The 144179-nt window shown below is 42.7% G+C and overlaps 1 protein-coding gene across 2 annotated transcripts; it reads left to right on the forward strand.

The window, feature by feature from the left end:
- The first annotated feature begins 6388 nt into the window (after positions 1-6388).
- AFG1L (AFG1 like ATPase) lies at positions 6389-119038 on the forward strand. 2 transcript variants are annotated; one of them, XM_040428850.1, is made up of 13 exons: positions 6389-6549; positions 10525-10748; positions 30645-30696; positions 31657-31758; positions 34458-34588; positions 58934-59033; positions 69087-69145; positions 85426-85508; positions 93378-93448; positions 93706-93806; positions 104572-104712; positions 116197-116310; positions 116635-119038. In XM_040428850.1, exons 1-13 carry the CDS (start codon positions 6411-6413, stop codon positions 116761-116763), a joined length of 1446 nt encoding a protein of 481 aa, XP_040284784.1. In that variant the 5' UTR covers positions 6389-6410; the 3' UTR covers positions 116764-119038. The 2 variants fall into 2 exon arrangements, with proteins under 2 accessions (XP_040284784.1, XP_040284785.1); XM_040428851.1 differs by lacking the exon at positions 104572-104712.
- The last annotated feature ends 25141 nt before the right edge of the window (positions 119039-144179 follow it).

Below are 144179 nucleotides of genomic sequence, written 5' to 3' on the forward strand. Positions count from 1 at the left end.
GATGTCTGGGGAATTACGCACTACTGCCACTAGGGGTTCGATAGCTGTGGCGAAGAGGAGGGGGGACAGTGGGCAACCCTGCCTAGTACCCCTGGCCAGTTGAATATAAAGAACATGCAAGACTTTATCTTCTTCGTGCTGGAAATCAGTTTATTTGAAAGCAAGGTAGATATGTATGTTCCAATCAGTAAAATTAGATGGTGCACTTCTTCAGAGTGCATGGTTAATCCTATAACCATGCCGGAGCAAGTAGTCCCCCCCTCCCCCAACTCAGTATAGAAGATCTTCTCCATAATGAATAACTCCTAAGCAACTCTTTCCTAGGGCTCATCCTAACATAACAGCCCACTTTTATGCATAACATACTAAACCCGGCAATGCTAGTTCACAGATTAGTGGGGTAAAGTTTGTTCCCTCAGCTAAAGGGTGTCTATTGGGGATATTGGGAGAAATTAAAGGGAATAGACATATTATCTCCTTGTTGGGCCAATTGCTGGCGGCTGCGAGGGTTCTTATAGCCTTTAATTGGAAGAATCGCAAGGCCCCTCCTATCTCCCAATGGATTTCAAAGTGTGATGCACTCTACAGAATGGAGCAGATTGCTGGGTGGGAATCCAAAAGGTCACAGGTGTTCGAAGCCATATGGTCCCCATGGAAAAAATATAGAGGTTTCTCATCCTAATAATAAACAGAGCTATACAGCAGTTGTGTCAGGGATGTAGGAGTAACTCCTTTTCCCCCTTTCCCCTCCCTGTCAATCCTTGGTCTTCTTCCCCCTTTTTTTTTTTTCTTTTCTCCTCCCCTTTTCCCTGTATTGTTGGTACTTAAATATGCTTACATTTTCAGCTGTATGATTTGTATAACAAGTGCCCCAATGTGGGGTGGATGTATCTTTTGTATTCTCTGCTCATGATTCTGAATAAAATATTTTCAAAACTCAAAAAAAAACCAATAAAAAAAAAAAACCCGGCAATGCTTAATCGCTCTAAGTAACATAGTGTAAACCTGAAACTTGAATTGCACTGTCCGTGCTCAACTCACGCTCCTGCCTCAGAGAAACCGGAAGAATACTTATATTCATATAGTCTCATTTGTGGAAAAGTCCTAGGATGAAATGTCCCTCTGCACATTCTAATCAAAAAAAAAACACACAAAAAAAAACACAAAGGAGACTGAAAAGGAGATAACACGATGCATCTCACTAGTATAGATTTCCAGGAAACCATTCTTCAAGCAACTTTATCCTGCATTCTCAGTTGGTTTTCATGGGAGTCCAGCCAATGCGCCGCCTTTTCTGGATCATCAAAGAATTTAGTGGAGCCCATAGCCAATATTCTTAGTTTGGCCGGAAATTCCAGAATACATAACTTGTAGATTCCTCAATCTTGTCTTGACATCTATGAACCTTGTCCGTTTCTTCTGAACCTCAGTGGAGTAATCCGGGAAGGTGGAGATTTTTGCACTATTTATGACCAGATCCGCATTGTCCCTTGATTGCTGCAATATGGTATCTCTGTCTTTAACGTGTAGTATTTTGACCAGGATAGGTCTCGGTGGTCTGCCCGGCGGTAAAGGTCTTGAGGGGACCCTGTGGGCCCTTTCTACAGCATATAGTGGGGACAGGCCTTTGTCATGAAAGATCTGGTGTATCCATTTTTCTATATATTCAGTAGCGTTAGTCCCTTCTGCTTTTTCGGGGACCCCCACTATTCTGATATTATTTCGGCGTGATCTGTTTTTCAAATAATACGCTTTAGCGAATAGGGCTGCCACATCTCTTGCCGCCATTTTAGTCGCCTTCTTAAGGGGGTTTGGCCTCATCCTCCAGTTCTGACACTCAAGTTCTGAAGTTCTTTCAGTGATTTTGTGCATATAATGTCTAATCAGGGATATTTCTTCCCTTAGACTGCCCACTTGGAGATTAAGTGCTTTGAGGGTGGTATTACAGCTGGCTACTGCTTTCATAATATCTTTTAAGGTAGGTTCCTTTTCCCTGGGATTGTGAGAGTTATCGTTTCCCCCCTGTGCTCTTGCATATGACTTTGGAACCTGGCCGCCATTGCCCTTCCCCTCTTCTTCTGAGGAGTTCTCCTCTTGTTCTGAGGAGGAAATATTTCCTGCCATAGGTCCCTGTGGCCCTTCTTTCCCTCCATCTGAGACTCTGGCGAATTTGGTGAGGCGTGCTACCACACTCCGACTCACCAACTTGTTCTGCCCGTCCTCCTCCTCCATTCCAGCGCCATTTTGACTGCCGTCTCCTCTGTCCAGGCGCGCGCCACTCTTTCCCCGCTTCGGCATTGTTTCTGCCGACACTACTTGTAGCAGAGAGATCCGTTGCCTTTCTAATCACCTTCTAGGTATTGTTCGTCCACAGGCTGGTTGTTATCAGGGAGATTAAGCAGGATGCTTGCAGGAGCCATCAGACGCGCGTTCTACTCCATGCTGCGGTAGGCCATGCCCTATTCGTAATGTACACTGCTCAAAAAAATAAAGGGAACACTTAAACAGCACAATGTGACTCCAAGTCAATCACACTTCTGTGAAATCAAACTGTCCACTTAGGAAGCAACACTGAGTGACAATCAATTTCACATGCTGTTGTGCAAATGGGATAGACAACAGGTGGAAATTATAGGCAATTAGCAAGACACCCCCAATAAAGGAATGGTTCTGCAGGTGGTGATCACAGACCACTTCTCAGTTCCTATGCTTCCTGGCTGATGTTTTGGTCACTTTTGAATGCTGGCGGTGCTTTCACTCTAGTGGTAGCATGAGACGGAGTCTACAACCCACACAAGTGGCTCAGGTAGTGCAGCTTATCCAGGATGGCACATCAATGCGAGCTGTGGCAAGAAGGTTTGCTGTGTCTGTCAGCGTAGTGTCCAGAGCATGGAGGCGCTACCAGGAGACAGGCCAGTACATCAGGAAACGTGGAGGAGGCCGTAGGAGGGCAACAACCCAGCAGCAGGACCGCTACCTCCGCCTTTGTGCAAGGAGGAGCACTGCCAGAGCCCTGCAAAATGACCTCCAGCAGGCCACAAATGTGCATGTGTCTGCTCAAACGGTTAGAAACAGACTCCATGAGGGCGATATGAGGGCCCGACGTCCACAGGTGGGGGTTGTGCTTACAGCCCAACACCGTGCAGGACGTTTGGCATTTGCCAGAGAACACCAAGATTGGCAAATTCGCCACTGGCGCCCTGTGCTCTTCACAGATGAAAGCAGGTTCACACTGAGCACATGTGACAGACGTGACAGAGTCTGGAGACACCGTGGAGAACGTTCTGCTGCCTGCAACATCCTCCAGCATGACCGGTTTGGCATTGGGTCATTAATGGTGTGGGGTGGCATTTCTTTAGAGGGTCGTACAGCCCTCCATGTGCTCGCCAGAGGTAGCCTGACTGCCATTAGGTACCGATATGAGATCCTCAGACCCCTTGTGAGACCATATGCTGGTGCGGTTGGCCCTGGGTTCCTCCTAATGCAAGACAATGCTAGACCTCATGTGGCTGGAGTGTGTCAGCAGTTCCTGCAAGACGAAGGCATTGATGCTATGGACTGGCCCGCCCGTTCCCCAGACCTGAATCCAATTGAGCACATCTGGGACATCATGTCTCGCTCTATCCACCAACGTCACGTTACACCACAGACTGTCCAGGAGTTGGCAGATGCTTTAGTCCAGGTCTGGGAGGAGATCCCTCAGGAGACCGTCCGCCACCTCATCAGGAGCATGCACAGGCGTTGTAGGGAGGCCATACAGGCACGTGGAGGCCACACACACTACTGAGCCTCATTTTGACTTGTTTTAAGAACATTACATCAAAGTTGGATCAGCCTGTAGTGTGTTTTTCCACTTTAATTTTGAGTGGGACTCCAAATCCAGACCTGGGTTGAAAAATTTGATTTCCATTTTTTTTTTTTTGTGTGATTTTGTTGTCAGCACATTCAACTATGTAAAGAACAAAGTATTTCAGAAGAATATTTAATTAATTCAGATCTAGGATGTGTTATTTTTGTGTTCCCTTTATTTTTTTGAGCAGTGTATTTACTTACATGCGGATGTGGCCATTTCTGCATAGGGAAGACGATCAGGTGTCTGTTTGAGAGAGTGAGGGAACACATTAACTCCATACAATCAGGTAAGGGCTGCCCCAGATTTATAAAACACATGAGAGAAGTGCATGGTGGCAGTCATAAAACTATCAATTTTGCTGGTATTGAATTGACCCCCAATCCAGCATTAGGTGGAGATAGACACCGATCGTTACTGCAAAGAGAGGCTAGATGGAGTATGCGCACAGAAATATTAGGACAACTAGGGCTTAATGACAGAAAGGATCTGAGTGTATTTCTGTAATTGGTGTGTCTATTACTATGTTTTTATTTTCACAACTTGTGTATTGTGTTTTTATGTACGTCAGGTGGGTTGTGTTTGCCATGGGTTTCTATAGCGACCACACTCCGGATGTTTAAAAGGCAGTGCGGTAATACGCACTTACGTCAGTGGCCTGAGGAAGTGCAAACTATTTTGTGTGGGAAACTTTGATTCCGCCCCCGCTAGCCCTGAATACTTTATCCCGGATGAATAAAGGATTACTTTTATGAAATCGCAGTGGTGAGTGCCGCCCTTTCTACCTCTTTTGTTCGTGAAGCTTGTGCATTCTATGTGGGCTTGAGCACCGCTACGCTGTGTTTGCAGACGGAGACGTGCGGTGGACACCAATTGCTGGGAGTGTGTTTTGATAAGAGTCTAGCAGCTGTGCCGCCTCTTCTTCCTTTATGACTAATAGATACCGAGGACCTATCGGAAGGATAGGTAATCAATATTGTACTCCCAGAAAATCCCCTTTAACAGGTCGCAGTTCTACCTAGCACCAATAGCAGTTTTGCAGGGTCATAACTGCTGATAGCCTCCTTTTAAGTGCAGCATATTATAATGTTATACTAGATGGTACATTTTGTGCCATTTGGTTAATATCTGCTTGATAAGTCTATTAGTAATCAGCAGTCTCCTACAAGTCTATTAGTAATGCCTATTTCTATCAATCATTGGCAGGAGGTGCAGACAGCGCTCTTCTCAGGAATTCAGCAGACTTTACATAACTATCAGTATTCTTTCTTAGCAGCTACTAAAGTGGTTGTTCCACAAACAAATATTAACCAGTTCCTGACCAGACCATTTAGCCCCCCGGCACATTTTACATTTTCTTTTTTTTCCGTTCAAGCCATAACTTATTTTCCCGTTTGGTTATGTATTTTGATTATTTTTGTTTATAACACAATATACATGTATTTTCACTTATTATAAAGGTTACGTTTTCAGAGAACGTTTTTATCTGTTGTGAGCTTTTGATTCCACTTTCCCTTGGTAAATCATGGCAGTCTGGTGGCCCATCTATCAGGTTCTGTAAGCACAAGCTGGAAGTTTACATGCAGGGAGCGAGCACAGTGAAGGAGAGCAGGAAAGTATGCATCCCTCAACTGGTCCCAACGTTTATGTGCATGAGCCCTTAGGGATTTTTAGATTTTTTTTTCAGAAAATTCTGCAATAAAATCTGCGGCGTGTGAAGGCACCCTAAGGGTACTTTCACACTAGCGTTTTTGTTTTCCGGTATTGCGTTCCGTCACAGGAGCTCAATACCGGGAAAAAATGTATCTTTATCCTAATGCATTCTGGAGAGCATGCTGCGGTATTTTCTCCGTCCAAAAAAACGTAAGAGGGACTGAACTGATTCATCCTGAACTGATGCAGTTTTCTCTCTGGCCAAAAACACTGATCACTTGCTGGAATGCCGGATCCGGCATTCATTTCCATTGAAATGTATTAGTGCCGTATCCGGCATTAAGTGCTCCGGCAAAAGTGCGGATCCAGCTTTCTGGTCTGCGCATGCGCAGACTTTTAAAAATGCAAAAAAAATTAATACCGGATCCATTTTTCCGGATGACACCGGAGAGGCATTTGTCAGACGGATCCGCATCCGGATCCGTCTTACAAATGCCATCAGTTTGTGTCCGGATTGCCGTATCTGTCTGCCGGAATCTTCTGCCGCAAGTGTGAAAGTACCCTAATAATTAGTTTACATCTGAATACTATTTTCCATTGTTTGGCACTACAAAGAAGCAGAACTACACCTTGCAGATACCTATACCTTTCTACACTCCTGTTTTGGATCTATCTCAAGACTTAAAAAACAAAAACAAAAAAACCCCACATGAAATAAACTTTAATTTCCAAACATCCCATCACCCTGATTACAAAATGCTCATAGTACACTCCATGAATCACTCGTGCTTGCGATCAGGTTGCTTAGTAACTGGCCTCGCCCTATTCCACGCTCCTGTGTCAATATTTGTCTCCCTCCCTCTCTTTGGCTATCTCAATAAAGTTATTGAAACCTGCCTCTTCCAACATGGCGGCTCCCATTGCGCCCTTGGTTTCTTGGCGCTATCTATTGACAGTTTGCCGAAGTTGGCGAAGCTTGCACTGTAGTGCCCAGTGTGCTCAGCGGGCACGTCGTCCGGTGCCCAGTCTATGGAGGACTGCGGCGGGTGAGTGGCTTCCACAGCAGTTCTTATATTAGACAGTGAAATTAGCAGGTTGAAAACAATGAATGAGGGCAAATGAAAAACAGAAAGTCTGTCTTCTTGGATCGCACTATTTCAGTTCCATTCTCCGGTGCGATGGTCGGATGATAACGCCTTGCATGCAGCGGACTGCTCCTGCACTATGTAAATAAAGCTTGTTGAAATGAGCAGAGGCTGCGCATAAACCTGTATATGCCCAAGAGTATGTTGCCGTTGCCCACAGCAACCAATTGGATTACAAATTAAATTTTTTCAGAGCAGTATTTAAAGTGAAGGCAGTGGTCAGATCGGTTGCTATTGGCAACACTGGCACTTCTTGTTTTTATACAGGGCAGATCCGTGGGCATACAGTGCTCTAAAATTAAAGGGCACTTTGACACATCCTTGGCACCCCTTTATGCCCACATCACCCACTTTTTGTAAAAGTTGCAAAGGTATTGGAGAAGGGAGGAAAATGATGACGTCCGTGTGCGGAACGGAACAGCTGTCCCCTAATAGAACAGTCCTATTCTTGTCAGCAATGCGGACAATGATAGGACAAGTTCTATTCTTTTGGGGAACTGACATACGGAAACAGAATGCATATGGAGTGACTTCAGTTTTTTTTATTTTTTTTTGTGGACCCATTGAAATGAATGGTTCCGCATACGGTCCACCAGAAAAACGGAACGGACACGGAAAGAAAGATCCCTAAGGGCTCATGCACACGAACGTAATTTCTTTCCGTGCCCGTTCCGTCTTTTTTTTGCAGACCGTATACAGAACCATTCATTTCAATGTATCCGCAAATAAAAACGGAAGGTACTCCATGTGCATTCCGTTTCCGTATGTCCGTATTTCCATTCCGCAAAAAAATAGAACATGTCCTATTATTGTCTGCATCATGGACAAGGATAGGACTGTTCTATTAGGGGCCAGCTGTTGCGTACCACAAAATACGGAATGCACACGGACGTCATCCGTATTTTCTGTGGACCGCAAAATACATATGGTCGTGTGTATGAGGCCTAAGGGTGAGCTGAGGTCAAACGTAGCTCATGTGAGTCCCTTGTAGCAAAAAATTTGCAACAGCGTGTGATGTTGGGGTGGGTTCACACATAGGTTTGTTAGTTTGTGACATTTCGCGTTTTTTGTTCCGTTCTTTTTGGCTTGCATTTTGCCCCATTTTTAATGCCAGCTCCAGATGTTGAATGGAAGTCCATAAGAAATATTAAATGAAGGACAAATGGGCACTTTTTAAAAATCGCAGCATGTCTTAGGTCTGGGGAGTTTTCCCCCCTCAGTGCCTATGTCAATGCTTTTTCCAACCCCCATAAAGCTCTACAGCGAAAGTGACATTAGAGGGGGGCACATATTTCTTATCCTAGACATTGGGGGCATATCAGGGACCCCTGAAGTGAGCAGAGAGTAGCTGCGCATGCGCGGCTGCCCTCCATTCATTTCTATGGGACTGCATATGTTCAGCATGAATGGAGCGGTGGCTATTTTTTTGAACTCCCATAGAAATGAATAGAGAGCACGCTGTGCCCTTTTTCACTTTCAGGATCCCGTTCTGGAGATAGTTGCGGGTCTCAGAGGTGGGATCAAAGTCTGAGATGACACAGCACCTTTAACCCTTTCAGGACACGGCTGAATTTTATTTGTTTATTTTTTCATTTTCATTATTTCCTTCCAAGAGCTCTTTTCGTTTTCTGTTCACATAGCCGTAAAAGGCTTGCTTTTTTTGCAGGACAATTTTTATTTTTTAATGGCACTGCCATAGCTTGTATTAGAAAACAAGAAAAAAATTCTTTGTGCATTGAAAAATTTCAATTTTTGTTGTTCACTGTGCACTAAAATTGACACGATGACTTTATTCTGTGGGTTAGTACACCAAATATATAGATTTTATTATGTCTTACAAATAAAAAGTTTTTAAACAGTATCACCGTATTTAAGTGCTACGTTGGAACCGAACCCGAGTTCGGGAAATGTTTTTTTTACAGTAGAAATTGATTTATGAAGTTATTATGCGAAGTCTCGCGAGACTTCGCGAAGTAATGACTTCGGCTCATCAAAGCCAATACATCCTAATACTGTACGGAGCGCTCGCTCCGTACAGTATTCAAACAAAGTATTATGCAAATCGACTTTGAATGTTTCATCCGAAGTCGATTCGCCTATCCCTAGCAACTACCCATTATATTTAAAAAAAAATGTATTGCTTATTATTATTATTATTATTATTATTATTATTTATATATATATATATATATATATAATTTTTTTTATTTTTTTTATATATTTAAAATCGGGTAAGGATAATTAGAATTTTTATTATTTTGTGTTTTTTAGATTTCTTTTCACTTTTTTTTTTCCCACTGTAATCTTTAGTCCCCATAGACTGCAATAGAATACTGTTCGGTCTATGGGATACTGTACAAGGCATGGCTTTTCAGGCAGCTAGTCATGACAGCCCTGGGAATTTTCCAAAAGCCCCAGGCTGTCATGGCAGCCTGACGATTTATCCATGGGGGCTCCGATCAGAAGGCAGAGGGAAGCCCAGGGATGTATTGACTGTGGCATCTGAGGGTTTAATTGACTGAGATCAGCATCATGGCCGATCCCAGTCATTGTGGCCGGGTGACCCTGCCCTGGACTCCTTACATGGCATCACAACATAACTGTATGTTGTGATAAGCGTAAAGATTAATCTAAAAAAAATGAAGCCATGCAAAAAAACACCTAAAACACATCATAAGGGTAAAAACATCCCCGAAAGGCTACAAAAATGCTGCTCAAGTCGGGTATTTTTTATAATTATTTTTCTTGGCCAAAAAACCCCACCAAAGACAAAACTGCGAGAAGGAACCCTGCCTGTAAATTAGTAGTATTCTCAATGCTGTTGGACTTTCTGCCTTGTATATGTGGCATGAGGCTAATACACATGTACTGCTTGTTACGGGACAGTCCTGGTATGAACACGTCCGATCATTGCCCTGTGGAAATATTCCCAGAGATCAGCTGCCACATGGACCAATGCAATGGTGTGGGGTGATTGCAGGCATAAGTCATCATTTGTCGTCAGCACTTCTCATGTAAACAGGGAATGTGCTAGCAACAATATGCAAACTGTATGGGACAAAGAATAATCACATTGTGGTTATTACTCCATTTAAAGGAAAATGACCTATTGTTTATGGCACATTTTAAAATAATTTTTGGTGATGATATCTTTAATTTTCAACTTGCTCGACAAGAATGTGGGGCTTAGCAGGAAAAGGGTCAGATCTTAAGATGTGCCAAAATTGGGCCATAATTCTAGTTTAAAATTCTGTTTCAAAGTAAGCAAATCAATAGTTGATATGGAGTCAGTGGAACGTGACTCCATATTCCTGTACCACATTTATCATCAAGCCTGACCCCTGTGAAAAATCTGGTGCAGGTCTAAACTTACCATCTATAGGATTGGTAAATTTGGGCCATGGTATCATTTATGTAAGGCTAGCTTCACACCTGCACTCGTATTTCCATTTTTATGTTCAATTAAAAAACAAAATTTAAAAACAGTACTGGACCCGTTACATAATGGACACCTTTTTGGTGATAATGGTGTCCAATACTATACTGGAAAAATGTGCCTAATAGAAGTCATCATAGTTATTTTTTAATATGCTTTTTTGGTGGGGTTTTTTTAAATAAAGAAATGCCAACTGTATATATCAATTGTGTGTGTATGTAGGAATTCTGAAAAGTGGTATACGCATTTTTTTTTCAGTTGCGGTGCATGGCAGTCAATACTAGTGTCTTTGTCATGGGATAATCCATGTTATCCACTTCATATTCTAATAGAGCAGATGGTTGGGATGTCTGTAGCCTTTAACACTCGGCCTCACATGAAAGTATGAACATGATTTGTTAAAAATCTTCAGTAATATTTGTCACTTTATTTTCTTTCAGCACCTATCAGTCAATTAGCAGAGTCTTCTGTCTCCAGCTATGAAATCAACTCAAATTCCCAAGTGTTGAAAGAGTGTACTGGGCCTCTTCAACATTATGACCTTCTGGTGAAGGAGTGTGTACTAAATAAAGATGAACACCAACGAAGAGTCATGCAGCACTTGCAGAGTCTTCACGAGGCCCTCCGTGGGTACACAAAGGAATCCAAAGGCATACTGTCAAAGGTCAGACATGCAAACACGTTTCTACATGTATATTTGTGTGTGTGTATATACAGTACAGACCAAAAGTTTGGACACACCTTCTCATTCAAAGAGTTTTCTTTATTTTCATGACTATGAAGGCATCAAAACTATGAATTAACACATGTGGAATTATATACATAACAAACAAGTGTGAAACAACTGAAAATATGTCATATTCTAGGTTCTTCAAAGTAGCCACCTTTTGCTTTGATTACTGCTTTGCACACTCTTGGCATTCTCTTGATGAGTTTCAAGAGGTAGTCCCCTGAAATGGTCTTCCAACAGTCTTGAAGGAGTTCCCAGAGATGCTTAGCACTTGTTGGCCCTTTTGCCTTCACTCTGCGGTCCAGCTAACCCCAAACCATCTCGATTGGGTTCAGGTCCGGTGACTCTCCTTCATGGTCAAATAGCCCTTACTTTCAAAGTTTTCCCAATTTTTCGGCTGACTGACTGACCTTTATTTCTTAGGCCTCTTTCACACGGGCATTGCGGGAACACCCGCGATTTTTCCGCGCGAGTGCAAAACATTGTAATGGGTTTTGCACTCGCGTGAGAAAAATCGTGCGTGTTTGGTACCCAAACCCGAACTTCTTCACAGAAGTTCGGGCTTGGGATCGGTGTTCTGTGGATTGTATTATTTTCCCTTATAACATGGTTATAAGGGAAAATAATAGCATTCTGAATACAGAATGCAAAGTAAAATAGCACTGGAGGGGTTAAAAAAAATAAATAAATTTTTTTTAACTCACCTTAATCCACTTGCTCGCGTAGCCCGGCATCTCCTTGTGTCTTCTTTGTTGAAGGACCTGTGGTGAGCATTAATTACAGTTCAAGGACCTGTGATGACGTCACTCTGGTCATCACATGGTACGTCACATGATCTTTTACCATGGTGATTCACCATGGTAAAAGATCATGTGACGTACCATGTGATGACCGGAGTGACGTCATCACAGGTCCTTGAACTGTAATTAATGCTCACCACAGGTCCTTCAACAAAGAAGACACAAGGAGATGCCGGGCTACGCGAGCAAGTGGATTAAGGTGAGTTACATTTTTTTTTTTTTAACCCCTCCAGTGCTATTTTACTTTGCATTCTGTATTCAGAATGCTATTATTTTCCCTTATAACCATGTTATAAGGGAAAATAATAATGATCGGGTCTCCATCCCGATCGTCTCCTAGCAACCGTGCGTGAAAATCGCACCGCATCCGCACTTGCTTGCGGATGCTTGCGATTTTCACGCAACCCCATTCACTTCTATGGGGCCTGCGTTGCGTGAAAAACGCAGAATATAGAACATGCTGCGATTTTCACGCAACGCATAAGTGATGCGTGAAAATCACCGCTCATGTGAACAGCCCCATAGAATTGAATGGGTCGGTATTCAGTGCGCGTGCAATGCGTTCACCTCTTGCATCGCATCCGCGCGGAATACTCGCCCGTGTGAAAGGGGCCTCAAAGTAATGATGGCCACTCGTTTTTCTTTACTTAGCTGCTTTTTTCTTGCCATAATACAAATTCTAACAGTCTATTCAGTAGGACTATCAGCTGTGTATCCACCTGACTTCTCCTCAACGCAACTGATGGTCCCAACCCCATTTATAAGGCAAGAAATCCCACTTATTAAACCTGACAGGGCACACCTGTGAAGTGAAAACCATTTCAGGGGACTACCTCTTGGAGCTCATCAAGAGTGTGCAAAGCAGTAATCAAAGCAAAAGGTGGCTATTTTGAAGAACCTAGAATATAACATATTTTCAGTTGTTTCACACTTGTTTGTTATGTATATAATTCCACATGTGTTAATTCATAGTTTTGATGCCTTCATAGTCATGAAAATAAAGAAAACTCTTTGAATGAGAAGGTGTGTCCAAACTTTTGGTCTGTACTGTGTGTGTGTGTGTGTGTGTGTATACATATATACACACACACACACACACACACACACACACACACACACACACACACACACACACACACACACACACACACACACACACACACACACACACACACACACTATGAGTTTTCCGCGCGAATGCGTTGCATGAGGTGAACGCATTGCACCCGCACTGAATCCAGACCCGTTCATTTCTATGGGGCTGTGCACACGAGAGGTGATTTTCACGCATCACTTGTGCGTTGCGTGAAAATCGCAGCATGTTCTATATTCTGCATTTTTCACGCAGGCCCCATAGAAGTGAATGGGGCTGCGTGAAAATCGCATCCACAAGCAAGTGCGGATGCGATTCCTTTTTTTTCGGATGGTTGCTAGGAGACTATCGTGATGGGGACCCGATCATTATTATTTTCCCTTATAACATGGTTATAAGGGAAAATAATAGCATTCTTAATACAGAATGCATAGTACAATAGGGCTGGAGGGGTTAAAAAAATAATAATAATTTAACTCACCTTAATCCACTCGTTCGCGCAGCCCGGCTTCTCTTCTGTCTTCTTCTTTGCTGTGCACAGGAAAAGGACCTTTGATGACGTCACTGCCCTCATCACATGGTCCGTCACATGATCCATCACCATGGTAACAGATCATGCGATTGACCATGTGATGAGCGCAGTGACGTCATCAAAGGTCCTATTCCTCAAAGAAGAAGACAGAAGAGATGCCGGCTGCGCGATCAAGTGGTTTAAGGTGAGTTAAAATATTATTATTATTTTTTTAACCCCTCCAGCCCTATTGTACTATGCATTCTGTACTAAGAATGCTATTATTTTCCCTTATAACCATGTTATAAGGGAAAATAATAAAATCTACACAACACCTAACCCAAACCCGAACTTCTGTAAAGACCGGGTTCGGGTCTGGGTACCAAACATGCCGATTTTTCTCACGCGCGTGCAAAACGCATTACAATGTTTTGCACCCACGCGGAAAAAACGCAAACATGGAACGCAATCGCAGTGAAAACTGACTTGTTTTAGTGTCAAAATTGCACCATTTTTCCTGAACGCATCCGGCCCCAATCCGCAACGCCCGTGTGAAAGGGGCCTAAATCACAAATTATGGCGTAGAAATTTATGACTTTTTAAGCTTCTTGCCACTTTTCTGAAGTGGCAAGAAAAGGGGGGCAAGACTTGGCGGGAGGGGTGGAGCTTTGCATGGCCCGCTGGAATTACTATAAATTGTGCTAGAAACTGGCGTCAGTTATAGCTGAAGTACATGCCAGCCCTGGAGATGGAAACGCCAGTCTTGATAAACGTCCCTCAATGTATTTTTTTATATCTATTATTTGTAGTCTAATGTCAATGTGCCAATAGAAGCCAAAATATACAATGTATACTTAACACTTTACACAGGGAGCCATAAGCTGTTAGGCTGAGTTCACATCAGCGTTTAGCCTTTCCGTTCTCCTGCTCCGTTATAGAAGCAGGAGAACGGAAATGACGGATTCGGCACATGACTGAGCCGAGCGGAGCTTACGGACCCTATAGACTAGGCATGCTCAACCTGCGGCCCTTCAGCTGTTGCAAAACTACAACTCCCAGCATGCCCGAACAGCCTACAGCTATCAGCCTACAGCAGGGAATTGTGGGAGTTGTAGTTTTACAACAGCTGGAGGGCCGCTGGTTGAGCATGCCTGCTATAGACTATAATGGGGTCCGTTATGTTTCTGCTCAGAGGAAGATTTTTGAAGCGGAGACAAAAGTCCTGCGTGCACAACTTTTGTCTCCACTCTACAATCTTCTGAGTGGAAACCTAACGGACCCCTTTATAGTCTATGGGGTCCTTAGGCTCCATTCGACTCAGTTATGTGCCGAATCCGTCCTTTCCATTCTCCTGCTCCTAAACGGAGCAGGAGAACGGAAAGGCTGAACAGTTATGTGAACTCAGCCTTTAAAAGGAATGTGTCATCAGAAAATGACTTGCATTACATTTTTATGTTAAATATATTTTTTTGAATTTTTCGTGAGATTTTTTTTACATTGTATATAATCCTGCAATTTTCACACTGGCCACTGGGCCTAAAATATGTTGAGACCAGCTACATGGGCCATGGACACAATGGGCAGGAGGGTGCCCATTGACTTAAATGGGAGAGTTTTCTAGGCATGCTCTGTGACCTGTGCAGAGGTCAGGAGGGAGTAGATAAGCTGTAAGTACACAAATGACTGCATTTTACACATTAACCCCTTCTTGATGCAGCAATTTTCAGTTTTTTCTTGAGTTTTTTTACTCCCTGCCCTACCAGAGCATATGATGCATACAAAATTCTAAATGGGTGGAATTCGAAAAAAATGCAGTTCCACCATAGTTTTATGGGTTATGTTTTTACGGTGTTACCTATGCAGTTAAACTGAAGTGTACTTCATTACGTCAGTACGATTACAGCAATACCACATTTTTATAATTTTCTTTGTGTTAAAATACTTTATTAATTTTTTTAATATATATATATATATTTTTTTTATTATTATTTTTCTTTGCATTGCCATATTCTTACTCCAATAAGTTTTTTTTATAGTTACATCTAGAGATCATCGAATCAACTTTGGATGCTTCATCCGAAGTCTATTTACATAAACTTTGTTGTAATACTGTCTGGAGTTATTACTTTGCGAAGTCTCGCGAGGCTTTGTGTAATAATAACTGGTTCGGTTCCAAGTGGTACCTTGGAACCGAACCCGAGTTCGGTATCAAGGTTTTTAACAGAAATAATTAATTGACAAAGTTATTACACAAAGTCTCTCGAGACTTAGCAAAGTAATATCTTCAGCTCATTCTAATCTGTACGGAGCTCCCGCTCCATAAAGTATTAGGCCCCTTGCAGACGAGTGTGTCCGGATGCGTTGCGGCAAACACGCGCGAGTAGGTACCCAATTGCAGTCAGTTTTGACTGCGATTGCGTTCGGTTGTTCAGTTTTTATCGCGCGGGTGCAATGTGTTTTGCACGCGAGTGATAAAAAACTGAATGTGGTACCCAGACCCGAACTTCTTCACAGAAGTTCGGGTTTTTGTTCAAGGTTGTGTAGATTGTATTATTTCCCCTTATAACATGGTTATACGTGAATACAAAATGCATAGTACAATAGGGCTGGAGGGGTTAAAAAAAAATTATAATAATTTAACTCGCCTTAATCCACTTGTTCGCGCAGCCGGCATCTCTTCTGTCTTTTTCTTTGAGGAATAGGACCTTTGATGACGTCACTGCGCTCATCACATGGTCCATCACATGATCTTTTACCATGGTGATGGTGTTTTTTGTTGTTTTTTTTTGTCCGGTTTTTTAAAATCTTTTAATTTTTTTACGTTTATTTTTGGTACCCCTAGGGGAATTTAACGTGATTATCTGATCGCTTCTCCCTCAGATTGCAGTCTATTAGAGAATCAGAGAGTTCCTATCGAACCCTGTCTGTGGCAGGGCTTGATAGAAACCTCATTAAGGCAAGCTGTGGTGCCTTCAGATGGCCCAGGGCTGCTATACAAACCAAACGGGTCCCTCAATCTCATTGTGAGAGAGCCATTCGGTCACCAGGAGCATAGCGCGCTCAGTAATTGACAGCTCAGGTGGAGTGGTCACAGTGAAGCATGACATCTGAAGGGTTAAAAACTCGTGATAGCGGACTCTGCCACCAGATGTCTGCTGTGTAAAACACCAGGCACTTGGCAGTTATGGTGCCCACTCAGCTCCAGAAAATATTCCATCTTTAAAGGGGTTGTGTCACTTCAGCATGTGGCATTTATCATGTAGAGAAAGTTAATGCAAGGCACTTACTAATGTATTGTGATTGTCCATATTGCCTCCATCTCTGGCTGGGTTAATTTTTCCATCACATTATACATTGCTCGTTTCCATGGTTACGACCACCCTGTAATACAGCAGCGGTGGTTGTGCTTATACACTATAGGAAAAAGTGCCGGCCTTTCTGGTGGCCCAGACTGCAGGAGCGGACATAGGCCGGTGCTTTTTCCTGTAGTGTGCAAGCACGACCACTGGTGCTGGTTTACAGGGTGGTTGTAACCATGGAAATGAGCAGTGTATAATGTGATAGAAAAATTAAATCAGCCAGCGATGGAAGCAATATGGATAATAACAGTACATTAGTACGTTGTTTGTATTAACTTTCTCTGCATAATGCTATATGCTGAAGTGACACAACCCCTTTAACCCTTCGGCCCCCAGCGCCGTACATGGACGGCACTGGGAGGGTCTTCAAACATGGCACCCGCCCATGCGTGCAGTGAGCACCATAGCCTGCAGGTCTCTGCTGTTTCAAATAGCAGGGGCCCACAGCTCATTTCAGCAACCGGCAATAATGCTGATCGCAGGCATTTAAGCATTTAGATGCCTTGCTCAAGACCGACCACGGCATCTAAAAGGTGAAAAGACCGACTCCCCATACGTCGATTGAGGAAGCTGGTCATTCATTTTAATATGTAATATGCTGAGTCTCTCTGAAGAGACCCAGCATATTAGAGCTGCGGTTCTTATATTGGCCATCAGATGGCAGGCCAACATAGGATAACAGCAATTGGAGCTTATTCTGTAGTTCTATGGAAATACAGTATAAGCCGTAAGAAATCTGAATACTGCATATTGTAGCCTCCTAGAGGGGCAACAAAAAAAAGTTAAAAAAATATAAAATAAAAAAATTATAGAAATTTAAATCATCCACCTTTCACTGGAATAAAAAAATAAATACATACCGTATAAGCCGAGGCCCCTAATTTTACCCCCAAAAAATGGGAAAAATTATTGACTCGAGTATAAGACTAGGGTGGGAAATGCAGCAGCTACTGGTAAATTTCATTATGTGTATATAATGCACACACTCTACATTATATACACACATCTGCAAAAGGGTGACTCAGATTGATGGGAGTCTGACACTGACAGGGCCAAGAAGCATATTTAGGTATATATATGACAGTACAGGTCTTATCAAGTGTATTAAAATCATCTAAGTATCCCCCCTGTCCACCTTATAAATACAGTAAAATGAAGTTTTATAACCTGCTTGTCTCGTCTCCAATCTGCCCAAGGGGCGGCGTTTCATCTCAAAATGCGCCCAGCCAGCCGCTCCCAACTGCCGTTCTGAAGCCCCGCCCAGCTCATCAATATTCACTTCGCTGGGCGGCGGCTACAACTCTCCCCGACTCAAGATCCTGCGCATGGCCAATTCAATCCTCTGGGCACGTCCTCCGTCTAATCTTCAGCGCATGCGCCCGGCCGGGGTCACATCGCGCCTGCGTACAGACAGTCTGCGTCTTAGAGGCCACTGCAGCCTCTGCTTTATGCGCATGCGCCGGGCACTTGAGTCGGGGAGAGTTGTAGCCGCCGCCCAGCGAAGTGAATATTGATGAGCTGGGCGGGGCTTCAGAACGGCTGGATGCTTATTGGGCCTGTCAGTGTCCCTTTAACAGAGGTGCCGCGCGGATGTGCTCGGAGCTGACCGGAGCAGCTGTAAAGGTAAGTAACAGCTTCTCCGGCCCCCAACATGTCATGGTCTGTATTATGGCAATGTAAGTTGCCATAATACAGACCTAGACTCGAGTATAAGACGAGGGGGCTTTTTGAGCACAAAAATATGTGCCAAAAAACTCGTCTTATACTCGAGTATATACGGTAAACAATAAAATAAAATATAAACATCATTGGCATCGCCCATACTATTAAAATATAAAAATATTTATCCCATACGGCGAGTGGCATAACGGAAAAAATATAAAAAATTGCTGATTTTAATAAAATGTGATCAAAAAGTCACACACACTCTAAAATGGTATCAATAAAAACTACAGATCGTCTCACAAAAAATTATCTTCTACACAGCTCAGTAGACATCACTATAAAAAAGTTATCAGGGTCAGAATATGGCAGTGTGAAAAAAAAATTATAATTTTTTTTCTGTATTAAAATGCAAGAAAAACTATACATATGTGGTATTGGTACTGACCTGGAGAATGAAGAGCACAACTCCGTTTTACAGCATAGTGAACGTCGTAAACAAAAACTTAGGCGGAATAGATTTTTTAATATTTTTTTTCTAATTCCACCCCATTTGGATATTTTTATTATTTTTTTTTACTTCCTATGCAATAATAAATGGTGGCATTTAGAAAGTTTAACTTGTCCTGCAAAAAAACAAGCCCTTAGGGCTCTTTCACACCTGCGTTCTTTTCTTCCGGCATAGAGTTCCGTCATCGGGGCTCTATGCCGGAAGAATCCTGATCAGGATTATCCCAATGCATTCTGAATGGAGTGAAATCTGTTCAGGATGCATCAGGATGTCTTCAGTTCCGGAACGGAACGTTTTTTGGCCGGAGAAAATACCGCAGCGTGCTGCGCTTTTTGCTCCGGCCAAAAATCCTGAAGACTTGCCGCAAGGCCGGATCCGGAATTAATGCCCATTGAAAGGCATTGATCCGGATCCGGCCTTAAGCTAAGCGTCGTTTCGGCGCATTACCGGATCCGACGTTTAGCTTTTTCTGAATGGTTACCATGGCTGCCGGGACGCTAAAGTCCTGGCAGCCATGGTAAAGTGTAGTGGGGAGCGGGGGAGCAGCATACTTACCGTCCGTGCGGCTCCCGGGGCGCTCCAGAGTGACGTCAGGGCGCCCCAAGCGCATGGATCACGTGATCACATGGACACGTCATCCATGCGCATGGGGCGCTCTGACGTCATTCTGGAGCGCCCCGGGAGCAGCACAGACTGTAAGTATACCGCTCCCCACTTCTACTATGGCAACCAGGACTTTAATAGCGTCCTGGCTGCCATAGTAACACTGAAAGCATTTTGAAGACGGTTCCGTCTTCAAATGCTTTCAGTACACTTGCGTTTTTCTGGATCCGGAGTGTAATTCCGGCAAGTGGAGTACACGCCGGATCCGGACAATGCAAGTGTGAAAGAGGCCTAATACGGCTATGTGAACGCAAAAATAAAAAAGTTATGACAGGAAAGAAAATTTAAACCGCAAAAGCAAAAAAAACTCCGGTGTCCAAGGGGTTAAAGATCTGGCGGATGTCTGGAACAGTTTGATAACAAATGGGAGATCTGGTTAGCACTCTGGTTTGTAGCGGTGCACGGCATCAGTTGTTACATAGGACGCATTTTTACTATAGTTGACAAAGGCTCTGGACAGGCAGAAACGCCTCCTACGTACCAACCAATGTGTTAATAAAAGCATACTGGAGAAATCGAGTGCCGGGATCATCTGTTTTCTAAAAAGACCAGGAAAGGATGATAGCTGAAATCAGTGGGCTTGTTACTACTTCATCCTGCTGTCAGAGAGGGTAGCTTGGCCTAGGTAAGGTTAGCTTTCAGTGTGAGCAAACTGCATTACATGTTCCAGCAGCCCTGTGCTATTCAATATTGTAGGCTTGTATCTGTTGTCGGGCAAATTTGTCATGAAGCACCCAAGTTAATCATACACTGGGTATCACCCTGACCTGGGAGTCTGCACAGTCAGACATATGAAGAAGCGGAGCAGGCGTAGATTGGGCATGCTCAGGATGCTTCCTCCTGCATGTGCCCACTACAATGAAGGACCGGATCGAGCGGTGCAGAATGAAAGGGTGGATGAAGCTATGGCACCAACTATATGACCTCATTTAAAGGTGCCGCAAACAACAAAGCCAAAATGTAAAAAAATTGTCCATCCCCTTTAAAGGTGTTTTCCAGGCTCCTGATATTGATGACCTATTCTCAGTACAGATTATCAATTTTCAATCATTGGGGCATGACACCCAGTACCCTCTCGATTAGCTCTTCCCTGCATCCTCCAGTGCTGTAAATGGACCAGGAAGCACAGCGGTGTTCAAATTGTGGGTGCAGTGCTGGGTTACTGCAGCTCAGCTCCTATTCATTTCAATGGGAGGTGAGCGGCAGTAACCCAACACGGCCGCTACTCTTTGAACACCGCTGTGCTTCCTACCCCAGGCTGCAGGGAGCAGCTGATCAGTGGTGATGTGGGGGTGTTGGACCCAATCAGATATTAATGACCTATCCTGATGATAGGTCATTAATATCAGAAGCCTGGAAAACCCCTTTAATTTATATATTCGTAAAATAGGGTCTTTTATACTGCTACAGTACTCCAACTTTTCATCCTAAAACCTCTATGAGAGTTTTTTTTTTTTTTTTTTAGTATTCACTCTGGGGGGAAAAAAAGTTACATTCAGTGAATTTTGATAGAATCACTGCAATTTACATTGCTTGGGCAGTTCAGTGCTTAATTCTTAAGAAAATGTTCTCAGACGATGAAGTGGTCTACTTTAACACAGAAGTGTTCCTTGTGGAAAGTGATATAATGCTAGGGCTTTTTAAGGAAATAATTATACAGCAAATTCTGGCTAGAATCGTTTGTCCCTGATTCTTTAAGGAGATAATGATGGATCCAAGAAAAGGAAATCTTACATAAAAAAAAAAAAAAAAAAATACTAAAAAAAAGCTACTGGACTGTTAAAGAATAAAGTTACAAATGCAAGGTTTCTTCTACGTATAGGAATATAAATCAGTGCAGCACCATGATCCTGTTTACCAAGAATGATGGCCTGTCTCCGCTGATCAGCACCCCCGCGGGGCAGCACCCCCGCTGATCAGCTGTTCAATGGCAGGATACATAATGGATGCTATGACGCCAATTTTTTTTCAGCTAAGCTCCTAGAAATGGTCCAGGCAGAGACAGGGCTGTGTAATGAAGAGGCTACCTGTGTCTGGATGGTGGACAGTGAAACTGTGAGAGCTGCTTGTGCTTGTCGGCTAATCAAATGGTGGTCTGTTTGGGCTAACTGTAGCCTGTTGACCTTGTGTGCATGTCCTCATGTAACCATTGCTTCCAACACCTTCTAACACCTAGGTCAAACCAGCCTAAATAAAGGGAAATTTGTCGAAAATGACTTCTCTCAGTCCAGTGATGCTCACCCTCTCAAAGTCTGTCAGCTGGGCAAAATGTCTTAGAGTGCATTGTAGCAGACAACAATCTCTGACCAAGAGGTACACTACCCAAAAGTAACCTCTAAGTAACCCAGTGTCTAATCAGGTCACGTCTGTCATCATTTACATATCTGCCTGAGACATAACTGCATGCCGAGTTTTGCAACCAGACAACATTTCTATCTACAGGTAGGTGCGTTATTTATTTTATCAATGAGTGTAAATGGGCCTTTTGGATTTTTCTGTCGGATCATATGGAAGGGACTTGCAAATGAATGCAGAATTGGACCACCCACGGGCGTAGGGGCTGTAGACTTAAAATGGCAGGAGTTCTTTAAGCCAAGCAGTTTTACATGTAGTATGATACACAACCGCTGAGGCCACTTATTGGCTGCAGCCTTCAAATGCTGATACAGCATTTTTTTTTGTTTTGTTAGAACCTTTCGTGCCTCCTCTTTAAAAAAAATAAATAATATTGGATAACCAGTTAGGTGTAAACGTTGAGTATATAAACTGACAAGCAAAAGCGTAACAATGTTTTGAACTTTTTGGCTTTCCGGCTCCATATCTCACCATCCACTACAGCTTCGAACGCGAGACTACCATCATTTTATAGACAATCATCTTGGCTATCTTATACATAAATTGGACTTGCAACTATTTGGCATATGATTAGTTATGCAGATTCTTGTGATGTAACTGCATTGTTACTGTTTTGCTCCTGAAATTCTACATTTTAATTTTTATATTAGTATTTTGGTTAATCCACCTTTTGGCTTTTAACACTCCCTGAATCCTTCTGGGTATGCTCTCAATCAGATTCAAACATGGCGCAACCAAAATCGGTCCCCAGGTCTTTTCTACATGTTCCCAATGTTGTGCATACTGGTCGACTCACTTGGGTATGAATACAGCTTTTTCTTCAACTCTACCCACAAGTGTTAAATTGGGTTTAGGTCTGGCGACTGTGGGGGCCAATCCAGCACCTCCACTTCATTGTCATTTGAACCATTTCTTCGCCAATCTCTATGTATGCTTCTGGTCGTTGTCCTGCTGGAACACGATGTCATCCTTTTCATACCTATAGTACTCGAGTGTACAAAGTAGCTCGTCTTGTAGGATACTCACATATAGCTCAGCATTGAGACCACCATCTATCCTGGTTAAGTATCCAATGCCTTTAGCTATGAAACAACCCCATATCATCAGACTTCCTCCATTGGACTTGACAGTTTCTTAAATTTCTCAATCCATTAGCCCCCTTTTCCCTTGTTTCTTCCAGACCCATTTACACTTATCAGTCTAGTGACTTTCGTCTCATCTCATTGTTTGTTCCCCCAGAACTGATCGACCTTGTGATGAGCCGACTTGTTGACTTCAATATTTTGCCTGGACGTCCACCTTATGGTTTTTGAAAATGGATGGACAGACTTCATTTCGTATTCTTCCAACTGTCATAGCACTCACATGATGCAATTTTCTTGGCCGAGATGCTGCTATCGATGAGCTGGATGACGCTGTTTCTCTTTTCTTGGGAAATCTTTATGGCTACTCCTGGATTCAAACCAGTGACCTTTCACTTAGGAATGAACCTAATACCACACTGAGATATAAGAGAATGTGAAAACATGTTGTAATTTGTAGTATACAAGAAGAAAAAGATTGTTCCACCACCAGGAGCAAAACAGTAACAATGCAGTTATGTGACAAGAATCTACATAACTAATCATATGCTAAATAGTTGCAAGTCTAATTAAAGTATGAGATAGCCAAGATGATTGTCTATAAGATAATGGTAGTCTCATGGTCGAAGCTGTCGTGGATGGTGAGATATGGAGCCAGAAAGTAAAAAATTCAAACCTTTTTTTACCCTTTTGCTCATCAGTGTATGGCCTCATGTACACGACCGTTGTGTGTTTTGCGGTCCGCAAATTTGCGGATCCGCAAAACACTGATGGCATCCGTGTGTGTTACGCAATTTGCGGAACAGCACAGTCAGCCATTATTATAACTGCCTATTCTTGTCCGCAAAATGGACAGGAATAGGACAGGTTATATTTTTTGGGCGGACCACGGAACGGAGCAACGGATGCGGACAGCACACAGAGTTCTGTCCGCATCTTTTGCGGCCCCATTGAAGTGGATGGGTCCGCATCCAAGCCGCAAATACTGCGGCTCGGATGCGGACCAAAACAACGGTCATGTGCATGAGGCCTATGTCAGATTTTGTTCACTTATTTAAAAAGTGTTATCATCTTCTAAAGACTTTCCACAGGATGACTGATTTACTTTACAAAGAACATTATTGTATTCTTTTTAAAAAGTGACCTCAGATGGGAGATATTTTTCCTCTTCATTAAGCAAAATTATGCACATGCATTTTTCTTCCTGTGATTTTGATCATGACTGGATATTTGCATGATGCTTAACTATAAATTCTGCCAATCTTCTATGAATAAGTAAAATATTTTATGATTGTTTGTGGCTTCTATTCCTGACCAAAGACAAATTATCTTTACTGGTGATATCCAAGAAATAATCAAATGCATATATTGTATGCCTAGTTTATCACCTCTAAGGCTTCGTTCACATCACAGTTGATTAGTTCCGTTGTTCTGCTTCGTTATAGGAGAAGAACAATGAAAATAATACAAGCACTGGAAAAAACCCTATCTCTCAGACCCCATCGACTATAATAGGATCCTTCAGGTTTCCCTTAGAAAATCCGACATTTTACCGGACAAAATAGCTAAGCCAGCTGCGCTATTTTGTCCCATATTTTTAACAGGATCTGCAACAGAGGCCCCTAATGGAGCTTCCGATGCATATGTCAATGAAGCGTTAGAGGGTTTGTTGTCTCTTTTTGGCGTTTATGTAAAAAATCCCTATTGAGAATCTCCAGCGGGACCTGAACAGTGATGTTCTTACATTGGTGAGCTGCAGCTCACTCGGGCCTCTGGAAGATGAACTGCTTTTTTCCAATGCTGTGGACTGGAGACTGCTCAATGCAATTCAATGCATGGGCTTGTGTATCTGCTGATTGACAGGTATTTTTAGAAAAGTACTGGCGACATATTCCATTTAAAATCCTAGAGCTGGGATGGCCAACCTGAGGCTCTCCAGCTGTTGCAAAACTACAACTCCCAGCATGCCTACAGCTATCAGCCTACATCAAGGCATGGTGGGAGTTGTAGTTTTAGCTGGTTGGACATCCCTGTCCTAGAGGGTCATAAGAGCTGTGGAGGTCAGAATTTGTTGGAATTCAGCACATTAAAGAGGTTGGCCCACACACAACATTAATCGCCTATCATAATGTTTGGTGTCCCAGCTGTTGGACCCCACAGCATACCATGGATAGGTAAAAAAAAATTGTTTCGGGCCAGTTACTTTACTGGAACACTTATTTTAGATTTCTTGCCATATAAGTGGATGCTCAAGTTTGGCGCCTGCTGGACTGGGGTTCAGAGTTTAAGGATTATTACATACTTCAGCCTTAAACCCTGAAAGGAGGTGTCCATTTTCCTCGTCGGTTTCGCAAGGCCCAGTTCCCAGAAGAGTCACAGATTGCTGGTGGGTACACTGCAGCAAAGTCAAGAACGTAACCAGGGCTTGCGGCTGGAGCCCCCTTTAAAAAAATGTTGACAGGCTCGGCATAATCTCAGTGTGTTGGCTGCCCTTATTCTTATTCTTATCCTTTCCTTGGATCTAATTTTGTCTTAAACTACAGCTGAGAAATATATAAGGAACTCTCCTCTTTGTGTCCCAAGAGATGAGCCATTTCTGCCCTCCTCCTGACAAATCCCGTGTTTGCCTGTAAGGTAACTAGCTGGAGCAGGAACCTCCCCCTCTGCCATGTCTGCAGTAGGGCACCAAGGTTGTGATGCCCTGCCGCTTGGTTAAATGGGTTTTCCCGGAGCTTGATTTTGACAGAGCTGTGTGAGGGCATGTGTTTTGTGGGAAAAGCTTTAGCTTTTCCATTGTGGTGTACATATGACATTTTGGTCACTTTAGAGATGAGCGAGTTGATTTGTACTAATTGACTCACCATTCCCTTTTCATTGACAGGACCAGACATCTTGCCTGACCCTGTCAGTCTTGCACCTGCAACGTTGCTCTGAGTAGCGGCACAAGCACAGGGGCTCTACTGCTTTTACCTTAGCAGCGCAAATTTTTCAATTGATGGAGCTGTGTGAGGACTTGCCATGACATTGCTATCACTTTTGGGTACATACAAGATTTTGATCACTTTTTATTAATTTGCTTAGGTGGCAGGATGAATAAAATCACTAATTCAGACATTTTTAAGGCATTATGTGATGCACTGTGAGTCCTCCTGCCTGTCTGTATTTCTATAAGGCTTCCATACATAGCACTTCCGTAGGCCACTGGCATAGAACTGCCATAGCAACCCATCAGCGCCCGGTGTGTAGAAATGGCATGACGGATGGTATCTAACTGCTCAGATGTCGTGGTCGCTATTGACTTGAAAATGGTGGTCTTTATTCAAAAACTCCTTTAAAGCATAAAACTTTAGATCATGAAAAACCTACTTCTTTGTGTCTCAAGTTTTGACGAGTTCTACTCCTTTCTTGCTTGAATATTCATTTAAACAAAACACTGTGAAAACTTACATTTCCTATTCCTGAGGTGTATACTGAAATATCATTTATCATAGCTTAAATATGTATTTAAGTGTGTTACTGTTTTGAGGCATTCTTAAATATGGTGTCCAGGAGAAAATTGTCCATGTGCTTGGTCTAAATGAATTGTAACCCAGTGTAGTATATCTTATAATCACAGAAACAAAAATAGTTTGAAAATCATAGTGTTTTTGGAACTAACACCTAAAAAAAGGCACAAAATTAGCAACACAATGTCTACAGCTGCAGCGTAAAACAGATGTTGCACATTTAATGAAGGTCTGCTAAGCACTTATAATTTCACATCTGGCATATTGTAGCATGACAGATTATTTTCTTTTTTTTTGATTGGATAAAGCATCTATATATACGGTGTCCCTCCTTTTCTACATTGCAAACTGCTATCTTCTATTTTTATATGGTTAAAATATAACGTTATGAAAGATGGCTGTTAGGTTAGTTACAAAAATTTGGTTTGTTACAAAAATGACTATTAAATTCACGTGATGGATGTCAGGACGAAATCAACATGTATGACGTGCACTACAGCGAAGTCTAGATCACTACTCCGTTATCAAACCTCATCGATGAAAGTTGTTACATACATCATGGGGAAGATTTACTGTAGATAGAGTAAACTTAGACAGCGGTTCAGGCTGGATGATAAATTTTGTGCTGTGCTAGATACTTTTCTCTAACTTTATACCAACTATTGGTTGCATTTTTTTTTTTAGACACATTTTTTCAGCCATCTTAGACCACACCCCTTTCATGTGAAGCCACATTTCTTTTCCGTTAAACCACACCTCTTTTTTGGACTAGGAGCAGAAACTTCCTCTAAACCGCTGAATTGTCACTTTTTGGTGCAATTTGCTTGAAAATCTAGGTGCACTCATGTTAGGGTATATGAGAGGTGCAGAGGGAAGTTATAGAAGTGTGCCCAAAGTTTAATTGATTAATGAATTACTAAATACAATTGACTCACACCTTCATAGGAGTTTTTAAGCCTGTAATTTCTTATATGTCCAGAATGGCATATATAAACTGAAGAAGTAACACTTGCCTCACTAATATCACTCCTGCTTTTGTCCTCATGCTTCCTGAGTATCCAAAGAGCTCAGAAAATGATGTCTCAGCCTCTCAAAAACGATACCCTGATTATGTATTTCTGTGGTCCCATTCCCTAGAAAAGCATCTTTTTACTGATATGTAAATAAACTTGCTGGCGCATCGGTTAGTAACACCCCTACAGCTTTAGTCCCTCCCCATTCTCCCTGGATTGACAGGACTAAACATCTTGTCTAGCCTTGTCTTCTTGCACCTGCGCCATGCCCCCCCAGTCTCAGCATGTGTGTGTAGTGGGTCTGAGTGAGTGTCAAGCCCAGTCTTTTCACGTATACACTGTGTCTCCCAGTCTCGGCCCTTGCACAGTTGGAATCTACGCTGCTTGTAGAGCTTTAGGAGATCCACTGTGCAAGCGCAGAGACTGGGAGGCACTGGTGCAAGAAGATAGGGCTAGATGAGATGTTTAGCCCTGTCATTCCAGGGGAGGGACTAAAGCCGCAGACATGGGACTAACTGGTGCTCTGAGGGCTCTGACCAGCCCTTCGGTGCTCCAGTGAGCTCATTTACATATCAGTTAAAATGTGCTTTTCTCAGCAATGGGACCTCAGAAATACATAATCAGAGTATATCATTTTTGTCAGCACAATCAACCCTACCAGGCTATATGCTTGTTTTAATAGGGTTGATTGTGCTGACAGGGGGTCTTTAGACATTTTAATGACCACTTCCAGAATGACAAATCTCAGATGTGTGTGTATTAATGCCATTTTATTGTCCTAATATGTGCGGATTTCAAATAAACTAAAGTGATCTTACTTGGCAATTGTACTGTTCCCACTGAGGAATCTTTTTAATTTGAATCATCTTGTATAGTGCATCTTCTATGAAGCTTTCAGTTTGAAGGATTTATTAATATCCGAGCAAGGACCCTTATGGTGCATTGTAGTGGTTGTCATTCTATTGTTTTTATATTCTGATCAGCCTTTTGTTTTTCAGTTATTATCATTAAGACATGATTTCAGTATGCTATAGCAAACAGAAGTGACTCAAAATGAGGAGCGGAAACCACTTAAAGAAAGAATTACTACTTAAGAATACCAATTATGAAAGAAAGAAACTTGACAGTCAATTGGTGATTCAGAGTACAGGGAGTAGGAAACGATCTGCATTACATTTTATCAAACTTTCTGTTGTATTTGTTGAGGTTAAAAAGGTTGTCTAGGCTTAGAAACATTAGTCTGCTTTTTTCCCCCAGAACCAGTACCACACTTCTCCCAGGCCGTGTCTGGTATTGCAGCATAGTACCATAAGCCTAACTGGATATGGTATAGTAGGTTTTATGGCACTCTGTAGTAGGTTGGGTGCTTCAAGTAGGATTCCTAATCCAGACAAGTATATATCGAGAGACCTACATTGGGTTATCCCATGATTAATGTGAAAAAATGAAAATCGGACATCATATAGTACATGGCAGGCTCTTTCTAACAAAGCTAGAACCAGCCCTGTACGTCACATGGATCATTAATTGTTCCAATTGTTCTGCTAGATTTATATCAAGCTGGCAGCTTACAGGGCATGTTCTTTTTGCTGCAGCTTCCTCTCTATCACAGCTCAGGATGCAGTTGAAGGATGGAACTGAGCATGTGCGTCCACCTCAGTGAGCAGGACAGAGAAATAAGAAAAAACAAACAGCAGGTGGTGCAATACAGATGCACTTTATTGAATAACTCAGTGGCTATGCAAAATTTTAATTACATGCTATTCAGATCCAAGTGCTGGTTTGAAAACTGCAGAATATTTTTTGTGGGACAACCCTTTTAAGCACTCTGTAAATAATGTATGTGAACTCACACTTCTCAACGCCAGTTGCATTCTTCTCTATACCACCAACAGCCGTAGCGTTTGAAAAAGGCCATCTTGACTGAAATATCACACGGTGTTTGGCTTGAAAATATAATAATTGTTTCACCTGCATTATTTATGGGGTGCCAAAGTCTATATTGAATGGGAGTGAGTAGCTACACTAGACACATTGCACGGACAAGAATGTCTCTGGAAAAATAAGCAGATCATCCAGTACCCATCATCCCAACTTTTTTGGAAGTCATGGTGCTTTCCTCTTTATTTGCTTTAGGCTTCATGCACACGACCGTATGTATTTTGCGGTCCGCAAAAAAATGATCCACAAAAAATACGGATGACTACTGTGTGCATTCCGTATTTTGTGGAACGGAATAGCTGGCCCCTAATAGAAAAGTACTATCCTTGTCCGTAATGCGGACAATAATAGGACATGTTCTATCTTTTTGGTGAACGGACATACGGAAACTTTTTTTTTGTGGACCCATTGAAATGAATGTTTCCGTATACGGTCCGCAAAAAAAACCGGAACGGAAACAGAAAATACGTTCGTGTGCATGAGGCCTTAGTTATAGGAATGACTGCCATATTTTTTTTTTTTGTAAAGGCTTCTTTACACCGGCCAAGATTTGGCAAGATAATCGCTAATAGGTGTTGACAGGAATACTTGTTAGCCATTATCTGGCATGGTAAAGGTGCCGCAAATTACCCGATGAATGTGTGAAATGCTCGTTCATCGGGTAATATGCTCTTTCACGCGGACCAGAATTATTGTTTGCCGGCAGCAGATCGTGCCGCCAAACAATAATTTTGAATGAGGATGAGTGATGTCATTGGCGATCGCTCCTCCCCATACTGTGAAGGAGATCACTGCATGTCGATGCAGTGGTCTCCTCCACTGAACAGCAGGCGATAGTCAGGAAGGAACGCTTCCTTCCCGACAGTCGCCTGCTAAATTGTGCCATGTAAAGGGACCTTAAGAATCATGGGCAGACATTACCTAAATAGCTTCAGAAAGACGCTGGTGACAGCACCAGTGACAAAGATCCAACAAGATCACCAGCTTTCTTCTGCGCCTGTTGTGGGCAGCAGCAAGGTTCAACCTGGCTTTACGTTTGGGGATTGCATTTAAATACCAGGAAACAGTTTTCAATATTTGGTGTGACCACCTTTCGCCTTCGAACAGCATCAATTATTCTAGGTGCACGTGCACACAGTCTTTGAAGGAACGTGACACAGAGGTATATATTTGGCAGCATAATTCAAAAATGCTAAACACTGCCTGAACCCAGCTTTCAAAGGCTCCTAGTCACTCCGACCCTGGTGTAATAACATACCCATGTCAACATAAACTGTGTACACATTGCAGGTGTCGGCATTTTACAATTTCTTTTTTTCCCCCCCTCATTGTAGCTTTTCACTCAACGGAAACCGCAAAAAGGGTTGTATGTCTTTGGAGATGTTGGTAAGTTTTTATTTATTTTTTATTTTTTTATTTTTTTTATTATTGTCATAAATTCAAATCTTGTGAATAGGCAAATGACTAGTTCTGCTATAACAGAAATTTACAATGATTTGAAAATAATCCTGTTCCAAATAAAGAAAATAAAGAATGAGTTTACCGTTCAGTGTTGCAATAGCACAAGTTCACACAGATCATCGTTGATCAAATTGTTCTTTTGAAAAAAATAAATACATTTTTTCAAATACTAGTCATCCAGATTAAAAAGCACACAGAAAAAAAAAATATTGGAATTTCTACACTACAGTATTTTCTGAATTCACATGTTGTGTTCGCCGTGTGCTTCATTTATCTTTAACAATAAGACACAATTGGTATGCACCTATGCTGTGCTGTGTGTAGCTCTATCAGATCCGAAGACCGCAGAAAACTGCCGCAAAATAACATGACATAAAATGTAATCGCAAAGAGACGATTAGATGGCCTACCACAATGAATTTGGCTGTACTTTGTGAGTAATGTCTGTACACTGACACAGTTGGAACCACATGCAAGATTGGGGCTTGAATCACTTTACGCTGTCTATGAGCAGTTTTGAGAACTACATTCTTAAAGGAGACGGTCCATCTCACACATTGGTGGCATATCCTAGCATTATGCCACCAATGTCAGATAGGGGCAGGTCCCTCGGTGGTACCCGTAACCTATCTCTAGAACAGTACCCCCAAAGTAAAGGAGTGTTCACCACGCATTTATGGCATGCTCTCCATTCACTTCTATGGGAGTTCCCGAAATGAGATGAGTGAGCGCCCTTGGCTATTTCCGGAACTCCCATAGAAGTGAATGGAGAGCGCAGCGCTAAGTGAATGGAGGGTGGTAAGCTTCTTTGTAGGATCATAGCTAATCACTCTCACCAATTCAGTGAAAATGCAAATACATTTTTATTTCTCATCCTTAACTAAGGTACTGGCAAGACCATGGTAATGGACATGTTTTTTGCACATGTTGAAGTTGAGCAGAAAAAGCGAGTGCACTTCCATGGATTTATGCTTGATGTACATGAAAGTAAGTAATCCTGGTTTGACTTTTTTCTGCTTGAAGGTGTTGTAGGGAATAAAAAACTTTTCAGTGATGCCCACAGCCTGCCTCTGCTATGGAAAAAATGATACTTGCCTTTTGGCACGTCACCACTGAAGCCTGCCATTGGCTTCAGCAGAGCAGGTGACAGTCCCCATGCCGTGGCAGAAGTAAAGTCACGGCTGGAAGATGGACATGCGGGAGTCAGTCGGCAGGACCAAAGAGGTGGTGAGCAGGCAAGTATGATTCTTTCCATAGCCTTCCATCCTTTAGAAGTCAGGTGAGAAAAGTTCTGTTTTATTTTCCTGTTACACTGTGTAGAAACCCTGAAGAAGCTCCGGTCCTCATCGTAGAAAGTGATTTACATATTCCATCACCTCTTTCAGACTGTTAGATTTAAGGACTTGCTTTATATATCTGTATATTTTTCTTAAATCTTCATTATTTTTTTCCCCCTTATGTTGGGATGATCTGTATGGGTAACTTCAGGGACCTCTGTACATAAATATAAGATCTAATCATTATGCTTGTGCATATATCCCAGACACCACCAGCATTTTTGGGTCACATATTGAATCTGACAATTGTATTGTACAATAAAATGGAAATTACCTTAAAAAGGAAGGGTATAATATCATTGTGGATCTATGAAATAGGGCGATTTGAATGACAGAGCCAATGTTTAAAAAGATATATCAATGATTAATCTTTGGCATGATCTGCGGCTGAGTAATGTTTTTCATTGATGCGATGCAGATATTTTGTTTTGCCTGAATGAGCCTCCAATTACAGCACCAAATAATGACCAAACTAATTTAAAAAAATGTTTTCGTGCTTTGATGACACATTCCCTTAAAGTGGATGTGTCTATTGTTCCAAAATTTTCTCGAGAGAAGTCGGACTTGCTTTCGTCTCACTGGGTAGTTAAGATGTACAAATTGATCCGTCCTGCTTCAAATAAGTATCTGTGAACATGATACTGGTAGTTTTGTATTGCTCAAATGTGTATAGCTGATAATATTCACCAAATAAATGTTGGCTAAACCTGCTGATTGGTCAATGATCAAATGTGTATGGGGGGGTCTTCTAACAACAGCAGATGTTCAGGGAATGAAGGATTAGCCATTGTGGACCCCAGCATGCCCAACCAACCCTTGGTTCTGCTGGGAGATTAGCTACTGCCCCTTCCCGGGCTGTATTTACATTGTAGGGATCTGCCAGGAATCTGCTGCTGGAACTGGAATGTGTTCTGTGGATTGGCATGTGGTTCCTGCTTAGGCTACTTTCACATTAGCATTTTTTGCGGATCCGTCATGGATCTGCAAAAACGCTACCAATACCATAATTCAACCACATGCTTCCGTGATGAACGGATCCAGTTGTATTATGTCTTCTATAGTCATGACGGATCCGTCTTGAACACCATTGAAAGTCAATGGGGGACGGATCAGTTTTCTATTGTGCCAGATTGTGTCAGAGAAAACGGATCCGTCCTATTGACTTACATTGTGTGCCAGGACGGATCTGTTTGGCTCTGCTTCATCAGGCGGACAGCAATACGCTGCAGGCAGCATTTTGGTGTTCGTCCTTCAGAGCGGAATGGAGACTGGAGGCAAACTGATGCATTCTGGGCGGATCCTTTTCCATTCAGAATACATTAGGGCAAAACTGATCCGTTTTGGACCGCTTGTGAGAGCCCTGAACAGATCTCACAAATGGAAAGCCAAAACGCTAGTGTGAAAGTAGCCTTAGCTGCATGGCAGTTTAGTGGTGCTAGTCTGCAGCTTTTCAACACCAAATCTGTGGCAATGAGGAACATGTAAAATATGAGACTTGCATTATGCTCATTACTCCATGCAGATTTTTTCCGAAGCATATGAGTGGAGCTTCTATCCGGGTCCTTTCCATATTTAGGCATAGACTGTGCAATATACACAATGTGTGAACAAGGCCTTTAAAGTGAACACGCATTTATAGTGGAGTGTCTTCTGCTCACAGGATAATGATACTAGTTATTTTAATCGTACACAGAGCTATACACAAAGTACTTGCATTACCCACAAAAGATGAGTTCCCACCAACAACCATATTCAAAGAAAAAGTATGCGCTTTGTACTAATATACTGATATCAGTCAGAATTAACCATTGGGGTTTGTTTTGTCATTTTATGAATGTAGAAGATTGCTCATTATCTCTTCTATAACCCCCCTTGCCTATAACATACGGTACTTAAAGGGGTTCTGCAGTTTGTTTAAACTGATCTATCCTTTGGATAGATCATCAGCATCTGACCGGCGAGGGTCCAACACCCGGGACCCCCGCCGATCAGCTGTTTGAGAAGGCAGCGGCGCTCCGTGGCTAAGCTCTGTTCACTTGAATGGAGCTGAGCCCCGCCCAGGCCAGTTGATACTAGTCGTGACGTCACTGGGCCAGCGGTAAACAGTGAGAAGGCTGCGACGCTCCTGGAGTGCCGCTGCCTTCTCAAACAGCTGATCGGCGGGGGTCCCGGGTGTTGGATCCAAAGAATAGATCATCAGTTTAAACAAACTGCAGAACCCCTTTAAACTAGAGCATATTTTTTTCTAATTTAGTGATTCCATTTTTCTTGTTTTGAGATTATTTTAACCTTCAGAATTATTTCTAAAAAGTGTATAGTGTGTATTAAACTATTGCCTTATATGTTTAGGAATACACAGGCTTAAAAAAACCTTACCGAAAAGAAAGGCGGGATTCATGGCTAAAACCTATGACCCCATTGCTCCAATAGCGGAAGAAATAAGTGATGAAGCCTGTCTTCTCTGCTTTGATGAGTTTCAGGTAAGTGGTAATAAACTGAAGCCTGTAGTTTTTTAATCTGTTGATCGTCAGCCTAATATATTCTTGGGACCTCCTATGCAGCCACCAGCTTCACATAAAGATCTTAGACACTAGAAAATTTTAAAATCAGAGTACAAATAAAACACATTTATGTTAAAGGATGTTCCAGGATTTGACCATTGATGGTCTATCCTCATTATAAGCCATCAATATCTGATTGGCAGGGGTCCTACACTCCTCACTCCCGCCAACCATCTGTTCTGCAGTAGCTCAGCCACTGGAACTTCACAGCTCTGTTCACTGTGTAGTGGAAAGATCTGGTTACCGCAATAGTACTTCCATTGCAGTGGACAGGAGTAGAACTACAGTAACCAGTTCAGTCTACTACACACTGGATGGATTTGTGCAGTACTGGCGCTGACTTCCATCACTGGAGCTACTCTGCGGTGGTACAGGGTTGGACCCCTGCTACTTAGATACAGATGGCGTGTCCTGAGGCTAGGCCAGCAATGGTAAAATCATTGAATAGCCCATTAAGTGCTACTCCTTTATAAACTGGTTAATCTTTTTTTTTTTTTATATATATACAAATTACAAAACTTACGCAAGTCATTATCAAAAAAGAAAATGCATTAAACCCCCTCCCCCCCATACAACCATATAATCTTATGTAAAAAGTGTATACCATAATTGATTATATTAGAGTTGGAAATAGTATATTATCTATACATTTGATTTAGGCTACTTTCACACTGGCATTTTGATTTCCGTTTGTGAGATCCGCTTTGAAGGCGGACATCAAAACCTTGCTTGCAGTTTTTTGGTGTCCGTCTGACGAAACTGAGCCAAACGGATCCGTCCTGACACACAATGTAAGTCAATGGGGACGGATCCATTTTCACTGACACAATATGGCACAATAGAAAACGGATCCGTCCCCCATTGACTTTTAATGATGTTCAAGACGGATCCATTTTGTCTATGTTACAGATAATACAAACGGATCCGTTCTGAACGGATGCATGCGGTTGTATTATCTGAACGGATGCGTTTGTGCAGATCCGTAACGGATCCGCACCAAACGTGAGTGTGAAAGTAGCCTTAAGGGAGTTTGTCAGCAGTTTAATTATGTTAAATTGCTAACCGCACTAAGGGGGAGCTGGGGAGAGCAGGACAAGCATACCTTTTGTTGTGCTTTTATTGTCAAGAGTAGTGTGAATATGAAGTTTTATCGCTGCACTCTACATTGAGCTTCTTCACAGCCCCTATCCACTGATGTGGGTGACAGCTTTAGTGGTCTTCTGGTTGGATGTTACAACTGCCTCTCAGATGTATCTTCCTCTCAGTGGAATGTTTGTGAAGCAGCTCAATGTGTATAGCACTTCACAGTGAAGCTCCGCCTCCAGTGCACTCAAGGAGCAAAAGGTCGCAGAATAAAATGTCATATTCATGCAACTCCTGATAATATAGGTTCCACAAAAGGTATATTTGTCCTTCTCTCTCCGGCTTATACTTACTGCAGTCAGCAGTTTACCATGGTCAAAACTGCTGACAGACACCCTTTAACTAAGATAGTGAAATTCTAAAATATGTTTGATGATATTAGAGCCATTTATATGTATTTTGGAGGTCATCACTAGTTTTCAACATTATTTCCCTGATTTCTTATTATCTAAGAAGAAAAAATCTTAGAAAAAAATGATACTTACCTCATCAGCCCCCATTAATTTACCATTGTTCTTGTGTGCCCATTGGTCTCTATTTCTTATTCTCTTTAGGCACGCCAGAAATGTCCACACAACCAATCACTGCGACCAGTGATTGGCTTAGGGGTTATTTCCTGTGTGTTGAAAATGACCAGGAATTAGAGACCAGAGGGGACCGTGGAAGTATCCAAATAGGGGGGTAGTGGTGAATCGATGAGGTGATTATTACCTCTTGTGTTTATGCTATTCTGACCCTTTTAAATATACTGTAAGATACCAGCCAGGCAAACCCCTTTGACAAATAAGATAAAGTCATAGCTCTAAATATCGATTTATATGCTGCTAGATCTACTACACCACATTCTTCCATGAGGAGTTCTAACTGACATTATTTAGTTCATATACAGTGAGGAACAGAAGTATTTGAACACCTTGCGATTTTGCAAGTTCTCCCACTTGGAGGGGTCTGAAATTCACCTTGTAGGTGCATTCCCACTCTGAGAGACAGAATTTAAAAAAAAAATCAGGAAGTCACATTGTATGATTTTTAAAGAAATGATTTGTCTTGCACTGCTGAACATAAGTATTCGGACACCTGAGAAAATCAGTGTTAATATTTGGTACAAAAGCCTTTGTTTGCAATTACAGAGGTCAAACGTTTCCTGTAGACAGTTCTTGACCAGGTTTGCACACACTACAACAGAGATTTTGGCCCACTCTTCCACACAGATCTCCCCTAGATCTGTCAGGCTTCGGGGTTGTTGCTGAGCAACACTGAGTTTCAGCTCCCTCCAAAGATGTTCTATTGGATTTAGGTCTGGAGACTGGCTAGGCCACTCCAGAACCTTGATATGCTTCTTACGGAGGCACTCCTTGGTTATCCTGGCTGTGTGCTTCGGGTCGTTGTCATGTTTGAAGACCCAGCCACGACCCATCTTCAATGATCTGACTGAGGGAAAGAGGTTGTTACTCAAAATCTCACAATAAATGACCCCATTCATCCTCTCCTTAATACAGTGTAGTTGTCCTGTCTCCTTCGCAGAAAAGCACCCCCAAAGCATGATGTTACCACCCCCATGCTTCACAGTAGAGAAGGTGTTATTGGGATGCAAACTCATCCTTCTTTTTCCTCCAAACACGTGAAGTTTAGACCAAAAAGTTCTACTTTGGTCTCATCTGACCACATGACTTTCTCCCATGTCTCCTCTGGAACTTCCAGATGGTCATTGGCAAACTTTAGACGGGCCTGGACATGTGATGACTTGAGCAGGGGAACCGTCTGTGCAATGCATGATTTGAAACCATGATGGCGTAGTGTTCTACCTACAGTGACCTTTGCAACTGTGGTCCCAGCTCTCTTCATGTCATTGACCAGCTCCTCCCTTGTAGTTCTGGGCTGATTACTCACCTTTCTTATCATCAATGATACCCCACAAGGTAAGATCTTGCATGGAGCCCCAGTCCTAGGGAGACTGACAGTCGTCTTTAGCCTCTTCCATTTTCTAACAATTGCTCCAACAGTTGATCTATTTTCACCAAGCTGTTTGGCAACCGTGATGGCCAGTTCGCATTGTTCGCCCGCGAACACATGCGGGCTGCCATCTTTTCTCACTAGTCCGGCGAGGCACAGGTAAGCCCCTACCTGTGCCTGTGCCGCGAGCCGGTCTGAAACGAATGCGGTCAGCGGGAGCAGACAGTTCTGAGAACAGCCCGATGAAGGCCCCCGGCGGCTGTTCTCGGAACTGCCTGCTCCCGGTGACCGCTTTTGATTTCAGACCGGCTCCCGACACAGGTAAGGGCTTACCTGTGCCTCGCCGGACTTGTGAGAAAAGATGGCAGCCCGCATGTGTTCGCGGGCGAACAATGCGAACTAGCCATCAGTGCTTGGCAATTGCCCCGTAGCCCTTTCCAGCCTTGTGAAGGTCCACAATTTTGTCTCTGGTGTCTTTTGTCAGCTCTTTTGTCTTGCTCATGGTAGTAGTTGGCGTCTGACTGACTGTGGGGTGGACAGGGGTCTTTAAAGAGCTCAGACAGGTGCTACTAAGTTAGATTGAGTGGAGTAGAGATGGACTTTTTAAAGTCACAGTAACAGGTCTTTGAGAGCCAGAATTCTTGCTGTTTCTCAGGTGTTCAAATACTTATGTTCAGCAGTGCAAGACAAATAAATTCTTAAAAAATCATACACTGTGATTTCCTGATTTTTATTTTTTTATTCTGTCTCTCAAAGTGGGAATGCACCTAAAATGTGAATTTTAGGCCCTTCCATGATTTCTAAGTGAGAGAACTTGCAAAATCGCGTGGTGTTCAAATACTTCTGTTCCTCACCGTATATATGAAATATACCTTCAAAATAACAAATTTTAAAAACAAAGAAAACCTTTAAATTTCTAACAGCATGCACATGCTTTGTGCCAACGCTAATTACTGGTTATATGTGCTTATATTTGCTATTCATTATGTGGCTCTGTACCAATCAGTCGATGACAGTGTCCCAGGCACTTACACATGTAAATTAACTATTAGATTTTTCTTTTCCCTTTTTTTTCTTAGTTAAGTGAGTCATAATAGAAAGCAACTCCAGGTCACAATAAATCTTTTCTCTTAAATGCTAATGAAATTTCTCCATTCTCTTCATTAGTAGACTGCTATTAGTGGTAATTTGTAGCCTTCTCTTTTGTTCTACAGTATAATGAATGCGAGATACTAGGAAAAAAATAAAAAAAATTAAAAAAGACTATTACAAGAATATGTTGCCCATTGTTTTTCTGCTTACTTCTTCTGCTCTGAAACAGAGCTGTAATTCTACAGTATAAGTAAGGGGACAAGATCAAAAGAGAGTAATTTGGCAAGCAAGCACATCAAGTGACTCTTGCTTTATTAATTAGATAGCTTTTACCAATCAATTTATTCTCCTAAGGCAAAAGGCATTCACATCGTGCAGTATCAAAACACTGCATTATAGCCACAGGCAGATGTATTCAGTGTGTTTTTTCTTCATCTCTCAGACAGTTTGGTATATTTCTGTCGCTCATATAATCTAAATGTTATTACAGGGCTTTCCAAAGACTGGTTCGGAAGCAATGGTTGCCTCTGTAAAGGGGAAATCGTTACAACTGTAATAAGACTTAAAGAGGAGAGTTTACACGTGAATTGCACACCAATTATCTGAAGCTGCTCCATAATGCTCTTGTATAAGTGTGGATTTCGTCACTCAATTCAAGCGTCTGATGTGGAGTAGCATTTTACAATGACACCAATGTACTTGTTTATCTTATCCAGGAGCCAGGTAGCTGAGGCACTGCAGCAAATGTTATTAATTTGGGTCTAGATCCCTCCCCCCACCGTGTTTCCTGTATGTGTATACAGGCTTGAGAAAGGCTCCTGTCTAGAGCCGAAACGTTGCATGTCCCACTGGGGTAAAATAAGACTTTTGTATTTTTTTACTTTTTGGAGTGCTGCCCATCTTTTTTCTATTATATATATATATATATATATATAATATATATATAATGTGTGAACCAGGCAAGATTTGGTTTGTTTGAAAGTCGTCGATTTAAAAAAAAAAAAAAATTTGGTTCGGACACGAATCAATTTGTCTCAAACCAACAAGAGACAAAGCCTAGCATACAAATGTATGTTCCTCAACAATATACAGTATAGGCGTTGTCTTAAGGGGTTCTTTTTCATTATGGATTGCCCCTAGTATGCCGTGTACATAATATTGTAGGCCAGGCGATGCCCCTCTGGGTTTCTGGGAAACCTATTCTAATTAGCTTTCCTAACCCTATTTGATGTGAGCAGATGTTAGACGTGATAATTTGTATATATTTTCCCCAGAAATCAGGTGGAGCATTGTCTAGCCTACAATAGTCATCACCGGTCTCCATAATAGAAATAGTACCCACCCAGAGGTTTCCCCCTAAGGCCTTGCAGCTTGAAAAGCTGTTCTCATCTGCTTTACTCTAAGAAAGGGGGTTTGTCCTGAAAGAGCTAGGTGCAGATGTGATGCTGCTTAGCTATTTTTCTAGCTTTGCTTCATATTCATGTTTAAAAGGCAGGAAGGCATCTGTGCCAATCCGCTGTGTGAAAATAATGCCATGCCCACATTGCTGTTGAGTTCTCTTTACTATTAATGTACTTGCTGTGCAGCAGCAAATAGGTATAATTATAGCTCCTGCTGTCTCACTTCAATGGGATGGCTCCTTCCTATTTACCTGAGGATATATCATCAGTAGAGCAAAAACAGACAACACCCTAAGCAATTTTAGTTTACCAATTTTGATCAACTTTAGATGAACCTGAAAGACCTCCAAAGTAAAATTCAGCTGAAAGTGAGACAAGAGAAATACAACATCCCACAAAGCTTGCAACTCTCAATGAAACCTGCACGCTAGTTCTCTTTCTAGAAGGACAAGAGAAACTTGTCTTACTTTCATGCGTATTGTATGCCAGGCGACACTACTCTTGATTTCTAGGAAGAGTATATACAAATCGCATATCTTAATTTGGCTGGCATGAGAAAGGATTAGCATTTTTTTCAGTTTTATAAGAAAAGCTAATTTTGACATCTTTCTCGGAAAGCCAAAGATATGCAAATTAGCTTGTCTGACATAAAAGAAAAGAGGGGATATAATATCTAATGCCAGAAGAATTAAGATATGTGATTTGCATATACTGTTCCTAGAAACCAAGAGTAGTGTCGCCAGGCATACAATACTCATGCATATTTTTGGTGTCCCTAGTGATAAAGAGAACGCCAAAGAGTACCCCACAAGGCCAGTCAACCAAGTAAGGCAAATTTCTCTTGAGACATTCTGGTTCAGACTCTTGTCCTTCTCGAAAGAGAACTAGCTAGCATGTTTCATCGAGATAGGTGTAAGCTTTGTAGTGTGTTGTAATTTTCTTGTCTCACTTTCAGTTGAGTTTTACTTTGGAGGTCTCTCTGGTTCATCTGAAGTTTATGCAAAATAGTGAAATAGAATTGCTAAAGGTGTTATATGTTTTTGCTATACTCATGATATATCATCAGGTGAATAGGTAGGAGCCATCCCATTGAGGTGCATCGGGACATCAGGGACTATAAGAATCCATATGAGTGCTATTTTTTTATAGTATTTTCACAGTGTATTGGCAGAGATGTTTTCTAGCCTTTTAAACAGACTTCTATAGCAAAGCTAGAAAAATAGCTAAGCCAGCGTCACATCTGCGACTAACTCTTTCAGGACAAAAGCCCTGTATCAGAGCAAAGCAGATGAGAACAACTTTTCTAGTTGCAAGGCCTTAAGGGGAACCTCTCGGTGGGTACCATTTCTATTATGGAGAGCGGTTGATATATATGACGACTATTGTAGGCTAGACGACGCTGCACTTGATCTCTGGGGAAAATATATGCAAATTATCATGTCAAACATCCGCTGGTATCAGATAAGGTTAGGAAAGCTAATTAGAATATGTTTCCTGGAAACCCAGAGGGGTATCACCTGGCCTACAATATATCTATCTATCTCACTCACTCTCTCTCTCTCTCACCAAAAATTTGTTTTGGTGTGGATCTGAACTTTTCTAAAAAATTAGAACTGAATCACGAACCGGTAGAACCAGTTCGCTCGTCCTTAATGTATGTATGTACAAATCTGTGTCATGTCAACCAAGGCCTTTGAAGTGGCCTTCCGGCCGATCACACCTCAGCAATAAGATAGGGTTGGCATTGTAAAGGAAAGTCATAAATTCAGTTAGTGAGACCCAGACCCCCACAGTGACATCTGAGTATGGGGGAATGGGTATACAAAAAGAAAGTTGAAAAGGTATGAAAAACCAGTGCTTGGTATCTTTTGCTTTCTTTAAGGGTTTCTGTCATCAGAAATAACGTTATGTAGCTGACTGACATTATCGATGTGCTAATGTCAGCAGTACATAACAGTATGTTTTATAACTCCCTGCCTTCCTCTGTTCTCTTAAAATAAAGACTTGTAAAATATCCTAATGAGCCTCTAGGTGCTACAGGGGCGTTGCTTCAGCACCTAGATGCTCGGTCTACTCATCCTTTGGCACACCCAGGTCCCGTTGATTGACTGTCGAGTTCTCCTCATCGTCACGTAAATCCTGCGCCGGGAAACCGTCCCGTGTAGTATTCGGCGCAGGCGCAGTGAGTGAAGGACGCGCTCCTGCTGCCGGCTTCCTCACTGCGTCTGCGCCGAATATATAGGAAGATAAATGCAACTAAGCCCCAAGAATCATCAGGGGACACAGGGCTTAGGGCTGAGTACATATAAGACTGCTGAAGGCGTATGGCGTAACTCCACAGTGTGACAGTAGAAGCTCCTAGGGCGCGTATGGTAACAATCCCATAGAAGGCATGTAGGGTAGACGTGTCCACATTGTAGTACTCGGTTTGGCACTCGGTTAGGCTACCAAACCCAGTACTACAATGTGGACACGTCTACCCTACATGCCTTCTATGGGATTGTTGCCATACGCGCCCTAGGAGCTTCTACTGTCACACTGTGGAGTTACGCCATACGCCCTTCAGCAGTCTTATATGTACTCAGCCCAAAGCCCTGTGTCCCCTGATGATTCTTAAGGCTTACTTGCATTTATCTCCCTATATATTATGCTATGTTCAGTTGATGAAACGCGTTGGGACATATGAACATATCATGGCCACGTCATAACATACCCTTGTACCAGCACCTGATCGGGTCACTATCCCATAGCCTCCGGGTCCCTTTCCGGTAGGGCCTTATAGGGATCCCAGATCAGGGCAAGGTTCCGGACGGGGCCACCCCTTGCGGGGAACGGACTCCGTGTTAGGAGGTCACTAGGGTTAAAGTAGGTGAAGTAGGGCGCAATAGGGTGAGTTTCTCTTTTCTAAAGGGCCTCCCCTCCCTGATGACCGTTTTATTTATCTTGACGAGGCTACAGTGAAACTGGGTATCGAACCCAAAATCCGAATTACCATCCTCGTCATTAACTGTGAACAGTCTCGACTGGCTACCGAACCTGGTAAGACTATTCCTTTATTTCTTTAAGACGCACCACCAGACCCAAAGAAGGTCCTTGTGACTTGGGCATAAGGATCCGAACTTGTTGATTTACTGTTTTTTATGGTTTGGGGTCCTGTGAGTTGTGTCTTCTCCCCCCTTTTTTGTGTTTGTGTACTTTTGTCTGTAGGGGCATGTTCTCCGACTTTTGGATCTTTTTTCCAGTGGTATTAAAATTTACCTTTTAAATACGTTACTGCCCCTCCATTGATTCTCAGTTATTAGATTTTGTGCAGTACTCATGGAGAAGTGTGGACGCATGACTTTCTCCCAGTTTAGACTACTCCTCTCTTCTCTTCAGGATAAGAAATGAGCAATTTTCAGTGTAAATCCCATTTTAAAAATCCCTTATGGAACAAAATGAAAAATTATAATATAATTTATAGGCTCATGTTTGAGCTTCAATAGCATCACAAAAAATGTAGAAAAAAAAAAAAAAAAGTAAAAAAATATAAAAGTTTAAATCCCCCTCCCCTTTTCCATACAATTAAAAAATAAATACCTAAATAACAATAAATATAAAAATCATGGGTATCACTGCGACCGAAAACACCAGTACTATTAAAATATTTAAAAAAATTCCAATATGGCGAATGGCGTAACTGAAAAAGGGTCAAAATGACCGATTTGCCATTTTTTTATTGCTGCTCTTCTACCCAAAAAAAAGTAATAAAATGTGATCAAAAAGTCAAGCACACTTCAAAATGGTATCAATAAAAACTACAGATTGTCTCGCAAAAAATGAGCCGCTAAACAGCTCAGTAGACAGAAGTATAAAAAACTTATGGGGGTCAGAATATGGTGATGTAAAAAACAAATTTATTTTTATTTTTACCGTATTTTTCGCCCTATAAGACACACCTAGGTTTTTAACCAAAAGGTGTGCTTTTGGTGGGTTTGGAACTAATGGTGGTCTGTGGATGGCACTATTATGGGGGATCTGTGAAGGACACTGTTATGGGGGGGATCTGTGGATGACGCACTGTTATGGGGGGATCTGTGGATGACGTACTGTTATGGGGGGATCTGTGGATGACGCACTGTTATGGGGGATCTGTGACGGACACTGTTATGGGGGATCTGTGGCTGGCACTGTTATGGGGGGATCTGTGGCTGGCACTGTTATGGGGGATCTGTGGCTGGCACTGTTATGGGGGATCTGTGGCTGGCACTGTTATGGGGGGATCTGTGGATGACGCACTGTTATGGGGGGATCTGTGGATGACGCACTGTTATGGGGGGATCTGTGGATGACGCACTGTTATGGGGGATCTGTGACGGACACTGTTATGGGGGGGGATCTGTAAAGGATACTGTTACAGGGGGGATCTGTGGCTGGCACTGTTATGGGGGATCTGTGGCTGGCACTGTTATGGGGGATCTGTGGCTGGCACTGTTATGGGGGATCTGTGGCTGGCACTGTTATGGGGGGATCTGTGGATGACGCACTGTTATGGGGGGATCTGTGGATGATGCACTGTTATGGGGAGGATCTGTGACGGACACTGTTATGGGGGGGATCTGTGAAGGATACTGTTACAGGGGGGATCTGTGGCTGGCACTGTTATGGGGGATCTGTGGCTGGCACTGTTATGGGGGATCTGTGGCTGGCACTGTTATGGGGGATCTGTGGCTGGCACTGTTATGGGGGATCTGTGGCTGGCACTGTTATGGGGGATCTGTGGATGGCACTGTTATGGGGGATCTGTGGATGGCACTGTTATGGGGGATCTGTGGATGGCACTGTTATGGGGGATCTGTGGATGGCACTGTTATGGGGGATCTGTGGATGGCACTGTTATGGGGGATCTGTGGATGGCACTGTTATATATGTGCCATCCACAGACCCCCCAGCCCATAACAGTGCCATCCACAGATGTCCCCCATAAAACTGTCATCCACAGATTCCCCCCTCACCGCTCCAGTGCTGCAGTATACAAATATAAAATGTCTGATTCAATTAAAAGTGATTAAACATTCCCCCTCACTCCTAATATTACCGTACACCCTAACAGCTTCTGTACAACGCAGGCAGGCAGGCAGACTGGGCGGCCGGCGCGTCACTCACTGATGTCACGTGCCTGCGCCGCCTGCTTTATTCATAAAGTAGGCGGTGCAGGCACGTGACATCAGGGAGTTACGCTCCCGCCCGGGCCTGCCTGCCTGCATTCTACAGAAGCTGTTAGGGTGTATGGTAATATTAAAAGTGTGGGGGGGGCATGTTTAATCACTTTTAATTGAATCAGACATTTTATATTTGTATAGTGCAGTCCTTCCCTGCTCGCTCATACATCGCAGCCTGCGATGTAAAAATGTCAGCATTCGCCCCATAAGACGCAGGGGCATTTTTCCCCCATTTTCCTCCGTCTTATGGGGCGCAAAATACGGTATCAAAGTTTAAATTTACTTTTACACTATTTAGACATAAAAAAAAACCTATACCTATACGTTGTAATCGTACTGACCCAGAGAATGAAGGGCATAGGTCAAATTTGCCGCAAACGAAATGCCGTGGGAACAAAAACCGTAAAACGGTGGAGGAATTGCATTTTTTTTCCAATTCCACCCCATTTGGAATACCACCCCATAAGGGGGAACAGGAGAAAAAACACAGTTAGGTTGTAGAGCCTGGATCCACCACTGATTCAGTCTAGGGAAGTAGAGGTGGAGAGAGGAGACTGCTACATGTGCTTCACTCCTCACAGGACTAGACCAAAGATCCAGAGAATCACCTCTGAGGATTATCTACTAAGTGAAAGACCTCACCATTTCTACAGTACTCAAGAAAGAGAACAAAGGAGAGAGCCAAGAAGGTCCAGAATCTGCATGTCCGAGCATTGGAGTCGGCCAGTAAGGTATTAGCTGATAAAAGCTAATATCGGCTGTACTTTAACTCCCATTCTGCACTTTAGTAAACTGAGATGTTTGTTTTCTACATCCAGGCTGGTTAGTGACTCCTGCACCATACTCTGGGCATTGCACCCTACACTTTCTGCTTTGCATCTGCACCTCACCTACAACAGCAAGGGCACCCCAATTACCATCAGGCAGAAGCCCCAACATCCGAGTGTGCTCTGAGTGAAGAAGGGGTGCACCCTCCTTTCACCTGCCCTGGCCCTAGGGAGCATTAGGCCTCATGCACACGACCGTTGTTTTGGTCCGCATCCGAGCCGCAGTTTTTGTGACTCGGATGCGAACCCATTCACTTCAATGGGGCCGCAAAAGATGTGTTGCTGTGTGCTGTCCGCATCCGTTGCTCCGTTCCGTAGCCCCGCAAAAAAAATATAACCTGTCCTATTCTTGTCCATTTTGTGGACAAGAGTAGGCATTTCTACAATGGGCCGCCCGTTGCGTTCCACAAATTGCGGAAGGCACACGGACGGCTTCCGTTTTTTGCAGATCCGTGGTTTGCGGACCGCAAAAAACGGAACGGTCGTGTGCATGAGGCCTTAGTGTGAGTATTGCTAGTGTGATTGACTGTTATAGCTAGAGCCACTCTCATTTTCCACTTCTCCCTGGGTACGCCAGTAGCTGTATCTTGTACAGGGGCAGGGGGAGGTGCTGTTACCATTAACTGTGGTCAGAACTAGAACATCCCTCTTGTACTTAAGTCCAGGCACCGTACATATATGACGGAAGGGAGGGTTTAATGATGGCTTCCACTCCTGAGTGCAGCAGGTGCCACAGCCGACGGTTGCCTGCTGTTTTAAACAGAGGACACTCAGGGCTAATGTTTGCGATCAGCACTAATGCTGATCGCAGCTATTTAACCCTTCAGATGCCATGGTCAAATGTGACCACGGCATTAGAGAGTGCTAAAACCCAAAGTGCAGATTTACTGGTCCGGGCTGCCTTCCCCTGGCTGAGATCACAGAAGGCGGCCCATACTAATAATAGGCTTCAGCCTGTACAAGGTCGATTACTAGTATATTCCATTGCTGGCTGGCAGGTGGCAGCACTGCATTGGAATATACTGAACCCTGTATATATATTGTTTTAATAAATAAATAAAAATACAAATTGCACTCTAATAATTGTACGTTTATAGTTTCCTAGGTTTGCTTAAAATTTTTTTATTTCTCGCCCAATTCCTTGGGGGACACAGGAAACCTTGGGTATAGCTCATCTCCATAGGAGGCGTGACACTAAGTGAAAGACTGTTAAGCCCCTCCTCCAGCAGCTATACCCTCAGCCTGGAGCGAGCGACTACCAGTTTTTTGCTTAGTGTCAAGGAGGCAAGACACTCTCTGCACTGCAGAGCTGTCTTTGCTAAAGATTTTATTTTTTCTCTTTTTATTATTTTCAACTTTTTTCCTTTTTTCAACAGGGACAACAGAGTCGCAAAGACCTCTCTGTTTTCCCGGGGTTGAGCAGCGCCAGTGCCGGCTATCCGCACTGCTGCCTCCCCCACAGAAGAAAAGGAGGACCAGGGCAGCCCAGCTCCCCTGCATCCCGCCAGCACAAGGGTCGCCCGCCTGCAAGCCCCTCTCCAGCTCCCTGCCACTTCGGTGCCAGTGGCTGAAGGGGCGTCCCTGCTGGATGGACTGAGGGTTAAAACGTCGACTGGTGAGGTGGCTATGCAGCCGTTCCAACCCCCCCCCCCCCTGTTAGGGTTTTATCTTCTGTGTTCCCTCTGCCTAGCCTTGTCACATTACAAGGCTTACTGTCGGCTTCCCCCCCCTTGTGTGTGGAGCAGGACGGAGCGGTGCTCGTGGGGGAGGGTTTACTGCACAAGTTTACCTCAGGTGCTGCGGCCTTGTGGGGCCGCCTTTTGTTATCTCGGCCAGTGCTGCCGCTGTGTTCAGCTGCTGGCTGACTTCTCTTGCCGGCTACCGGTGTGTCATTCGCCACCGGTGTATAAGGAGGTGGTCGGGGGGCAATATTTTCTCGGCGGCATATTTGTTTGAATCGCGCGCGCGCGAGAAAGTTCCGGCGGGGGGCGGAGCTTCGTTCCGCTTCTCCTGTACATGTTAGACATTCAGTCGGGGGGGCGGACGTCTTTCTTCCCGCTCCTCGCTGGCCCCGCCTCCTCTTCGTGCCTGCTCTCAGGACAGATCGTTTTTACCTCAGGTTTTTACCTCAGGTTTTACCTCAGGATTTGCCGCTCCTGTTGCCGCTGCTGTTGCCGCTGCTGTTGTCGCTGCTGTTGTCGTCCGCTCCCACTGTGACCTGGTAGGACTGTTGACCCTTTCTAGCTCTGCAGCCCTCTGGCCTGGACGCTTTTATATTACTTCAGCCAACATGTCTGACCCCTCAGCACCGGCCGGTCCTTGGTATCACACCTGCACCGCATGTAAGGCGCCCCTCCCTCAAGGGCAGTCTGACCCGCATTGCTCGGCTTGCAAAGCCCCATTACAGGGTCCGCCATCTGTTGTGTCACCCCCTGGCCTCTTGGATCCCCCTGACTGGGCTAGATCCCTTTCCCAGGCTGTGGTCAGCCTCTCTAACGTTGTGGGCCGCCTTGCAGAGGTATTGCCCTTATCGCAGCCGGATATTTCCCCTGCTGGGCCCTCCGGGTCCGCTATCTTAGCTGACCCGTCTGAGTCCCTCTCTCCAGGCGACACCTCCAGAGCCCATCAACCCCAGAAGCGGTCTAGGGCGGAGCGCCTATCATCCTCGGATGCTTCAGTATCACCCCCAAGGGTGCGCTCTCAGTCGGGCCCTTCCTCGATACAGGATATGCCCTCTGAAGGGAAACTAGTTGATTCAGATTGTGATATGGACTCGGCCTTGCCTTCAAAACTGGCTTCTGCTGTGGGCCATCTTATTAACAATATTCGTGATACCTTTAAGATTCACGATGATCCTCCTAATTCTGAAAAAAACAGTGTTTCCTTTTTTCGCCAAAAACAGACGTCTGCAGTTTTTCCCCTCCACACTGACTTCTCGTCGGTGGTTTCCAAGGCCTGGGCCCGCCCTGATGCCCGTTTTACCCCGCCTAAGAAGTTAGATATGTTATCCATTCCCGGCGGATTGCATTACAAACTGGGCGTCACCACCCAAAGTCGACCCCCCGGTGGCCCGTTTGGCAAAAAGCACGGCTATTCCCGTTGCTGATGGCTCTTCCTTACAATCCACTGAGGATCGCCGTATAGAGGCCATTACCAAAGGTATCTTTGCAGCCTCCGGTTCCGCCCTCCGGCCGGTCTTTGCTTCCGCTTGGGCTGGAAAAGCGGTTTCAGAGTGGGCTTCTCAGCTGGATCAGGAGCTTGAATCCGACGTCCCTATTCAGGACCTCCGTGCTCTAGCCCAACTTATCGTTCAAGCCGGCAAATTCGTCTGTGAAGCATCCCTTGATGCGGGGGCTCTCATAGCCCGTTCGTCTGCCCTGGCCGTTTCGGCCAGGAGGGAGCTTTGGTTAAAGGTTTGGACGGCGGACTACACGTCAAAGCGGTCTCTTACTGGCCTTCCCTTTACTGGTTCTCGATTGTTCGGGACCCGCTTGGATGAAATCATATCCGAAGCCACGGGGGGGAAGAGTACGCATCTTCCTCAATCTAGGACTAGGACCACCACTCGAGGCCGTCCCATTTTTTCTCGTTTCAGGTCTTCCCGCAGGGCTCCCGCACCTCGCACCTCTTCAGGTCCATCCCCTAGCTCTGTCCAAGACAGACGTAAGAAACCTTTTTTTCGGACCCAGTCCTCCTGGCGCAAGTCACAGCCTGCTCGCCCTCCCGCGACCAAGCAGAACACTACCTGAAGGTGCGCCCCCACCCGCCCGGGTGGGGGGACGTCTCTTCCTGTTCAGGGACTTCTGGCACGCGCACGTCTCCGACGCCTGGGCTCTCGAAGTTGTGTCTTCCGGGTACAAACTCGAGTTTACGTCCCTCCCCCCAGTTCGGTTCTTTCGCTCCCGGGTTCCCCGGGATCCCCAAGGGGCGGCCGATTTCTTTACTGCCACTCGCACCCTTCTGGACAAAGGGGTCATCACTCCGGTTCCCATGGAAGAAAGATTCAAGGGGTTCTATTCGAACCTTTTTGTGGTCCCCAAAAAAGAAGGCTCGGTTCGTCCCATTCTGGATCTAAAACGGTTAAACCGTTTCCTTCGTCTTCAGCGATTCCGGATGGAGTCTCTCAGGTCGGTGGTGGCCTCTCTGGAAAAAGGGGAGTTCCTGGCCTCTATCGACATCCAGGACGCCTACCTTCATATTCAAATCGCTCGGTGTCATCAGTGCTTTCTGCGCTTTGCAGTGGGGTCCGAGCACTACCAGTTCGTTGCCCTCCCCTTCGGGCTGGCGACGGCCCCTCGCGTTTTCACAAAGGTCCTAGCCCCTGTCCTCGCCTTACTTCGTTCCAGGGGAGTTTTTCTTCTTCCATATTTGGACGATCTCCTTATCAAGGCACCCTCTCTGTCACTGACATCTGCCAGTGTGGACCTCTCGCTACAAACCTTACGCCGGTTCGGTTGGATTATCAATCTTCCCAAATCCGCTCTTGTTCCATCCAGGCAACTGATCTTTCTGGGGATGCTGCTGGATACAGATGCAGCGGAGGTTCGGCTTCCGTCAGAGAAGCGCCAGCTCCTTCATCGGTCGGTTCGGAGCCTTCTGAACCACCGCCGTCCTTCCTTCCGGTTCAGCATGCGGGTCTTGGGACAGATGGTGTCCTGTTTCGAAGCAATCCCCTACGCGCAGTATCACTCCCGCACCTTTCAGACTGCCATTCTGTCCGCATGGGACAAGTCCCAGGAAAGTCTGGATCAGCACTTTCCCCTTCCCCCCCCAGGTTCGCTCCTCTCTACTCTGGTGGTTACGGACCCCTCTCCAAGGGAAGTCCTTCCTACCGATAACTTGGTTGGTGATTACCACCGATGCCAGTCTGCGGGGTTGGGGGGGGGGGGTGTTTCCTCCTCGGTCTGTACAAGGCACTTGGTCTCCATCGGAGTCCAAACTGCCAATCAACGTTCTGGAGCTGAGGGCGGTTTTCCTCTCACTCCGGCATTGGACTTCGCTGCTTTAGGGTCACCCTGTTCGTGTCCAATCGGACAATGCCACGGCTGTGGCATACATAAATCATCAAGGGGGCACTCGCAGCGCGGCGGCAATGAGGGAGGTGTCTCTAATCCTTCGCTGGGCGGAAGTTCATGTTCCAGCCATTTCGGCCATTTACATCCCGGGAGTGGACAATTGGGCGGCGGATTTCCTCAGCCGGACGACGATCGACCCGGGCGAGTGGTCTCTGCACCCCGACGTCTTCGAGTCTCTTTGCCTCCGTTGGGGTCGTCCGGACGTGGATCTCATGGCCTCCAGATTCAACCACAAGCTCCCCACCTTCATGGCCAGAACCAAGGATCCGGACGCTTACGGCGCGGACGCGCTCGTCCTTCCCTGGACGGAGTTCTCTCTCCTCTACGTTTTTCCGCCCCTGCCTCTTCTTCCACGAGTCCTTCGGAAGATCGCGGCGGAGGGCACGCCTGCGATCCTAATAGCCCCGGATTGGCCTCGTCGTCCTTGGTACGCCGACCTTATGTTGCTCCTGGCAGACGCCCCCTTGCCTCTGCCTCTAAGAGAAGACCTCCTCTCTCAAGGGCCGATCTTCCACCAGCATTTAGGGTCGCTACGTTTAGCGGCGTGGCTATTGAAACCGCGGTCCTAACGCGGCGGGGGTTTTCTGCTGACGTGGTCCGTACCATGATTCGTGCGCGTAAACCGGCATCGTCCAGGATTTATTACCGAACCTGGCGGGCCTATTTGAATTTCTGCGAGACCTTAGATGTTTATCCCCTTCGGTTTTCTCTCCCCACGATTTTATCCTTCTTGCAGTCTGGTCTGGACTTGGGTTTGGGTCTCAGTACCCTAAAGGGTCAGATCTCAGCGCTTTCGATCCTTTTTCAGCGACCTCTGGCTCCGCTCGGTCCAGTTAAGACTTTTCTTCAGGGGGTTGCTCACTATGCTCCCCCGTATCGCGCTCCCGTTCCATCTTGGGATCTTAATGTTGTGCTGACGGCTCTCCAATCTTCTCCTTTCGAGCCTCTGCGCAGGGTTTCCCTTCGCTTGTTGTCTTGCAAAGTTTTTTTCCTCGTTACCATCACGTCTCTTCGGCGTGTGTCTGAATTGGCGGCACTTTCTTGCGTAGAACCCCTCTTGGTTTTTCACCCGGACAAGGTGGTTCTCCGCCCGGTTCCGGATTTCCTTCCGAAGGTGGTGTCCGCTTTTCACCTGAATGAAGATATTGTCCTTCCTTCTCTGTGCCCGTCCCCGTCTCATCCTCGGGAACGGGATCTTCACCGTCTGGATGTTGTTAGGGCTCTGAGGATCTACTTGGATGTAACTAGACCCTTTCGGCGCTCGGATTCTCTATTTGTGGTTCCGGAGGGTCCGCGCAGGGGGCTGGCGGCATCTAAAGTGGTTATTGCCCGCTTCATCAAGATGGCTATTGCTGAGGCTTACCGTGCTAAGGGCAGGGAACCGCCCTTTGGTGTTACCACTCATTCTACCAGAGCGGTCGGGGCTTCCTGGGCTCAGCGAAATCGAGCTTCGGCTGAACAATTGTGTAAGGCGGCCACCTGGTCTTCTTTGCACACCTTCACCAAGTTCTACAAGGTGAACACTTATGCATCGGCGGATGCTGCTTTGGGCCGCCTGATCTTGCAGGCGGTGGTGCCTTAATGCCTATGGTGCTTTAATTCTTCTTGGGTTGTGGTCCCTCCCTATTTGTGGACTGCTTTTGAACGTCCCAAGGTTTCCTGTGTCCCCCAAGGAATTGGGCGAGAAAACGAGATTTTTGTATAACTTACCAGTAAAATCTCTTTCTCGCTCTTCCTTGGGGGACACAGCACCCACCCATTGTTTTGGTTGCCCTGACGGGAGTTTTGACTTGTTGGTGTTAATTTGGTTGATCCTTGCCTTTGTTTTAACTACTTGGGCACATAACTGGTAGTCACTCGCTCCAGGCTGAGGGTATAGCTGCTGGAGGAGGGGCTTAACAGTCTTTCACTTAGTGTCACGCCTCCTATGGAGATGAGCTATACCCAAGGTTTCCTGTGTCCCCCAAGGAAGAGCGAGAAAGAGATTTTACTGGTAAGTTATACAAAAATCTCGTTTTTACAAAATATAAAAATTCAAATCACCCCCCCTTTTCCCTGGAATAAAAAATAAATAAACAATAAAAAGATAAACCTCATGGGCATCTGAAAACGCCTGTACTATTAAAATTGTCCTATATACAGGTGGTAACCCTGATCGAGCAGTGAGTGCACTGAGTCTCACAAACGTCTAGGACGGGGGCATTCTGGGGATTCAATGCATAATCTAGGAACATGCGGCTTTACCCGGAGGTACTCTTGCACAGCTTATACATTTTAATGCCATACCTTGCCCTTTAGCTGGGCATGTTTTGGCAGAATTCTGCCCCCCCCCCCCCTCCTTAAAAATGTATAAGGGACTCATCTACACATAGTTTTTTTTTTTTGGGGGTGTACACCTCAGCAAACCTGATGCTAAAGTGTTTGAGGACAGGCCTAATTGTAAATAGACTGTCAAATCTCAGGTAATTTTCAGGCAGGCATTGTGCATTGCAATTGTAATGCATAAATTCTGAATTGGTTTGAATTATGGCTGGGTCATGGCTATACGTTTAAATTGGGAGTGTGGTACAAAGCATGTACTCCAATACTGTCTTAATTTCTGGACTTTTACAATGCCTATATAAAATGACATTAATCTCTTTAGCATTTACTGGCATCTACTTCAGTGCTGGAGCAAATGATGATGTGGGATTTTGGGAAATAAATTTCTGGGCATATAAATTTGTTTGGGCTACTATTAAATTTACAAAATCGACAGTCTGAATTCCTGTCACGAAAACAGGGGAGGGGAGGGACACAGAACTAGGCCTCAAGGCTAGGGAGAGGGAAAAGGTCACCTCCTAGGAAGCCCATAAACCTGACCCTGACTCCTGTCAGTATGTATAGACCCTGAAGGTGGGAAAATACATACGCTGGAACCTAGACCCTAGGAGCCCTGAAATGCCCTAGGTAGTGGCAGGGAATGAGACTACTGGTTCCTTTCCAGATGACTGAACCAGCGTCTCCCTGAGGCCTAGTAACAACAAGCACAGGGGAACAACCCAAATACAAAGAGCAGTACAACTTATCCTATAGAAAATGGATGAGCAGGAACACAGGTAGGGTCCACACACCAACTCTTCCAAATCCAAGCATAGAATATCAACCGCATGGTATGAAGTGTGAGACCAAACTAAGTAGGGAATGCAGTGTTGTCAGGTGCAGCCCGTGGTCAAGAGGTGTGGTCATTACCAAACCACAACACTGAGAATCAAGAGACTATCAGTTAACCTCACGTGCAGTCAGTCTCTCCGTTCTTCTTACCTCTGTCACAGAAGGTACCGTGACAATTCCTGAGCTGCCCACAAACTCAGGAATTTGTGGCTGATAATCCTAAGGGGGAGTGGTCCATAAGGGCTGGAGGGCTGCCTCAGCTGTTGTCCTGGGGCACCTTTTCCCTAGGACTCCAAATGCCGTCCCTCTGTCTGTCAACATGGAGGTGATTGGTGCTGTCCCACACAGCACCAATCACCTCCATCTGAGCCAATCAGCAGCTGCCTCACCGGCTTTTTCAGTGAGGAAGCTGTGATTAGCTGCTCAGTGTTATCTGCTCAGTGATCGGAGTGAGCTCTGGAGCTGAAAACAAACATAGTCGGAAGTAAGGGAAAGGACATCACAGCAATGTAGTGCTGGCAGATTTCACAGAAGGGATATGACCCCTGCTTCTTAGTGAACTGCATCTAGCTGTGCAGCTGCAACAGGGAATAATATGGTTGAAAAAGACTTTAGGGAAGCCCAAAAAACACACATTCCTTAGTGCTCCAGACTAAGAAAAAATACCTAGTAGCCATTGGCTCCTGAACTGAAAAATTTAGAATCAGTCTGTCCACATGACAAGCGGAGAGAAGGATTCGTTCGTGCAAAGCGGAGAGATGGATGCGTCTCACAAATGCTTTCAGTCACATCCAGATCGGCGGATCCGGCAGGCAGTTCCGACGACGGAACTGCTTGCCGGATCACACTGCCGCAAGTGTGAAAGTACCCTTAGTGTTTGTGTTTTTTATTTTATTTTACTTACTATTAGCCCCCTTAGGGGCTGGAACCCTTGTCCTATTCACCCTTAGGCCCCTTTCACATGGGGGAGATTTCTGCGCGGGTGCAATGTGTGAGGTGAACGCATTGCACCCGCACTGAATCCGGACCCATTCATTTCTATGGGGCTGTGCACATGAGCGGTGATTTTCACGCATCACTTGTGCATTGCGTGAAAATCGCAGCATGCTCTATGTTGTGCGTTTTTCACGCAACGCAGGCCCCGTAGAAGTTAATGGGGCTGCGTGAAAATCGCAAGCATCCGCAAGCAAGTGCGGATGCGGTGCGATTTTCACGCATGGTTGCTAGGATAAAAGTCTATTCACTGTGTTATTTTCCCTTATAACATAGTTATAAGGGAAAATAATAGCATTCTTTAATACAGAATGCTTAGTATAAGGTCAATTGAGGGTTAAAAAAAATAAAAAAAATAAACTCATCTCCTCCAATTGATCGCGTAGCTGCCGGTCTCCTGTTCTTTCTTCAGGACCTGTCAAAGGACCTGTGGTGACATCACTGTGCTCATCACAATGTTTTTTATACTGGCGTGTTGGGGGGGGGGGGGGGGCGCACTGCGCCACCAATGAAGATAACTGACCTGTTAATACAAATACAGGAGGCGGGTGCCGGAATCAAATAGCCGGCACTCGACCTCTATGACAGGGAGCTGCGATCCGCTGCAGTTAACCCCTCAGGTACCGCACCTGAAGGGTTAACTGCCGCTGATCGCAGCTCCCTGTCATAGAGGTCGGGTGCCGGCTATTTGATTCCGGCACCCGCCTCCTGTATTTGTATTAACAGGTCAGTTATCTTCATTGGTGGCGCAGTGGCCACAGCCCCTCCCCTCCCCCTCCCGTCTCTCCTTATTGGCGGCGGCAGCAGCACAGGGGGGAGGGAGAGACTCCTTCTCCACTGCGCTGCTGAGAAGAACATCGGCGGCGGGGCAGAGAACTATCATCTCCTGTGCCCGCTGCTGTATTCAACTGCAGAGCTGCGGCGGGTCTAGTCGCAAATGGCGACAAGACTAAAAAGTCTTGTCGCCATTTGTAAATTCTAAGTCGCATTGGCGACCATTTTGGTCGCCATCTGGAGCCTTGTTCCTTCACAGTTATGATTATACAAAGACGCACAGCCATTATGCAAACTTTTTTTGAAATCTCAGGTACGTTTTAATGTCTGGTGTTTCAAAAAGAAAGGCTTCTTCAAGATCCTCTCTGAGTGTAGTCATGTTTTCTGTGATTTATTGCAAAATTGTGAAAAAAAATATATAATTTAACTAAAATCCAGATAAAAGGGTATTTTAAAAATTGTGAGGGGGCATTTCTGGGTATAGATGGGGTATTGTAACTCGCATTGAGTAGAAGTGCTGGTGGCGTATGTTCCTCTACCATTTACATGTAAATAGAAATTTTATGTGTTGGCTCAAAATAAATTAATGCATAATATTGAAACCACATGTTTCAATTGACTGACATAAAACCTGGGAAAGTGGGTGCGTTTGAGCACCTTCACACTCTAAATACTTGTGTATAACCCTCCCACCCTCATCTCTCCACTCACAATATGTGAATAATGAGTACAGACACTAAGAAGAAGAAAACCAGTGTTACCAGGTGTACACACATAATGGTATACTCGTCCGCATTCTGAATATTACAGAGGCATTGATGCAGTTAATCAGTGTAAATGCTCTAATGCGTATGTCTTCATTTAGTAAAGAAAATGGTGTGCTTGGTGTTTGTTTGAAGTGCACTTCCTTTGTGCAGCATATAGGGCTGTTGGGAGGTTACAGGTTAAGGTCTATTGAGGAAGTGACTATGAACGATTGTTTTAGACAATAATAATATGGCTCTGGCTCCATGTATTTCAGATAGGCCATCTGCTGAATTGTGTTGTTCAGTTACCCTATAATAGTATCTGTATCATTTGATTCCACTCAACCGCAGAGGACAAGTAGCTGACTAAAGTGCTGTAACCTAGTATCTTCTCATCTTTCACTATTAATACCTAGAGAACAATAGGAATGCAAAATAACATTCCTGTTTTGTGGTGTTCATTATGTTGGCTCTAATTAAACGGATCACCCGAATGTTTATCCCGACTTTGTGAAGGAAGCACTTATATTCTTTGAATGAGTGATGGGCATTAGCTTAGCCTGATATGATGGTGTAAACATAACAGATTTTGTAATAAAAAATATTCTACTAATCACTTTTACATGTTCTCAACAGTTACATCTCAACATAAAGCTGACTTAATAGCTAGGGACAACTTTGGGGGATTGTTATTATTGCATTGGAATATATATATATATATATATATATATATATATATATATATATATATATATATATATTATTTATTTTTATATTTTTTTTACTAAAAAGCATTTTTTCCATCTTTTCTGTTACAGCGTCTAGGTTTTCACAGATTCTGCAGACTCTTTTGTTTGCTTCTCACTAAAATCAGTCCATGTTAATTTGACATGAATTTGGGTGAAAGGACCTTTTACACGGGTCAACGATTGGGGCAATTATTGGGAACAAGCATTTTTAGGAATGCATGCAAGACTACCTGCACGCATTACAGATTTTTTTTTCTGTGCAGAAAAACTACAACGTAATAGAGTACCAGCAAAGTGTGGATTTTGAAATCCACAGCATGTCAATCCTTTGTGGGGTTCTTCTATGCTGATTTCACCCTTTCCAATGGAATGGTGAGATCTGCAGCAAAGTTTTAGTTTTTGGTGCAGATTTGATGCAGTTTTGCAGCAGATCTCATCCTTGCCTTGAAAAGAGTCAAAATCGGCACTGCAGGTCAATATCCGCACTGAAAGAAAGAAAATGTGTGCTCAGCTGCAGCCTCTTCCGAGGCCAATGATGTCATGTTCACTGGTCGCATGGCCTAAGCGCGTTAGATTGAATAGGGCTGAGCTGCGCTACCATGCACAACCAGCTGCAATACCAGGGTATCCAATGGACGTCGCTGTACTTGATCAGCTGCATCATCAAGCAGCTGGTTATCAGGTATTGAACCTCCACCAATCAGATATTCATGACCTATCATGAGGATAGATGATCAGTATTAAACACCGGGAAAACCTCATTTAAGCCACCCTAAGAATATGTCCACAGATAGCAAAAATGTTCCCGATTTTTGTGTAGAAAATAATTTTACAGTAAATTCTCCCCTAATCCAAATGTAACTTGACGTATGGTGCAGACTTTAAGTCTATGTTGCAGATTTCTGCCACGGCTTGACTTCTTCCAATGGTGCATACTGGTGGCCCCAGGTAAGCATTGCAAAAGCACCTGGCCATCTACTTGATGCTTCAGAAAAAAAAGTCTGGCAGTTTCAATCAATGTTTACATGAATCTTTACTCATAGGTTTTCTTTTATGGTGTGTTATATTTATAGTATAACGTGGCTTTAATTTTCCAAATGTCTACGTAGCACATTTTACTGCATGAAAATTAAAGTTGAATTTATTCTGTTTCTGCAGGTTACAGATATTGCTGATGCCATGATCCTAAAGCAGCTTTTTGAAAACCTCTTTAAAAATGGAGTTGTTGTTGTAGCAACGTCCAACAGACCACCAGAGGGTAAACTTTATTTATGCATTTGTTTTTTAACTTTGACACCCAGAAAGTAAATTTAAAGCAAATCTTTCTGGTAATTTCTGCAAGGTATGATAATGGGAGAGAAGCTGAGTTCTGTGATATATTGGTTTACATGATTTGGAGCAGGATTTCTATGTAAAGAGCAAAGTAAATCTTGATAGGACTCGTAAGAAAGAAATGCCCTTTTAAATAGGCCAAGGTTCAGAGCAATTTTTAGGAACCACTATTTTTAGGAATACACATTCCTGATAATTGCCCTATGTAAATAAGTCTGCTGCCAATCACCTGATGAATGAGCAAACACTCTACATTGGGTGATCATATCTTTGATGCGACACTTAAAGGCTATGTACGCCTTTGGGGGCATTTTTTATTTATTTATTGCATTGTACTAATTTGAGCTAAAAATAATTTTTTCATTTGGTCTTTATTAAAAAAAAATTGCCATTTTCTCTGTTAGCTTTGACATTCTCTAGTAGCTTTCTGTCTTTTTTCACTTTGTTCTGTCAGGCAGCTCAGCTGACGGCTCCTTATCTCTCACAAGACTTCAGTGATAACTAATTTCAACTCGCCTGAGCCCATACATTTTAATGCAGTATGGAGACGGGTCTCCGTACAGAACTAAAATGAAGTTTTGAGCGAATCAACTTCGGATCTATGATACGAAGCTCGATTCGCTCAACACAAATTATAAACACTCATTAAACATCAATCCTTATCTTACTGATAAGAATGTGACTTAAAGGGGTTGTCTCACTTCAGCAAATAGCATTTATTGTGTAAAGAAAGTTAACACAAGCCACTTACTAATGTATTGTGATTGTCCATATTGCCTCCTTATACACTGCTTGTTTCTATGGTTACGACCACCCTGCAATCCCACAACTCGGCCAGGCTTGCACCAGAGAGGCCAACATTTTTTTCTATAGTGTGCAAGCATGAGCACCACTGCTGGATTGCAGGGTGGCCGTAACTATGGAAACAAGCAGTGTATAATGTGATGGAATCCAGCCAGCAAAGGAAGCCAATCACAATACATTAGTAAGTGCCTTGTATTAGCTTTCTCTACATAATAAATGCTACTTGCTGAAGTTAGACAACCCTTTAAATAAGTGTTTATGACCTCTTAGTAAATTAGAGATAAGGGTTATTAGATGACCAGCACAATGTAATAATCAAAGTAGGATTCACACAGCAAGAAAAACAGTTAACCTTTTGTGACAGAACAGCTCAATATTTTTAATAAAGACCAATTTAAAATTTATTTTTAGCCCAAAATGAGTAAAATGCAATTATAAAAAAAAGGTGTCCATAGCCTTTAGGAGTCCTACTTAGACTGTGCTCACATCTGCATTGGAGGCTCCATCTCAAGTTCCATCATATGTGCTAGAAGATAAGCATAGGGATCGTTCATCCCTGTACGGTTTGCATTGTTGTGGGTAGCACATCTCCTGCTGGGATTTCTATGTTCAGGTTTTCAATGCAGTTTTCGAAAGCTAAAAGACTCAGGCTCTCAGGCCCTGATTTATCAACGGGTGACATATTGAAGTTTGTCTTTATATTTGGCTATTTGCATAAAGATAATGGTCTGTGAGCCAGATTTATGAAAGTGGCCCAAAGCCAGGGCCGGCTCCAGGTTCATGTGGGCCCTTGGGCGATAAATCCCAGTGGGCCCCCATGAGGCATTTTTTTACATTGACATGTCCCCCTGTGGCTCCTACACGGTATAATGACCCCCAGTGGCCCCTATACAGTATAATGACTACTAGTGGCCCTTCACACAGTATAATGAACCCCCAATTCCCCCCCCCCCCCCACTGTATAATGACCACCTGTGGCCCTGCATTCAGAATAATAACCCCCAGTCGCCCCCATTTAGAATAATGACCCCCAGTAGCCCCCACACTGGGGGAATACTGTATGGAGGGGGCTCTGGGGGTATTTATACTGAATGGAGGGTCATTGGTGATCATTACTAAATGGGGGACACTGGGGGTCATTATACTATGTAAAGGGCCCTCACAGTATAATGACCCCACAGTGGCCCTCCATTCAAAATAATGACCCCCAGTCGCCCCCACACTGGGGGTTATACTGTATGGAGGGGGCACGAGGGGTTATTATATTTAATGGGGGCTCTGGTGGTCATTATGCTAAATGGAGGGTCAATGGGGATCATTATACTAAATGGGGGGCACTGGGAGTCATTATACTGTGTAAGGGACCCTCACAGTGTGATGAATGACCCCCCAGTGGCCCCCTCACATACCTATCATTGCAGGGGAGCTGGTGGTCCTGTCATTCACTAACCGCAGCTCCCTGCGCTCCTTCTCTACAGCGGCCCGCTGCAGCAGTGAGCCAGGCCTGGAGGAGGGAAGGAGATGTGCAGGGATGGAGCTAGAACTGACTGGGCCCCACAGCAAAATTTAGTACGCCCCCCTCCCCCCCAACGTGTGTTCACATTACGTTTTTCCTATCGGTTTGATGTATACACATGTGCAGCACTCCACGTTTTTGTATCCTGCAGAGTCAAGTAAAAAATGCATACGTTAACGTATATGTTTTTTTACCATGGAACTGTATGGTGAACGGAAGTCACTGTACGGCATCAGTCTGAGGCATCTGTCAATGCATACATTTTCAGTATGCATTAAATGGATGGCAAAAATGTGATGTGAACCCAGCCCTAGTGTCATAATAAGCACCAGTACACAGCGGAGCAGCATGGCGGAGAGGGGAGGCCGCCATGTACTGACAGAGTGCTCCCTGGTCCTGGTGGTCAGGGATGAGGACTGTGCTTCCCAAGGATCATTTTCTACTGGGAAATACAGGGCACAGTATAATACACTAGAATCTATATAATATAAAGATATTAGCCCCACCCCCCGAATAATCATACGATTAGGGGGTCATTTATTATATAGAAATACGTCTATATTAGGCGTATTTCTGACACAGATGTGGCGCAAAGGTCCTTAACACCGCAATCTGTATCTTTTCCCGCTCATGCCAGGTCTAAAAAAAGTGGTGTGGGCAGAAAGGGATACAGTTATGGCCATCCAGTTATTGGATACCACCGCCATATAGTGATAACACCGCCATATAGTAAGAACACCGCCATATAGTGATAACACCGCCATATAGTGATAACACCGCCATATAGTGATAACACCGCCATACAAGGATAAAACCACCATACAGTGATAACACCGCCATACAGTGATAACACCGCCATACAGTGATAACACCGCCATATAGTGATAACACCGCCATATAGTGATAACACCGCCATACAATGATAACACCGCCATATAGTGATAACACCGCCATACAATGATAAAACCGCCATATAGTGATAACACCGCCATATAGTGATAACACCGCCATACAGTGATAACACCGCCATATAGTGATAACACCGCCATATAGTGATAACACCGCCATACAAGGATAAAACCACCATACAGTGACCGGATAAAAGGGTATAAGAGGGCACAGTACAGGGAATGACTATGGGCACTGCACAGAGTGTGGTAAGAGGGCACAATGCAGGGTATAAAGGGGCACAGTACGGGGTGGGGGGCACAGTCACATGACCCTGTGATGTTAGAAGGTCCTTATGGTGAATGCGGTTCAGATGCCACCATAATGAGAGGCAGAGGAGTGAGACAGGGGCCCGGGGCCCTGGATGGACAGGAGGGGTGGACACAGCAAGTAGGTTGAAGGGGCTCTGAGGGGGATTCATACAAGTAGTGGCAGGAGGTCTGTGCAGGGCAGCAATAGGAGATAGGAGGGTGGGACAGGAGCCCTGGATACATGAGGGAGGAAAGGAGACAGCAGGGGCTACATGAGGGTGATATAGGACAGGATATGGGGGGGGGGGGGGGCAGGTGTCATGGAGACAATCAGCTTAATAAAACAGTAACACAACTAAATAGAATGAAGCAGCAGTGTCCCCCCCTTTCCTTCTGTCCCACAGAGAAGAGCCAGTCACAGTGCAGACTCACTCACAGACTGTGTTCACACTTCTCTGCTCCAGCTCCAGCCGTGCGGTCTCTCTCCAGTCTCCTCAGGCAGCACTTGTCCTGTGTAGAGGGGGCGTGTCCTGAGTCTCTGCAGCTCAGAGGGCCCACCAGAGGGGTACTGCGTATGTGAAATGACAGCAGTGAGAGCTCCCATCTGTATTGATGGAAGTGCTCATAGCAGCTCAGTGGGCCCCCCCAGGAGCATTGGGCCCCGGCACTTGCCCGGGGATGCCGGGTTATGACGCCGGCCCTGCCCAAAGCACTTGGTAAATTTAGCATAGGCAAACTATTACAGTCTGACTTGATTTGACCTACTATACCAATGGCGAATCAGGAGTGGAGTGCAATTGAGAGAATTCTTTGTAACTTTTCCTATGATAAATAAGGCCAAAAACTAACATGCTCCATAGGAACACCCACAAAACAGCTGGATTCCGGAAACTGACTTATTTTACTCCAAAATCAAGACAAAACCAGTTTGATTAAATCAGGGCTTCAGTCTTTCTTTATTTAGTGTCCATCGTTGTATCTTTTACATTATGTAACTCTATGATGTAAAAATAGAAGGCTGGGGGGAGTGACAAAAAAGGGCAACAAAAAACAACAACAAAACGACTTATTAGAAACCTCTTGTTTCATTTCAAAATATTCTGTCCCTTCACTGTAAGATATAGGACAAGAGTCTGTGCCCAGAAATACTTTATTAATCATTCAAAGCTAAAGGCAGGTTCACACTGCACAATGTGACATCCGATTGTCGGGAAGGAAGCGTTCCTTCCCAACAGTCGGCTGCTCGTTCAGTGAAGGAGATTGTCGCATTAACATGCAGCGATCGCCTTCACTGTATGAGAACGAGGGGTCGCTATTGCCATCGCTCATCCTCTTACAGCTGCATTGTTTCTGGGCAGCAGATCGCTGTTTAGATAACACAATATGGTGCCCAGAAACAATAATTTAGGTGCCTGCACAAATGACAGGACCACCTGATGAACAAGATTGGTGGCACATTTAGATGGGTCATTAGCAAGTGTTCGCAGGAACGTTCATTCCTGATAATCTGCCCGACAATCAATCGGGCCATGTACGGTATATCCACCTTAAAGGGTTTCTGTCACCAGAATTAACCCTCCTAAACTAGCTGACATTAGCCATGTGCTAATGTCAGCAGAATCTAACTCTGCCATTGTTATGTTTATTGGTGCCCCCCTTACTGCACAATTCTTACTTATGTAATACGCAAATTAGCCTATAGGAGGGGGGGGGGGGGGCTTTGCTCCTGCTCCTAGAAGCTCAGTTCTCCCACCTTATTACACGCCCTGCCATCCTTGATTGACAGGCCAGCCTTTTGTCTTCTCCTGCCGGCCCTGTGTGCTGGGAAAACGGCACGGCGCAGGCGAGTTCGACACATTGGAGCACCCGTCTTGACCTCCCAGCACTGACGGGGTTGCAAAGCATTATATTAATTTATGATGCTATGTAACCCTTAGAGGTCTGGAATGTACTATTGAGTAACTGCTACTGACTACAATATTGCATTCAACTCAGTATATTCCTTTGGACCGCAATTCAAGATTTAAAATCGGTTGCGCTACAAAAAGAATCTATGTAACCTAGGCCTTACAGTTCGATTGGGCTTCTGTGCAACTGCCCGTGGTCTGAGTCCTATATATACAGAGATCCCTTTTAACAGACGGTACAACTTGTAAGGCAGTTAAAAATGTATCTTGGTGGAAATCCATTATGTTTTGTGAAAAGTATGGTCAGATTTGTCAATATTAAGTAGTTGCACTTTCTAGAAGAATACTCATTTTCCTTAAAAATGTATTCTCCAGTGTAGAGTTTTAAGGTTCTCAGTCCCTTAGAGATGAAACTAAGGCTTGAAGATATAAACACTCTGTCTCCCGTGACAGTATTTGGCTACCGTCGTGTAGAAAACATACTTAAAAGATAGCAAGTTTCCATGTGGTGAACCCAGATCGTTCATAATGTTCATTAAACAATAGGATTTGCATAGGTGCTGTGTGAAAACATCCCAGTTTTTACATCTCCCTTTTTTTTATTCTTCCAGTTTTCAAAGAAAAGCTTTGAAAACTCTGCAGATAAGATATTCTTGATAGTTGGAAATTGGAGAAGAATGCTGTACTTCATTACCTTTCTAATTAGCACCATATTTAAATGATAGTAAAAATCTCCTCTTAAGATTAATCAATACAGTCTTCTTTTAAGTGTACTAGAGTAACCGTGGTCTCTCATACTGAAATACTGAATAAATTATGTTGATAGTATTTTTTTTAATGGATTAAAAAGTTACTTTGGATTCTATTTTAACTCCTTAAGGACGCAGTCCAGTTTAATACTTAAAGGGATTGTCTTACTTCAGTAAAAGGCATTTATCATGTAGACAAAGTTAATGCAAAGCAATTACTGATGTATTGTGATTGTCCATATTGCTTCCTTTGCTGGCTTGATTCATTTTTCCATCACCTTCAATCCAGCAGTGGTGGCCATGCTTGCACACTATAGGAAAAGGCGCTGGCCTCTCTGGTGGCCGGGACTATGGGAGTGAGCATAGGCTGGCACCTCTTCCTGTAGTGTGCAGACACAATCACCACTGCTGGATTGCAGGGTGGTCGTTATCCCTGGAAACGAGCAGTGAATAATGTGATGGAAAAATGAATCAATCCAGCAAGGGAAGCAATATGGACAATCACAATACATTAGTAAGTGCCTTGTATTAACTTTGTCTACATGATGAATGCCATTTGCTAAAGTCAGACACCCTTTTAAGGACACATTATCACATTCGAAAGGATATATATATATATATATATATATATATATATATATATATAATTATTATTTTTTGTCTTGCTTTTTTTGTTGGACAAGTTGTATTTTTCAGTGGTACTAATTTGGTATAAATATGACCTTTTTTTTTAACTATTAGAGGTTTATCCATCCCTTAAAATTGAAAGCCTGTTTTTAGGACTCCCAGCACCTCTGTCCATCAGCTTTTTCAAGGGTGCCAGGGCAGCGTCTAGCTGGTTATACAAGGGTGCCAGGGCTGGTTGTACTCAGAATACTGTACCTTGCTGTAGTTTAATCTATTCTAGGTATTTAGGCTTTGTCCCATTCAAGTGGACCCGGAGCCCCCTACCTCATTCTAACTGCTTAAATTGCATGGTCACTGTGGACTGCAGCATGTTTGGAGTTAAGGAGACAAGATTGCAGTTATCTGACTTGAACCCTTCCCAATTCTCATCATCTACCTTATCTCTTCACACTACCACTAACCACTGGTGTCCTCCCTTCATCCAATACCCTGCAATTTTCCTTTTTTGCATAAAATTTTTAACCACTGGAGCCATAACTGTTTTTAATTTTTCCGTTTCTGTAGCTGTATGAGGGCTTGTTTTTTATGGGACAAGTTGCACTTTCTACTGCTGCCATTGAATATAGAACACGATATGGTGGGAAGCTGTAAAAAAAAATTGTACCCCATTCTGCCATAGTTTTTATGTTTTTTTGTTTTTTTTTTTTGTTTTTTTTCATTATCTATGTGGTTTAACTTTTTTTCCATCATTCCCTGGGTCAGTACGATTACAGTGATATCACATTTATATCGTTTTTATTGTTTTTAATATTTAAAAAAATAAAAATAAATTTTTTTTATTTACTTTGCCATATTCTGATCCCCGTAACTTTTGTTATGGTTACGTCTACGGAGCTGTGTGTGGACTAATTTTTTTCATTTTTTTTTATCATCAATCTCTAACATTAACTCCAGGAGTCTGCTTTTTAAAACAGGAGTAACCTTACGACTATGACGCACACTCCGTTCCTGAGCAGGCGCCATGTTTACAGACCTGTACCTGTGCTGTACAATGTACAGCAGAGGTCAAGGAGGGATTAAGTTTCCAACTCATTCTTGTTGTCCAGCTATTGCCCTATCTCACTGTTTTCATTTGCATCAAAACTCCTAGTACAACATGTCCACCTTCAGCTATCCTTCAACCTCCCATCCAAGTCTCTTTTTGACTTCCTACAATCTGGCTTCCACCACTCTACTGAAAGCGCTTTAAACAAAGTCACTAATGATTTACTAACCGCCAAACGATATTACTGTGTGCAATTCCTCTCATCTCTTTGCATCACAGACTTGTCCCTCTCCTGGATCTCCTCAAACCTAAACAAGGAACATCCAACTCCTCATTTCACCTTCTCTCTGTTGCTGTCCATCAAGATTCTATCCTGGAATCCCACCTACTGTTCACCTAAACCTCTGGCCTGGAACTACGGCTTTCGCCTTAACGCTGATGACACTCAAATTTTACTTTGGCCAAGATGTAACTTCTCTGCTATCCAGAGTCTTCAGCTATATCCTTGATTCCCTCCTACTTAGAGGGACAGCATAGAGAGAAAACTAAATTAGTAATCTTTGCACCTTCTCAATCAACCCCATTAACCACTCCCCATCAGACCTATCAATCACAGTTAATGGTGCCACACTTTTCCCAGTCTCACAAATCCTTTGCCTTGAAATAACATTTAATTTTACCCTGTCCTTCAAACTGCACATCTAAATCCTTGCTACCTTCTGCTGGCTCCTACTCAAAAACATTTCTCTTAGCCACTCTTTTCTAAACCCTGGGTCATCAAAAATGCTAGTGCCTTTATCAGCACCCTCCTCAACAACTGCAACATCCTTCTCTGTGGCCTCCCATTTAACACTGTTGCCTCCCTCCAGTCCATCCTCAACTCTGCTGTCAGTTAATTCACCTATTCACCCTGTTACTATTTCACCTGTCAATCCTTTCATTGGCTTCATATTGCTCATCAAATTCAGTTCAAAATATTGCCCCCTCCATACATCTCTGCCCAAAACATATTGCCACACACAATCTCTGATTCTCCGAAGACCTCCTTCTTTTCTCTCCTCATGTCTGCTCTTCACACAATCATATTCTAGATTTCTCCCATGAAGACCCCACACTCTGGAACTCGCTACCCCAGCACATCAGACTCTCTCCCACCATCCAAACTTTCAAAACCAACCTGAAAACCCACCTTTTCAGAACAGCCTACAATAACCCTGCTTCCACTACACAGTCTTATGAGCAGCTTCACCTACTGTCCTTGTACTGTACATTAGATTGTAAGCCCACGTGGGCAGGGTCCTCTCTCCCTCGGTACCAGTCTGTCACTCAGTCAGTTGATTTTTATTGTACTTGTTTTTGTATTCTGTAAACCTCTTTTGGCATATATATCGAATAAGAGTTTAAAAACAATAATATTATTACTCTGGACATTGCGGCGAGAGCCAAGTTGCACGTTACAGCCGGCTCCCACTACAGATGGTGCAAGCTCCTGTGCCTGTGATGCAGGAACGACCTGCTTGCCATGACTTAAATGTACATCGTAGGATCGGAAAAGGTTAATGTGATCAAAATAAGTGTAATACTATGTCATTAGAGGACAATAAAGAAATACACCTTAACAACTTTATCCGTGAACCAGAGATGCTATCATCACATCTGCTTCAGTGGTTCATTCAGAGCCTCCAACTCAGATAGTTTATCAATACCTATGGTACATAAAAAGTCGCAAATTACGGAGCAAATATGGCGTGCACAATAATTTGCAAAATTTTTTACCTTTGATTAATCCCCCTGTGTGTTTTAAATTGCTCTGTATTAGTTTTTAGAAGTAAGCCTTGATGGATTTGTAATCCAAAACGTGTAGCTTTCTTCCATGCTGTGATCCATGCTGGAATCTTTTAATTTTGGAAAATAAAGTATTTTTTTTTATGGGATCGAATCTTTGTGTTGGGATCTGTTATTCTAGGATTTGGTTATTTTTGTTATATGCCATAAATAATTTTGCATGTCTTTCAAGTAGTACAATCTGTCAGTGTGATCCCTAGACAAGAGCAAGAGCATCCCCTGGTATAGTTTAAGTAGTACTGTTATTGCAACGAAATAGAAATTTTAATAACACTTGTCTTTTCCAGACCTTTATAAGAATGGACTTCAGAGAGTTAACTTTGTGCCCTTCATTGCCGTTTTAAAGGTAAGTCGAGCCACTTAACAAGTGTGTTTGTCTATTAAATCCCCAATCTATTGAAAGATCTTCTGAAAAAGAATATGCCATTTTACACCTTTCAAAATTATTTTAGCTCCTCCATGAACACCAGTCTTGTTGAAATCTTACCGTTTTGCTTTAACCAGTTAGGCCACGATCCAGTATAACGGATTTGTTCAGATTTATGGTTCCACACATGCAGAAAAAACTGATCACAGATCTGAGGCATGTTCTCTTTTCCCATAGATTGTTTTTCCAGATTCTTCTGCATACTTGAATCTTGGTAATGCAAAAATTTACACATGCAGCTGTCATTGTGGGTTTGCAGGCCTATTCCGTAACGGAAATTATAGTTATATGTGAACGTGGCATTGTCTCAACACTATAAACTCTTGTATATATGCTCTGTTTGGACCCCTAAATGCTGTAGGGCAAAAGGTCTCCTGCTCTGCGTGGCAGAAAGGAGAGCCAGTATCGGGGTGGCTCCTGCCAACATGGCATGTCCATTGATTACATAGATGGCCATTCATTTGTACACCATTTGGGCCCATGGATCAGTTTCGCATAGGGGCCCTATGGATTGTGTGTACGCCACTGCTCAGACATGTCCTACATCGTAGAACATGTTGAATAATCTCTCAATTTTAAAATCAGTTTGAGGGTTTAGTAAGACGGCAGAGTGCACCTGTGTTTGCTATTAATTTGTTGTCTGACTTTGTGAAGCCTGTATTAGTCAGGCAGATTATGCAGGGGATTGTCTGGAAGGAAGTGTTCCTTCCCGCAATCGCCTGCTCGTTAGTGGAGGAGAACGCTGCTATTACAAGCAGCCATCAACTCCAGAGTATGGGGAAGAGTGATCGCTAATGGCATCACTTGTCCCCATACTAAATCATTGTTTGCCGGTAGCATATCCTGATTAGTCACCACGTATCTACCGCCGGTGTAACGTTACATTACCCTACTTCGTGAGATTTCCCTACCTCGTAACTTGCGGTCGCACCGGAAATGACGTGAGGAGGCGTGCCGGAGTTGTGCCGATCTGCGCATGCGCAAAACAACGGTTTAGGGAAATCTCACAGCGGAGTTCAGCTGGACACCGAGACACTGCGCATGCACCGGAGAGCCTCACCAGCCTTAGAGTAGGGAAAAACTATGGCCCAGTGCGCAAGCGCGGCTAACTACAGAACATCCATCCGATCTCCGCACCTGCGCAGTGTCTTTTTCAGTTTTTTCTGTTAAATAAATATATCACAAAGCGCAGAACTGATGCGTGAAAAAACGCAACGGGTCAGGTTTCAGTGCGGGTGCTATGCGCTCACGGATCGCACCCGCTCGGAAAACTTGCTCGTGTGAAAGAGGCCTTATGGTTTATCCAAAAGATACAGTTGAGGTGCTTTCTAAATCCTCTTGTAAAAAAACTACACACAAGCAAGAAAGGTTTATTTGGTTTAACCTGTTCGCTACCAGCGCCGTACATGTACGGCGCTGTAGCGATGTGTAAACATGGCGCCCGCTCGCACATGCAGCGAGCACCATGGCCGGCTTTGGATGCTGTGATCAAGTGAGATCTAAATGCGCAAAAACCCAGAAGCTCGTACTTCCGGGCCTCCTACCGATGCCACGTGCGTCCAATGTGGGCATCGGTAGTTGCGCTGAACACTGTAAGGCCTCTTTCACACGAGCGTCATGTTTTTTGCCCGGATAAGATGTGGGTGCGTCGCGGGAAAATGCGTGATTTTTCCGCACAAGTGAAAAACATTGTAATGCGTTTTGCACGCGCAAGAGAAAAATCGGCATGTTTGGTACCCAGACCCGAACCCGGACTTCTTCACAGAAGTTCGGCTTTGGGTTAGGTGTTGTGTAGATTTTATTATTTTCCCTTATAACATGGTTATAAGGGAAAATAATAGAATGCATAGTACAATAGGGCTGGAGGGGTTAAAAAAAAAAAATAATAAAAATTTAACTCGCCTTAATCCACTTATTCGCACAGCCCGGCTTCTCTTCTGTCTTCTTCTTTGCTGTGCACAGGAAAAGGACCTTTGATGACGTCACTGCGCTCATCACATGGTCCATCACATGATCTTTGTTTACCATAGTGATGGATCATGTGACGGACCATGTGATAAGCGTAGTGACGTCATCAGTGACTTTTTTCATTTTGCGTAGAGTGTAGTGACTGTTTTTTCATTTTGCCAACCCTGTGCCATTGAATATTAACTGCAAAGCATTGTCCTTCTTAGCAGTCAGCACAGAGAGAGAGCGAAAAAACACTCTATATAGATGCGTAACCCATTGTTAGTTTACTGCTGCTTCAAGAGAAAGATGTCATATGTTACTATAATAGTAGATTGGTAGAATTACAGTATAAAATCTCTATTGTTCTTTTGATGGGTCTAGATAAAGATGCCCACAGAAGATCATTGCACTTACCAGTGTAATGTGTGATGCTCTTATTCCCTCTCCTGCCACAGTGAATGGTCTGACTAAGGCTAGCGCTGCATGCCGACATGTGTCGCGCGACACATAAGGCACAACTACACTGCAACATGTGTCGTGCGACATTGATTTTTATAATGATAGTCTATGGTGTCGCACTGTGACATACTGCAACGCGACAGTCGCAAAAAAATCCATCTTGTGTCGCAGTCTCAGCATGTTGCAGTGCGACACCATATCATAAAAAATGTCGTCATGTACTCTAGCCTAAAAGTCAAGTGAGACTGTTTGCTGTGCTGAAAGTCTAAACAAAGTTAAAGAGCCAGGATAAGAAGTAGAATACATAAAGTGATGTAAAACACTTATGTCCAGGAAACCATCCACTTGTTTTTTGTATTATATAATGCACAATATTTACATATAGATTATTACTATGTAAAAATGTTTTGATGGTAGTGTCCTTTTTAACTATTAATTGACCTAGGTTGCCAGAAGAACAGTATAGGTTTTCTGTGACATCCCAAACATGTACATCATGCCAAACACAACTGATGATACTTTGGCTATCTGGCACACCATTGGCCCAATGTGGCATGAACTTGTCAACATGCGAGATCGGAAAGCACTACAGTCATTGGAGATATTAAAGATTAAGCTCCTACACCTGTTTTCTAGTAAGTCCCAGTTTGTGCTGAAATTTGTGACATTTGCCCCTGTTCTGAGATTTGTAAAAAGTAGGCCAGGTGTCACGGTGCGGAGTGGGGGAAAACTCCCCGCCATATAGCGTAGGAGAACAGGGAAGCAGCTAGGCTTGGACACCAGGAAAAGGGAGCAGGTCACCTCCTAAAGCCGCCCTAATCCTGGCCCTGACTCCTAACTGTATGAGCAGACTCAGATGGTAGGTGGGCTCATATACAGGAACCTCTGACCCTGAGTCTCCCTGAAGATCCCTACAATAAGGTTAGGAGCAGGAGACGACCTGTTCATCCCAGACGCGGATGAACAGGAGTCTGCACTGACCTAGCTACAAGGAAAGGGACAGCCAGTGAACAGCCACTGGATTGGCAGGTAAGAGCCCAGAAACATGCACTTACCTGCCGCGATCACAACAACCACTGGACCCCCATGCAGACAGGAAGCATGGCAGCCCCAGGCAGAGCTACTCACCGACTTGTGAGTTCCCCCTCCGGGGAACCCAGAAACTCCCTTCCGGAGGGACGACAGATAGACAGTGGAAATGTCTAGCAGCCATGCTGGAATTCAACACCAAACAAACCAGACATGGAACACTGAACACACACCCAAAACACCAACCACACCAAACAATACAACAAGTGAAGATGGGAAAAGGACAGAGGGAACAAAGGGGAGACATCATGGTGACATCGGTGTCTAGCTAGGAGGCCCCCCACTGGACAGATGGTATATCCAGGAAAGGAGCAACACTCCAGCTAAGGGCTCGTTCACACGAACAAATTTTGCGTTCCGTATACGGGCCGTTTTCTGCATGCTGTGTGCTGTCCGCATCCGTTGCTCCGTTCCGTGGCCCGTTGCAAAAATTTTGAGTCCTGTCCTATTCTTGTCCATTTTATGGACAAGAATACGCATTTCTATAATGGGCCTCCTGTTCCGTTCCGCAAATTGCGGAAGGCACACGGGCGGCATGCGTTTTTTGCGGATCCGCAATTTGCTAACCACAGAAAACAGCACGGTCGTCTGAACGAGCCCTAACGCTGATGACACTCAAATTTAACTCTGGCCAAGATGTAACTTCTCTGCTATCCAGAGTCTTCAGCTATATCCTTGATTCCCTCCTACTTAGAGGGACAACATAGAGAGAAAACTGAATTTGTAATCTCTCCACCTTCTCAATCAACCCCATTACCCCCTCCCCATTAGACCTATCAATCACAGTTAATGCCGTCACACTTTTCCCAGTCTCACAAATCCTTTGCCTTGAAATAACATTTAACGTTTTGCGGACAAGAATATGCTTTTCTATAATGGGCCTCCTGTTCCGTTCCACAAATTGCGGAAGGTACATGGGAGGCATCCTTTTTTTTGCGGATCCACAATTTGCGGACCGCAAAAAAACGCCACGGTCGTGTGAACGAGCCATAACACAAAGGCTGGAGGGCAACCTCAGACTCACAACACCAGGATATAAAGAGCCAAGAGGCTACACCCAGGACACGCCTAGATCCCCACCAGCCAGATAGTTAACCCCTCCAGCACCAAACAGGGAAGGGAAGCAGGATAAAAGGGGCAGGCACCTACATGCTGCAACAAACACACGTTGCCGCTGGCAACAGCATGCACGGCAACCGGCAAACACAATAGAGGCCGTTACACACACGTTGCCGCAGGCAACAGCATGTACGGCAACCGTTTCACGGCGAACACAACAGAGGCCGTGACACCAGGCAGGGTTAGACTACTTTCACACTAGCGGTTTAGCTTTCCGGTATTGAGATCAGTCATAGAAGCTCAATACCGGGAAAAATGCTTCAATCTCTTGGTTGGAGTAGATTTAAATTCTGATATTTGCGCCTCTTAACTAATTAAGACTAGCTTAGGCCTCATGCACACTACTGTATGTATTTTGCAGTTCGCAAGTACCATAAGTTGTCCGTGTTGCATCCATATTTTTTGCAGACCCATTGACTTCAATGGGTCCAGGGTCTGCATTTTGCAGCCAATTATTGAACATGTTCTATCTTTTTGCAGAACAGACATACGGGAGCAGAAAGAACACCGATCATCCGTGTGCCTTCTGCATCCGTATGTCAGTTCCACAAAAAGATAGAATATGTCTGGAAAATGCAGATCACACAACAAATGCGAACCGCAAAACGTATACAATCATGTGAATGCCGCTTTACACAACACCGGTCATAACATATTTTCCCCCGTGTCTTTTTGATCTAGCACAACCACGCTGGAGGGAAAACGTCTCCAGATTGCCAGATTGGGGCTACTTTCATATAGCGTTTATATTTTCCTGTATTGAGATCTGGCAGAGGTTCTCAATACCGGAGGAAAAACGTTTCCGTTTTGTCCCTATTCATTCTCAGTGGGGACAAAACAGAACTGAACAGAACGAAATGCTCCAAAATGCATTCCGTTCCGATTGGTTGCGTTCCCATACCAGAGAGCAAAGCGCAGCAAGCTGCGTTCTTCTTGCCGTCATGGGTTGCGGAGCAAATCGAAAATGGATCCGTTCCCCATTGACTTTCAGTGGTGTTCATGACAGATCCGTCTTGGCTATGTTAAAGATAATACAAACGGATCCGTTCATAACGAATGCAGATGGTTGTATTATCAGTAACGGAAGCGTTTTTGCTGAACCCCGCCGGATCCAGTAAAAACGCTAGTGTGAAAGTAATCTTAGCGTTAGAACTAGTAATGCTAATCCTAAAGAACATATTTTGGAATGGATAATCCTTTGTGGGAATGCTTAAATATTTTACGAGAAACCTCCAACCGGATGAGAATTCACCTCTTATATAAAGCATCATCCTCTCATTTATTTATTTTTTCCGTTTGATGGGATGTGCCCGCTTTAGAAATGTACAGTAAATGGCATTCAGTAAGAGGGAGTCCTGATGTAATGTGAAACACTTGTTCTTCAGTGTCTTCCCCTAAATTTTAATCACATCCCAGAAAGAACTGTAAGCCAGTTAAAAGGACTTTTTAAGTTCTTTATCACAAGCCATCGTGGAGGTCTGGGGAGAGAGTCTTTAATCCAATAAACATTTCATTGAGCTCATGAATAGAAAGCCAAGGGAGAAGCTACAACAAGAGTGTGTTGAGGGTCATTTTAACCAGGTGGAGCTCCCTGGGATTCGACAAATGTACCAAGAAATTCCTATTCAGTTCTAGCAATGTTTATGGGAGCATAATTAGTTTACCTGGACAAACTTCATATTGGCCGCAGACAAGAAGCCACTGCTATTGAAATAACGCAGTGTCAAGCGGGATGGACAGGGCATGCAGAGGCTGTGAGAAATTCACATAGCTGATGGCTTTGTCCTACAAGGGAACAGATAATTAGATGTAATTAGGGTGTATGAATTGTTGTCTCTTTGCCCTCAGCTTGAATAATTTTGGAAGTAAAAACTGCTCATGGTGTAAATGCTTTGATGTATGAAGAGTCATTGTGGCTTGGCAGTATAAAGGCAGTGTTTTATTCTTTTTACATAATGGCCGCAGTACATAAAGAGTGAATGGGCATTGCAACCCCCAAATCTGCTCAATGGCAAGGACCTCTGGGATTTCTCGAAGCAGACTGTGGAAGAAGTTATTTTTTTTATTTTTTTTTTCTCTCTTTTAGGTAATGAGGGAATAAATGTAAACTCAGATGTGATATATATATATATATATTTTTTTTCTACATGTTTTGTGTTCCTTATTTAAATGGTTGTGTCCTCTAAAGTCTAGCTAAAACAATTTGTGGAACTAGACGCCAAACCTTAGATATAGAAACGTGTTCTCCAAAGATGCTATATATACCGTATATACTCGAGTATAAGCCGACCCGAGTATAAGCCGAGGCCCCTAATTTTACCCCAAAGAAAGGGAAAAATTATTGACTCGAGTATAAGACTAGGGTGGGAAATGCAGCTATAATGCAGAGTGTATGTGTATATAATGCACACACTCTACATTATATACACACATCTGCAAGAGGGTGACTCAGATTGATGGGAGTCTGACTCTGACTCCCTGTATTTAATGCAGAGTGTGTGCATTATATACACACACACACTCTGCATTAAATATAGGGAGCCATCCACAGATCTCCCCCCTAAACAGTGCCATCCACAGATCTCCCCCCTAAACAGTGCCATCCACAGATCCCCCCTCCCCTAAACAGTGTCATGATGGCACTGTTTAGGGGAGGGGGCATCTGTGGATGGCACTGTAGGGGGATCTGTGGATGGCACTGCCATCCACAGATCCCCCTACAGTGCCATCCACAGATCCCCCTCCCCAACGCTCACAGCAGTATATTTATAAACTACCGTAATCAGTAACTGCCGTACTTTAACTTTAATCATCGCTCATTGCTGAGCTCTTTACTCTGATTATTTGGATATCTTACCGGTACTTTGTCTTAGCTCCGGTAATAGCAGTCAGTGCGGGGGGCGGCGCTCACTTACGGACGTCACGCGCCTGCTCCCACTAGGCGGCGCAGGCGCGTGACGTCAATGAGTGAGCGCCGCCCCCCGCACTGCCTGCTATTACCGGAGCTAGACTAGACTCGAGTATAAGACGAGGGGGCTTTTTGAGCACAAAAATATGTGCCAAAAAACTCGTCTTATACTCGAGTATATACGGTACATAAAAAGTCTAAACTGACTTTTCAACTCATAGACATTTTGGAGATTTTGGAATTCTAACCTATCGGGAGAACTGGGATCCCTTGACACTTGTTGTATTGTTATAGGGAACTTGTCATTATGAAAATGCTGAATAATTTGCAGGCATCATGTTATAGAGCAGGAGGAGCTGAGCAGAATAATATATAGGTTTATGGGAAAGGATTCAGTAAAACTGTCATTTATATTTATATTCATATTCCTGCTCATTCTGGGCTTTGAAGTAAAGGAGGCGGTCCTATTAGCGATTGACAGCCTTCCCTCTATGACTGTGTATACAGAGGTAGCTGTCAATCACGGATAGCTCCGCCTCCTCAACGTCAAAGCCCAGAATGAGCAGGAATTTAATTGTATAGATTACAAGTTTTACTGAATCTTTCCCCATAAAACCATATATCAAATCTGTTCAGCTCCTCCTGCTCGATAACATGCTGCCTGCATCTCAGACACCATTTTCGATATGATAGGTTTCCTTTAAACCCATGCTGTTAAAGGGGCTATCCCAGCAACACCATTTAGCACATATCTACATATGGATGGACAACCTGATGCCCTCCAGCTGTTGCAAAACTACAATTCCCAGCATGCCCAGACTGCCTACAGTTATCAGCCTACGGCAGGGCATGGTGGGAGTTGTAGTTTTACAACAGCTGGAGAGCCGCGGGTTGAGCATGCCTGCATCAGCCTATTACCCAGGAATGATCACTACCACTGTACCACAGTAATTCCTCCCTCATTCACTTTTATCGATTATCGGCAGCACATTCCTGATTACACGGTGAGATGTGCTGATGGTAACTGTACATCTTTCATTTTGATAAAAATATGCAAATTAGCCGTCAAAACGAGTGATTCCTTGTTTATCGGCTGATTAGCGGCACGATTATACCGCCAGATATCAGGAATGAGCGTTCCTATGAAGACTTGTTCCTAGTAATTGTCCTGAATATTGTGCCATGTAACAGGGGCTTAGAGATTTCCTGGTAAAAAAATGATTTTTAACACGTTCCTGCAGCATGGCCCTGATACAGAAGATTCATACTTTCCTGCTCCCTGCCGCTCCTGCTGTCTCCATCTTCTGGTCCCGGGACTGTTTACATCCGGTTGGATATGGGCATAGTCACTTGTACCTCTCCAGCCAATGACTGGCTTCAGTGGTGATGTGGCCACAAGCAGAGTGTCACCGCTAAAGTCAGTCATTTTCTGGAGAGGTGCTCCGGGACCCGAAGATGGAGACGGCGAGAGCAGTATGGAGCAGGAAAGTAGGAATCTTCTGTTTTAGGGACTATGCTGTAGGAACTTGTTAAAAATAATTTTAACTAGGAAACTCCTTTGGCGACGTTTCCTTCCTGCCTTGTATTCACAAATGAGAGCTTTACTTCACTGCAGAGGACGGCGCTCACTGGTTATTACCACCTCCTGCACCCCCAGATATACTATAGGCGCCCTGCAATAACCAGTAAGCACTTTACTTCACTGCAGAGGACGGCGCTCACTGGTTATTACCGCCTCCTGCACCCCCAGATATACTATAGGCGCCCTGCAATAACCAGTAAGCACTTTACTTCACTGCAGAGGACGGCGCTCACTGGTTATTACCGCCTCCTGCACCCCCAGATATACTGTAGGTGCCCTGCAATAACCAGTGAGCACTTTACTTCACTGCAGAGGACGGCGCTCACTGGTTATTACTGCCTCCTGCACCCCCAGATATACTGTAGGTGCCCTGCAATAACCAGTAAGCACTTTACTTCACTGCAGAGGACGGCGCTCACTGGTTATTACCGCCTCCTGCACCCCCAGATATACTGTAGGTGCCCTGCAATAACCAGTAATCACTTTACTTCACTGCAGAGGACGGCGCTCACTGGTTATTACCGCCTCCTGCACCCCCAGATATACTGTAGGTGCCCTGCAATAACCAGTAAGCACTTTACTTCACTGCAGAGGACGGCGCTCACTGGTTATTACCGCCTCCTGCACCCCCAGATATACTGTAGGTGCCCTGCAATAACCAGTAATCACTTTACTTCACTGCAGAGGACGGCGCTCACTGGTTATTACCGCCTCCTGCACCCCCAGATATACTATAGGCGCCCTGCAATAACCAGTAAGCACTTTACTTCACTGCAGAGGACGGCGCTCACTGGTTATTACCGCCTCCTGCACCCCCAGATATACTGTAGGTGCCCTGCAATAACCAGTAAGCACTTTCCTTCACTGCAGAGGACGGCGCTCACTGGTTATTACCACCTCCTGCACCCTCAGATATACTGTAGGTGCCCTGCAATAACCAGTAAGCACTTTACTTCACTGCAGAGGACGGCGCTCACTGGGTATTACCGCCTCCTGCACCCCCAGATATACTGTAGGTGCCCTGCAATAACCAGTAAGCACTTTACTTCACTGCAGAGGACTGCGCTCACTGGTTATTACCACCTCCTGCACCCCCAGATATACTGTAGGTGCCCTGCAATAACCAGTAAGCACTTTCCTTCACTGCAGAGGACGGCGCTCACTGGTTATTACCGCCTCCTGCACCCTCAGATATACTGTAGGTGCCCTGCAATAACCAGTAAGCACTTTACTTCACTGCAGAGGATGGCGCTCACTGGTTATTACCATCTCCTGCACCCCCAGATATACTGTAGGTGCCCTGCAATAACTAGTAAGCACTTTCCCTGAGGGCTCACGCACACGGCCATTGTTTCAGTCCGCATCTGAGCCGCATTTTTTGTGGCTTCGATGCAGACCTATTCTCTTCAATGGGGCCACAAAAGTTACTCCATTCTGCAAAATGCAGAACACACATGGCTGGTGTTCTGCGGACTAAAAAAAAAGGTACGGTCGTGTGTATGAGGCCTTACTAGCCGGGAAAGCACTTAATTTTTAACCGTTAAATGGGCAGGCCTGAAAAGGCCTTAATGACCAGTAACTTTTTTGTGATTTGGCACACGTGGTTCAAACACTTTATTATTTTTTATTTTTTGGACTACCAAAATAACTTGCAACTTTTTATTACATAACAGAGGGATTTTTAATATTTTTTTTAGTTTTATTAGGGGGAAACCGTACCGAAATTTTTATTATTATTTTATTTTTTTTTAAAGTAATTTTTATTCAAACTATAGCTCATTATTTAAATATGCAAATTATTATATGTGTTGGATCATTTTATTATACAATATGTACTGTTTCACATGAATGGGGTGATAATTGTAATGGTTTTGGTTGCGGTGGGCGTTTTTTTTTCTTTTATGTATATTACAATTTTTTTTTTTTATCATCACTTTATTATTTTTTTTTTAAATATATTTTTGCCACATAATATGTCAGTGAACAATTTTATTTTGCACTTTTTCCTTTCTATATATTTCTTTTTATTTATTTATATATTTTTTTGCAGCACTGTATGTCCTCCAAGAGGTCTTTTAAAGACCTCTGGGGGACACTGACTTTTTTTTTTTTTTGTGTTTTTTTTTATTTTATTGTGTTTTCATATTTTTTTTTTACTTTTAATATATATATTTGCCACTTAATTTGTCCCCATAAGGTCCATAAAAGACCTTTGGGGACACAGACTTTATTTTTTTTTGCACTATTTCCTCTGTAACTGAAGCATCCAAAGGAGCCCCAGTTACAAGGAAAACCAGCCTGCTGAGGGGGGCTTTGTACAGGGCAGAGCTGATGAGGCTCTGCAGTCCTCTGCCCCTGACACCCGGCGATCACGTGATCGTCGGGTCTAAACTGCACAGCGCGCCGCTCACCTGTGTGAGGAGAAGGCAGAAGTGCTGATACACTGCATCTGCCTTCTCCTCGGGTCTCGTGCTGTCTCTGACAGCCGGGGACCCCTCCTGCTACAGTGTGGGAGCAGGAGCTGTAATCCTGCAATTGTGCGGCGCACGATCAGCTGTGTTTCTGCCCAGCAGGACGGGGGCCGCAAACCTTGGCTCTGGGGGCCGCAGGTTGTGCACCACTGCTCTATACTAACCAGGGTTGCCAAACAAACATTTTTTTTTTTTTAATGGACAACTTATTTCAAAATCATGGACATCCAAAAAATGTTAAAGACAATTTGGAAAACCATAATGGATTATAAGTAATCCAGGGGTGGCCAACCTTACAGACACAAAGAGCCCAAAAAAAAAAAAGTATGACTACCAAGAGTTATGGATTAAAGTTAAAGCTATACATTTACACACGAGTCACTGTATTTTTCACCCTACAAGATGCACCTAGGTTTTAACAAAGAAAAATAAGAGAATTTTTTTTATTTTTCATCTGATCGGAGGTCTGATAAAAATATATTTTTCTTATTTTTCATTAGCAGAGAAAAAAATAAAAAATATATTTTTCATCAGACTCGGATCACCAATCCTCATCTGACCTAAAATAAGATCCCCAAACCTCATCAGACCTCCAATGCTCGGATCAGACAACTCAGACATGCACAGATCTCCCCTTTCTCAGATCTGACCCCCCATGTTCAGATCTCCCCCCATGCTCAGATCTGACCACCCCCATTGCTCAGATCAGACCCTCATTGCTCAGATCAGAACCCCATTGCTCAGATCAGGACCCCCCCCCCCATCAAGCTCAGATCAGAACCTCCTGTGCTTAGATCAGACCCCCATGCTCAGTTCTATGATTTAAAAAAAATCTCTTCCCTCTCCTGATCAGGCACTGGGCTCCTACTCTGCAGGTCTGACACGTTCTCCACTGTGACCCGATGAGCACAACGTCAGGTCATAGTGAGTGTCTCCACATACTACGTTCTCACACTGTGTGCATCAGGATGTAGTAGAGAGTGAGCTGGAACTGCAAAGTAGCAACGGTGCCCGATCAGGGAAAGAGATCTGAGCATGGGGTGGAGAGTGAGCCGGCCTGACTGCTCCCTGGCTCCACAGCTAGAGCCGCACTTGAAGAAGCAAAGACTTGCATGCGGCTCAAGAGCCACAGGTTGGCCACCCCTGAAATCCATGTCTATAGCTCAGTATACTCATAAGAACTCATCTGTGAGCTGTAAAATGCTGATAATTGCCACCAAGATAATCTAGTCAAGTACCACCAGTCTCAAAAAAAAATCACTGATTTTATTTCACGGACGCAGGAAAAAAGTAATCTATTTTTACGGACTGTCCAGAAATTTTGGGATATTTGGCAACCCTGATACTGATTCTGAAGTGGCTCGGGACAGCACTGCTCTCTTGTTACGGCAACACAGGCTTTCAGCTGTGGCCTAGCAGGGGACCTCTGTAATGGCGCCATTCATTAAACTTCTGCCTTCTCCTCACACAGGTGAGCGGCGCGTTGTGCAGTTTAGACCCGGCGATCACATGATTGCCGGGGTTTAGGGTCAGAGGACTGCAGATCCTCATCAGCTCTGCCCTGTACAAAGCCCCCTCAGCAGGCTGGTGTTCCCTGTATAACCCCCTGACTTTGACTTGAGGATTAATTTTTAGTCTTTGCCTGGAGTGACCCTTTAACCCTGGGACCACCAGCGAATTCGAGAGTGGGGGTCACCAATTTCACTGTCTGGATGGAGTGTAGTGCACATCAGCCCACCACTTCATTGACTTTTGTGGGACTGACAGGGCTGTCTATGTCAGTCCCATAGAAGTAAATGGACCGACATGGGCACTACCACCCCATTCAGACACAGCGGGGGCAGCTGTTCTCTGGAACACTGGCAGTCATTGCAGTGAAACCCCCAGCTCTATGATTGCACTGATTGCACAGTGTCGGGATACAGCGTAGAAGTAGTATCTGTGCTTCATTTCTCTCCTTTTATGATCCACTCCAGATTTTATCTTCAAAAACTGCGTGATGTGGCAGCACCTCCAGACTGAGCAGGGACACATCCTTAACTGGTAACGCCCATTTCATAGGGGGAATAACAGAGGAACAGTAAACAGAGCTATAAGAACAGAGTACAATAGATGGTTACCTCTACATGGTCCAAATCATATAGTCCCTGAAGAGCTCTTGTCATTTACGGAGGGATTAAAGGGTAACTGTCGTATTTTTTATTGTATTTGCTAGTTTATTAGAGCTAGGCATGTATACCTGAGTTAGTCTGTCAATCATTGCCAAAATATCTGTAATTACCTTATAATAACAGCTTTCATTAATGTCCTCTGTCCCTTTCCACTGCTCCCTTAAAAGACCGTTGCTATGGCTTGTCTGTCTCCGGCTAAGAAGACAGAGGGGCGGTCCTTCACACTGCATGCCTGCATTAGTAAGGAGGCGTGTCTCCCAGTAATCCAATCTGGCAGGGAGCTGCTGGCTACAGCAAGTGTTTATGGGAAATGAGGGAAAGCAGTTTTGGCCTCAGAGAACTGGCAGAGGAGCCATCTTGAGAAGGTTTGTAAATGTTTAAACAGCCGTAACTAAGGGAAAAACTCAAGGAAAACAGTGGTATGTGAAGAAACTAAAGATTGCTTTATGCATAATGCTGCTGCAGCAGTAATATATGCTAAAATAGTTTTTTTTTTCTTTTTTTTTTCTTTTTTTTTAATGAAAACATGAGTTACCCTTTAACTGATGCACCTGACAAATGACACACTGTCATATTTTATAACCTCTTGGTGATTACATTGTGAGATGTATATTGGTAGTGTGTGTATTTTTATTTTTCATGAAGCAGAGATATTACCCTAATAGCAGTGTAAAGTAAGTGTTAGAACATTACAGCAAATGGGATAATTACTAATGATTGCGCTTCAGATATGGGTCACATACAGACTCCCCTGTAGTACAGCCTAGATCAGCAGAAGAAAACCTAATGTTTCTATTGGCAATTCATTGAAAGCTATTTACAGTTAATACTTGCATGAAGGTTAGAAAGGTTGATGAAGTGATACCAAGTTGTGCCTTACTATTCTTCTCATGTCAGAATGTAATTACCATTGATTCATAAAACTGTCTCGGAGAAGAGCGCCGGTTTATTAATCTGCTGATCAAGACAAGAGCTGACAAATAAAGAACATACCATTTTGAATCTCGGTGCTTTTGAATAAATGCTAATTACCCTTGAGGTCATGAGCAATTGTTGCATTGATTCATTGACATTATTTATTGAAAATGAAGTTTAGAGTGGCATTATCGCCTGATAATCTGGAAGTGTTAGAACACCTTGAGGTAGATCTGTTTTCTTTTGTATTCTTTATATTGTTTATGAGTGCTTTGATGCATTTACTGTATGCTCCCGGCAGATTGTGAGGCGACGTTACTGGATTGTTTTATAATATGGGGTAAAAAGCTACATCCTACATCACTGTGTATTCTGCATGTTAGTTAATGCTACTTCAAGAATGTATTGTTTGTGCAAGTTTGTTTTTACTATTTAACCAAGCGATTTCCCGTTATTGAATTGTTGTTTTTTACTCCCTGTTTTCCCAGAGCCATGACTTTTTTTATTTTTCTGTTCAGATAGACATTCAAGAGCTTTGACGTTTTTTAATACTTTTGTTGCGGGACAAGTTGCACTTTCTAATGTCACCATTTAATATTGCATACAATGCAGTGGGAAGCTGGAATTTTTTTTCAAATGGGCTGAAATTGTAAAAAAATAAATAAATGCAATTGCGGCATAGTTTTATGGGATTAGTTTTTTTTGGTATTCCCTATACGGTAAAACTGTCCCACTATCTTCAATTTTTGAGTCAGTAGGATTACAGTGATACATTGTATTGTATTATTAATACTGAAAAAAAAAACATTATTTTTTCTTTGCACCGCCATATTCAGACGACCATAGCTTTTTTATATTTCCATCAGAGCTGTGTGAGGGCCCATTTTTTGGCGGGCAATATATATATATTTTTTTTTTCCTGTTATGGCATTCACTGTATGGGATAAATACATTTAGATTTTAATAGTTCAGGCATTTTTGGACACAGATGGCTACAATGTTTATTTGTATTTTAATTTGGGGGAAAGAGAGGCGATTTGAATTTTTTTATATTTTTAAAAACGTTTTAAACTTTTTGTTTTTAACGTTTTCTAAACCCCCCCCCAGGAGGCTTGCATAAGCAATCTTCACATCGCTTCTGCCTTACATTGCAATCAATTATTATTGCAATGTATTGCCGATTCGCTATGTTTTTATGTAGTCCTGCCACCTGCAGGCCTCCAGAAGAACTACAGCTCCAATAAACGAGAGACGACGAATAGCTTCCCCAATCTCCACGCAGGGAAGCCATTCGGGCCCCAGGAATATTTGGAGTCAGAAAAAAGTTCTCCTGCTAATATAGGGAAATTGCTGCCCACTGTTTCGTTTTTTTTTGTTTTCCTCCAGATCAACACAGTAGAATAAGTTAGACTTGATGGACCTACATCTTTTTCCAACCTTGTCTACTATGTAGCTACGCTATTTAACCTTACTATGTTGCTGTGTACCTTTTATGTGGACAAGCAGACTGGTGATTATTTTATGTGTTCTTTAAGGAATACTGCAACACTGTCCAGCTGGACTCCGGCATAGACTACAGGAAGCGCGTCCTCTCTGCTGCCAGTAAAATATATTTTCTGTAAGTTCTGATTTCTTAGGCTCCTTTCACACTTGAGTTTTGTGCGGATCCGTCATGGACAGATCAGTTCAGATAATACAACCGTCTGCATCCGTTCAGAACGGATCTGTTTGTATTATCTTTAACATAGCCAAGACGGATCCATCTTGAACACCATTGAAAGTCAATGGAGGACGGATCCGTTTTTTATTGTGCCAGATTGTGTTATAGACAACGGATCCGCCCCCATTGACTTACATTGTGTGTCAGGATGGATCCGTTTGGCTCAGTTTCATCAGACGGACATCAAACACTGCAAGCAGTGTTTTGGTGTCCGTCTCCAAAGCGGAATGGAGACTGAACTGATGCAAACTGATGCATTCTGAGTGGATCCTTTTCTATTCAGAATGCATTAGAATGCAAACTGATCCGTTTTGGACCGCTTGTGAGAGCCCTGAACGGATCTCGCAAACGGAAAGCCAAAACACGAGTATGAAAGTAGGCTTACATTATTTTTGATTACATCATTTGCCATGCTTGAATTACTGTATATTATTGTTGTTTTAGTACTTGTCATTATTAGCCTGCTTTTGTACCAACGTATGTCGTAGAAATAATAATACCGTTATTACTTTTTGTGACAAAGGTTATTTCACCTAGAGGGGTTGTCCAGGGGAAAAAAATATGTTTAAATTCTTGCTGCAGTCCTGACATAGAGACAGGTGACCACTGGTCCTAGTGAATGCATTTTGAAGAAGTGTCAGCCGGTGTGCCATTTACAATGAACTATAGGGATATTTCACAATAAGGGCTCATGGACACAAACGTATTTTAATTCCGAAGTTACTCCGTGTGCATTAAATGGGTTCTCCGGGAAACTAAACTAAATAAAAAAAATGAAATATTAGGGCATAGTAAAAACATACATAAGTACCTTTATTTATCAAAAGAAGGTAGTTTTCTCTAGGGAGTTATCATTGTGGGACCCTAAAATGGCTGCTATCAAGTCATTGCCTCAGAAACACATCCTAGAATGCCCAGTACACTCGCTAGGACGGGCTGCGGCAATTTTAAAAGGAATCTACTCTTATCACAGTTTGTGCTGTGCCCTGTCAGCCTGACAGGAGTGAGGGAGGCCGGCTACATCGTCAGCTGCTGGCTGTGTAAGCTAGTAATTTCTGTTCCCAGTAAAAATAAATATATAAAGGCTGATATATATATATATATATATATATATATATATATATATATATACAGTACAGACCAAAAGTTTGGACACACCTTCTCATTCAAAAAGTTTTCTTTATTTTCATGACTATGAAGGCATCAAAACTATGAATTAACACATGTGGAATTATATACATATCAAAAAAGTGTGAAACAACTGAAAATATGTCATATTCTAGGTTCTTCAAAGTAGCCACCTTTTTGCTTTGATTACTGCTTTGCACACTCTTGGCATTCTCTTGATGAGCTTCAAGAGCTAGTCCCCTGAAATGGTCTTCCAACAGTCTTGAAGGAGTTCCCAGAGATGCTTAGCACTTGTTGGCCCTTTTGCCTTCACTCTGCGGTCCAGCTCACCCCAAACCATCTCCATTGGGTTCAGGTCCGGTGACTGTGGAGGCCAGGTCATCTGGCGCAGCACCCCATCACTCTCCTTCATGGTCAAATAGCCCTTACTTTCAAAGTTTTCCCAATTTTTCGGCTGACTGACTGACCTTCATTTCTTAAAGTAATGATGGCCACTCATTTTTCTTTACTTAGCTGCTTTTTTCTTGCCATAATACAAATTCTAACAGTCTATTCAGTAGGACTATCAGCTGTGTATCCACCTGACTTCTCCTCAACACAACTGATGGTCCCAACCCCATTTATAAGGCAAGAAATCCCACTTATTAAACCTGACAAGGCACACCTGTGAAGTGAAAACCATTTCAGGGGACTACCTCTTGAAGCTCATCAAGAGAATGCCAAGAGTGTGCAAAGCAGTAATCAAAGCAAAAGGTGGCTACTTTGAAGAACCTAGAATATGACATATTTTCAGTTGTTTCACACTTTTTTGTTATGTATATAATTCCACATGTGTTAATTAATAGTTTTGATGCCTTCAGTGTGAATCTACAATTTTCATAGTCATGAAAATAAAGAAAACTCTTTGAATGAGAAGGTGTGTCCAAACTTTTGGTCTGTACTGTAGGTAAAACTCGAAAAATTAGAATATCGTGCAAAGTTCATTTATTTCAGTAATGCAACTTAAAAGGTGAAACTAATATATGAGAGACTCATTACATGCAAAGCGAGATGTCCTTTTGAACAGCTCACTCTAAGACAGCAGCACTGTGCTGTCTGAGTGTGAGCTGCAGGGAGAAAGTCACCGTCCCTCCCACCTCTGCAGCTGACAGAAGTTGATTTTTAACTTCATTTTTTCAATCCCTGTCGGCTGAGGTGTGGGGGGGAGGGGGCATGGCCTAGCTGGATTGGGGGCGTGGTTTAGTGGGACCTAGAAGTTGATTTTTAACTTCATTTTTTTCAATCCCTGTTGGCTGAGGAGGGGGAGGGGTCGTGGCCTAACTGGATCTGGGGAGTGGCTTAGCGGGACCTAGAAGATTTTTTAACTTCAGTTTTTTTTATCCCTGTCGGCTGATTGGGAGGGGCGTGGCCTAACCGGATAGGAGGCGTGGCTTAGTGGGACCTGGGGGTGGGGTTTTATGTCAGTCTTTTCAGGGTGGCCTGAATGGCCACCCTACCTGCCCCCTGAACTGTGACCTCCACAGCACTCTGCTCCCTTAACAGTGTCATCCACAGCTATTAAGCCATGGCTTTACTTTAATAGCGATTATCCTGGTGACAGATTTCCTTTTAAAGCTGACCTACAGCAGTGAAGAAAATGGCTGGGTTATTATGGAAATCTGGAGTAAAACTGTGTATGTGGAGGCTAACGGCCTGCGAGATTCTATTGGCTGATAAGGGTCATGTGACCAAGCTTCTATTGGCTAATGCATTTTTTGGGAATATCTCAGGAACGGTACATCCTAGAGAGCTGAGACCTGGTCTAAAACCTTCCCGGACACCTGATGTACCTGTGTGCCAAATTTCGTGATTGTAAATGCGACTGTGCGGATTCCTTTAGCAGACATACTGTACATACTGTACATATATACACCAACACATACACTCCACTTTATATATTAGATATATATTTAAATTAATAAATTTGCCTTTTTTTATATATATTTATTTTTAATGGGAACAGAAATTACTAGCTTAGGCTACTTTCACACTTGCGTTCGGGGTTCCGCTTGTGAGTTCCGTTTGAAGGCTCTCGCAAGCGGCCCCGAACGGATCCGTACAGCCCCAATGCATTCTGAGTGGATGCGGATCCGCTCAGAATGCCTCAGTTATGAACCGTTTGGCCTCCGTTCCGCTCAGCAGGCGGACACCTGAACGCAGCTTGCAGCGTTCGGGTGTCCGCCTGGCCGTGCGGAGCCAAACGGATCCGTCCAGACTTACAATGCAAGTCAATGGGGACGGATCCGTTTGACGTTGACACAATATGGTGCAATTGCAAACGGATCCGTCCCCCATTGACTTTCAATGTAAAGTCAGGAGTCCCTATTAATATACCATCGGATTGGAGTTTTCTCCAATCCGATGGTATATTTTAACTTGAAGCGTCCCCATCACCATAGGAACGCCTCTATGTTAGAATATACCATCGGATTTGAGTTAGATCGTGAAACTCAGATCAGACAGTATATTCTAACACAGAGGCGTTCCCATGGTGATGGGGACGCTTCAAGTTAGAATATACTAAAAGAACTATGTACATGACTGCACCCTGCTGCCTGGCAGCACCCGATCTCTTACAGGGGGCTGAGAGCCGCACAATTAACCCCTCAGGTGCCGCACCTGAGGGGTTAATTGTGCATATCATAGCCCCCTGTAAGAGATCAGGTGCTGCCAGGCAGGAGGGGGCAGACCCCCCCCCCCCCTCCCTCCCTCCCCAGTTTTAAATTCATTGGTGGCCAGTGCGGCCCCCCTCCCTCCCCTGTATTTAACTCATTGGTGGCCAGTGCGGTCCCCCCTCCCTCCCTCCCCTGTATTTAACTCATTGGTGGCCAGTGCGGCCCCCCTCCCTTTCTCCCCTGTATTTAACTCATTGGTGGCCAGTGTGGCCCCCTTCCCTCCCTCCCCAGTATTATATTCATTGGTGGCCAGTGCGGCCTCCCCTCTCCCCCACCCTAATTAAAATGACGACCCCCCATCGTTGGTGGAAGCAGATAGTTCCAATCGGAGTCCCAGTTTAATCGCTGGGGCTCCGATCGGTTACCATGGCACCCAATACACTACTGCAGTCCTGGCTGCCATGGTTACTTAGCAATTTTAAGAAGCATTATACTTACCTGCGATGTCTGGGACTGGCCGGGCGCTCCTCCTACTGGTAAGTGAAAGGTCTGTGCGGCCCCATCACCATGGGAACGCCTCTGTGTTAGAATATACTGTCGGATCTGAGTTTTCACAAAGTGAAAAATCAGATCTGAAAAAAACAGTTATGCAGACGGATCCGTTCTGAACAGATGCAAGCGTTTGCATTATTGGAGCGGATCCGTCTGTGCAGACACCAGACGGATCCGCTTCGAACGCAAGTGTGAAAGTAGCCTTACACAGCTGACGATGTAGCCGGCCTCCCTCACTCCTGTCAGGCTGACAGATCACAGCACAGAGCCGAAAACTCTGCCGCAGAGAAATGATTTGTGAGGATGTAGCCGGCCTCCCTCACTCCTGTCAGGCTGACAGGGCACAGCACAAACTGTGATAAGAGTAGATTCCTTTTAAAATTGCCGCTTCAGAGCCCTGCCAGGTTTAATTTAAAACTATGTCCTCTTGTAGCAGTTTTTCTTCTTTTATATATTCTCTCCTCTTTTACCTTGTTGATTCCCTTTATGTATTAAAAGTTTCTATCATATCCCCTCTGTCTCGTCTTTCTTCCAAGCTATACATGTTAAGGTCCTTTAATCTTTCCTGGTAAGTTTTATCCTGCAATCCATGTACTGGTTTAGTAGCTCTTCTCTGAACTCTCTCCAAAGTATCAATATCCTTCTGGAGATATGGCCTCCAGTACTGAGCACAATACTCCAAATGAGGTCTCACTAGTGCTCTGTAGAGCGGCATGAGCACCTCCCTCTTTCTACTGGTAATGCCTCTTCCTTTACACCCAAGCATTCTGCTAGCATTTCCTGCTGCTCTATGACATTGTCTGCCTACCTTTAAGGGCTCATTAAGACGGCCGTATGCTGTCCGCAAAAATACTGAATGCTATCCGTTTTTTTGCGGATCCGCAAAAAAACGGATCTGCAAAAAAACGGATAGCATTCAGTATTTTTGCGGACCCATAGACTTCAATGGGGCCATGTCCTGATTTTCACGGACAAGTATAGGACATGTTTCATTTTTTTTGCGGATCCGCAAAAAAACGGATAGCATTCAGTATTTTTGCGGACAGCATACGGCCGTCTGAATGAGCCCTAAGTCTTCTGAAATAATGACTTGGGTTTTTACGCCCCAGGTGCATTATCTTGCACTTATCCACATTAAATTTTAGTTGCCTAAAAAAAAAAACTGATTTAAATAAAAAAAATCCTTTTTTTTTTTCTTAAATCATTTATTTTTATCCACCCTGCCACAAGATTTATCAATGAGAAGATGAATAGTTCCCAATCTCAGAATAGGTGATGTGTCTGAGATCGCCACTGTTCGTTAGAAGCCCCTCTCCCCTCCCCCCAACCCTTGAAGGAGAGAGGGGTATAGCAGTATGGGGGGAAAGTTTTTCCAGCCAATTATGGCTCTGTTCATATCTCATTAAAGGTCTACGTTTGCCATACATGCTGGGAGAGGCTTCTAGATATATATATGTTCGATATAACCAGGGGCGAGTTGGCCATAGACCTTACAGGGAAATTTCCCGGTGGCCGATGCCCAGGGGGCCGCCTGGGCCCTCCTCACGGCCGGCCAGTGGAAGTTTTTAGGGATGTATTTTGTGCTGCTGGCAGTATTTTGTGATGACTGTGGTATTTGGCTCTGTTGGGGTGGTATAATGTGCCACAATATGGTATTGCTGGCCCTGCCTTCCATCAATTTGGACCCAACTACAAAGCGGGGCCACTTTTAGTATTTTTTCCAGGGCTACTTTAAGTTCCCAGTCCGCACTTGTATATAACATATCCAGCCTCTTTTCATCATTCTGGAGAATGAAGGAAGCAGCGATAATTTAAGTTTTCCATTCACAAGGGTGTTCTTGACCTGCAGTAAACTGCAACATGCCCAATTCAAGGTCCTTGTAGAGCAATTGGGCGGGGGTGACCTTTGTGTAGGGAAAGCCCAATTAAGGGTACACCCCACTATATCAGCACTGCATTTAGTGCCATTCTCAGCATCAATGGAAGCCTAAGGGTGGGGTATTTCCTTCACTATATAAAATGGGAATACCCATGGACGTTAATGTTTAACAATTTTTTTTTCTATACGGTTTCCTAAAGCTAATTTTACATATGCGGCATTGCCGGATACTGCGCCTTCCCACCAGACCCTATTGACTATAATGGGATCTGGCAGAGATCCGGCAAATATGCCGAGAATCGGCCACACAAAACTGTTGCATGCAGTAGTTTTTGTCTACCGGCTGGAACACCCGGCTGCAGGTGTGAAAGTAGCCTTATGGAAGACTGGAGGGGACAGCTGTGACATTAGACTCCCTAATGATGATGGAAGAGGGACACAACTTGATACTTGAGGTCTAGAAATGAGGTCACCTTTGGGTGGCCTGAGATGCTTGTGCTCTGACTTCCCAATTTAGCTCCCACTAAGCGTATTTTTGTAAAATTCTATTTTAAAGAGGTGCAGGGTTTATTTTCTAAGTCTTTTGTGAATGTTTTATAACATTTAAGAGAAGTTGCAAGTAAAAAAAATAGTGGGACTACACCTTTAATTTGTAAAAGGGGGTTTCAATAAAAAAAAGTTTGTGCTTTTTTTTTTTTTTTTTTAGGGATTTTTCTGATATTGCACCTCAACCTCATTCACTGCAATGTCACACAAAGGCTATTGACAAGAGTAGCACTGTTTCTGGTGGAAAAAAGTCCTTTTCTATCAAAAACAACCTCTTTAAAGAGAGATTGCATTAATGTGGGGGGTCATTGAACAGCAGATGTGTCCTCAGTGGTGTTTGGAGAAAGGGTGCCCCCATGATCATGTAAAACTGTGCAAGGATCAACTTCTCTATATACACCACAGTGTTTCCAGACACAGGAGACACCACCTGGAAAGTCGTCTTTGCTCCAGGGAATAGAAATGGGGGAAAGAAAAGTGCGGAGCACATTTGTCCTGGGATGACCCTAACCAGCACCAGGAGGGGGCCCTATTTTCACGGTTTGTAAGGACACATACTACCGTTTATAGGATAGCACGGATTTCACGCTCAGTTAGCATACCACAGATTCCCATAGTCGCAGTATGTATGCAGCCATGGACTCCCCAAAGTAATGGAATAAATACATTTGCCATTTCTTTGTGTTTGCCTTTGCTTTGCATGCAGGAACAAGCTAAACCTTTCTCTCTGTGTAAACATGGCATCACCAGCTCTGTTGTGCCCGCATGCCCTCGTGGAATCACACGAGTCTTTCAGTGTATGCAAATAAGGCTAAATCATCTCCATGCAAGTTAATATTCCCAATCTCGAAGTGCATTGTAAAAGTAGTGTTTGTGTTTAGAGCACAACATGCTTTTCTCCTCCTGAATCCAGATATATAGGTATACGGGCAAGAAGCTAAGCCGCCGCGGGCAGCTGTTAGGTGCGGGCCCCCGGTGTTATTAATGCTATTCTTCTTTTCTGTCTAGCATAAGTGAAGCTGATGTGGAGACTGTCATGGATAAGTTGTTTGACGAGCTGGCTGAGAAACAAAATGATGGTACGTAAGTTAATTTCTCTTGAAAGAGAACGCATTTAAAACACAATGCCCAATCTCTACTGACCAATTAATAAGTTCCATTGCTGTCTATGGGTTGATGCCACACTCAAGTGGCAGTCATTGTATCAGCATTTTGTCTAATTTCTGTGTTGAATCATGTGCTATTATTCATCAAGCTATGCATTTCTCTAGCTGGAAGGGATGAATTTTAGGGTAATTATCCAGACAAGACTGAGCTTTTGTTCCTGTTTCCATAGTAACAAGACCTCGGATTCTGAAAGTGCAGGGCAGGGAGCTGAAGCTGAGCAAAGCCTGTGGATCCATTGCTGACTGCACATTTGAGGAACTCTGTGACCGTGTAAGTGCCCCAGCAACCATAAACAAGTGAATACACCCCTCGCGGGTTTTTTTTTTGGTGACCGTTTTTGTTTTTGTGAACAGAAATCCATGTTTCTCATAAACATCGAACAAAAACATGGTTTCATGCAATAACACCCAGATCCTTCACTCTTCTGTATAATTATCTTGTGACAACATTAATTCTATTGAAGTGAATACATATCTCCACGTCTCCAATTATCAGGCCATTGCACACATGATATTAAACCCATGGTGACCAATAATAAGTGAAATAAGTGCCAAAATAAAGAACAGTGCTCAGGAGTCCCTGTGACTCCCCGTGTTGCTATATGGTGTTCAGTTGGGTGCTGGGGGAGAACAACTTTATATACTGTGTGCACAATTATTAGGCAAATGAGTATTTTGACCATATCATCATTTTTATGCATATTTTCCAACTCCAAACTACACTGCTCAAAAAAATAAAGGGAACACAAAAATAACACATCCTAGATCTGAATTTATTAAATATTCTTCTGAAATACTTTGTTCTTTACATAGTTGAATGTGCTGACAACAAAATCACACAAAAATAAAAAAATGGAAATCAAATTTTTCAACCCATAGAGGTCTGGATTTGGAGTCACCCTCAAAATTAAAGTGGAAAAACACACTACAGGCTGATCCAACTTTGATGTAATGTCCTTAAAACAAGTCAAAATCAGGCTCAGTAGTGTGTGTGGCCTCCACGTGCCTGTATGACCTCCCTACAACGCCTGTGCATGCTCCTGATGAGGTGGCGGACGGTCTCCTGAGGGATCTCCTCCCAGACCTGGACTAAAGCATCTGCCAACTCCTGGACAGTCTGTGGTGCAATGTGACGTTGGTGGATAGAGCGAGACATGATGTCCCAGATGTGCTCAATTGGATTTAGGTCTGGGGAACGGGCGGGCCAGTCCATAGCATCAATGCCTTCGTCTTGCAGGAACTGCTGACACACTCCAGCCACATGAGGTCTAGCATTGTCTTGCATTAGGAGGAACCCAGGGCCAACCGCACCAGCATATGGTCTCACAAGGGGTCTGAGGATCTCATCTCGGTACCTAATGGCAGTCAGGCTACCTCTGGCGAGCACATGGAGGGCTGTGCAGCCCTCCAAAGAAATGCCACCCCACACCATTACTGACCCAATGCCAAACCGGTCATGCTGGAGGATGTTGCAGGCAGCAGAACGTTCTCCACGGCGTCTCCAGACTCTGTCACGCCTGTCACATGTGCTCAGTGTGAACCTGCTTTAATCTGTGAAGAGCACAGGGCGCCAGTGGCGAATTTGCCAATCTTGGTGTTCTCTGGCAAATGTCAAACGTCCTGCACGGTGTTGGGCTGTAAGCACAACCCCCACCTGTGGACGTCGGGCCCTCATATCACCCTCATGGAGTCTGTTTCTGACCGTTTGAGCAGACACATGCACCTTTGTGGCCTGCTGGAGGTCCTTTTGCAGGGCTCTGGCAGTGCTCCTCCTGTTCCTCCTTGCACAAAGGCGGAGGTAGCGGTCCTGCTGCTGGGTTGTTGCCCTCCTACGGCCTCCTCCACGTCTCCCGATGTACTGGCCTGTCTCCTGGTAGCGCCTCCATGCTCTGGACACTATGCTGACAGACACAGCAAACCTTCTTGCCACAGCTCGCATTGATGTGCCATCCTGGATAAGCTGCACTACCTGAGCCACTTGTGTGGGTTGTAGACTCCGTCTCATGCTACCACTAGAGTGAAAGTACCGCCAGCATTCAAAAGTGACCAAAACATCAGCCAGGAAGCATAGGAACTGAGAAGTGGTCTGTGATCACCACCTGCAGAACCACTCCTTTATTGGGGGTGTCTTGCTAATTGCCTATAATTTCCACCTGTTGTCTATCCCATTTGCACAACAGCATGTGAAATTGATTGTCACTCAGTGTTGCTTCCTAAGTGGACAGTTTGATTTCACAGAAGTGTGATTGACTTGGAGTTACATTGTGTTGTTTAAGTGTTCCCTTTATTTTTTTGAGCAGTGTATATAAACTTGAATGCTTTTTGGATTCCAGCATGTCGGGCGATGTGTATTTTTATAAGGGTGCGCTCGCACAAATTTAACTGACTCTGAAAAGTCAAAAATTGTTAAAAAATTGCTAGGATATTGGGGCCTGATCACAGAACCATCAAACGTGTTGTTACAAATAGTCAATAGGGTCGCAAAAAACATGTTGAGAAAAAAGATGCAACTTAACTGCTAAAGATTTGAGAAGAATCAAACATGAAACAGCCAGGAACCCATTATCCTCCAGTCACTACATCTTTTCCAGAAAAGTAAAAATACTTTTTACCATGTTTGAGGAGTATTTTTAGGAGTATGAAAGTTACAGTAATTTAAATACATAATACATGGGCCTAAATGATGTTAAGGGCTTGTTTACATCTGCGTTAGAGGCTCAGTTCAGGGCCTCTGTTGCAGATTCTATAAAAAGACTGGAAAAAAGCAATTTTTTTATGTCTGGTAAAAAGACCGAATCCTGAACAGAAATTGAATGGACTCCATCATTGTCAGTGGAGTCTGTTCAGCTCCATTCAGGTCAATTATGTGCCCGATCCAGAACTTGCGTTATTTTCGTTGTTCTGCTCATCTAATGGATGTTAGATGGTGTGAATGCGTCCTAAGAGGTTGTTATTTATGCAGGGGAACCATTACTAGTCTAAATAACCTCTCTCCTCTCCCGTCAGCTTCTCCAAAATACAGTCCCATGTAAACAACACCACTGCCCTTCCTTCAGCCCCTCCAACATACAGTCCCATGTAAATAACATCGCTCCCCGCCCTCCAGCATAGCGTTAATAAGCCTCTGGAGTCAATGCACGGCAGGCTATTGTAGCCAAGTGATAAAGTCCAGTCCAATATGGTGGATCTTCCCTGTACATTATCACTTGGCTATAAGTCCTGCTGTGAATACACTACAAACTGCACTACATACATCACACATTGCACTGTCGCCTTGTACTGCACGTCAAACTGGATGTCCAGGTAGGGTTGTAGTTATCCACCACTCCGGAATCCACTTCAGTTCCACTGCCGCCAAGTTTGCCAGTGTCTTTGGGCAGAGTTGACCATTCACCCTACTCTCCTATTACAGCAACAGCCCGGGAGCTAGCACCTCGTTCCCTGTCAATTATAGTTATTATTCCTGCCAGCTGCCCCCATGCTGCAGGACACAATATCGCTCCGGCAGCCCGCCCAAACTGACCAATAACAAAGTTCCTTCCTGTTCAGAGCTTTGTTATTGGTTATTTCAGGCACCAGCAGCATCGCTGCGCGTCCTGCGCTTATGAATGGCAGAGAAAATTCTAACGCGGATTGGTGCGCCTTAGACTTTTTTTAGGGAGTAAAATGGCCTGAACAGGAGTCTATGATGCTTGTACAGTCGTTATTGCAATCTCTGCTTCCTGTGCTTTCCTATTGTGCAGCCTCCCTAAAGGGCCCAGAAGTACAACGTGTTCAGTGCCCAGAGACATGGCAAAGGTAAGGAAGTCTGAAACCCAACCACTACTGAACAAAACGCATAAATTGAAATGTCAAGACTGGGCCAAAAAATATCTGAAGACAGATTTTTCAAGTTTTATGTATTTTTGAGATGAGAGTAACTCTTTATGGACCAGATGGTCCCGTGGCTGGATTGGTAACGGGAACAGAGCTCCACTTTGACTCAGATGCCAGCAAGGTGAAGGTGGGGTACTGCTATGGGCTGGTATTATTAAAGATGAGCTAGTTGTACCTTTTTGTGTTGAAGATGGACTCAAAAATCTACTCCTAAACCTACTGCCAGTTTTTATAAGACACTTTCTTCAAGCAGTGATACAGAGAAAAAACTTAGTTTTATTGGTATGCAAATGAGCCTCTAGGTGCTATGGGGGCGTCTTTTCAGCACCTAGAGGCTCCTTCCACTCACCATTTCTGCCGCCCAGCGCGCCCCTCTGCTCTAGATTGACAGCCTACTCGCGCCTGCGCTGTGTGCTTCTGTATTCGGCACAGGCACAGTGACTGTTGGACTGCTCCCTGCGCAGTGAAGATGCCGGCAAGGGAGAGAGTCACTGCGCCTGCGCCGAATACAGAAGCACACGGCGCAGGCGCGAGAATTCGGCCAAGCTGGAGAGAAGTAGGCTGTCAATCTAGAGGAGAGGGGCGGGCTGGAGCGCGCTGGGCGGCAAAAATGGTGAGTGGACGGAGCCTCTAGGTGCTGAAAAGACGCCCCCATAGCACCTAGAGGCTCATTTGCATACCAATAAAACTATGTTTTTTAGGGTAACCGCTGCAGAGAAAGGAATTACAATAGCATGGTTAGGTAGAGCAGACACTAGCAGATCGCTAGTGTCTGACAGCTAACGGACTGTAAACTAACTAAGAGATAGACCGTTCGGGATATAGACCGTTAGGTAGAGCAGACACTAGCAGATCGCTAGTGTCTGACAGCTAATTAGGTGAAAATGTGGTGGTAGAAACCCTTTAATTTGTTGATAGACTCCAGGGAGGGAAAGCTTATGACTGTCATTGAAAAGGAGGACCGCTATACTGGTCACTGATTTTTACTTGGAAATGTCAGAAAAGTTTGTTTCTAAACTTTGAGTTGTTTATTATACTCGCTTTAACCTGTTCCCGACCTCCTTACAACTACAGGTGAAACTCAAAAAATTAGAATATCGTGCAAAAGTCTATTCATTTCAGTAATGCAAATGAAAAGGAATTGCATTAATGCAGCTTAAAATTAGAATTTTGTGAAAAGGTTCAATATTCTAGGCTCAAAGTGTCACACTCTAGTCAGCTAATTAATCCATACCCCCTGAGCAAAGGGTACCTCAGAATTGTGACTTTGGGGTTACATAAGCTGTAAGCCATAATCATCCAAATAAAGGCTTGAAATATCTCGCTTTGCATGTAATGAGTCTATCTCATATGTTAGTTTCACCTTTTAAGTTGCATTACTGAAATAAATGAACTTAGCACGATATTCTAATTTTTCGAGTTTCACCTGTATATACGTAGACGGTCGGACGCCTACTCACAAGTTTAAAACGGCAGGCACCCGGGGCTATAAAGTCAATTGCATACATTTAACCCCTCAGATAAAAAACAGTACACTTAAAAGTAAAAAGGTATGGGGGTCAGAATATGGTGATATTTTAGTGTTAAAACGCAAAAAATTATACATATATGGTATTGTTGCAAACTTACCCAGGTAATGAAAATAACAGGTCAGTTTTACCGCATAAGAAACACTGTAAAAACAAAACTGTGGCGGAATTGTGTTTTGTTGTTTTTTGTTCTTTTTTATAATTTCTCCCCATTTGGAATTTCCCCACTACACTGTATGCAACTATAAATGGTGCCATTAGAAAGTACAACTTGTCCCACCAAAAAACAAGCCCTCATACGCCTATGTTAATGGAAAAGTAAAAAATGTATGGCTTTGGGAAGACTTGGAGTAAAAAACGAAAATGGAAAATAGCGGTCATTAAGGGGTTAAAAGATGAACATAACCACGTAAGATGGGAACATTTAAATTTTTCATTTAGCTACATAATTATTCTACACACTAGTATTTGCCCAGTAATTAAGTACACATAGACATTCTCCTAAGAAAGCCAAAACTTTACTTTCTTAAATATTCAGATTTGAGGTTTATTAATTTTGGATTGACTGACCGCACTGTAGTTGTTCAATAAAAAAATGAATCCTCAAAAATACAACTTGTCTAGTAATTGTGCACACAGTGTAATTTGGCATACCTTTTTTTCTATTTTGGATTTAAATCAAGCAGAAAAAAACCTATATGCCTCTATTTGAAATCGTAGGCATGCAAAGGCAAAGTAAGGCCCTCTGAGTTTCCTACTATGGCGCTGTACAACACGGAGCCATAAACTGGCTGTATGTATGAGGCTTTACTATGTTTCTGTTAATTCTTAGTACCACTGTTCCTGAATAATAGTTTCTATTGTACTCTAGAGCTGCATTTTTAATTCTGTAGATTGCTATTTGGAATTGGTTAGCATAGTGCTGATACATGCCCACAAGTAATTGTGCGTTTATCGTGCAATGCAGTATGATTTTATTTTTACTTTTTTTATAACCAATTATTTTACTGTTTTTGTTTTAAAGGGGTTGTCTCATCTTGCGGTTTCTATGGCCGAGCTGAGGCTACACAGTGGCCAGAGGAGCAGTGTTATGGAAACGGTCGGCGCTCCGCTGTTCACATAACTCCCAAAGCAGTGTATGGGGGCTATGCAAACAGCGTAGCACAGCAGGGTTACTGTGCTACGCTGTTTGCATAGCTCACATGAACTGCTATGGGAGTTACACAAACAGCGGCATGCCAACTGCTTAGCCATTTCCATACTTCTGCCTTCCCGGACAGTGCTTAGTCCCATCTCAGCCATGGAAATTATAAAATGGGACCAACTCTTTAAAGACTATGTTCTACAAATCCACTTATCATAGTCTATACATGTACTCCTCAACATTTGAAATTGCAACACCAAGAAGGGGGACAAGCTGTGAAGTTATGCAAATCGAGGAAGAAGCAGGTGTAGCTAAGATCTGCAGGTGGGCTCCTGTGCCAGGTCTCAAGCGGCACAATGACGCGGCCTGAGGCCTATGAGGCTGAACGTCAGGGAGGCTCCCATGGCCTCCTAAAGGCTCCCATGGCCCTCCATAAATTGCCGCCTTCTGTCTGGAGTTGAGATGCTTATCTCGGATAATTGCCTGAAGGACCACATGCAGCTCATGTGTTTGAGATCCCTCGTCTACACAAACCATCAGAAGGTATTTGACATTGGGCTATGAGCCAGACATCCAGCTAAAGATGTTCATTTGACCTCACACCAACGCTGTCATGGTGCACAACAAGACAGCAATAAAGACTGGAATGGAGGTCTATCCTCTTCTCTGATGTATCTCGCTTTTGTCTCAGATACAATGATAGCTAGAAATTGGTCTGGAGACTACGTGCGCAATGCCATGAAGACGCCTTTACAAGGGAACATCACACTGGTCCTACTTCTGGGATTATGGTGTGGGGTAGCATAATGTAGGGTCGTGGAACCAGTGGTATGGTCATTTCTCCAAAGTGTCCCAAGAGCCGTTTTTCAACAGGCCACATGTTGCACGTGTTATTGTGAGCAGTCTGCGTGGCCTAAACATGCTACCATGGCCTGCAGCATATCCCGACTTGTCTCCCATGAAGCAAATCTGGGGCTATATTGCTTGGCAATTGCAAAGGGAGCTGCCTGTAGTGGCTCTTGATGATTTGAATGCATGTCGGAATGATGGAAAAGTAGGAACCTAAGATGTCTGTTTGACAAACTTTGCAGAGACAAGACATGGATGAAAGAAGACGTCATGGCGGTCTTGTCCAAATAGAGAAGATGAGGAAAGAGAATGTCTACATCATCAGATGTGGCAGAACATTCCTTAGACCAGTGGTTTTCAACCTTTTCACGCCAAGTACCCACTAGTGACCAGAAGTTTGAACCGAGTACCCCCAAGAAAACGACCGTGATGAATGTTAACAAAATAAGGCTCTTCTCACAACACTGTCAGTCTCTGGTTTAAGCCTTTGTTAGCAGTTCCTTTAGATGTGACAGAAGAATAGCACAGCATGCAGCCCTAATCTTCCTGTTAAAATGACAAACACCACATTAGGACCTATGATGGATAAGTATTACTTTTTAAATTACACGCTGCTTAGCATAAAAGAGAATACAACACCACATACCTATAACATCTGATGATGTATACATTCTCTTTCCTCATCTTCTCTATTTGGACAAGACCGCCATGACGTCTTCTTTCATCCATGTCTTGTCTCTGCAAAGTTTGTCAAACAGACATCTTAGGTTCCTACTTTTCCATCATTCCGACCCCCTCAATACTGTGCCCGCTGTACTGACCAATACTATACTGCAGAAATATAGTTCCCCTGAAAATACTAGAACCACACAGATAATGCCCCCCCCCCTTTTAAATAATTTGTGCCCCTCAAAGTAATAGTGCTATAAACATAGGATGATGGAAAAGATGACATTATGGTGGTCTCGTCCAAAAATAATTGTGCTAAGCTGATACTGTGCCAGGGTGCCCCCAAAAGTCCCACCAATAGTAATAGTTCTCTCCCAGAGTGCCCTTAGTAATAATAGTGACCCTCCAGTGCACCCACTAGTAATAATGTCCCCCCAGTAATAATAAATCCTACAATAATGTCCCCATAAGTAATAACACCGCCCTCCAGTGGACATAAAGCCCACCATAATGCCTCTTGCATTGTGCCCCAGGAGTAAACATGCCCCCTTATGGTGGCCCCACTAGTACTAATTCCCCCTAAAGTGTGTTGTGCTGCCTGCGCCAGCCTCTGATAGGCTATATGCACTAGATATATCAGAGATTTTTTAACATTTGCATATCATTAACATGCTATATCCATCCTGTGAGTTCCATAATTCCACAACTTTTGATTCAGTGTTTGAGGAGTGTATATTGATCTGGAAGAAACCATGAACTGTATGTTGTAGATTGTAGGTAAGTTTGAGCGAATCGGGTTGAAATTGCAGTATCCGAATCCGATTCTTTTAAAAACTACGTTAAAAATATCGGCTCCATCTTACTGTAAAATGTATTGCCTCTGCGGAGGTCATTCCGAAGTTTTAGCAAACATTGCGAGACTTAATTAGTCTCTCCTCTATCACGCTTCACTTCATTTATTCACATAAATTCCTGTATGAAAATACGAAGCTGAACTCTGCTTCTTTAATGAGGCAGGAAGCAGAGTTCGGCTTCGAATTTTGATACACTAATTTATGCGAATAAATGAAGTGACACGTGATGGCGAGATGAAGTAAGTCTTGCAATATTGGCTGAAACTTCGGAAAGACCTCCACGGAGGCAGTATATTTTACAGTAGGAAGGAGCCCATATTCTTAACAAAGTTTTCAAAAGAGTCAGGTCCAGATACAACAATCGGAACCCGATTCACTCAACCCTAATTGTAGGTCATCCTGTGTATTATTAAAACTGTTGACCGTTGATTTACAAGTCGGCAGATTTACAAATGCAGCTCTGGACTAAGACCTGATACAAGAGTGCCTAGATGTAAATTTTAAAATATTGTTCAAACTGAACTCATACTTTAGGGTCCTTTTACATGGCCCGATGTGGGACCATAATGAGTGCTAATTCTTGGTATAAACAAGGTGATCGCTGCTGGTTCAACCAGTCTTTTATAAATATCCATTCAAAACTGAATGGGTGCCAAACAATTGTTGCTACGATCATTCATCCCCCATACGTTTTGTATTATGTTGGCAGCACATCCCATGTTTACATGTTTCCTTTCCTTGGCCTGTGGAAAAGGCCCTATACCTATACCCTATACATTATAATCTGAAAACAAGATAGAGACTATTTATGGGTGAAGCGTGTCCGAGGGGTTTCCTGCTTGAATAAAGAGAACCCACATTAACTAGTCTTATCCTGTATGCTTGATATAGTACACAGTCCCGGTATCGACTGTTCATATAATGAAGATCACTGATGGAGAAACTACTAAGTGAATGTTGCTTAGGTGAGCACTCATTGTTGCAGACTGGAATAATACTCAGGCAACAGTATTACATAACCCTATATGTAAATGTGTAAGGGCCCTTATCATTCCGATCCCAGCTTGAGAGGAGGGGTATTTTCTCCTCCGCCCGAGAAGGTTCAGATGGTTGAAGTGTGCTGCAGCGTGATAGTCTACAGAAAGTCTGAATTGTTTATGTATTGGGACATCATTAATGTAAGCAGATTCATTAAGTCTTAAGTGATTTCTTTTTAATTGCTCACATGGCGAACGCGGAATGTGCTAATTGCCATAAGATGTAAAACAAACATGAAAGTACATAAGCGTGTGTGTATGTGTGTGTATATGTATGTATATATATATATATATATATATATATTTATATAGAAAGCTGAATGCATCTGTGGCAGGGGCATTAGGTAGCAAACAGTGAATAGGATTGCCCCATTCTATGCATGGTTCTTCTGGATGAAAGCTAAAGATCTTTGCCCAACTTGTTTTCCCTGCCTTCTCCTTTCAGCACCCAGTGTAAATGTTGAGTTTAAACCTCTGAATATGGTGCACTAATTCACTTCTGGCAGTTGTCCACTTTATGTACTACTTTTCTTTCTTATCATAGTAACTGATTTACATGACAAATGATGTTTTAAAGGAGTTCTCCAGGCCTGTACCTAAAAAGTATCTTTCAGCTAATCAGTGGACAGAAGTGAGCAGTACGTCACTCCGCCGACGTTAAAGGAATAGCCTGCAGTTGCTCCCAGCCGAGATCACAAAATCGGTAAAGTGCTGGACAGGTAAGTACAGCTCAAAGTGACTCCTGTACACAGGTTAACTGAAAGAGACTTTTTGGGTTTCAGAAAACCCCTTTTAGCATTGATATGGGGGTGTAGACGTAGCCCAATTCCTACAGCTGAGGAGGCACATAATGGCTATAATCATGCTATACTGTATGTAGAATATATTCTTCATGATGCTATCGCATACAGGCCCCATAGCCTCAAGCTATGCCTCTGATTTTTTAAGCTGTACTATCTATGTGTTTACAAGGTGTTTTAGGATTAAAGTATTGGAATTAGAGACTGGACAAATGAACAGAAACCCATTACATTGGTACTTTACATAATGCCATTTGTGACTTGTTTTTACATTGTAGCCCGTGGGCGCCAGCGATTATCTGGAGATGTGCAAGAAATTTGACACGGTTTTTATACGACATATCCCGCAGTTAAATATGACGAAGCGTTCTCAGGCTCGCAGGTTCATTACTCTCATAGATGCCTTCTATGACCATAAGGTAAAGTCATTAGATGTTATATATCCTATTATATAACCTCCCAGGCTGTGAGCTCTGCGCTGCGATTGGACAGCGCTACAGCCAGGGAGAAGGAACGCCCAAGTGCCCAGTGAGAAACCGAGCAGACTCCTCCCTGGTTTACCGATAGTAGCAATTACCATACAGCGCGGGAGAAGGTAACGGGGCACCAGCGGGCGAACGCTCTACATGTCCAGATAGTTATCTTACAATGTTCGGACCCATGAAAGGTCCTCTTTAAATATTTTGTTATACACTGGGAGATGAACACAATAAGATTCCTTCAAATCCTGTATGTGAAAGTCCGAAAGTCCAAAAATCCTGCCAGCATAACAATGTGACAAGAAATGTCAGATTACCTGGCACTTGAAATTCTTCCAGGTGGATCCATGGTATCTGGTTGGGGTCCACAGCATCTGTGTTCCGGTATTACTACATTAACATGCAAGTCGTGTGTACACAGGCAGATCCAAGTAATTTTAGCACAAGCATGTTATATGGATGTTCTGGGACACAGATACCATGGAAACCCATAGCCAAGGGTCCTGAAGAATAGACGGGTATACACACATTTGAACACACATGCTTGCGTGTCTAATTGTCTGTGTCTATGTATATAATATGTATATAATGTTATTGATCAGATGGACCTGACCTGACTAATTGAGGTTCTATCATGGCTGTCACCCAAACATACAAAGCATGTATTTTATAAACTTATAATCTTATTATAATAATGTGCTTTAAACGGCTTCTATCACCCCACTAAAAGTCTTTTTTTTTTTTTTTTTTTTTTTTTTTGCTACTTATAATCCCTATACTGCGATATATCAATAGATAATGTTATTAATCATTTTCGTTCAGTAGATATTTAAAAAAACGGACTTTTATCATATGCAAATTACCTGTCTACCAGCAAGTAGCTGCCCTACTTGCTGGTAGACCGGTAATTTGCATATGATAAGTCAGTTTTTTTAATTATCTACTGAACGAAAATGATTAATAACATTATCTATTGATATATCGCAGTATAGGGATTATAAGTAGCAAAAAAAGACTTTAGTGGGGTGACAGAAGCCCTTTAATGTCCAACGAATCAGCTTCACGTTGTGGGCAGTTTTGGAATATACCCTGTAATGTACACAGGGCTGTGGAGTCTGAGTCGGAGGCAATTTTGGGTACCTGGAGTCTGAGTCGGCAAAAATGAACAGACTCAGACTCCTACTAAATTTAATTTGGAATAAAATAAAAAAAAGCAAGTTTAAATGTCCCAATTGACAAAAAGTTATAATTAATGACTTCTCTACTGTAAGAATAGAGGCCAATGCATGCCGTGCGTCACGTTACCGCAAAACGAACACGTTAAGTGACCGTGAAGAAGCATGCTTTTCATATGCTTCACTATATGGCACGCAACGCACAGTTAAGGAGCGGCAATACTTTTACTTTCCATTGTGTTGTGTTCCGTTGTTAAAGGGAACGCAACGCCCATGGTTAACCTAGCCTCTCGCTGATAACGGATTAAGTAAATATGTTTTTTGCAGGACTAGAGACACTTGTAGAAGTGAAGGGAATGGATAGTCAATAGTTCAAGACTGAAGCTGTAAACCATTTGAAAAACTGCTGTCATTCAGCTAAGGCTATAAAAACTTGTAAACTCAGATTGTTAGCTGAAACTTTAAACATGACTATGGGATTCTACTAGGAAAATCATGTTTTACAATAAATGCCCCGTCCTGGATCCCCCCACTGCCCTATCTTCAGCAGAAGATCAGCACACAAAGGAGAAGGCAGCAGCTTCTGCCCAACTACCTCTCTCTGCTATAAGAGCTTAGAAGAACTTGGTGGAACAGCCGTATGTTGCCTTTCTTTCCTTCAAGGAATGTATAAAATACATTCGCATATTAAATACAGATGAGTCAGAGTTGGAGTCGGAGCATTTATCTACCAACTCCACATCCCGGAATGTACAATGGCTGCCGCTGTGCATAGCTGAAAACTTTTAGAACCAGTCTCAATATCCTAACATTTTCATTATCGTAATTGCATCCTGATTCCTGTGTGATATTGTTTTTCCTGAAATAGTACGGATGTTGAAATGTCATTTAACCTTGTGCCTGACAAAGAAAACAGAACAAAAGTGGAATTTTAAAGCAGCATCTATTTATAAAGCACTGAATAATACATACATTGATGATTGTCATAGTGATTGGATATGCTTACATAACCAAGTGCATAAGATACTTACACGCATCACATGTACTTGTAGTACAGTATGACACTTGCTTATGTTTTGTCTTTATCATTTTAACCATTTCTGTCTCTGTGCTAAGCTGCTTACATAGCCTTTTTACTTGTCTCCCATGCTTGCCGTTCACATGTGGAATCCATCATGGTGTATTTGTAGACGATATAATTATAAAATTCACATTCTTACCTTGTTCTGACAAGCAATGGCAGATGATAGCAGGGACCTTTTGGGGCGGTAGCCCCGGGCCTGATGTCCCTGTGGTGCTCATTTCCACCCAAAATCCCCATTATAAGGAAAGAGGGCGTCCCTCACTTCCTGAGGAGGGAGTGTCAGGTGAAGAGGGAGGGTGGAGAATAAGAGTGTCGGGGTCCAACCTGTACCACTACTGCCTAATTTGACTTTCTATGATACCTTCTGGTTGGAGAAAGAAGAACTGATCACATGCAGATGATGTCATCACAGGTCTTTTCTCCTACCAGAATACAGGAGGAGTGTTGCTTCAGGAGAAGGTTACAGAGGGTATTATACTATACTATATACTAGGGTTGTCACGATACCCAAATTTTGATTCGATTTCGATACCATTAAAAAGTATTGCGATACTCAATACCATTCGATACCACACAAAAAAGCAGTGTGCATTATGCATTTTATGGAACCTCCGGACCATAATAGAACAGTCCTATCCTATTTATTGGGGGGGCAAGGTGACAAAAAAATGGCGAATCGCGTTTGTTTGTTTTTTGTTTTTTTCTGTCACGGTGTTCACCGCATAGAAGATATTTTTTAATAGTTTGGACTTTTCAGACGTGGCGATATGTAATATGTTTATTTATTTATTGTTTATATATTTTATATGTAAAATTGGGAAAGGGGGTGATTTATACTTAATATTTTGGTGTGTTTTTTTTTTAAAACTTCTTTTTTTTTTTTTTTCTTACTTAGGGGCTAGAACCTGGGATCTTTTAATCCCTTTTCCTATTCACCCTAATAGATCTCTATTAGGGTGAATAGGACTTCACACTCTCCCTGCTGCCCTGTGCTCTGTGCACACGGCAGGAGGGAGATTACCATGGCAGCCAAGGCTTCAGGCTTCAGTAGTGTCCTGGCTGCCATGGTAACCGATTGGAGCCCCGCGATTACACTGCTGGGGCACTGATCGGAACTGTCACCAATAAGGAGGAGGGGAGGGGACCCTGTGGCTATAATACTGGGGTTGTGGTGGGGGGGCGCACTGCGCCACCAATGAAGATAACTAACCTTTTAATACAAATATAGGTGGCGGGTGCCAGCGGCAGAATCACATACTCGGCACCCGACCTCTATGACAAGGTGCTGCGATCCGCGGCAGTTAACCCCTCAGGTGCGGCACCTGAGGAGTTAATTGCTGTGGCTCGCAGCGCCTTGTCATAGAGGCGGGGTATGTGATTCTGCTACCTAGATTTGAATTAATGGGTTAGTTATCTTCATTGGTGGCGCAGTGGCCACAGCCCCCTCCCCTCTTCCCCCTCCCCTCACTTCTCATTGGTGGCAGCGGCACCGTGGGGAGGGAAGCATCACAGACAGGGAAGGTTTCTCCCTGGCTGAGACGCTCTCCCCTGTGTTTGGATCGCGGCACAGCCATGGAGAAGGAGACGCCCATTGAGAAACCCTGGCGTCTCCTCCTCCCTGTACCAATGTTCAGTATTAACATACTGAGCGGGAAAGCTACAGGGGGGCACAGCGGGGCAAAGGAGCCATATGTTAAAAAAACAGGCAGGGTGGCAGCATCAGCAGATGATACTAAGCTATGTAGAACGGTACAGTCTATAGAAGATGTCCATATACTACAAGCTGACTTGAACATTCTGAGTGATTGGGCATCAACTTGGCAAATGAGGTTCAATGTGGATAAATGTAAAGTTATGCATCTTGGTAGTAGTAATCTCTGCGCTTCATACAGTTGTGTTCAAAATAATAGCAGTGTCTTTAAAAAAGTGAATAAAGCTCAAAATCCTTCTAATAGCTTTTATTTCCATACACACCAATGCATTGGGAACACTACACATTCTATTCCAAATCAAAACATGAAGAAAAATATATCAAATTTGTGTTGTTCCTCTAAAAAAATTGAAGAAAAGTGAATATTAGACTGTTCAAAAACATAGCTGTGTTTGTATTCTTCTTTACAAACTCAAACATTCACTATATAAACTGAAAAATGTTTGTAGATTTTGCTTTCCTTTAAATCACTTAACTAATATTTAGTTGTATAACCACTGCTTCTGAGAACTGCTGTACATCTGTGTTGCATGGAGTCAACCAACTTCTGGCACCTGTGAACAGGTATTTCAGCCCAGGATGATTGGACTACATTCCACAGTTCTTCTCTATTTCTTGGTTTTGCCTCAGAAACAGCATTTTTGATGTCACCCCACAAGTTTTCTATTGGATTAAGATCCGGGATTGGGTTGACCACTCCATAATGTCAATCTAGTTGGTCTGGAACCAAGATGTTGCACTTTTACTGGTGTGTTTGGGGTCTTGTCTTGTTGGAACACCATTTCAAGGGCATTTCCTCTTCAGCATAAGGCAGCATGACCTCTTCAAGTATTCTGATGTATTCAAACTGATCCATGATCCATCCCTGGTATGCGATAAATAGGCCCAACACCTTAGTATGAAAAACATCCCCATATCATGATGCTTGCGCCACCATGCTTCACTGTCTTCACAGTGTACTGTGGCTTGAATTCAGTGTTTGGGGGTTATCTGACAAACTGTCTCCGACCACTAGACCCAAAAAGAACAATCTTACTTTCATCAGTCCACAAAATGTCTCCTTAGGCCAGTCAATGTGCTCTTTGGCAAATTGTAACCTCTTCAGCACATGTCTTTTTTTCAACAGTGGGACTTTGCGTGGGCTTCTTGCAGATAGCTTGGCTTCACGTAGGCGTCTTCTAATTATAACAGTACTCACAGGTAACTTTAGACCTTCTTCGATCTTCCTGGAGCTGATTGTTGGCTGAGTCTTTGCCATTTTGGCTATTCTTCTATCCATTCGAATGGTAGTTTTTCGCTTTCTTCCACGTCTTTCAGGTTTTGGTTGCCATTTTAAAGCATTTGCGATCATTTTAGCTGAGCAGCCTATCATTTTCTGCACTTCATTATATGTTTTCCCCTCTCCAATCAACTTTTTAATCAAGGTACGCTGTTCTTCTGAACAATGTCTGGAACCGACCCATTTTCCTCAGAATTTCAGAGAGAAATGCACTGTAACCAGCATGTACAACATTTGCTGCCTTCCTTCCTTAAATAAGGGCAATAATTGCCACCTGTTTTTCAAAGAATGAATGACCTCACTCATTGAACTCCACACTGCTATTATTTTGAACATGCCCCTAGTGATTCAATTACACAGAATCATCAGCATGCATGTCATGACTTCTATTACTAGGACTTCTATTACTAGGATTTCTATTACTCTACTACACCTGCTAGTAAATTACTTACCATGTAGAAATATAATTTCTACCAAAAACAGTGATTGATCAGGTTAGTGATGTCTGACTGCTATTATTTTGAACACAACTGTATGTTCTAGTTGATGTACCACTGGGAGAGTCACTTATAGAGAAAGATTTGGGTGTAGTTGTGGATGGTAGATTAAATTACAGCACACAATGTCAATCAGCTGCTTCTAAGGCCACCAAGATATTGTCATGCATTAAACGAGGCATGGACTCGCGGGGCAGGGATGTAATATTACCACTTTACAAAGCATTGGTGCGGCATCATCTGGAATATGCAGTTCAGATCTAGGCACCAGTCCATAGAAACAACGCACTACAGCTGGAAAAAGTACAGAGGAGAGCGACTAAAATGATAAGGGGCATGGAGGGTCTTAGTTATGACGAAAGATTAAAAGAATTACATTTATTTAGTCTTGAGAAGAGACGTCTAAGGGGGGACATGATTAACCTATACAAATATAAAAATGGGCCATACAAAAAATACTGTGAAAAACTGTTCCATGTAAAATGCGCTCAAAAGACAAGGGGGCACTGCCTCCGATTGGAGAGGAAAAAGTTCAGTCTCCAGAAGCGTCAAAGTTTCTTTACTGTAAGAAATGTGAATCTGTGGAATAGACTTCCTCAGGACGTGGTCACAGCAGGAACAGTGGACAGTTTTTAAAAAAAGGCTCTAGACAAATTCTTAAAAGTAAACAACATAAATGCTTATGAAAAGGTGTGGATACAGTTGCAAGAAAAAGTATGTGAATCCTTTTGGGGGGCTAGCTATTGTTACTGGCTAGTGAGGGCAGGCGGGATTAGCCTCAGGGTGAGGGCAGTGGCGGCCATCTTAACTGAATAGTGAAATTGCAGTTTTATGCAGACTGGTTGCTAAGGGCTGAATCTTATTAAATATGGGGTAAGTCAGTCTAATAGTAACTGATTCTGGAATATCATGTTATTAGTAACTACATATATGAAAATAGAAATTAGGGTCTAAGTGTGACAGTTATCCTTTAAGCAGACTGTGATTGTCTATTGTTGTGACTTAGATGAAGATCAGATCACATTTTATGACCAATTTGTGCAGTAATCCATATCATTCCAAAGGGTTCACATACTTTTTCTTAGAACTGTATCTGAGTCTCAATTCCTTCTGGGATTCGCGTCCCCACCTATCCCTTGTTTGAACTTGATGGACTTATGTCTTTTTTCAACCGTATTAACTATTTAACTCTCAAACACTTTATTCACTCTGTTTTCAGCTCATTCACAGTTTTTCAACCTACGAGCTAAAACATTGCAACTAGTGTTGAGTCAACTTTTGTTTCAAGTTCTGCGTACAAGATTCAGGTTATCTTTAAGAATTCTGTTATGGATTCTGCTACCACGGACCATAAGGCCTCTTCCACACGAGCGTGACTGATTAGGTCCGGATGCGTTCACGGTGTGTTCAGTGAAACTCGCACCATTTTGAAAGCAAGTTCAGTCAGTTTTGTCTGTGATTGCGTTCAGTTGTTCACTTCTATGGGGCCAGGGCTGTGTAAAAAACGCAGAATATAGAACATGCTGCGTTTTTCATGTAACGCAGAACTAATGCGTGAAAAAAAAAATGCTCATGTACACAGACCCATTGAATTTCAGTGTGAAAGGGGCCTAAGGGTCCGTTCACACGTCCGCAACTGTTCTGCGGTCCACAAATTGCGGCTCCGCCAAACATTGACGCTGGCCATGTGCGTTCCGCATTTTGCGCACTGCACATGACCGGCACTATGATAAAAATACCTATTCTTGTCCATGGCTGCGGATAAGAATTGGACATGGTCTATTTTTTTGCGGGGCCGCGGAATGGAAGTGCGGATGCGGACAGCACATGGTGTGCTGTCCGCATCTTTTATGGCCCCGTTGAAAATGAATGGGTCCAGCAAAATTGCGGAACAGATGCGGTCCCATTTTGCGGACGTGTGAATGGACCCTTAGTTATGGTCCGTGGTAGCAGAATCCATAACGGAATCCTTACATAGATAAATAAATTGGATTGGCACTCTGTATGTGTGGTAAAATATGGAAAAATAGACTAAAATGCAATATAAAGTGATCACACAATTTAATTAATAAACTCAAAATACAATAAAATACACACAATTGGATAAAATGTGTAAAATAACTCTAAAAATTTATAGCAGCACTGACGTATATTAGTTCATTTGGTATTTCATGATATAAAGTTCATTCCATATAGGAAACCAAAAATGAATAAATAAGATATTGTCCTATTTCTCACAAAAAGCTGTATGGAGGGTGCAAAAGCGCTTAGTCTTATAATTGTGCGTCCTGTGCACAATTTAAACACAGATGAAATGTCTCTTAGATAGCAGTTCACTTCGATCAATGAAGTACTGTGTGCTCCGAGGTAAGAAATAATGGGTCTTACCTTAACCCGGCTGATAGTTGAAAGTCAAAGTAACTCACGCTTACTTGGCTTCTATGACGCGCGTGGTCCCGCGTTTGGTGAGGATGAACGCCGGAGTGGTGCGGTCTATGGCGTACTTCTGATTTGATTGCCTGTATCGCAGAGTACGCCACGTCTCACGTGGTCTATGACGTACCTCTGGTCCGGGACTGTAGCAAGGTATCGTGAGACCTGGCGTGCTTCTGATCTGTAATTAGTGACGAAGAAAGATTTCGAGAGCTATGCTCGGCAGATCTTATATGAAGAAAATTTTCACTGGAGCGCTCCAGATTTTAAGACCGATTGTTCAGACTTTTATGTCATCTGTATCAACTGAAAAGGCCTTGGTCACAAAAGGAGTATGTCAGCTGGTTACGCCAGACGCGTTTCGGGGACCTCTTACCTCTTATTATTATATTTCTGTATCAGGGGTGCAAAGTTGGTGTATTGCACCCACAAAAAATCATTATAGGTCACCCACAAAACAAATAGCCAGATTCCTAACACTCTCCTCGCTTCAGCTGCCTGCTTCCTGTCCCTAGGTCAGCTCTGAGTATTGCAGAAAATGTAAACACAAAAACATGATTTTTTCAATTTTATTTTTGTGTAAATCCAAAATAAAAAATAGACATATTAGGTATCGCTGCGTCGTTACGACCTGCTCTATAAAAATATCACACTACCTACTCTGTCAGGTGAACATTCTAAAAAACAAAAGATAAAAACTATGCCAGAACAGCTATTTTTTGGTTATCTTGCCTCATAAAAAGAGTAAATAAATATATATATATTTACTCTTTTTATGAGGCAAGATAACCAAAAAATAGCTGTTATGGCATAGTTTTTATCTTTTGTTTTTTAGAATGTTCACCTGACAGAGTAGGTAGTGTGATATTTTTATAGAGCAGGTCGTAACGACGCAGCGATACCTAATATGTCTATTTTTTATTTTGGATTTACACAAAAATAAAATTGAAAAAATCATGTTTTTGTGTTTACATTTTCTGAAAGGCATATTCTTTTTAATTTTTTGGGCGATTGTCTTAGGTAGGGTCTCATTTTTTGCAGGATGAGATGGTGGTTTGATTGGTACCATTATGAGGCACATATGACTTTTTGATCGCTTGGTATTACACTTTGTGATGTAAGGTGATGAAAAAAAATATCATTTTTTGGCACATTTTTATATATATATATATATATATATATATATATATATATATATATATATATTTTTTTTTTTATGGTGTTCACCAGATGGGTTGGATCACATACTATTTTTATAGAGCAGGTCGTTACGGACATGACGATACCTAATATGTGCATTTTTTTTACTTTATTTTATACAATAAAAGCATGTTTGAAAAAAAAAAATATCATGTTTTTGTGTCTCCATATTCTGAAAGCCATATTTAATTTTTGGACGATTGGCTTATGTAGGAGCAAATTTTTTGTGGGATGAGGTTTGATTGGCACTAATTTTCGGTACATATGACTTTTTTGATCACTTTTTATACCTTTTTTGGGAAGTGCTGTGGTCAAAATTGCAATTCCATTGTTTTTATTTTTTTTATGGTGTTCACTGTGCGGTAAAAGTAACATGATTCTTTTATAGATCAGGTCTTTATGGACGCGGCGATACTAAACCTGTTTAGTGTTTTTTTATTTTTTTACAAATTTAGCCAATTATGTGTGGATATAGGAAGAAGTTTTTTATTTGTTTTTATATATTTTTTTTTTTTTTACAAATTTAGCTTTTTGGACCCACATCCACTTGGTTCTTGAAGATCCAGTGGGTCTGATGGCTTACAATACACTGCAGTACACTGTATAGTGTTCTGCAGTGTATTGAACTCACACTACACTAACTCACACTAAGTCCCTGCGCGCTCTGCATCTTGAAGGGGGGGCGGGGGCTGAACTCGGGTGGGGGCATCGCAGCATGGAAGGGGTTAAACAGTTATTTCAAGCAGTATAGGAAGCACAGCAGGCTGTAGAACAGAAATGAAAAAAAATTATAATAATAAACACAACCAATTGGAGAAATTATTTTCTCCACAAAATAAATTAAATGGTGTAAAAAATATTTTTTTTTTTACAAAGGGGTCCGTATCCTTTAAAGTGCAAAGAACAATGGTGGGGTATCTTCTTTCTCTATTATCACACCAAAAATGTTATTAAAAGATAATCGATAGGTTTTATGTACCCTAAAATTGTGTCACTAATAAATACAATTCATTCTGTAAAAAAAAAAGTTTTCATATGGCTACATTACTAGCAAAATAATAGTCTTGAGCAGAAAATAAAATGGGCAGAATCACCCATCTCCGCTCTTTTAAAAGATTCTTATTCTTGTTGCCGTTCTGAAAAATCTATTATGTACGGTACATACATGACTAAGAATAAGTATGGCAACTCATACTGCCTGAATATATGCCAAAAGCGACACTCTTCAGGTATATATCAGTCCTATCATAGGCTATGTGTATACATGACCTTATGGAGCTGTAGGCTGTGTTCTTCTGTAAGTCACAATATTCTCTAAAATAAATACTTCCAGGGGAGACTATCTGTTCAAAAGAGTTGTGCCAAGTTTGTTATCCATTATCTGCAGGATAGGACATAACTAGCTGATCTCTTAGGGTCCGACCGTTGGTAGCCCCATGATCACAAGAACGGGGGTCCTGTTCCCCCGTTCTGATGGAGCAGCAGGTCGTGCATGCGCAGTGGCGCTCCATTCATTCTCTATGGGAGTGCTCGAGAAAGCGCTCAGCTATTTCCGGCGCTCCCATAAAGCATGAATAGAGTGGCACTTCGCATGCACAACTTGTCGCTCCATCAGGACGGGGGAACGTGACCCCTGTTCTCGTGGGGGTCCCAACGGTCAGACCCTCAGAGATCAGCTATTTATGTCCTATCCTGTGGCTGGGGGATAACTTGTACACTTGGCACAACCCCTTTACTATGACATCTGGACGTTCCAAAATATTTTAGTTTGCCTCATAGATTCCTGTGGATGACTCATCATACATAGTACAGCTGTGTACATTGGACCTTTTCCATGTTCGTTCCCCTCAGCAGCCCATTCCCTGCTTTCACTATTGACTCTTGTACACATTACACTTTTCTTCTCTACCTCTCGACCACAGTCCAGTTCTCCTCATGCATCTTATTTCTGAAGCTATAATTCATTTGGGAAAACCAAAGTAAACTTTGTGAAAAGGTTTAAAAATGACTGTACTAATCACGCAATTTTTTTAAATTTTTTTAAGGTTCGTGTTGTTTGCTCTGCAGAAACACCTTTGCAGAGCTTGTTCATGCAAAAGCTAAAAGATTCTGTGGATGTAGATTCTAGAATACTCCTTGATGACCTTGAAATTAACCAGGTTTGTAGACACTAAGTGCATCACGATATCCGCTACTGTTGTGATATTTGTAATGTACTATTAGTTACTTTACTTTTATACATTAATGCAGGAACATGTATTGTGATGACTTCTGGTATTAATTGGACAGGATGCAGGGACAGCCTCTATGAGCCCCTAAGAGGCAAAAAGAAAGATTCCGATAATCTGATATTTGTCTGTCTGTCCTATTTAAGAGGGTTTGCCAAGATTTTTTTTACTGATGACCTAGTTTACCTCATGTATAATCGATCCTAAACTAATCTGATAAAGGTCTGTTGTCGTTATTCTTCTTTACTTGTGCAGGAGGTATCTGAAGAATTGTCCATGTTCACAGGAGAAGAGGAAATTTTTGCGTTTCAGCGCACTTTATCCCGACTTACTGAAATGCAGACAGACCAGTACTGGAGAGATGGAGACAGAAATCAGAGGTAGTGCCAAACCATGCCGGTAATGCACATTACATCACTTTATGCAAGTTGACATTTCTTCCGAAGTGTACCTCCTCGTTCAGACTGCATACCGTTCTCAGGACCATTATTTTACATAAATGTTACCAGTCGTTCTCCAAATATTTGTCGTTATCCATATTATCAATGTTATCATACTAAAGCACACAGCTGGAAATGCCTCCGGTACCGTTACTTACAATATCTATAACAGGAATATAAAATGGAGTATGTAAGAGCTCCGCCCAGTGCAATAATCAAGGACTCCTCTCTGAAGTGGATTAATGCTGCAGTGTTTAAAGTGATATACTTAGCAATATTTTTGTATGTGTCTTAATAGATGTTTTATTGGGATTATATCACAGTATTGAATGTTCCAGTCTCTGCCTGAGACCATAGCAGCCAGGAAACTGTTTGTTAGCTGTTCAGTTAACTGGAAACTGAAGGGGATGTTACTGTGTAATGCAGCATTCTTTTATCGTTTTCATACAGCCATGGCATAATTTCAGGAAGTCAGGATTTCAGATTTTATCTGTACATGTAAATGTTGATGTCATTTTCTTCATACAAGTATTGTTATTTGCAAGCCATGCTAGCAGAAGCATTGGACACTATCGGGTGCTATATCCATTTTTTCTCCTTTAGTAAATTTAAATGAAAAGAAAAGTTTAGGGTAACTGGAGAACATTCTATTACTTGAACATACAGTGATCACAAGAACATTACTTATGAGTTATACAACTTTTATACAAAAATACCTTCATCCTGAAATTGAAAATGCATTGGAACATACAGATGGAGCAGGGTTAGCACTACAGCTCTTAACTCAAATTTCTTAACTCATCGCGTTATCTTGAGACAAAAGCCATTGAAAAGCAATTGAAGGTGTTTGCTTAGATTAGATAACACAACTCAGAAATCTCACGAAACACGAGTGTTAACTCTACTCTATCCGTACATGGCCCAACGGATATGGATAGCTTCACCCTGAATTTTTTTAAATTAGTTATTGTTTATTTGCTTTCTAAATGCAACTGCAACAAGCAACGTTTTGAATAGTCTTCATCAAAAAATTCTGAGAATGTTGCTTATGTAGAGTCTAAGTAGCTCCTGCACACATTTAGCTGTGTTGATACTTCTATCAAAATCCAACAGGGCATTGCTCTTGGTTCTATATGCTCTCCCTTGCCCTTCTCTCAGTGATAGAGCTATCAACAGAAAGGACGGGAAAGGTTGTACATGCAGATCAGAGTGTGGAGAGGGGGAAAGCAGTCAAGTCTTCATGGAGCGTAGATCTGACAGGCTGTACTTTATCAGAGGGAGGGGCATTAATCTGTCAGCACAAGGAAGAAGAGCTGTACAAGGGGAAATCAGTACAAGAACAAAGTGCTAGTACATATGAGTTACCAAAGGCAGTAGCATCCTTGACATGCAGACCTAACATCCAGCACATAGTGCACCTTTTGCCCCCAATATCTTTTCTTTTTGTAAGGGGTTGTGGCAAGTATAAAAGTTGTATTCTGTCCACAGAATACGGGATAACTGCCTGATCTGTGGGGTTCCAATCACTGGGACCCCCACCAATCCCAAGTATGGCGATTCCATGTTCTTTCTCTATGGGACTGCTGGAGATAGCAGAGTACAGTGCTCGTCTATTTTCAGAGGTCCCTTAGACAATGAAAAAAAAGGGCAGGGTGCATATGCTTCACCTGCCACTCCACCAGGACTGGGGAACTGGACCTCCGTTCTCTAGCAGTTGGACCCCCATTGATCAGTAAACCTTAAGATCTCTTTTTTTTTTCCCATGTGTCCATAACCTTTAAGGCCCCTTTAAACATGGCAACTTTTCAATCCACAATAAACGACTGGTTGTTAAAAAATTGCGCAATGAGGATCTGATGATCATTACATCAGGATGATTCTCGCTTTCATGAGAGTTATGTACTAGACAGCAATGGTTTATGTAGACCTCTCATAAAAAGCTTCTGGCTTGCATTTATTCTGTGCCTGCAAGAACTTTTATCACCTCCCGAGTGAACAACATATATTATACCCTCAAATGTACCCACAGTAATGCAAAAAAAAATAAAAAATGTTCGTGAGGTTACAATAAGACATAAGCTATACAGCCAAAAATATGTGGGTAGCGACTTATCACTTCCACATGTGCATGTTGAAGATTAGGGATGAGCGAATCGACTTCAGATGAAACATCCAAAGTTGATTCGCATAAAACTTTGTTCCAATACTGTACGGAGCAGGAGCTTTGTATTGTATTGGCTCTGATGAGCCGAAGTTATTGCTTCGCGAAGTTTCACGAGACTTTGCATAATAACTTCATAAATGAATTTGTACTGTAGAAAACAATTTCCCGAACTCTGATTCGGTTCCAAGTGGTACCATCCATTTCTGGACAGTTCGTAAAAATAGACAACTTTTTTCCTGTGTTCGTGATTTTTCTTTGAGGCAGGTGACACTTGATTAGATTATTTTGGTGGTAATTATCATCATTTCGCTGCTCACAGTAAATGGTGGCAATGAGTTCTTATCAGTATATTGAACTATAGATATGTATTACCTATAATCTTTATCATTCATTATGGTTTTCCAATTTGTCCATAAAAATTAGTTGGCTGTCCGTGATTTTGGGATCAGTTGTCCAGAAAAAAGAAAAATTCTGGTTGGCAATCCTGCCGCAGTGACCTCTTCAAACAGCTGATCTGTAGGAGTCCCGGGAGTCAGACCAACTCTGATACGATATTGATGACCTATCCCGAGTATAGGCCATCAATATCAACATGTTGGACAACCCCTTTAACAATGGCCAAATAATTTTGTTGAACAAAAGTCTTGACCAATGCATCGTGCCTTTTTTAAAAATTCTTTGAACATGTGCGACCATAAACGGTAAAATTTCCCTAAATGGATATGTTCACTTTACGGGCAGTCATAGAAAAGTGTACAAAAACCAGTAACCAGTAAGTCCGATATAAATTAAGCTATGTACTGTTATACTTTTGTGTCATAAGAGTTGCTTAATAATGTATTATCTCTTTTCAGTCTGTTTCTGATCTTTCAAAGTATCTTGCAGTTCTGTTCTCTTCTGTTCTGGAGTGTTGCGCTATCAGAGTCTAGACTGTATCTTGCCGTGTATGTATATATGCTGATTTAGGATCATACTAAATTATGGGGGTCATTTATGAAGCTGAAATACGCTTGTTTATATTTGGCATATTTCAAGTGCAGATTTCAGCACAGTGGTTAGTTGCACAGCAATCTGCGACTTTCCCCGCAGCAGGGAAGCTGTCATACATTTAGAAGCAGCGTTGGATCCGCCAAAGTTTTGAAGAGGTCTGCGCCTCTATAGGAGCTTATTAAACCCTTCCCGACCAGCGCCGTAATAGTACGGCGCAGCGGGACGTGACTTGCCGCCCAGCGCCGTACTATTATCAGCTGCAGGGGACCGGCTGTTCCCGTTAGCCGGGCCCCTGCTGTATGCACCGGCATCGGTGAAAACACAGATGCTGGCGCATTAACCCCTTCTATGCCGCGGTCAGAGCTGAACGCGACATAGAAGGGGTTTGCTGCGGGTGAGGGAGCCCATTGGGTCCCCGCGCTGCTGTGGCAGCAACCCAATGGGTGAGAAGGCAGCCTGATGCCGTGCAGAGGCTGCCCAATGCCTTGCACGGCATCGGGACCTGCCTTCTAAGAGTGCCCAGGAGATCCAGCCTCAGGCTGGGTCCCCTAGGCAACCTGCTAGTATATTACTCAGTGTAATACACTAACAGGCAATGCATTACAATACAGTTGTATTGTAATGCATTGCAGAGGGGATCAGACCCCTAAAGTTAAAGTCAGAAATAAAGTAAAAAAATAAAATAAAAAAGTGTTTTTAACCACCTCAGCCCCCAGTGCTTAAACACCCTGAAAGACCAGGCCACTTTTTACACTTCTGACCTACACTACTTTCACCGTTTATTGCTCGGTCATGCAACTTACCACCCAAATGAATTTTACCTCCTTTTCTTCTCACTAATAGAGCTTTCATTTGGTGGTATTTCATTGCTGCTGACATTTTTACTTTTTTTGTTATTAATCGAAATTTAACGATTTTTTTGCAAAAAAATGACATTTTTCACTTTCAGTTGTAAAATTTTGCAAAAAAAACGACATCCATATAGAAATTTTGCTCTAAATTTATAGTTCTACATGTCTTTGATAAAAAAAAAATGTTTGGGTAAAAAAAAAATGGTTTGGGTAAAAGTTATAGCGTTTACAAACTATGGTACAAAAATGTGAATTTCCGCTTTTTGAAGCAGCTCTGACTTTCTGAGCACCTGTCATGTTTCCTGAGGTTCTACAATGCCCAGACAGTACAAACACCCCACAAATGACCCCATTTCTGAAAGTACACACCCTAAGGTATTCGCTGATGGGCATAGTGAGTTCATAGAACTTTTTATTTTTTGTCACAAGTTAGCGGAAAATTATGATTTATTTATTTTTATTTTTTTTTCTTACAAAGTCTCATATTCCACTAACTTGTGACAAAAAATAAAAAGTTCTATGAACTCACTATGCCCATCAGCGAATACCTTGGGGTCTCTTCTTTCCAAAATGGGGTCACTTGTGGGGTAGTTATACTGCCCTGGCATTCTAGGGGCCCAAATGTGTGGTAAGGAGTTTGAAATCAAATTCTGTAAAAAATTACCTGTGAAATCCGAAAGGTGCTCTTTGGAATATGGGCCCCTTTGCCCACCTAGGCTGCAAAAAAGTGTCACACATCTGGTATCTCCGTACTCAGGAGAAGGTGGGGAATGTGTTTTGGGGTGTCATTTTATATATACCCATGCTGGGTGAGAGAAATATCTTGGCAAAAGACAACTTTTCCCATTTTTTTATACAAAGTTGTCATTTGACCAAGATATTTATCTCACCCAGCATGGGTATATGTAAAAAGACACCCCAAAACACATTCCTCAACTTCTCCTGAATACAGAGATACCAGATGTGTGACACTTTTTTGCAGCCTAGGTGGGCAAAGGGGCCCATATTCCAAAGAGCACTTTTCGGATTTCACTCCTCATTTTTTCCTGAATTTGATTTCAAACTCCTTACCACACATTTGGGCCCCTAGAATACCAGGGCAGTATAACTACCCCACAAGTGACCCCATTTTGGAAAGAAGACACCCCAAGGTATTTCGTGAGGGGCATGGCGAGTTCCTAGAATTTTTTATTTTTTGTCACAAGTTAGTGGAAAATGATGATTTTTTTTTTATTTATTTTTTTCATACAAAGTCTCATATTCCACAAACTTGTGACAAAAAATAAAAACTTCCATGAGCTCACTATGCCCATCAGCGAATACCTTGGGGTCTCTTCTTTCCAAAATGGGGTCACTTGTGGGGTAGTTATACTGCCCTGGCATTCTAGGGGCCCAAATGTGTGGTAAGTAGGTAAATGACCTGTGAAATCCGAAAGGTGCTCTTTGGAATGTGGGCCCCTTTGCCCACCTAGGCTGCAAAAAAGTGTCACACATCTGGTATCTCTGTATTCAGGAGAAGTTGAGGAATGTGTTTTGGGGTGTCTTTTTACATATACCCATGCTGGGTGAGATAAATATCTTGGTCAAATGCCAACTTTGTATAAAAAAATGGGAAAAGTTGTCTTTTGCCAAGATATTTCTCTCACCCAGCATGGGTATATGTAAAATGACACCCCAAAACACATTCCCCAACTTCTCCCGATTACGGAGATACCAGATGTGTGACACTTTTTTGCAGCCTAGGTGGGCAAAGGGGCCCATATTCAAAAGAGCACCTTTCGGATTTCACAGGTCATTTTTTACAGAATTTGATTTCAAACTCCTTACCACACATTTGGGCCCCTAGAATGCCAGGGCAGTATAACTACCCCACAAGTGACCCCATTTTGGAAAGAAGAGACCCCAAGGTATTCGCTGATGGGCATAGTGAGTTCATGGAACTTTTTATTTTTTGTCACAAGTTAGTGGAATATGAGACTTTGTATGAAAAAAAAAAAAAAAAAAAAAATAAGCATTTTCCACTAACTTGTGACAAAAAATAAAAAATTCTAGGAACTCGCCATGCCCCTCACGGAATACCTTGGGGTGTCTTCTTTCCAAAATGGGGTCACTTGTGGGGTAGTTATACTGCCCTGGCATTTTCCAGGGGCCCTAATGTGTGGTAAGTAGGTAAATGACCTGTGAAATCCTAAAGGTGCTCTTTGGAATATGGGCCCCTTTGCCCACCTAGGCTGCAAAAAAGTGTCACACATGTGGTATCGCCGTATTCAGGAGAAGTTGGGGAATGTGTTTTGGGGTGTCATTTTACATATACCCATGCTGGGTGAGAGAAATATCTTGGCAAAAGACAACTTTTCCCATTTTTTTATACAAAGTTGGCATTTGACCAAGATATTTCTCTCACCCAGCATGGGTATATGTAAAATGACACCCCAAAACACATTCCCCAACTTCTCCTGAGTACGGCGATACCAGATGTGTGACACTTTTTTGCAGCCTAGATGCGCAAAGGTGCCCAAATTCCTTTTAGGAGGGCATTTTTAGACATTTGGATACCAGACTTCTTCTCACGCTTTGGGGCCCCTAGAATGCCAGGGCAGTATAAATACCCCACATGTGACCCCATTTTGGAAAGAAGACACCCCAAGGTATTCAATGAGGGGCATGGCGAGTTCATAGAAATTTTTTTTTTTTGGCACAAGTTAGCGGAAATTGATATTTTTAATTTTTTTCTCACAAAGTCTCCCGTTCCGCTAACTTGGGACAAAAATTTCAATCTTTCATGGACTCAATATGCCCCTCACGGAATACCTGGGGGTGTCTTCTTTCCGAAATGGGGTCACATGTGGGGTATTTATACTGCCCTGGCATTCTAGGGGCCCTAAAGCGTGAGAAGAAGTCTGGAATATAAATGTCTAAAAAATTTTACGCATTTGGATTCCGTGAGGGGTATGGTGAGTTCATGTGAGATTTTATTTTTTGACACAAGTTAGTGGAATATGAGACTTTGTAAGAAAAAAAAAAATAAATTCCGCTAACTTGGGCCAAAAAAATATCTGAATGGAGCCTTACAGAGGGGTGATCAATGACAGGGGGGTGATCAATGACAGGGGGGTTGATCAATGACAGGGGGGTTGATCAATGACAGGGGGGTGATCAGGGAGTCTATATGGGGTGATCACCACAGTCATTGATCACGCCCGTGTAAGGCTTCATTCAGACGTCCGTATGCGTTTTGCGGATCCGATCCATCTATCAGTGGATCCGTAAAAATCATGCGGATGTCTGAATGGAGCTTTACAGGGGGGTAATCAATGACAGGGGGGTAATCAATGACAGGGGGGTGATCAGGGAGTCTATATGGGGTGATCACCACAGTCATTGATCACGCCCCTGTAAGGCTTCATTTAGACGTCCGGATGCGTTTTGCGGATCCGATCCATCTATCAGTGCATCCGTAAAAATCATGCGGACATCTGAATGGAGCTTTACAGGGGGGTAATCAATGACAGGGGGGTGATCAGGGAGTCTATATGGGGTGATCACCACAGTCATTGATCATGCCCCTGTAAGGCTTCATTCAGACGTCCGGATGCGTTTTGCGGATCGGATCCATCTATCAGTGCATCCGTAAAAATCATGCGGACATCTGAATGGAGCTTTACAGGGGGGTGATCAGGAAGTCTATATGGGGTGATCACCACAGTCATTGATCATGCCCCTGTAAGGCTTCATTCAGACGTCCGGATGCGTTTTGCGGATCGGATCCATCTATCAGTGCATCCGTAAAAATCATGCGGACATCTGAATGGAGCTTTACAGGGGGGTGATCAGGGAGTCTATATGGGGTGATCACCACAGTCATTGATCATGCCCCTGTAAGGCTTCATTCAGACGTCCGGATGCGTTTTGCGGATCGGATCCATCTATCAGTGCATCCGTAAAAATCATGCGGACATCTGAATGGAGCTTTACAGGGGGGTGATCAGGGAGTCTATATGGGGTGATCACCACAGTCATTGATCATGCCCCTGTAAGGCTTCATTCAGACGTCCGGATGCGTTTTGCGGATCGGATCCATCTATCAGTACATCCGTAAAAATCATGCGGATATCTGAATGGAGCTTTACAGGGGGGTGATCAGGGAGTCTATATGGGGTGATCACCACAGTCATTGATCACGCCCCTGTAAGGCTTCATTCAGACGTCCGGATGCGTTTTGCGGATCCGATCCATCTATCAGTGGATCCGTAAAAATCATGCGGACGTCTGAATGGAGCTTTACAGGGGGTTGATCAATGACAGGGGTGTAATCAATGACAGGGGGGGTGATCAGGGAGTCTATATGGGGTGATAACCACAGTCATTGATCACGCCCCTGTAAGGCTTCATTCAGACGTCCGGATGCGTTTTGCGGATCCGATCCATCTATCAGTGGATCCGTAAAAATCATGCGGACATCTGAATGGAGCTTTACAGGGGGGTAATCAATGACAGGGGGGTGATCAATGACAGGGGGGTGATCAGGGAGTCTATATGGGGTGATCAGGGGCTAATAAGGGGTTAATAAGTGACGGGGGGGGGGGGGGGTGTAGTGTAGTGTAGTGGTGCTTGGTGGGACTTTACTGAGCTACCTGTGTCCTCTGGTGGTCGATCCAAACAAATGGGACCACCAGAGGACCAGGTAGCAGGTATATTAGACGCTGTTATCAAAACAGCGTCTAATATACCTGTTAGGGGTTAAAAAAAACACATCTCCAGCCTGCCAGCGAACGATCGCCGCTGGCAGGCTGGAGATCAACTCTCTTACCTTCCGTTCCTGTGAGCGCGCGCGCCTGTGTGCGCGCGTTCACAGGAAATCTCGGCCATCGCGAGATGACGCATATATGCGTGACTCTGCGCAGGGCTGCCACCTCCGGAACGCGATCCTGCGTTAGGCGGTCCGGAGGTGGTTAATTAAAAAAAAATAAGTTTCAAGGAAAAACAAAAAACGCCCCTTTTCCCCTGATTTTATAATAAAACATTTAAAAGAAAAAACACACATATTAGGTATCAGCGCGTCCGTAACGACCGGCTCTATAAATATATCACATGATCCAGCCCATCCGATAAACACCGTAAAAAAATAAAAACTGTGTCAAAAAAGCCATTTTTGTCACCTTGCATCACAAAAAATGCAACCCCAAGCAATCAAAAAGGCGTATGTCCCACAAAATGATACCAATAAAACAGTCACCTCATCCCTCAAAAAATGAGCCCCTACAGAAGAAAATCGCAAAAAAAAATACAAAAACTATAGCTCTTAGAACATGACACAAACATCATTTTTTTGGTTTCAAATATGCTATTATTGTGTTAAAGTGAATAATAGGTATACTTCTTTTATTTATCACCGCATTTGTAACAACCAGCTCTATAAAAATATCGCATGACTTAACCCCTCAGGTGAAAAAAAAATTCAATTTTTGTCACCTTACATCACAAAAATTGCAACACCAATCGATCAAAAAGGCGTATGCCCCCCAAAAAAGTACCAATCAAACCGTCACCTCATCCTGCAAAAAATGAGAACCTACCTAAAAGGCAATCGGTCAAAAAATAGAAAAGCTATGGCTCTCAGACTATGGATACACTAAAACATCATTTTTTTGGTTTAAATTTTTTTTATTATTGTGTAAAAGTTATGTCTGTAACGATAACTATAAAAATATCACATGACCTAACCCCTCAGGTGAACGCTGGAAAAATAAATAAATAAAAACTGCACCATAATTATAAATTTTTTGGTCACCTTGCCCCATAAAGTGTAATAATGAATGATCAAAAAATCATATGTACACAAAAATGATACCAGTAAATATTTCAACTCTTCCTGCAAAAAACGAGCCCCTGCACAAGACAATCGGCAGAAAAATTTAAAAAAAGTTGGCGTTCAGAATATGGAGACACAAAAACATATTAAAAAAAATAAAAAATGCTTTATTATGTAAAACTGAAACAAACAAACAAATTAGACATATTCGATATCATTGCATCCGTAACAGGCTGCTCTATAAAAATAGCACATGATCTACCCTGTCAGATGAATGTTGTAAAAAATAAAACCGGTGCCAAAACAACCATTTTATGGTTACCTTGCCTCACAAAAAACGTAATATAGAGCAATTAAAAATTATATATACCCCAAAATAGTACCAATAAAACTGGCACCTTATCCCCTAGTTTCCAAAATGGGTCACTTTTTGGGAGTTTCTACTGTAAGGGTGCATCAGGGGGGCTTCAAATGGGACATGGCATCTAAAAACCAGTCCAGCAAAATCTGCCTTCCAAAAACCATATGGCATTCCTTTCCTTCTGAGCCCTGCCGTGTGCCATTACATCAGTTTACGACCACATGTGGGGTGTTTCCGTAAACCGCAGAATCAGGGTAATAAATATTGAGTTTTGTTTGGCTGTTAACCATCGATGTGTTAAAGAAAAAAATTTATTAAAATGAAAAATCTGCCCAAAAAGTGAAATTTTGAAATTTCTTCTCCATTTTCCTTTAATTCTTGTGGAACACCTAAAGGGTTTTCAAAGTTTGTAAAATCAGTTTTGAGTAGCTTGAGGGGTGTAGTTTCTACAATGTGGTCATTTATGGGGGTTTCCACTATGTACTGGTCCTTAAAAAGTGGGTTTTGTAAATTTTCTTTAAAAATTTAAGAATTGCTTCTAAAATTCTAAGCCTTCTAACTTCCTAAAAATGTTTTATAAAATTTACAAACTGATGCCAACATAAAGTAGACATATGAGGAATGTTAAGTAATAAATAGTATATGAGGTATCACTTTCTGTTTTAAAAGCAGAGAAATGTAAATTTTTTAAATTTGGGATTTTTTCATAAATAAAGGTGAAAGATATTGATTTAAATGTACCACTGTCATGAAGTACAATGTGTCACGAGAAAACAATCTCAGAATGGCTTGGATAAATAAGTGCTCCAAAGTTATTACCACATAAAGTGACACATGTCGGATTTGCAAAAAATGGCCTGGGCAGGAAGGTGAAAAGGGTTAAGATTGGCGTCTAAAATAAATGACCCCCTATGTTTTGGTGCCTTTTTCTACTTTTATGGTAAATTTCTTGAATAATTTATTCTTTTGGATGTTTTCCATTTACTCCATGTATGACCTCAATACAGATTTCCCTTATGTGGTTTCTTGCCATCAGCATACTGTATTTTATGACAGACTGCCATCAAGTTGCCTTTTACAAACACACTGCTGTAAATGCAGCCTTTAGTCTGCTGCCAGATAGCAGGGAAGCTGCAAACTCCTGGTAGATTCACATAGCACTAATATTTGCTGTTTTAGTTCCATGTAGACCGCACTCCACAAACATCAAACTAGGGTGAATGGTGAATAGATTGTAATGATCCTGTGACTTTATCCCTAGTAATATATTATTCTGTAACACCTTTGTTTGTGATATACTTGCCTATTATTTGACATGAATTATTGTATTTTGTGTCTTTAGTGTCAATTTATTATGAAATATTTATGGATTAGAATGTATATATGTATGGAAATGCTAATTGTTTGCTGCACAATAAATCTGAAACAACTGATTATATCATTACTACTAGTTAGTGGTATTTTGTGTATTTGTATTTTATAGTCTTACAGTACTAACTTGGCTGGCAGTAGAGCAACAGGATATAATGAGGTAAGTGGTATAAATACTGATAACACCTCCCTTGTATACAAGTGAAGTCCGAAAGAGCAGAGATTTAAAGGTATAAATTACAAGTTTTGCTCAATCGTTAACTATGAAACTACAGTATATATCAATCTGCTCAGCTCCTCCTGCCAACCTGCTTTCCGCAGATCATACTGCATTTTATGATGCCAGGTCCTCTTTGAATAGAATGATGTATAGTAGTGAGAACCCACAAATTAAATAGAACAAGTCACCTCTCCTAACAGGTCTGTTTTAGTGAATGCTGTAATTGTATTCCATATGAAATGAAAATTCTGGAGTGTCTTATAACTCTGTGTTGTGCCATTCCTCTACTATTTTAGAGAAACACCTACAATTGCTAATACCCAGTTGTACATTTATTTGTAAAGTTCTAGCAGGAATAAAAGAGGAATAGCAGAACATAGCTATATAAAAAGATGCTCCAGAATTGTTACTGTATAGGGAATGCAAGTAGTTACTAAAGCAGCCATTTCTGGAAAAGTGTACAGTTGCAAGAAAAAGTATGTGAACCCTTTGGAATGATATGGATTTCTGCACAAATTGGTCATAAAATGTGATCTGATCTTCATCTAAGTCACAAAAATAGACAATCACAGTCTGCTTAAACTAATAACACACAAATAGTTAAATGTTACCATGTTTTTATTGAACACACCATGTAAACATTCACAGTGCAGGTGGAAAAGGTATGTGAACCCTTGGATTTAATAACTGGTTGAACCTCTTTTGGCAGCAATAACTTCAACCAAACGTTTCCTGTAGTTGCAGATCAGACGTGCACAACGGTCAGGAGTAATTCTTGACCATTCCTCTTTACAGAACTGTTTCAGTTCAGCAATATTCTTGGGATGTCTGGTGTGAATCGCTTTCTTGAGGTCATGCCACAGCATCTCAATCGGGTTGAGGTCAGGACTCTGACTGGGCTACTCCAGAAGGTGTATTTTATTCTGTTTAAGCCATTTTGTTGTTGATTTACTTCTGTGCTTTGGGTCGTTGTCCTGTTGCAACACCCATCTTCTGTTGAGCTGGTGGACAGTTCTCCTGCAAAATGTCTTGATAAACTTGGGAATTCATTTTTCCTTCGATGATAGCAATCCGTCCAGGCCCTGACACAGCAAAGCAGCCCAAACCATGATGCCCCCACCACCATACTTCACAGTTGGGATGAGGTTTTGATGTTGGTGTGCTGTGCCTCTTTTTCTCCACACATATAGTGTTGTGTGTTTCTTCCAAACAACTCAACTTTGGTTTCATCTGTCCACAGAATATTTCAGTACTGCTGTGGAACATCCAGGTGCTCTTGTGCAAACTGTAAACGTGCAGCGATGTTTTTTTGGGACAGCAGTGGCTTCCTCTGTGGTATCCTCCCATAAAATCCATTCTTGTTCAGTGTTTTACGTATCGTAGATTCGCTAACAGGGATGTTAGCATATGCCAGAGACTTTTGTAGCTGACACTCTAGGATTCTTCTTCACCTTATTCAGCAGTCTGCGCTGTGCTCTTGCAGTCATCTTTTTTTTTTTTTTTTATAGACTTTTTATTTTTTTTATTTTCCAGACGTAAAATAAGAGTAACAACATACATCAGACTCGCAGGTCTCAAGACTAGTGCCATTGGAGTTTCATAGACAGTACATTATTAAAGTGTTACAAGTACATCACCCCACATAGTATTGTTTCGCATACGAAGCTCCAGGGTTAAGACCACTTTCACACTCACAATCACACCCACCACAGTGCTGCAGCTCCCACCCCTAGGGAAGGAAAGATTTGTTAGCCGAACCACCCATATGCATCAACATCTATGTAAGAGTACGGAGGAGACTCGTCCTTATAACATAAGACTGCACTCTTCTTTTTATATTAATAATAATAAGCCCACTGCTCGCCACATTTCTCCTTTCCTGTAGGCAATATTTTTACTCGTGCTATTTCAGGCGCTGGCCTCGCTTGTAGCCAGAGTCCCCAAATCTCAAGTTTTTCTGCGTTGCCTCTCGCCATAAACGTTAGTTTATACATTGGCAAAACTGCATCTATAATTTGGATCCACTTTTGTACCGACGGGACCGATGGAGGTTTCCAGTTCAGTAAAATGACCTTCCTGGCATAAAACATTAAGAGTCTATACAGCATCCTAGCATGCTTAGTTTGGATCAGATCATTCACTAGTCCCAATAAGCTATTCTCTGGGGAGCATACTGCTGGTAACCCTAATTTCTCATTAAGAAATTTGTGAATTCCTGACCAAAACTGTGCTATCACTGGACAACTCCATATCATGTGAATTAAGGTCCCCCTTTCTGCGCCACATCTAGAGCATTGAGGAGTATCCAATTTACGCATAAAATGTAGCCTTACTGGAGTCGGGTATGTGCGATGCAGCCATTTAGCCTGTATTGATTGGTCCCTTGCACTGATTACCGAGTGCCTCCAAGTGTGCATTAGTTCTTTCTCGTGCCTACCCTCCAATTGCGGAATATCCACCTTCCACCTAGCCAAAGATTTAGATAAGGGGGATGAGGCCTGCGACATCAGTTCCACATAGAAGGAAGATACTGGTTTACACAACTCTCTCAATCTAGCAACCTTTTCAATGGAACTATATTCTAGCTTAATGGGATCCTTACCAAATTGTTTAGTACATGGATGTCTAAGTTGGAAGTATCTAAACAAACTAGATTTGGGGATCTGAAATTCTTCCCTGAAGTCTCTAAATGTCTTGAAGTTTCCCTCTACGTATAGTTGGGTAGCGTACTTCACCCCATGTCGCAGCCAGAACTCAAACTCCTGCAGCTTATACAATTCCTGTAGTCCTTGATTACGCCACAAAGGCGTACCCGGGGACAACTCCTCTCTGTCTTCCCCATTCTTGTTCACCCGTACAGTTTTCCTCCAAATAGTTAATACCGCCAACATATTGGAGGTAAGACATCGAACTGGGTATTCACCCTCCCTATATATGACCCCAACAATGAAGCCTCCAGAACAGTCGCTGGATTAGTGGCGTCTGCTCTGATCCACCAACTGGCATATGTCAAATGCACTGCTTGGTAGTACTTGTACATATCAGGGAGAGCCAAACCACCCCTGACATAAGACGCTTTCAGCGTATCTCTAGCAATTCTGGGTTGTGTATTGGGCCATATGAAGGGTGGTCAGTAATTTATCAATCGCCTCTAAATGAGATTTCTTTAAAAGCTCCGGCGCCGCCCTATACATATATATTAATTTTGGTAACAAGGCCATTTTGAAGATATTTATCCACCAGGGAAAGAGGAAGGGCTACCCAAGCCTTTAATTTTTGCGATATATATTCTATAGTTGGAAGCAGATTGAGAGAGGTGAACTGTTTAGGCTCTTTATGTACTATGACCCCCAAATATTTGAACTGATCAACCACTAAGAGTTTTGACCTTGCTGATACTCTCGTATTCTGGATATCATCCACCAAATACAACACCGATTTGGCCCAATTAATTTTAAGTCCTGAATATCACCCGTATTCATCTACCACTTCTAGGAGTGTATCTAGTGATTTCTCTGTATCTCCCAAATATACCAACATATCGGCGTGAAGTGATAATTTTTCTGTGATGCCCGCAATATTCCAACCCTCTATCCCTGGGCTGCTATTTATCAAAATAGATATTGGTTCCATCACCAGAGCGAAGAGTAACTGCGACAGTGGGCACCCTTGTCTGGTCCCTCTGCGTAAATGAAAGGGCCTGGATAACGTCCCGTTCACACGCACTCTCGCCGAGGGGTCCGCATATAGCAGATGCAGCCATTTCAAGAAGTTCTTTGGGAACCCAAACTTTGCTAATACTTCCCATAGAAATTGCCACTCAACAGAATCAAATGCTTTTTCATTGTCTAAAGACACTATCGCCCTATCTCCCAGATTGTCATGTTGAACCTGCAGGTTGGTTGCAGTCATCTTTACAGGACGGCCACTCCTAGGGAGAGTAGCAGCAGTGCTGAACTTTCTCCATTTATAGACAATTTGTCTTAACGTGGACTGATGAACAGCAAGGCTTTTGGAGATACTTTTATAACCCTTTCCAGCTTTATGCAAGTCAACAATTCCTAATCGTATATAAATAAACACACAACATGCAGTAATATGCAAAACAACTGGAAAATAGAGATCTAAAATGTGATAAAATCGAGGAATAAAATTGGAATACTCGATAGTAAAATGATCGTATAAATACTCAGCCGAATATTTATATGGAAAAGTCACCTCGGATACTGGTCGCAATAAACGGTGTCCTCTAATATTGTCCTATTCGATTGAATAACAGGGGTATTCAAAACTACAGTCCCAATACGTGGTCCACTGAACCAACTTTAAGCGGCGTCCCGCTTATCACATCCACCAGCAGCGTCTCACTGGACTAAGAGTCATATGAAAAAGTGCTGGATAAAATCGCTGGATAAAATCAAACGGTCTTACCGTCTCCCTTGATAGTTCAACGAAGGTAATAATATGGTCCTCTGAGTCTGTAGACCGATAGTTCGTCAATAGATTTGCACACTGGCAATTGTTTGGCACATGTGTTCAGGCCTTCCACATGGACTCAGGCCTTACAGGTTGTATTCCAAGTGAGCCATTCGTGTGACAGACGATTCCTTCTTAACAGATATCCAGTATATTCTCCAGATTCCCAAGTGGTCCAAGTTTCTGGGGTCCTGTCTAGGCTAGATGCGTTTCGGGGTATCACATTACCCCTTCCTCAGTAGCGTCTAGCCTAGACAGGACCCCAGAAACTTGGACCACTTGGGAATCTGGAGAATCTACTGGATATCTGTTAAGAAGGAATCGTATTTATACGATCATTTTACTATCGAGTATTCCAATTTTATTCCTCGATTTTATCACATTTTAGATCTCTATTTTCCAGTTATTTTACATATTACTGCATGTTGTGTGTTTATTTATATATTGTTATATAGTGTTTATTATTACCGCCAATACATACTGGTGTTCAGTGCTATTGTAATATATGCTAATAAATTTCAATTGGTGCAGATATCCTGAGAGTGCCCAGTTAATTTTATTCTATATTTATTACTTCTGGGAGTGGACAGGGTGAGTCCACCCGACTGAGTGCACCTCTTGGGGCTGTAGTTACTCTTGTGCGTCCACATTTATTTTTATTTTTATTTTTAAATTCCTAATCGTAGGTCTTCTGAGAGCTCTTTTGTGCGAAGCATCATTCACATCAGGCAATGCTTCTTGTGAAAAGCAAACCCAGAACTGGTGTGTGTTTTTTATAGGGCAGGGCAGCTGTAACCAACACCTCCAATCTCATCACATTGATTGGATTCCAGTTGGCTGACACCTCACTCCAATTAGCTCTTGGAGATGTCATTAGTCTTGGGGTTCACATGCTTTTTCCACCTGCACTATGAATGTTTACATGGTGTGTTCAATAAAAACATGGTAACATTTAATTCTTTGTGTGTTATTAGTTTAAGCAGACTGTGATTGTCTATTGTTGTGACTTAGATGAAGATCAGATCACATTTTATGACCAATTTGTGCAGAAATCCATATCATTCCAAAGGGTTCACATACTTTTTCTTGCAACTGTAGAAGAATCCCGCAGACGCAAGGCGTTTCAAAGCCTTATGTTTTTTGTTATATCATAAGGTATACACTCTAGGGGAAAAAGCCTGGGCCATCCAACCGCCTGAAACCGCACGCATAAGGATTGTGTTATATAGCTGGGACCCACTGATCAATAGGACAGAGTCCCCTGTTCTTCCTCACTGTTTTCTATGGAGCAGCAGTCAGGCATGCGCTTTAAAGCTCCACTGAAACGCTATGGGAAATACAGAAATGGCACATGCGGAAAACCACTTCATGCCTCCTCATTACCTTGTGTGGGTGCTAGGAATTAACTCTTGAGGTCTGCACAAGAATAGGTTGAGCCACTAAAGGACAAGAGTATCCTGGGACACGATCATGGGGTCCAATTAGCAGAAAACCCTATAAAAGCTGACAGTAGAGCCGGTCAATTACTGCTGGATTTAATTACAAATTTTTACTAATTTCCTAAACTATTAACCGAAGAGTCTCATTTATAACTGAAGATTAGTTTACAATTTTAAAAATGAAAAAAAATTCTGTTCGAATGGGTCAATAACGAACACTTGATTGTGGAATATCTAGAAAGGAAGAAATATCTTGGCCTGACTTGTTACAATGGTGGCATACTATTTCAGTACCACACTTCAATTCAGTGAGCTCTTTAGAATGACTCATTCTTTCACAAAAGTTTGTAAATGCAGACTACGTGGCTAGGTGCTGGATTTTATACACCCGTGGCAATGGGATTGAATGAAACACCTGAATTCAATGGGTAAGACCTGTATCCCAATACTTTTCTCCATATAGTGTAGATTACATAAGCCAGTGTCCATATCTTAATAGCGCTGTACAGAAAAACGCTGCATACTGTGTTTTTCTTTTTCGCACAGTAAACATCCGCCATCAAAACTGATGCGCCAGATGCTATAAGCAATCCCATAGAAAATTATCTGTACTATGCCGGAGGGAAACTGAAATGGATATGAACCTGGCTTTATATGTAGCCAAACAATAGTCATTGCAAATAGAAGATGTATGCTTTGGTTGCAGTATAAACACAGTACATCAGCTTATTCATTGGTTAAAAGTCAATGAAGGTTAGTGGCTGTAGTCACTACAAGTAGCCTTTCTTCTGTAAGCTCAGCTGTATGTGGTTCAGACATATGCCTTAAAGGCTATGTACACATTTGGAGACAATTTTTTTTATGATTGCATGTTACTACTCATTTTTGGCTAAAAATCATTTTTTTAATTGGCCTTTAAAATATTGAGCTGTCACAAAGAGTTAACCGTTTTTCTAGCTGTGTGACTGGTACTTTCACTTTGTGCTGGGTATCTAATAAACCTGATCTCTAAACTACTGAGAGGTCATAAACACTTATTTAAGCCACATTCTTATCAGTAAGATAAGAACTTAGCTATAATGAGTGTTTATAAGGGCAGAGATAAGGAGCCTATTGGCTACCCAAATGACGGAAAAGACAGAAAATCCAAAGGGTGCTACTAAAGTATGTCAGCTCTGTATAGATAAAAAGGATGCAATATTTTTAATAAAGACCAATTTAAAAAAAATGATTTTAGCTCACAATAATTACATTGCAATAATTAAAAAAAAATTCCCCAAAATGTGTACTTTAAGTTCTGACCAAGAAGGTGGTACTTTCTGCGAGCGGAGCCATATTAGTATCTGTGGGATTAATATATTTCAGCTGTTTTTGACAGCCTCAGGAAACAAAACAGTGGGTGACCTGGAAGCAGAAGGCTCTATCCACTGTGTAGTGGCTGTCCCAGCGTATTGCAGCTCAGCTCCCATTCAATTGAATGGATGCCGACCAGTATGTCAACATGGTTATTACATAGTGGATGGAGCTTTCTTCTTCTGGCTCATCCACTGTTTTGTTTCCCGAGCACGTGGCTGCTGAAAACAGCTGATTGGTGGGGGTGCCCAGTGTTGGACCCTTATCAATCTGATGTTGATGACCTATCTTCCAGATAGCTCATCTACAGGTGAAACTCGAAAAATTAGAATATTGTGCAAAGTTCATTTATTTCAGTAATGCAACTGAAAAGGTGAAACTAACATATGAGATAGACTCATTACATGCAAAGCGAGATATTTCAAGCCCTTATTTGTTATAATTTGGATGATTATGGCTTACAGCTTATGAAACCCCAAAGTCACAATTTTGAGGTCCCCTTTGCTCAGGGGGTATAGATTAATTAGCTGACTAGAGTGTGACACGGAGAGAATATTGAACCTTTTCACAAAATTCAAATTTTAAGTTGCATTAATGCAATTCCTTTTAATTAGCATTACTGAAATGGACTTTTGCACGATATTCTAATTTTTTGAATTTCACCTGTATATCTAAAGAGTGGAAAATTCCTTTAAGAGCAGTGACTAAATATCACCCACCTCCCACATTTTAACATTGCCGTACATGTTCTGTCTCGCACTCTGCTCATTTCAGTGATAGCTGAGCATTATGTCAAAATAATGTTAGTTGGACCTTTACATTATGACATTATTCCATCTGGTTATTTTGCCTCCTATTTATGTAACACTGTAAACCTTCAATACAAATTTTAAGCTCATTAATGTTACAGTGTCATTAAATTCGAGCAGGGCCATATTGTCCAGAAAGTGACATGAGCATCGGGTGACTGCAAAGGGAAGCAACGTTCATGCGTTAGTGCTTGCGTACCTAAAAAGATTTATATAAATCCTATTCACTTGCATGGAATGTGTTTCAGACATGGTCATTTTCCTCAGCAAAAAGCTGCCATGTGTGAATATGGGGGAAGTATATATGGAATACAATATATAAATCTTATAAAACTGCAATATAATAGACAACATGCATTTACAGAATAATACACTGGAACAGGAGAGAGAGAGGGCCCTTCCTGAGACCAATGAGCTGGTAGGTAATGCAGTTTAGTGGTGAAAGCTCGTAACAGTTCCAGCAGGAGCCTCAGTCGCAGATTCCGGCAAAAAGAAAAAGACTAAATAGCCTTGCTTGGAAGAGTAATATGTCATGCCGGCTCGTCCCCACCCACGCCATGTCCACTTTTTTAGACCTGGCCTGAGCAGGGAAAAGTCACTGATTGTGGCACAAAGGTTATTTGCGTAGGCCTAATATAGGCTTATTTCTAGATAGTAAATGACCCCCAATGTTTCTATATATATTGTTAGCAACCTTTTGTGGTGACTACTTTCCCTAGAAGAATTAGAACTATAATCTCTTCATACATATGGCCTAGATTTACCAATGTGTCTGCGCCTAACATCTGTCTGAAAAGTGGCTCAGTTTGGCGCAACTAGGGTAGCTATACTTTTTTCAACTTGCTCGACAAGGAGTTGTGGCCTAAGATGCAACAGTTTGATTCTGGTGTAAAACTGTCTCAAAGTAAGAAAAAAGTATCTATCCCTGACCAGGTTCATCATCCATCCTGAGCCCTTGTGAGAAACCTGGTTAAGGTCTAGTCTAAACTCATGCCATCTTTAGTATTAGTAAATCTGGGTCTGTATCACCTGATATTTTTTTTATATATATATTTTTTTTAATAGTTTGTTGTAATGTTCTTAAATGGTTCTTTTATGCATTCTGATTCCTTGTAGTGCTTTCGTTGACACAGTCATATGAAGACCTCTAGTGCCACCAAGTGGTGAAAAAAGAAAATTACACCATAAATTCTACAACTGCATAAACAATATTTTATATAGCAGTTTTATAAATGAATATTTAGCGAATTATGTCACATGTTTAGCCCGTCCTTTTATTCTCCTGTAGAAAGGAAATAAACAGTTCTGGTCAATGTTCCTTCTAAGCCTTTGTAGCTAGTGAGCAGACAGAGACCTTAGGCATCGTTTTATGTAAACCAGACAATCCAAGATTTATTAAAACTATTGCAGTGGAAAAGTGTACCTTTAATTAAAAGATGAAAAATAAAAAGACCTCTGAAAAATGAGACTGTCGTGCTTTTTTGTAGCTTTTTTTTTTTTTTTTTCGTTTATGCCCATATGGCAGGGATCAGTATCCTTTAGCACTCCAGCTGTTTTGAAACTGCTACTCCTAGAATCCTTCTTTCACTTCTATGAGAGTTACAAGAATAACTGAGTACGGCCTTATGCACACGGCTGTATGTGTTTTGCAGTCTGCAGATCTGTAAAACACAAATACCAACTGCCATTTTTTCCCCCCCTTTAACAGTTCTGTGAGACTCCTGGGCCATCTTGCATCCACTGCTCTTTTGAGGTCTATCCACAGATTTTCTGTAATGTTCAGATCAGGGGACTGTGAGCTCCATGGTAAAACCTTCAGCTTGCACCTTTTAAGGTAGTCTTTTGTGGATTTTGAGGTTTGTTTAGGATCATTATCTCTTTGTAGAAGCCATCCTGTTTTCAACTTCAGCTTTTTTTTACAGTTGGTGTTAGGTTTACTGCAATTTCATTGAATCCATTCTTCCCTCTACCCGTGAAATGTTCCTCATGCCATTGGCTGCAACACCCCCATGATTTATCCACCCCCCTCTCTGTTTAATGGTTAGAGAGGTATTCTTTTCATGAAATTCTGTGTCCTTTTTTCTTCAAACATACCTTTGCACATTGTTCCATTTTAACCTCATTGGTCTACAGGACTTGTTTCCAAAATGCTAAAAAATTCTGATGCTGAATTGTGTGGTGAGGATGAAGGAGATGTTTTCTTTTGATGACTCTTCCATAAAGGCCATATTTTGCGCAGATGTCGCTGAACAGTAGAACCATGTACCTCAACTGCAGAGTCTCCTAAATCTTCCTGAATCTTTTGCAGTAAAGTGGGAGTTCTGATTTGCCTTTCTAGCAAACCTATGAGCAGCTGTCTCTGAAATTTTTCTTGGTCTTCCAGATCTTCTTTTGACCTCTACTGTTTCTGTTAACTGCCAATTCTCAATTATGTTTTGAACTGAGGAAATGACGATCTGAAAAGGCTTTGTTATCTTCTTTATCGCTTTCTCCTGCTTTGCAGACCTCAACCATTTTCATTAACAGTGTTAGGCCTCATGCACACGACCGTTTTTTTTTGCGGTCCGCAAAAACAGGGTCCGTAGGTCCGTGATCCGTGTCCGTTTTTTCTTCCGTGGGTCTTCCTTGATTTTTGGAGGATCCACGGACATGAAGGAAAAAGTCGTTTTGGTGTCCGCCTGGCCGTGCGGAGCCAAACGGATCCGTCCTGACTTACCATGGAAGTCAATGGGGACGGATCCGTTTGACGTTGACACAGTATGGTGCAATTGCAAACTGATCCGTCCCCCATTGACTTTCAATGTAAAGTCAGGAGTCCCTATTATACCATCGGATCAGAGTTTTCTCCAATCCGATGGTATATTTTAACCATGGGAACGCCTCTATGTTAAAATATACCAACGGATTTGAGTTATATCCTGAAAACTCATATCCGACAGTATATTCTAACACAGAGGTGTTCCCATAGTGATGGGGACGCTTCAAGTTAGAAAATTACTAAGAACTTTGTACATGACTGCCCCCTGCTGCCTGGCAGCACCCGATCTCTTACAGGGGGCTGTGATCCGCACAATTAACCCCTCAGGTGCTGCACCTGAGGGGTTAATTGTGCGTATCATAGCCCCCTGTAAGAGATCAGGTGCTGCCAGGCAGGAGGGGGCACACCCCCCTCCCTCCCCTGTATTACATTCATTGGTGGCCAGTGCGCTGTCTGTGGCCGGCCGGGCGCTCCTCCTACTGGTAAGTGAAAGGTCTGTGCGGCGCATTGCTTATAGCACAGACCTTTCACTTACCAGTAGGAGGAGCGCCCAGCCAGTCACAGACATCGCAGTTAAGTATAATGCTTCTAAAATTGCTAAGTAACCATGGCAGCCAGGACTGCAGTAGCGTCCTGGTTGCCATGGTTACTGATCGGAGTCCCAGCGATTAAACTGGGACTCCGATCGGAACTCTCCGCTGCCACCAATGATGGGCATCTACACCTGGTGCTGGCCCAGACTTAAAGGCCATACAGAAGTCAGCGCATGCTTGCTGAGATATATGTACATATACAATGAGAAATAGCAACAGCATAAGCTTATAAACAGGTAAAATATACATATATTTTTTTTGGTGAAGATTTTAAATGTCCAGGTCAGACGTGTGTGGTGTGTAGATAGTGAGACACGGAGATATTTAAGAAGATACGATGTTGAGTCAATATTTGTTTTTGACTGTATTTTGTCTAAGGGAACAGCTTTTGCTCATGTTAGGTTTTTTCGTGTTATATTGCAAATGGAGGTATCAAACAATATAAATACATTTATATGCAGGATAAATGCAGACATTTATCCTGCGCTGGTTGCAGACCGCTATTAAACTAACCAAGGGAGGGGGGGGATTTTAATTAGGATGGGGGGTGAATGTAATACAGGGGAGGGAGGGGGGTGCGGATGAACAACGGTGCATTTTCCGAGTTTTCAACGGACCCATTGAAAGTCAATGGGTCCGCAGAAAATCACGGAAAGCGGAACAACGGCCACGGATGTACACAACGGTCGTGTGCATGAGGCCTTAGGCAGCTGCTTAGAAGAACTCATGACTGCCGTTTTTTGGTACGTTAGAGGAGTCTGGGTATTTATAAAGCTTTGAAATTTGCATCATTGGCCTTCCCTAATGATGATTGTGAACAAACCTTAAACCTAACAGGCTATTTAGGTCTGAGACCTCAGTCAAAGTTATATGAGCACTGAAATCTCCTTGGCTTCCCATACTTATGCAAGTTTCTCCTTTCCTTTTTACACTCTACAATTGTACAAAACCAAAATAATACACTGATTGTAACGAACTTACCTGTCCGGGTTCCAGCGCTGCGATCTCTGGCTTTGGCGCGGCCACGTCAGGTGGGACGCCCTCCATGATGCAACAGTGTCCTTAGCAACAGGATGCAATGCTCTTTATCCCCACAGCAGAGGTGTCAGCTGGAGGAGACTAGGAGTGGGCTGACTGCTCAGCTGATCTATTCCCGTGTGCTAGTGTTTTGACTAGTGGAGCACCGAGTCATGACCTATCAGTTTCTGATACTGGGAATCTATGCTCTATTTAAACTCCTTCCTGGCCTTGTGCCAGGGATAGTCATTGACTCCCTAGCTGTGCTCCCAGTTCCAGTTCTGTCTGTGTGTTTGGATTGCTTGTATTATTGACCTTGGTTTGCTTTTGACCACTCTCTGCCTCGTGTTTTCGGTACTGTGTCTTCTGTCTGGTTCTGATTTCGGCTTGGCTTATTTGACTACCCTCTGTCTCTCGATTTTTGTTACTGCTTCATCCTCCTGGTTCTGACCCATTCCTGTATGACTCTGCTTTTGTGAAGTTTTATCTCTGTGTCTCGTCTTTCTTGCACCTTAGTAGGGTTGGGAACGTTGACCAGTTGCAGACTTGCCGCCTAGGGCTTTCACTGCAAGTAGGCGACGAAAGCAAGCAGGGTTCCAGTTAGGACTTACTGTCCATGTATTACCTACCCACTGCCGTAACACTGATATTGCTTAAAACAGGGATGCCTAACCTGCGGCCCTCCAGCTGTTGCAAAATTACAATGCCCCACATGCACGGATAGCTGTAGGCTGTCCAGGCATGATGGAAGTTGCAATTTTGCAACAGCTGGAGGGTTGCAGGTTGGGCATCCCTGGCTTAAAATGTTAAAAAGTGTGTTTCATTTTCAACTTTATGCCTTTTGGAGATCATTTCATTTTCAACTTGCTTAACTGTTTATAGTAACAGTAATTTTGACCAAACTTTTGCTTGCCAGTGTGTGTGTGTGTGTGTGTGTGTGTGTGTGTGTATGTATGTATGTGTGTGTGTGTGTGTGTATATATATATATATATATATATATATATATATATATATATATATATATATTCACAAATAACGAGGCAGCACTTCCAGCTTTAGGTGGCAGGGTGAAGACCCCAAAACTTTAATCCCAGCAACGTTTCGGCCTGCTCAATGAGGCCTTTATCAAGCTACATAACAGTGCATACAACCAGGTTCAATAGGTGCCAAATACAATCAGTGAATACACATGTCATCAATTAGGTCACTTGATCATTAACCACATCATCATATGACACTGTGTGATATACATTACTTAATACAAAAATTACAAAAGTTATAAGTGATCATACTTCAATGTTATAAAGTGTACACTCCAATTTGCATATGTGTCTTATATTTTGTTACACAAATAAATGTCCCTTACGTGCATACTCCAGATCGTGAATCTGGTACATAAGTGTTCAGTGCATAAAGAGTTAAAATCCATTGTTAATGATGCAACTGCATCATATCTAAAATTAAAAGCAGTGGGACTCACCGCCCGTGGACCCGCCGAGCCAGCCAGCGTTGGCGTCCCTCCTTCAGCAGTGCGCATGTGCCGGGCCAGACGTCTCTCACCCCACCCCCGTCAACGCCGCGCACTTACGCACATACTCCATGGACCGCAGCGTAATCCAATGGAGCGCATCGCAGGCACAGCAGCAGAGAGGGGAAGGGCAAGGTCATGTGACACGACAGCAGTCGCACAGCGTCGGGGGGCGTGTTCAGTATCCATGGAGATGTGGGATGTGTATCCCAATGCGGTGAATGGCGGAAGTGTCAGGAACGGCACAAAATGCACAAGACTGCATGTCATAGTACATCCTTAACATCAGTACGTGGGGATGGCCGGGGGCAGCAGCGATCACACTCGGCCCTAGCCAGAGGCGATCCCAGCATCCCCACCGGCCCCCCACTAAACTGCAGGATAGTTTCGTGCAGCTCCAATGGGACAAACCCTTCCCATCTACTCGCACCAAAAGTAATAATACATGTGTATACCAACTGGCATCCAGGTTTGTGGCCAGTAACATGGCATACACCGTCTCCGAGAATATTATATATTATTATATAATATGTGGTTGTAAACTACTGTATGGGCACACGGCAGGGCGCGGAAGGAAAGGAACGCCATATGGTTTTTAAAGGGCAGATTTTACTGGGATAATTTTATCTTGCCATGTCACATTTGAAGACCCCCTGTTGCACCCCTAGAGTAGAAACTACAAAAAAGTGACCCCATTTTGGAAACTACGGGATAAGGTGGCAGTTTTGTTGGTACTATTTTAGGGTACAGAGGATTTTTGGTTGCTCTATATTACACTTTTTTTCAGGCAAGGTAACAAAAAATAGCTGTTTTGGAACAGTTTTAAATTTTTTTAATTTACAACATTCATCTGACAAGTTAGATCATGAGCTATTTTTATAGAGCAGGTTGTTACGGACACGACAATACCAAATATGACTACTTTTTTGTTGTTGTTTGTTTCAGTTTTACATAATAAAGCATTTTTGAAAAAAAATATTTTTATGTGTCACCATATTCTGAAAGCTATGGTTTTTTGTTTTTTTTGGGTGACTGTCTTATGTAGGGGTTCATTTTTTCAGTATGAGATGATGGTTTGATTGGTACTATTTTGGGGTGCGTATGACTGTTTGATCGCTTGCTATTACTCTTTTTGTGATGTAAAGTGACAAAATGGCTTTTTGATACCTTTTTAGATTTCCTTTACGGTGTTCACCTGAGGGGTTAAATCAAGTAATATTTTTATAGAGCAGGTCGTTACGGACGCGGCGATACCTAATATGTATACTTTTTTTATTTATTTAAGTTTTATACAGGAATATCATTTTTGAAACTAAAAAATAATAATCATGTTTTAGTGTCTCCATAGTCTGAGAGCCATAGTTTTGATGACGGTTTGATTGGTACAATTTTGGGGTGCATATGACTTTTTGATCGCTTGCTATTACACTTTTCGGGATGTAAGGTGACAAAAAAATGGCTTTTTTGATTTTTTTTTTTTTTTACGGTGTTCACCTGAGGGGTTAGGTCATGTGGTATTTTTATAGAGCAGGTTGTTATGGACGCGGCGATACCTAATATGTATACTTTTCTTTTTTTCTTTTTTTTTACATTTAACACAATAAAAGCATTTTTGAA

This window comes from Bufo bufo, chromosome 4 (genome assembly GCF_905171765.1).
Source record: "Bufo bufo chromosome 4, aBufBuf1.1, whole genome shotgun sequence".
Lineage (NCBI taxonomy): Eukaryota > Metazoa > Chordata > Amphibia > Anura > Bufonidae > Bufo > Bufo bufo.

What these genes read in the sequence shown, in the direction of transcription:
- AFG1L (XM_040428850.1), top strand. Translation starts at nt 6,411, where the DNA reads ATGGCGGCTCCCATTGCGCCCTTGGTTTCTTGGCGCTATCTATTGACA. An exon ending in TCTATGGAGGACTGCGGCGG is followed by an intron (nt 6,550 to 10,524) that starts GTGAGTGGCTTC and finishes ATTTTCTTTCAG; the next exon opens with CACCTATCAGTCAATTAGCA. An exon ending in TATGCTTGATGTACATGAAA is followed by an intron (nt 31,759 to 34,457) that starts GTAAGTAATCCT and finishes TTATATGTTTAG; the next exon opens with GAATACACAGGCTTAAAAAA.